This window comes from Giraffa tippelskirchi, chromosome 4 (genome assembly GCF_054371585.1).
Source record: "Giraffa tippelskirchi isolate mGirTip1 chromosome 4, T2T-mGirTip1v1.2.pri, whole genome shotgun sequence".
Classification (NCBI taxonomy): domain Eukaryota; kingdom Metazoa; phylum Chordata; class Mammalia; order Artiodactyla; family Giraffidae; genus Giraffa; species Giraffa tippelskirchi.
In genome coordinates this window covers 129,465,136-129,591,562 of record NC_137278.1, presented here as the reverse complement: position 1 = coordinate 129,591,562, position 126,427 = coordinate 129,465,136, and the positions used below count along the sequence as shown (strand labels likewise).

General features: G+C 51.9%; 5 protein-coding genes across 63 annotated transcripts; all 5 read left to right on the top strand.

Annotated features, from left to right (window-relative positions):
- The first annotated feature begins 8,867 nt into the window (after window positions 1–8,867).
- ACVR1B (activin A receptor type 1B) lies at window positions 8,868–43,643 on the top strand. 12 transcript variants are annotated; one of them, XM_081596318.1, is made up of 10 exons: window positions 8,881–9,130; window positions 14,163–14,406; window positions 26,110–26,349; window positions 27,142–27,390; window positions 30,255–30,485; window positions 32,988–33,155; window positions 34,379–34,535; window positions 35,539–35,663; window positions 38,996–39,126; window positions 40,529–43,643. In XM_081596318.1, exons 2-10 carry the CDS (start codon window positions 14,289–14,291, stop codon window positions 40,652–40,654), a joined length of 1,545 nt encoding a protein of 514 aa, XP_081452444.1. In that variant the 5' UTR covers window positions 8,881–9,130; window positions 14,163–14,288; the 3' UTR covers window positions 40,655–43,643. The 12 variants fall into 12 exon arrangements, with proteins under 12 accessions (XP_081452445.1, XP_081452444.1, XP_081452446.1 ...); XM_081596319.1 differs by lacking the exon at window positions 14,163–14,406 and having other exon boundaries at window positions 8,868–9,130; XM_081596320.1 differs by lacking the exon at window positions 14,163–14,406 and having other exon boundaries at window positions 8,928–9,130; window positions 38,999–39,126.
- Window positions 43,644–51,719: 8,076 nt separating this feature from the next.
- Window positions 51,720–59,496, top strand: TAMALIN (trafficking regulator and scaffold protein tamalin). Of its 2 annotated transcripts, XM_081596315.1 has the most exons (8): window positions 51,720–52,042; window positions 54,121–54,170; window positions 55,755–55,809; window positions 55,915–56,017; window positions 57,137–57,230; window positions 57,329–57,395; window positions 57,767–57,833; window positions 58,285–59,496. In XM_081596315.1, exons 1-8 carry the CDS (start codon window positions 51,791–51,793, stop codon window positions 58,779–58,781), a joined length of 1,185 nt encoding a protein of 394 aa, XP_081452441.1. In that variant the 5' UTR covers window positions 51,720–51,790; the 3' UTR covers window positions 58,782–59,496. The 2 variants fall into 2 exon arrangements, with proteins under 2 accessions (XP_081452441.1, XP_081452443.1); XM_081596317.1 differs by lacking the exons at window positions 51,720–52,042; window positions 54,121–54,170; window positions 55,755–55,809; window positions 55,915–56,017 and adding an exon at window positions 56,058–56,082.
- A 13,800-nt stretch (window positions 59,497–73,296) lies between these two features.
- On the top strand, window positions 73,297–98,926 carry NR4A1 (nuclear receptor subfamily 4 group A member 1). 4 transcript variants are annotated; one of them, XM_081596311.1, is made up of 9 exons: window positions 73,297–73,530; window positions 82,121–82,240; window positions 83,614–83,720; window positions 93,163–94,040; window positions 94,853–94,982; window positions 95,291–95,442; window positions 95,783–95,985; window positions 96,070–96,248; window positions 98,115–98,926. In XM_081596311.1, exons 4-9 carry the CDS (start codon window positions 93,165–93,167, stop codon window positions 98,369–98,371), a joined length of 1,797 nt encoding a protein of 598 aa, XP_081452437.1. In that variant the 5' UTR covers window positions 73,297–73,530; window positions 82,121–82,240; window positions 83,614–83,720; window positions 93,163–93,164; the 3' UTR covers window positions 98,372–98,926. The 4 variants fall into 4 exon arrangements, with proteins under 4 accessions (XP_081452437.1, XP_081452436.1, XP_081452435.1 ...); XM_081596310.1 differs by lacking the exon at window positions 73,297–73,530 and adding an exon at window positions 75,787–76,044; XM_081596309.1 differs by lacking the exons at window positions 73,297–73,530; window positions 82,121–82,240 and having other exon boundaries at window positions 83,523–83,720.
- Window positions 98,927–107,539: 8,613 nt separating this feature from the next.
- Window positions 107,540–113,136, top strand: ATG101 (autophagy related 101). Of its 3 annotated transcripts, none has more exons than XM_081596313.1 (4): window positions 107,540–107,573; window positions 107,869–107,991; window positions 110,524–110,851; window positions 112,438–113,136. In XM_081596313.1, exons 3-4 carry the CDS (start codon window positions 110,600–110,602, stop codon window positions 112,840–112,842), a joined length of 657 nt encoding a protein of 218 aa, XP_081452439.1. In that variant the 5' UTR covers window positions 107,540–107,573; window positions 107,869–107,991; window positions 110,524–110,599; the 3' UTR covers window positions 112,843–113,136. The 3 variants fall into 3 exon arrangements, with proteins under 3 accessions (XP_081452439.1, XP_081452440.1, XP_081452438.1); XM_081596314.1 differs by having other exon boundaries at window positions 107,571–107,638; XM_081596312.1 differs by having other exon boundaries at window positions 107,571–107,759.
- Window positions 113,137–115,444: 2,308 nt separating this feature from the next.
- SMIM41 (small integral membrane protein 41) lies at window positions 115,445–118,597 on the top strand. Of its 42 annotated transcripts, none has more exons than XM_081596305.1 (5): window positions 115,445–115,967; window positions 116,267–116,312; window positions 116,636–116,711; window positions 116,960–117,117; window positions 118,108–118,597. In XM_081596305.1, exon 1 carries the CDS (start codon window positions 115,470–115,472, stop codon window positions 115,743–115,745), a length of 276 nt encoding a protein of 91 aa, XP_081452431.1. In that variant the 5' UTR covers window positions 115,445–115,469; the 3' UTR covers window positions 115,746–115,967; window positions 116,267–116,312; window positions 116,636–116,711; window positions 116,960–117,117; window positions 118,108–118,597. The 42 variants fall into 42 exon arrangements, with proteins under 42 accessions (XP_081452431.1, XP_081452421.1, XP_081452415.1 ...); XM_081596295.1 differs by having other exon boundaries at window positions 117,693–118,597; XM_081596289.1 differs by having other exon boundaries at window positions 116,935–117,107; window positions 117,693–118,597.
- The last annotated feature ends 7,830 nt before the right edge of the window (window positions 118,598–126,427 follow it).

The following is a 126,427-nucleotide window of genomic DNA, read 5'->3' as shown; positions in this document are numbered from 1 at the left end:
CATACACTCAGACTATAGTGTCAATTCCCATACCATAGAGTGATCAAAAAGGGGGGAGAGAGGAGCGGGAACTCCAGAGCATCTTCTTGAGCAGAGAGAATGACAAGTGTGAGTTCAGGCCCCAGAAGGGTGGGCACTCAGCCTGAGGGAGGGGATGGATGAACCAGGAGGAGAAGGCAAGACAGAGCCCAAGTCTGGGTTTGTGTGTGACAACCTGACAGCGCTCATAGTCTCATTTGGGGAGTGTGTGTGTGTGTGTGTGTGTGTGTGTGTGTGTGTGTGTCTGGAATCGTGAAACTGGAGGCGGTGTTGGTGTGACTAGTTTGGCAAGTAGAACATGGACTTCCCTCCTGGCCTGTGAACTCCGGTTGGGCAAAGAACTAAGAACTGCCTCTGAACCATTCCCAAAGTCTAGCCTGGTGCCTGGCACAAAGACATTCAAAACATGTTCCAGGATGAATAAATGATGGCTGGACCCATGGATTTGCCAGAATATAAAATGATAGGAATAAAGATAATCCAGCTTCAGATGGCAAAATCAGAACTGGGTGCTCCAAAGTTAGTACGTTCTGAACATGGGGAGGGCAGTGGAAGAGGTGGGGTTTATGATTGTCTGGGGAAGCAGGGACAACACACCCAGGAAGGGCAAAGGCTTTCTGGAGGAGCAGGGCTTTGAGCTCGGTCTGAAGGATGGGTAGAATTCCTTGAGGTGGTGTTCTAGCCAGGGCTCCTAGGCTAAGAGAACCAACACACTCTAACCAGTGGAAGTGAGAAAAGAGGATTTCCTGGAAAGATACGTGGGAATTTCAGAGAAACTGGAGTGGGAAATATGGCCAGATCTCATGGGATCTGGACTGAGTATGTGTGGAGGATAACTTGACTGTTAAGAGTGGCTGCGGCTCGGGGATGTGTGCACACAAACACACCTTGGTGACCACCCCCCTCCTTCTCCCTGCCTCGACTCCACTCCACTCTCTCCTCCCAGTACATCCTGATACCACATGGCTTCCAGGTACTACTCTGTAGCTTCTGCCACCATTCAAGTAACTCAGTTTCTATGCCTCCTTGGTTCAAATGCTCAGCTCAGCCAGTCTATTTACCATTTTCTCTTGGTTCAGATGTCCAATACTGATGGAATCATCTGTGGCCAGAGAACAGACCGTGTACTCAGCTAGGAGAAAGGGGTGCAGGCAGGTGACAGTGATACACCCTTGTGATCCAGATGGGGAAAAAGAGGCCAGGGGCTGTGTAAGCAATGGGAAGACAATGAGTTAGGTCTTGGCAGGTGTGTTTGAAAGTGTATAAGTGTGTAAGAGGGGGAGGGATTGAGGAGGGGCAGGAGCCAGGATGAGAGGGGAGCTGTCAGAACTGGGTGATCCTGGGAGAATCATCTGATCTCTCTGCACCTCAGTTCCCCATCTCTGCAATAGGGTGAACAGTAGTACCACGTCCACTGAGTTTGTGAAGATAAATAATCCACAAAGAGGTCTTAGGAGAATACATGGTCAGTCTCTGTACACTCTTTTTCTGTGTAGGGGAAGGAAATCTGAATGAATATTAAGTGCTTGGCATGTAGAGGTCTTGACTGCCAGTTCTGGTTTTGTCCTGGACAAGTTATTGAGATAAACAGACCTCAGTTTTTCCATCTGTACCACAATGGGGTCAGACTAAATAATTTCTAAAAATCGCCTCCAGATTTAGCATGCCATGGTTTTGGCTCGGTGTTATGGGCAATAGGGAGCCTGTGTGTTCCCAGTAAGGCAGATGACAGAGTGAGAGGGAACATGTGTCTACACGGGATGCCTGGTGACTGCAGGAAGGGTGACCGGGAGGCGGGGAGGTGACAGCAGTAGCAGAGTGTGTGATATGAAGCTCTGCATGGGCCTTAATCGGGGCGTGGAGAAGAAGGGGGCACAGACAGACAAAAGCTCAGAGGTCCGCAGCAAAAGAAGAATGACCGGGAGAGCCGTCCTGCTTGCCCACTGGGCATGCCCAGATAGAGCTGAAGTATGAATCATCAAGGCCGAGGGCACTGGGCCTGTTTACCCAGGAGGTACTGGGGTGGAACGGGGTCAATGTGAGGCTTATAGTAATCTACAATCATGCAATGCCTCTGGAGCAGAAAGTGAGAGGGGAAATCCTGGGAGGGTTTTCTTCAAGAACAGTCGAGTTCAGCACCACCCCATGGGGGCCCTGAGCACAGACTGCAGTCACTGGCTTTATCAGGCCCTAAACGTGGATTGGGGCCTTCAGAATCCTCAGCCCACAACAGTGCCTCTAGCCAGCCTCTCATCCTCAGATGTCAGCCACATCACATTCAAGTTCCTTCCATTGCCTTAGCTACCCTTCCTCTGCTTCCCTCAACTCCCTGGCCAGCCCATTCTCCCACTAGACCCTGTATCGCTTCCCCCACCCCTTCAGCCTCCCAACATCCTCACTTTGGCTTCCATCCTGGGATGCTAAGCATTTCTAGAGGAAACTGTAGCATCAAAGAGGCTCGTTATGGCCTCACCATAATGTTTGGCAACTCTTGCTGGGCCCCACTGCTACTCTGGCAATTATCTTCTACTGTCTTATGTGTCTGGACACCATCCTATTCCCCACAGTGGATTTCGTAAATTCTCACTACTCTTTTCAAGCATGTCCTCCATGTCCATATTGCCCTGCCTCCTGATCACTTTGACTGAGAACATCTAGGCAACCTTCTCATGCCTATAAACTTTGTTTCACTCCCTTCCTCCAACTTCCAGCTACATCACTTTTTCTTCTTCCTATATCTTTGAATTCTTCCCGGTTCCTTTATTGTACTCTAAGTTGCAATCTCTCCCTTCTTATTAAAGCAACAAAACACACAGCAAACACTCTTTGACCTTGTAATCATCTGGAAATTCCTTTTTCTCTCTTTCTCTTCTCTAGTCCAGAAATCTGTATTTTTAGTTTGGATTATTTAGCCCATTCATATTTATTGTAATCACAGATGTATTTTAATTTACTTTCACCATCTTATTTTGTGTTTTCTATTTATCCCACCTTAATACTAACCCTTCCCCCCCTTTCTTGTCTCCTTTTGGATTGCTTATACTTTTTCATTTTGTTTTTTTCCTTCTCTTAATCTGGAAGTTATATAGTCTGTTTCTTTTCTATTAGTGAACATCTGACAATTAACAAAGTAGGCATGAATTCATATATAACTCATACATTTTTAAAATTTAACCCTCATTTTTGAAAGATATTTTCTGAGTATATAATTCTAGGTTGTTATTTTTCCCTCGACCCTATTTAGTTAATTTTGGATTTTTTACTACATAGATTATATTTCTTGGAATTTTGTCTGTGAGAATTCCTTGTTACCTAAGTTAAATATGGATTCCTCTAGAGATTATTTGCTCTTTTTCCTTACAGGTACTACCAAGGGGTCCTACCAGCCCAGCCCCACTGGAATCTAAATAGTGTATAGTTTTTCAGACCACCCAGGTAGGGTTAATTTGGAATGAAATTAAATCATGCAGGCCAACCTGTGGTTCTGAATTCTCAGGAAAAATTCCCCCCTTTCTCATTCAGAGCCAAGGTTCAAGTCAGGCAATTTTCCTGGCAGCCTTCTAGAGGAGTGAATAATATCTAGTTTATTCCTTGACCAAGTGTGTTATTATTCCTGTGAGTCTCAGATTTAAGCAGAGGGCAATTTGTTAGACTCTTCCACCTTGGGCAGGCCTGGGCTTTGTTTTCTGTCTCCTGAACCCTGCTCACCTTCAGAACACCAAAATTTAAATTCACCTAGCATACAAATGCCCTCAAGGTGAAAGCCAGCTTTGGTTCTCTGCTTTCCTCACTTTGTTCCTTAGTTTTCTGCTTTATTTTTCACTTTCTTGCTAGTTTACTGAGCATTTTGAGTTGTTTCTTGAGCAGAAGTTTTGCTTAGGGAACCAGTTTCCTCTAGAAATTCTGAAGGAAATTCAAATCTCTTCCTCCCATCACTGCCAAGTTCTTTTAAAAAACAGATGACACTCAGTCTTTCTAAGCTTTCACTTCCCGGTCACCTGTAGCCTCCTGAAGTTAGGCCTCCAGTCCACCTTCCACTGAACCTGTTCAAGTAAACAGCACAGCAGGGACTTCAAGTTATCAAATCCTAGACATTCTTTGGTCCTCATGTTACCTGATTCCTCCTCAACATTGGAAACTACTGATCTCTTGAAACCCTTGTCTGCCTTGGTTTCCATGATCCTGCTTTTTTCCCCCACATCTTTTCCTATTTCTCTGTTACTTTTCTGTCTCCTCTTTCCTGTCTGTGTTGCTGTACTTTCAGAATTATTGCACACCCCTGAGCTGTTTGAACAACTACGATATGCTGCTGATTTCTAATTCGTATCGCCATTGCTCCTACCTACAGGAGGCCCTTCAAACTCAGTATGTCCAGGGACTTCCCTAGTGGTCCAGTAGGTTAAGAATCCACCTTGCAATGCAAGGAACAATGGCTTGATTACTGGTCAGGGAACTAAGATCCCATATGCCTTGGAGCAACTAAGCCTGCAGACCACAGCTAGAGAGTCCATGTGCTGCAACAAAAGATCGTGAGTGCTGACCTGACGCAGCCAAATAAATAAACAGAAAACAAACTCAGTGTGTCCAATGAGGAACTCATTATCTTTCTTCCAAACTTGCTCTTGCTAATCTGCTGAATGAAGTCACCAAGTAGTCAGTCACCCAAGTCAGATTATGCTGGAAACTTGATGGCCATCTCCATTTCTTCCCCACTTCTCACATCCAATCAATCTTGTAGCTTCTACCTCTTTAAAATGTCTTGAATTTACTTTTTCCCCATCTCCATTGCCGCTGCCTAGGGTCAGGTCCTCCTTCTCTTTCTGTCTGAGCTACTGGAATTGCCTCCCCTTTGGTTTCCTTACCACCAGTCTTGCCTCCCTCCAACCATCTGCACAAAGTTGAAGTTCATTTACTTCAACAAAGTGGTCTTCTTATAACACACATATGATCAATTTACCCCCACCCCCTGCTTAGAACCCTTCCAGGAGTACCAGAGAAAGGGACACTTCCAAGTGGACTTCCACATCTGTCTCTCTCTCCCACACGACCTTTCAGCTCCACCACCAGCCCCCCTTTACCCTGCACCCTCTGGTGTGCTGCCATGCCTAAACATCAGGCAATTTCACCTCGGTGTCTTACTCATACTGCTTCCTCTGCCAGGGATAATTTCTGCCTCCTTCTGCCCCCAACAGGCCTGACTACCCAAGGAACACCCTTAGGTCTTCCAGGAGTCAGCTGGAGCATGGTCTCTTTGTGAGATCTTTCCCACCTCCTTAACCCTGCAGAGCTGCATCGTTCAAGCCCTCCGGAGTGCCCCTGCTGAACCTTCACGTGTGTGCAGTATAGCACATACAACATGTTGTGCCTTTTTCCTCATACTCATCTTTATTAGACTGTAAATTCAATGAGGACAAGGACTATGACTTATCCATGTTTATAAGTTAGGCCATATATACCGTAGGTGCCCAATACTCACTTGCAGAATGGTTGAAGATGAGCTATTGCCTTCTTGGAATGAATGACCCTGCTGCTCACCAAGGCAAACTGTGCTGAATCCCCTAGGAAGTGGAGTGCCTTGGTGTGTCATGACCAAGTCAGCAGCTGTGACACTGGGTGGTCTAATCAGTGGAGCTTGGGGAGTAAGACTTTTTCCTAGAGAAGTAAATCCTGGGAGCTCTGGGGACTCCCATGACAAAGGGACAGAGCAAGGCAGATGAGTAGTTCATAGAATGTGATGTGGGTCCAGTCCTAGGATTCAGGAGGCTTACAGAAATGGACACTTTGCTGAGACCTTCAGGGATGGGAGCAGAGCCAAGCTGTGGGAGGGAGCATGGGGAGAGTTGGCGGTCTGTCTCTATACAGCTTGGGATGTAAAAGGGAAGGTATATGCATCTTCCAGTAAAGGTTTGACTTGAGGAGATGCTGCAAACTCTCAGGAATAGGGTGTGAAGAATATAACTCACTGCTCCCCATCCCCATCAAGTCTAATTTCTCACCATCAGCTGGCTCTTGAAGACTAGTCCCTGGAAAAGCACGAGATGCTGCGATGTTGAAGAGGCACAGGATCGGTAAGCTAGAGTTCAACACTTAATTAGATGTGAGTTTGGGCAAGTGGCTTACCTTTCCTAGGTCTCAGTTGCCTCATTGGTAAATCGCACACACCCTGACATGCCTCAACCACTTCACAGGATTATAGTCAAGGTCAAATCACCATCATCACAATAGTTGTTCTTTTTATATCACTTCCTGTGTGTCAGAGACTGTGCCAAGTGCTTACAGACAGTATCTTCATCCATGCTCACAGTATCTCTATGAGGCAGAACTAATATCAGCTCCATTTTACAGATGAGGGAATCAAGGTTTAGGAAGGTAAAATATCTTGCCCAAAGTTAAATTCTCTCAAGTGAGCTGGCATTCGGTCTGTGGACCCAGTCTTATGATTCCCTGGGCTATGCCTTCAGCTATGTGACCATCCTTGTAAACCAGGGGTAAAGCAACCACAGGTCCCCTCTGGGACTCCTGGTCTTGCAGCCACAAGACAGCACTTAGCAAGGTATAGGAGAGGACAGTTCCTCCCTCCTTGGCATGGTGATGTGCTCCTGAGGAGGTCAGCTTTTCCTTCCCAACCACAAGGGTTGGTGAATGTCCTGTGGTGTAGTGTGTCCCCATTTTTCATGTCTACTCAGAACCCGTGAATGTGATCTTATTTGAAAATAGAAATTTTCACAGATGCAATCAAGTTACAGTGATCTTAACTCATACCGGATTAACTGGTGTCTTTATAAGAGAGAAATTTGGACACAGATGCAGACCCAGAGGGAAGACAGCCATGTGAAGATGGAAGCAGAGATTGAAGCTATGCTTCCCCAATCCAGGAAACACTAAGAATTCAGGGAACCACCAGAAACTAGAGACAGGGAAGGACTTTTCTCTAGAGCCTTTAGAGAGAGGATAGGGTTCTGACACCTTGGTTTCAGAGTTCTAGCTTCCAGTACGGAGAGAATAAATTTCTTAAGCCACTCAGTTCATGGTATAATACTTTGAGACAGTCCTAGAAACTAACCTTACACTGTAGGGCTTTCCAGGTAGTGCAGTGGTAAAGAAGCCACCTGCCAATGCAGGAGATGCAGGTTCGATTTCTGGATTGGGAAGATCCTCTGTAGGAGGAAATGGAAACCTACTCCAATATTCTTGCCTGGAAAATTCCATGGACAGAGGAGCCTGGTGGACTGCAGCCCATGGGGTTGCAAAGAGTCCCACATGACTGAGTGATGAGCATGCGAGCAGGCTATCTTACATTGTGCCCGCCACAGCTGGGAATCCTAAAGGGCGGGTGGAACAGAGTTTGGGAGATCAGTTAGATAAAATAGAGGGGAGGGGATGCCCATTTTGGGGGATGAGCACTTATAAAAATATATAGAGGCAGAGCACTATAAAAATAAGGTGTTTGATCATTCAGTCGCTGACCAATGTGTAGACAGTGCCCCTGTAAAGCTTTGCATGTGTGTGTTTGTGTGTGAGTGGTGTCTGCGGAGTGTGTCAGCAGTCCAGTTTTTTCTTTATATTAGGAGGGGTATTCTTCAGGTTGGTAACAGCTTTGAAGGTGAGGATTCCATTTGAGAAGCTCCACCCCCCCACTCCCACCTTTGGTCATCCCCTCCACCTCTAGATCTCATTTGATGAGATTCTGCTTATGGGAGTTAAAAAGTCTGCCCAAGTTTTCATGCCAGTTAGTAAGAAAACGAGAATTCAGATCCAGAATTCTGGGTCCAAAACCCTGTCCTTTTCATGATTTCAAGCTCTTTTTCAAGATAAGAAAAGTGAATATTTTCAAAAAGATATGAGCGATTCAGTTTACTGTTTATAAGCATTCTCCCCTAAATTTGAAAGTAACAGTAGTTTATTTGCAAAATATTTAGAAAATACTGAAACGTTTAAAGAAAAAGTAAAAAAAATTATTCCGGTGATAACTACGGATAATATTGACTAAGTTCCTATCAGTCTTTTTCCCTTGCAGTTATAGAGTATCAACAAAATCAGAACAATACTGTAAGTAGTTTTGTATTTTGCTTTCTCATTTAGCATTATCTCATGAACATCTCCTCACGTCATTATTTTTGCAAACATAATTTTTAATTAGTAAATAATGTTTCATCGTATGGACGGGGCATAATATGTTTTCCATACTGAGTATTTGTTTCCAGCTTTTACAGTGATAAACATGCAATAGCTAACATTTCTCACAAATACCTGTCCACATCTCTATTATTTCTTGAAGATAGGAGGTTGGGGTATGAACATTTTAAGACATCTGGTACATAATGCCAAATTGTTTACCAAAAGGTTTCTACCTACCAACAGCATGCGAGTGCTTCACGCAGCAAGCACCCTCACCAAGACTGAATACCGTCATTAAAAAGCCCTGTACATTCTAAGAAGGGGCATCCATGATTCGATCACACAGGTGGCTGTGCGTCCTGCGGATCGCAAGGGGCCACTGGGGCTGGTAGACTAATTAGGAGATGGTTGCGACGATCCCAGTGGGACGTGATGGGCGCTTGAAGCTAAGCAATAGGCATGAAGGAAACGGGAACAAGCGCGCGGGACTCGTAGAACGTTCTATGCCAGGGATGGGGGTCGGTGCTGATAAGATCACGCCGCGCTGCGGGGGGTGCAGAACTGGGCGGAGGCCGCGTGTGTGGGGCTCGGCCTCCGCGCCGCGCTTGGCACCCACGGGTGAGGTTGGCCGAGGCGCCAACCCCTCCCACCCCTTTAACGGGGACACTCCCCTTTAAGGCGGGCGCCCGCGCGCACCCGGCCCCGCCCTTCGGGGGCGCGCGCGGCGGCCGCGGCGCCGGCTCCGCCGGGAGCGCACGTGCGGGCGCCGGGTGGAGGAGAGGGAGGCGGGAGCCGGGCCGCGGGAGGAGGGGAGGCGCCGGGGGCGCGCGCGCGCGCGCTTGGCGCTGCTGGGCTGCGGCGGCGGCGGCGGCGGCGGTTACTATGGCGGAGTCGGCCGGAGCCACCTCCTTCTTCCCCCTTGTTGTCCTCCTGCTTGCCGGCAGCGGCGGGTCCGGGCCCCGAGGGATCCAGGGTGAGTCCGGGGCGGGGGCTGGGATGGAGAGGGCCGGGCGAGGGCGAGGCCTCGCGCCGCGGCCCCTGGCTACAGCGCGCCCCCTCCCCACGCGCACAATATGGCCGGGCGGGGGGCGCGGGGGAGTCGCGGTGACCCCCTACCCTGGTCGGCTCCCCCTTATCCCCGAGGCACGGCCGCCCAGCCGGGACTGAGCTCACGCCGGGCCCCTGGGGACCCGAGCCCTTTCCCAGGAGGGACTGGATTCGGGGAGCTCTCGAGGGTCGCGCTCCCAGCACCCCCATGTTCCATAGAAGGGAGTGCAGGCTTCCTTCCCCGAGATTTGGAGACCCACGTTTCTGCCGCTCAGCGTGTCCAGGGGCGGGGGTCTTCATTCCCTTCCTCCAGATGCTCCAGCGCGGGGCGGGGGGGCGCCTTTTCTCCCGCCAAGATTATGGGGCTTCGGCGATGGGGTCTTTGCTTCTCCGAGGTATCCTGACGTTGAGAGCCCTTGCGCACCATAGATAAAAGGGGAAGGGGGTCTTCAACCTTTCTGTCAGCTCCCTCCTGCAGTTGGGGTGCTTCTTCCCCTCCCTCTTCTTCCTCCCTGACGTTCTGGGAAAGCAAGTCACATTTCCCCCTCGGGCAGTCCCTTGAGTTCAGCGGGGCCAAACCCCCACCTCCAGTCCACATGCCCCGGGGAAGCTCGGTGGAGGAAATGGGACGAACAGGCCCCTATCTGGAGCTTGGCTTTGGAATCTCTCTAACCCTAGGAAACCTAGTTCCAGAACGGTTAATCTGCATCTGGGTGTATTTGCTTTCTCCCTCGCCACTCCCACCCCACCGCAGGGGGTCCATTCAGTTGGTCACTCTGTGGATGCCTTTCAGGTGACATGGTCGAACCTGGCCTCCCACCCCCAAGATTATTTAAAGACCCTACCACCGGACCAGCTCCTGGCCCTTGGTCAGGATCTATTTACCTTCCCGCACCAGCCCTCTTCCCAGCCCTTCCCCCTACGTCCTCCCCCACCCTTGCACACCCCTCACCTTCCAACTCCCACAGCCTTCTGCCCCCTGCTAGCACCCCCATCCTTCTCACTACCAAAGTGGTACCTTTCTGTGGGACACTCAGTTGGGTGTCTCGTTTGTGAGGCTTTACGGGCTTGAGGAAAGCAGATGAAACCCTAAAATATTTAAGGGAGTCGTCTCAACCCTGTGCTGGCATTGGGGTAGCAGATGAAGGTTATATTTGGCCTTTATATTGGAGTGATTATTGACCCACAGTTGGATCCGGGAGAGACAATCAGGACTGTGTTTGCTCCCCATGTACAAAGCCTGCCGCTCTGACTTCTCAGCAGCCCCTAACCTTCTAGCAGTGGGATATCAAGTGTGTGTTCTGTCGCTCTCTTCTCTCCACCAGAAAATAATGGTTCTCAGGTGGGTTCAGGCTTCTTTCAGAAATGAGACAATCAACCAAAGACATGATCCCATTTTGGAGTCTTACAAACAAGTTCATTCCCTCCAGCCTTGATGTTTGTTTCCAGTGGTGCAGCCTGTGTGGTGGGGTCTTTGTTCACTGGTTAATGCTTCTGCTAAGGCTGTCGTGTGTGTTCCTGGATCTTGCTGCTCTGTGGCAGAGGTAACACGCTGTGGGGTCTGATAGATGTGGCGAAGGTATGTGAACACAGCCTGACATTCTTGGTAAGTTAATGGTTTTCATGAATAATGTACGCTGGGCCTTATTTTGGGGCCATGCTTTTGGAGTGTGTATCATGATGTTATTTCTCTAGTAGGGTAGTAAATAAGGAGATTCAGCCTTCAGGTTTGTCATTTTACATGTGTATGAATAAATCTGTAAATTCCTTCCTTAGGAATTTTTATCCTGTTGCTAATATATCTGAGATTCTTAACAGCCATTTCCCTGTTGGTTTGGTGTAGTGTCTGGTGGGATATTTCTTGTCATGAGCCTAGTTAAGAATGTTTAATTGATGATCCAACTGGTTCTGAATGGGGCAGGTTCATTTTTTTGTAACCTTCCTGAAATGGATGTTTGTTAGGGTGAGGATGGGTGGGCATAGTAGGGAGTTGGTTTCTTTTTTTGGTTAATTGGAAATTAGGTTGTGTATCCAGCAAACATTCTCGAAGGCGTTCAAACTTGGCCAGACACTACAGTTTTTTCCGGGACACATCTCGTTGCCAATAGTGCATGCTACAGAGACCACTGTTGCAAAAGGCTTAAAGTGAAGCATCAGTTCTGGGAACATAGAGGCTGTGAGATAACAAGAAGTTGATTGCTGTCCTCCCCACACTTCCTCTGTTGTGCTCCCCTAGGTGGGCCAGGAGGAGCAGCAGGGCCAGGCAGCCCTTATGCCTGTGAAGACAGGGTGTGAGGACAGCAAGGGATAGGTGTCTGTGTTAAATAGTGAACTAGTAGCGACTTAGTAAAAGGCCAGTGGTACAGAGCTTGAGTTCCAGGTTATAAACTGCATCCATTTAATAGGTGGACCAAATTCTAAGGCCTACCTTTGGCATTTTCACTTTAGTATTTAAAAATGTAAAGCTGAATTAGTAGCAGAACATGACATTCATTTTCTTAAGACAAAAGCTACAAGGGAGACATTTGAGGTTCTGATGGGAATATTTTGAATTTCTGTGATCAAACCAAAAATTTAATCTCAGGCCAAGTCTTACACTTTTGTTGAGTGGACATGAATTTGAAATACAGCAGAAGTGAACTCTTGTAGAGAAAAAGAGAATCTCCGATCAGTTTTGTTAAGAGCTTCTGGAACAGATGTGATTAACACCATAAAATGGCTACTCTGGTTAAAGGTTAGAGCCAGGTTGGGGGAGGAGGCTGCTCTCCAGCCCCAGAACTTTGCTCCCTGACAGGTTGTCCTTGAGTAAGGCACTTCACTTTTCTGTGACTGCCTCAGTTTTGCCTCTGTGAAGTAAGGAACTGGTCTGTGTCTCTCTTATTGGGACATTTGTGAGACTGACTTACTGACAGCCAGTTGGCTGGGTGGTATTTTTAGACGCAGTTTCTGACTTCAGTGAACAGGCAATGTTGGGTTACTTTTTATCTTATGGGGCAGAGAGTAACTCCTGGGATTGAGAGAAGCAACACATGTCACAATGTGGTTAATTTGTTCTCTGTTGCATTTTTGTGGACCTCTTTCAGATTTCCTCAAGTTAATTTCTGTCTCTTGACAAGCCCTCACATCCTAGACCTGGCAGCATACCTGTGCTAATCAAAGACAGTCTGGAGGGAGTGACCTGCTTTAGGCTTTATTGGTTTGGCAACGTTTTCATTCTTACGCAACTCTGGGTATGTTTATGGCACTATGTAAATGTTACATAAGAACATGGAGGCAGAGAGGTGGCCGGAATGGTGCCTGTGAACACAGGAAGGTTAGACTGAGGACTTCATCTGAAAGGACCTTGGAAATCTGCAGTCAGTAAAAAGAAGAAGCTGCACTTCGTTTTCCTCTAAAAACCTTTTTAGATGATTATGTCTTTCAGGTGGACTGCTGTGTTATAAATAGGTTTATTCGCCACCGGTGAGCTAATTGTAACCTTGCTACCAAAATATGAATCAGGAGACAAGGAGACGATGAGGCGTGCTGCTTCTTCCAGCATGGCCTGTTGAAGCTGCTTGTTGCATTTTGGAACAGGAGTTGAATTGCGTTGCAGCCTCAGCCTGTTCTCATAATAACTCAGGAGCACAGGGTGTTGAGGTGGAATGGAATTCTCAAGTCTGCGGTGCTTGAGATCTTCTTTATTTTTGAAGGTTAAATTAGCCACTGAAGTGGCTCTTTTGTTTTAATTTTAAAATCCTTATTGTTTACGGTTCAATCTTTGCTCAGAGCTGCGGTGAACATTAATTCTGGAATCCCGCCTCTTTGTCTCGAGTCCTTGTGCTATTTGTCTGTTACAGCAGGAGTTGATGTAAGAGGGTCTTACCTCATTTTCCTCTCTGTGTTCACGAGAAGAAAATCCTGGCGTCCTCTTGCTCATCAGCCCCCTCCGATGCTGGAAGTGCTGAGGGCCTCGGGAGCCCATCAGTTCCACCTGCCCTGGGAGTGCCCAGACCTTTGAAAGGCTGTCACTCTGCAGGGGGCCTCATGGCCCGGTTGAGTCCCATGTCCCCCCTCTCAGGTTTTGCTCTCCTCAGCTTCTCTCCCTTATTCATGGTTCAACCTGCAGCTGGGCCTGGAGGCAGCATCTCTGATCTCGCCTGTTCTCTCTGCCCTCCAGCTTCTCTGTCACGGGTAAATACCATTCCTAGTGTAGCTTTCTTCTTCCTCTGTAGTCTTGGTCCACCAGCCTCCCTGGCAGTCTTACCTGCTCACAGGGCTCCTACATGGTGCCACCTCAGGCAGCTGTGGTGTTCTGTTTGGTTTTTTTCTCTCTCCATTTAGTCTGAAGCCTCATTTGTCTTGCTAAATATTTTGAATTTAACATAATGAAAGTAACTGCCTTTCCCTTTAAAGTATCAATCCCCCTAATATTTACACAATTACATATAGGAGGTTTCTTTATTCATTTGGTTGGGTGTGTGCCTGGAATGCTTCTTGGCACGAGGAAGCAACAGGGAACAGGAGGGACAAAAATCCCTAACTCCTCATGGAACTTATGATTGCAGAGGCTCAGACTGAAAATAAATGAGTAAACACAGTTATCAGTCATGAGTGCTGTGAAGGAAATAGAACAGGATGGTGTGCTGGAGTGTGCTGGGGGCTGCCACGTCATAGCCCCGTCCACTTCATTGTTTCATCTGTAAAATGGGGCTAACACAGTCAGGTGGCCTTATTTTCAGTAACTGTTCTGTGAAGCCCAGTTGAACACTGGATTAGCAAATACTGGACCGCTGCTCCTGCTGGTTGCAATGCTTTCATCAGCTGATCAGCGCATAACCTTGCATTGTTTGTGTTTCTGTTTAAAGACAAGTTATTTAATATATATTGTTGATTCATTAAAATTGAGCTCAGGGCCAACAGCACTATAATGCCTGCCTGAATGAAGCTTATTCAGTATATGTATTTTCTCTCTTAAGGCATGTCACTGTCTTCTCGAACTTGGGGACACTAGACAGCGTTTCCGCACTACTCCTGGGGCCGTTTTAAAGTGAAATCACCGGCATAAACCACAAAAAGACAGAAAGCCTGTCCCTGAACATACCATGAGAAGAACACATATTAACAGTATGAGAGCTGAAACAAGCCAGAGCGTTCTTATTCAACCTCCGTGGGGACGTGTGTGCTGGGTGACTCAAATTTGTCACCCCTCTGCGCTCACCTGTGAGTGACCGTGAAACACTGAGAGTATTGATTTTGGGGTTACAAATAAATTTTAACAAGTGGGCAGATTCACAAATACGAATCCATGAATAATGAGAATTGACTGTATTTTGTTCAAGCAGTGCAGTGATTGTGGCAGAGAGAAAAATCATATCGTATGGAATTCCCAGGACTCCTAAATGGTTTCACTGCACCGTTGTAATGTATACAGTCATAAGTCCCGTTTCCAGCCTGTGAATAAACAGATATATATGTACATATATTGAGAACTGCTGTGGTGATCTAAAGGTTCCTATAACACAGGTTTACTGAGCACCTACCATATACCAGGCACTGTTGTAGGTGCAGAGATACACCAATAAACAAAAGGAGATGAAATGCTTACCTTCACAAAGCTCACCTTCTGGCAGGTGAAATAGACGATAAAGAAATAAAATACAAGGTGATTATGTCTACCACAGCCCTTCCCACTGCTCCCTTCTCCCCATGATTTCCAGCCTTAGGTATACCCACACCTGTTCTCATTTACTCAGACATGAATGAAGATGGTACAGTTGACCCTCGAGCGATGTGACACAGTTTGAACTGCATGGGTCCACTTATACATGGGTGGTTTGTTTGTTTTTTCCAGTAAATACCAGAGTGCAGTACTATGCAGTACGAGGTTGGTAGAATTCACAGATGCGGAACTGCAGATCTAGTGGAGTGATTGTTAAGTTATCCATGGGCTTGTGACTCTGTAGCGGTCAGTGCCCCTAACCCCTGAGTTGTTCAAGGGTCAACTGTATTGTGAAGGGTTTAAATCAGTTGACCTTCAGATGGGCACGCTGTCATGGTGGACCTGACCTAATCAAGCTGGCCCTTTGAAAGCAGAGCATTTTCTCAGCTGGTTGCAGAAGAGGAAGGCAGTGATGCCCCATCTGGCTTGGGAGAAAGTAAACATTCAAGTGTGAACTGCCCATGGGAGTCGCGTGACCAGGAACTGCAGGCAGACTTTAGGAGCTGAGTGGTCCCTGGCCGTCAGTGAGTAGGGCAGTGGGGGCCTTAGTCCTTCATCCACAGGGCATTGAAATTTGCCAGCAGTGAGTGAGATTGAAAGAGGTCCCAGCCCTAGACAAGAAATCCTCAGCCAATATCAGTCATGCTATGCCTGGACTTCTGACCTACAGAAACTGAAATAGTAAATAGGTATTGTTTTTAAAAATGCATATGGGGTGAGTCAGATGGTTATGTGAGGAGAAGGAAAACAGGATTGAGGGATAAGCGTACTCCCCAAGATAGGCTTGAGGCTCCTTGAGACCCGGTCACCCTGCCATCCCATGGATGGACTTATATGTGGAAAGAAGTCCTGAGACCACATGTGGCTTTCAGCTGCTGCCTGTTACCTTTTCCTAGACATTGTGAGGTTTAGTGGAGAGAGAAGATTGTGGATGCTTTAAATGATTTTGATGTGTTGAGGAATCTATGACTTGAAGGATTTTTATTTTTTTAAAAAATATTCGTGTTGAACACCCCTGGCCCCAGATCATCATGTATTGTCTTGGTGTACGTTTGTTGTTTTTTTTTTTTTAGTTCTACCAGTTTATTGCTACCAACCCATCTCCCTCCACCCTCATGCACGCGTGCTCAGTCATGTAACCCCATGGACTGCAGCCCACCAGGCTCCTCTGTCCATGGACTTTTCCAGGCAAGAATACTGGAGTGGGTTGCCATTTCCTTCTCCATTGGTGTACGTTTGTACATTACTTTCTACACTTGCAGTAGATAAATTCAGATTCAATCAGTGTTCCTTCCTAACATCTAAGGCCAAGCTCAGTGTTGAGGGGGATACTGAGGAAAGAATCTGTCCTTGCCGTTAAGAAGTTTGCGCACAGATTGACTTCTGCTTGTTAAAACAACCATAAAACCACACAGAGTGCAGCCCCTTCTCATTCACTAGGATGACAGCAATAATAAAACCATCTCATTTCCTGAATGTGTACCATCTACTCAAGTGTTATACTGGGCATTTGTGCTGCATTGCTTACTCTGTACAGCTATTCTGTGAGTCACTGTCATCCTCATTTTACAGGTGAGAAAACTGGGGCATAGAGGTTAAGCAGTGGGCCTAAAGTCTGACTCCACAGCACATGCTCAAAATCCTGTACTCTGCTATGTGCTGTGGTGACTATTAAAGTAGCTTTCCAGCTAGTCCTGCCTTTCCATCCTACCACTGGATTCAACTCTAGAAAGTGCACCTCCTCTGTCACTTTTATGTGGGCTCCAGGATTGACTCCATACCTCTTCGCCTGCCATCACGATCCATGCAGTCTGGTCTAGTCTCCCTTATTGCCCTTATCTCTAGCTGAAACTCTGGCATTGTTGTCCTATTGTCCATTTATGTTGGACCTCGTATGCCTTGTGCTTTTCTTGATCTTGGCCTTCTCAGCCAAATCCAACATCCTCCAAGTGTGAGACCCGCTTTGTCTTCCTACTATCCCCCAGCCAGTAACTCCATCCTCTCTGCTTTTCTTTTTGGTCCATATAAGTAACATAGAGGTTCACACTGGCGTAGGGTTTTCTGCTCCTCCCACTCTCCCACCCTCTACGCCCTGAAAATTGATCCTAGGAACTGCCTTATATGTCTTTGTTCTATCACAGAGCCTTGTGTATTTTAGGTACTTAATAATTTAATTGAATTCATTCATTTCTTTCCCATTCTCTCAGCAAAATCCTAGGTAAATAATTCTAGTTCTGTCCTGCTGTAATTTCATTATCTCCTGTATATACAGTTTTCATCCTAGTTGCTCGAAAATGCCACAGACATTTGTGCGTTACTGGGAACGTCATAATCTGTACCTCACCTCTTTCATCTCTGTTGATTCCACTACCTGCCCATTTTATTTGAGATAAACTTGATCTCAACCTCATTAGTTGTCTTTTGGGGGTTTTGGTGGGGTTTTTTTTCTGGCTGTGCCACGTACAGCATGTGGGATTTTAGTTCCCCAACCAGGGATCAAACCTGTGCTCCCTGCAGTAGAGGCACTGGAAGCGTGGCATCTTAAGCATCAGACCACCAGGGAAGTCCTCAACCTCGTTAGTTTTATTCTCGGTCCTTGCTGATTTTTTTTCTCCTTCATTGTCCTAGTTGTCTGAAACAACCATTCCTATTCCTCTGTCAAAACTGTGATGTACACTGTCACCTCTCCACACATCATAGTGCAGTAAGTAGGTCAGGAAGCAAATACAAAATACCACTGATAAATACGCTCCCTTGCTCTAATGAGCCAGGAGTGTGTCTATTTAAGTACAACAAAGAAAGAAAACAGAAGATTGTACATGTCAATATAAACTTGTGGGTAAAGGAGAAATACCAAGTGACTAGCAGACAGTCTGAATGTGACGGCCGAGTTTGTACACTTAGGTCCCAGGAACACAGGACATGCTCTGTCATAGTGATGCCACTCCTTCCAGCTTTACCTTGACATTCCTCCGGGCAGCAGGTGGGCCCTTGCTGGATGTTCAGGCATTTACAACCAGCCATAAATTAAGTCGCAATGACAGGTCTCCTTAGCATAAACATCAAACGTCTCTTTTGAGTGAGAACAAAGCTTTCATTCTCTAGACCTGAGGCTTAAGGGTGAACTTGTTTAAACAGCTCTCTGGGGTTGGGTTTGTCTCCAAGTAGAATGTCAGAAAGGCAGTTTGTAGAATAGATATAGTGTGGAGCTGGCTTTTCAAACACCTTTCTCTTATGCAAACCCCACTCTGAGACCTTTTCCCAGATTGAAATTAAATACCAAGCTTATCAAATGTCTTATTGTTAAATCTGTGCATTTTTTTTTTCTTCTCTCATACAAATAGCTTCCTTTATTAAGTCAGCTAGAAGTGCTTTTTACCAGTACACTTTTTGGGTACCACCAGCTACACATATAAAATTGGACTTTATTATGGCTCTTTGGTACTTGAGAGTTTTTGTTTTGTTTTATTTTAGTGTATTTTTACAATCTAATTTTGATGATTGTGAAAACTGAAAATGCAACTCGAATCTTTGTTACCAATAGCACCTGATTGCTGTATTTCAGTGCAGCAGGACTTTACTGCCTGGTACTGTTGTCGGTTCCCCAGCCTTTCTGGAGAAACAGACATGACCTCTACTTTGTGATAGTGTGGTGCCAGACACCTCCATTTTTAAGCCCAATTCAAGATTTTCATAAACATTTTGACAGTTGTCTGGATCAGTAGTTAACTGAACAACTTTTTCTTTTTTTTCTTTCTGTCTTCTTAAAGCAGTAAAAACCTTTCAAAAATGAAAATGTGGAAACGCATATAAAACAGATAAAAGCATGTCCTCTCTGGCAGAGCCCCCTGCCCTCTCAGATTGCTAGGCTGAGAGCTGCTGAATGAGATTTATTAAGCACAGTGCTGTGTGTGGGCACCGTGCTGGATACCAGTGAGAAAATGAAAACAAGAAGGACTCTGGTTCCCTCCTCTAGGAGTTCACAGGTTCCTGGGACATATGAGAGACTACGGACTTGGGAAGGACACAGAACAACACTGTACCTTCATTTTGGGGTGTATGCATGTGTTGGGTTTTTGTTGGTTTTGTTCTGTAGTTGAGACTATATTATACATACTGCTTTTTAGAGATTTACGGTATTTTAAAAATTGTGGTAAAACACATGTAACAATTTTTAAGCATTTTAAAGTGTATAATTCAGTGAAGTACCTTCATAATGTTAGGCAAACTATCACTTCTCTAGTTCCGGAACTTTTTCTTTACCCTGAAGCAAACCAACCTAGCAACCCATAAAGCCAACATTCCCCATCTTCTTCCCTCTGCAGCCCCTAATAACCACTAATATGCTTTCTGGATGTTTAATATCAATGGACTCATACAATACGTGGCTTCTTTCAATCAACATAATGTTTTCAGAGTTCATCCACACTGTAGTAAATGTCAGTAGTCTGTTCCTTTTTATAGCTGACTAATACTCCATCTGATGAGCATACCACATTTTGTTTATCCGTTCTTTGTTCAGTGGACATTTGGGTCTCCACCTTTTGATGGTTGTGAATAGTGCTGTTAGGAACATTTGTGTACAAGTTTTTGTTTGAACACTTGCTTTCAATCTTTTGGATATATTGCACTAGGAGTGGAATTGCTGGGCTGTATGGTTATTCAGTGTTTAACTTACTGAGAACCATCAAGCTGTTTTCTATATATAGGAGCTGTACCGGTTTGCGATCCTACTGTCAGTGTATAGAGTTCCAGTTTCCTCTGAATCTGCACCAACATTTTCTTATGGCCTTTCTAGTGGGTGTAAAGTGGTATCTCATTGTGGTTTGGTTTCTGTTTGTTTTTGTTTTTCTATGAAATGTGATTTTTATTTAGCTGACAAGCACTTTTCTACAGATGCACTCTTGGGACATCACATGGCAAAAACAGAAGTTTTTTCCTCCAGTTTTTTTCCCCTCTTTTTTTACCTTATTAAAAATGAGATTGGTCCTAAAAATACAGAAAGAAATATAAATTCACCAAAAAACTGTACATGATCAAAAAGGTACTAAAACACCATATTTGGTTATATGTGGTTTTGGTTTACATTTGAATTTGAAATTCACTTGCATTTGATATGATGTTGACCACCTTTTCATGTACTTTTTGGTCATTTGTATATCTTCTTTGGAGAAATGTCTATTCAAATCATTTGCTCATTTTAAAATTATTTTTTGTCATCGAGTTTTAAGAGTGAGTTCCTTACACATTCTGGGTGCAAGACCGTTATTAGATGCATGATTTTTTAATATCTTCTCTCATTCTGTAGGTTCTCTTCACAGTGTCTTGATATTATCCTGTGAGACACAGAAGTTTTTTTAATTTGGTGAAGGCCAATTCATCTATTTTTCTTTTGTTGCTTGTGTTTTAGATGTCATATCTAGGAGCCCATTGCCAAATCCGAGGTCATGAAGATTTACCCCAATTTTCATTTTAAAAATTTTAGAATATAAACTTTAGCTCTTATATTTTGGTCTTTGACTTACATTGAATTAATTACATTACTTACATTATGTAATAACTTACATTAATTAATCTTGGTGTGTGGTGTGAAGGGTCTGTCTCATTCTTTTGCATGTGGATTTCTGTTTGTTGAAGACTAGTCTTCCCACCCCCAAAATGTTTTAGACACTCTTGTGGAAAATCAGTTGATGATATATAGATCTGTTTCTGGACTCTCAATTCTGTTTCATTGATTTATAGTCTGTACTTAGGCCAGTTTCATACTGTTTTGATAGCTGTAGCTTTGTAGTAAGTTTGAATTAGGAAGTGTGAGTCCTCCAAATTTGTTCTCTTTCTTTTCCCTCTCCCAAGATCATCTTGGCTTTTCAGGGTCACAGAGTTGTGTAGAATTGTGGTGTTTGTTCTGTCCCAGGAAAGCTGGAGGGAGTTTGGATATGGTCCAAGGAAGAATAATTAAAATGATCACAGGTTGTAATAGGCTGTTCTCATCAGTTTGGGCTGTGTAATGGATGCTGTCATCTGGAAAGAGGAGGGCTCAGAGGCAGCTATGATCAAGTTGTAAAGTCTTGAAGAGAAATGGGGGGGGGGAGGCACAGGCTTATTTGGGCACCAGATCTTAACTCTTGTGGAACTAGAAGGTTGCCCGGTGAGGTTTGGAAGAAACAGGTTTAGTATCCCTAAACAGGACAATGTTCCACCCTAAACTGATGAAACTTACCATCCTCAAGGAGTATATGTGTATGTGTGTATACACACACACGTATAAGCCAAAAATCATAGATACTGTAGCTTTAAAACATCGTGAACCTTCATGTTCCAAGACAAGTGTGGGTGTTTTGCAGCTGCCTCTTACCTTCTGAGGTTGGTGCCTCCACCTTGCCCCTCCCGCACCCTGTCCACTGGTGATACGGGCTGAAGGGCAGTGAGTTTAGCCACTTGGTTCTTGGGAATTTCTAGTTGTTAGGACAACAGCCTCGACTGAGTGTCCTCCAGAGTATGCCGTGGGCAGGAGAGAGGGGCCTGCGTGGGGTTGTCTTTGCTCAGACCCAGCGTGTTAGCGGCTCCATAACATGCAGCGAGACAGAGTCTGCCCAAGTCAGGACTTGTCAGCCTTCTTCCAAACACAGCCTCTCTCACAAATTAAATTTGCTTTGATATTCTACCACAGACCACCTTCTCATCATACTTTGAAAACACGTTCAAATCCTGCCAAAGTGTCTTTAGTTCAGGTTTGACTAGCTTGTTCGTATCAAAATGCTATGCTAGTGAGAATTTCACTCTGATCACTTTTAACCTGCTTTTGTGACTCCTGTGACTAGCTTTCCTAATTGTGTTATTTCTAACTCTTTGGTCAGGAACACAGAGAGTGTTAGGTATGTATTGTTTATGTACATGTATGTAGGCTGATTTCACCTGATGAGTCACTATGAAACAGATTATAAATGGCTGTTATCAGTAGTCCAGATTTAGTTTTTCAAAGAAATCCAAAGCTAAGTTTGTGATTTAGTGTACTAGAAAAGTTTTAGTAAATTCAGATTTTTTTTTTGGCCATGCTGCGTGGCTTGCTGGAGCTTAGTTCCCTGACCAGGGATTGAACCTGGGCCCATGGCAGTGAAGTGCAGAGTTCTAGCCACTGGATTGCCAGAGAATCCCATAATTCAGATGTTTTTATACTTTTATTATTACTTTGTTTCAATGAAAAATGAATATTAACAGAAGACAATTTAGAGACCAGTCTTTCTTGGGTCTTCCCTGATGGTCCAGTGGTTAAGAGTCTGCCTTGCAATACAGGGGATGTGGGTTCGATCCCTGTTTGGGGAACTAAGGTTGCACATGCCACAGGGCAACTACGCCCACCAGTAAATAAAAAAATATTAAAAAAAAATGATTAAGACTAGTCTTTCTTTAAAGTTCAGAAAAAGGTATGTGGAATTAAAGCAGAACTTCCCAGTGTTGAATCAGTGATCCAAGCAATGTGAATTTAAAAACAAACTAGATTCAGATTTCAGCTGGAGGATTTTGGAGCTCATCTGGTTCAGCCCCTTCTTTATGGTTAATGATGAGGAAAGTGATGTTCAGGAAGGTTAAATGAGTTGCCCAAAACCAGGCAACTAGTTACTGGCAGAGCTGAGACTCAAACAACAGTTCCTTGCTGTGGTCTTGCTGTAACCTGGCACTTCCTAATTAGTGGTTAGAGAGACACATTGTGCATGAATGTGTTTACTTGAGTTTTACACTGAAGGGAGTGATTAAAACTTATTGAATATCTATTTGCTTCGTAGTTTTTAAGTCTCGTTGTTGTTGTTCAGTTGCTATGTCCTACTCTTTGCAACCCCCGTGAACTGTAGCATCCCTGTCCTTCACCATCTCCCAGAGTTTGCTCAAACTCCTGTCCCTTGAGTCGGTGATGCCATCCAACCATCTCATCCTCTGTCACCCCTTTCTCCTCCTGTCCTCAGTCTTTCCCAGCCTCAGGGTCTTTCCCACCGAGTGGGTAAATCTCTTATTTCATGTAATTCTTACATAGTCCTGTGAGGTAATTAACAGCCCCACTTTTCAGATTAGGCAGCACCTGGGGTGCAGGAAGGTTACTGACTCGTTCAAGGTCATGTGACTGATAGAGCTGGTGTTTGAGCCTTGCGTCTGTGTGACCTGCTCCTGCCATGCTTCCCTGCTGTGGCTCTAGAGAGAGTAACAGAAACCTCGCAGGGGCGTGGGCAGTAGTGATGGCTATCTCAGAAATACCCTTTTCAGACTTCTCACTCTCTTGGTATAAAGTGGAGCTGTACACAGATGTAGGCAGCCTTCTCAGAGGACCAACAGCCCTCAGCAGATGTGGGCTGATCTTCAGACCGTCTCTGTCACATAAATGGTATTTTCTGGCTGGGCGGCCGAGGCCCAGATAGAGTCAGGGACTTGCCCAATCCCTTATCACAAAGCCGCATGGCCCCGCTCCCAGTTCCGTTCTTCATCCCGTCTAGCATAGATTTCACCACTTTTGTTCTTTCCTGTGTTACACCAAGATTGTTTAAGTACTTCCCAAAAATAATGAGCCACGTGTGGGTGTGCTCGCTCTCCAGAATGAATCACTGTGAAAGAGGCCATGAACCAGGGAAAGGGGAGTGCATGTCTGGGAGCAGGGGCTCTGCTTCCCCGGCTGCTAATTGACGGACTCCGAAGCGAGCAGCTTTTCCAAAGGCGGCCGCGGGTCTGGCCCGCGTGTCCCACTGTGCTCAGAATAGCCCTCTGGGAGTCGTTCGCTTTCCCTTCTGGCTTCCGAAAATAGCCCCGAGGCTGTGCTCATCCCCAGCCGGCCATCGGGGCGCGTGTGATGAGAGGTGTGCATGCCACGGGGACCCCTTTTGTGCCTGAATGTCCCCATTGACAGAGAGAGGAATGGGCGTTCGCGCTTACTGATGAGTAGGCAGTACTCCAGCGTGAGTCAAAGGGGTTTGGGCTGAGTGTTCCGAGAGTTGCAGAAGTAAATTTCAGTCAGCAAGAAGAATGACATTTAGAAGGAATTTACTTTTAAAATTCTTTTTGTGTTTGGGATCCTAGTCTAAAGGGTACCTGCTTTAAACTTAATGCCTTTAAAATACAGCACTCCCCAAGCCCTTCAGCAGGGAGCTGTGTGTATTGGAATTTCTCCCAGAAGAAAGGGCTCTGATCAATCGCTGTGGAAAAAAAAAATCCCACAGGCTGTGCGGTGAAGATCCACACTGTCCGAGTACGTTTGTTTCCTTGGCGGGGATGGCAAGGATCATGTCGTTTACAGAAAGCCTGCAGGAGAGGGGGGTTGGACCCAGAGATATTTCTAATCTGTCTTTGGATTTGAAAGGCCAGGAGATGCCTTTCAGTGTTTTAGAGGAAGAGACAAAGATAGACTGTTTACAGCCGAAAGGGGTGAGTTACAACAGGATAGTTTTTCACGGGACTGGTCATAAATGTCTCTTCTCCAGGAGCCATAGTTTGAATATGTTCCCTCTTGGTATCCAGATAGTATTCGCTTCGTGTCCAGCTGGGGACTCGGGTCCCCCTGCCGCTTGCATCCCTTGGGCGAGTGCTGTGTTCAGCACCGTGAGCCCCAACCTCGGTACCCTGGTGGGTCGAGCCGTTCTCCTGCCCATCCCCAGAGGTCAGGGCTGGGTTAGGCTCCTGGGAGACAGTGCTGGGGAGAACCAACTGCTGCTGTCTGTGCTATTCCTGTTAGATGGATAAATAAAGGATTTCAGATTCCAGGGCTGCAGAACTGACTTTCAGAGGCACCAAATTCATTTACAGTAATTTCCTGTCAACAGTGCACACTTAGGGATAATACACACCCAGCCAAACTTGTTAGTCCCAGAGATGATTGCATATAGTATCTATTTGGGGGGAAAAAAAAATATATATATATATATATGTGTGTGTGTGTGTGTGTGTATAGTACTTTTTAAGTGATGATATCCAAGGCCCTTTCAGAATGGGTTAGATTTGTTGAGTACTTTCTATACATTGGCTTCCCAGGTGGCACTAATGGTAAAGAACCTGCTTGCCGGCGCAGGAGACATAAGAAACGCGGGATCAGTCCCTGGGTTGGGAAGATCTGGAGAAGGGCACGGCAACCCACTCCAGTATTCTTGCCTGGGAAATCCCACGGACAGGGGAGCCCGGCGGGCTACAGTCCACAGGGTTGCAGAGAGTCAGGCACAACTAAAGCGACATAGCATGCACCCATTCTGTGCGTTAGCTTATTTAATCCTCACAGTGACCGTATGAAGTAGGCACTAATGTTACTTTCTTTGGAGGTTGTTCTTTTTGCCCCTCTTGTAAGGGGTACCTGCTGGGAGCTAAAGGGAGGAGGAGGTTGTTGGACCAGTCAGGGGGAGCTTGTCAAAGGAAGTGACGTTTAAGCTGAATTTTAAAGAACTTGTAAGAATTAGCCAGGAAAAAACCATTGCAGCAAAACCCTGTGTGAGAGAGCACGCACACTGCATTCAGGAAACTGTGGGCGTTTCTGGTGCAGAGAAAGGAGATGGGGTTGAAGATGGCTCTAAGAAGCGGTGGTGGTATTGGAAGGAGTGTGTGGGGAGGGGCCCTCTTGTCTCCCAGGGGACCGTGCTTTGCTCTCATCCTTAGACATCTAAATTCAAAGGAAAACCCCTTTCCTAGCCACAAGCCACTTAGATTTTTAAAGTCTAAGTCTAAAGCAGCCCCCCTCATCCCAGGTGGTGCAGTGGTAAAGAATCCACCCGCCAATGAAAGAGACAAGGGTTCAATCCCTGGGTTGGGAAGATCCCCTGGAGAAGGAAATGGCAGCCCATTCCCGTATTCTTGCCTGGGAAATCCCAGACAGAGGAGTCTGGCAGACTACAGTCCATGGGGTCACAAAGAGTCAGACACAACCTAGCTAGTAAACAACAACACCATACAACAGTCTGAAGCAAAGTTAAAAAGGTAGTTTCTTTGTTTCTTGAAGGCATAAACTAGAGCAATTAGAGGAAAATGGGGGGTTGCGGAGCAGAAAGCCTTGTCTGTGATCTGAATAGACAGGTTGAAAAGGTTGGGCTTCCCCTGACGACGTCATCTCTGGCCCCATCCCTGTAAAAGCACCTTGTTTTTTTGACCGCAAGTGTGCTGGGGGATTGTATTCTAACTCCAGAGAAGGACCTAGGCTGAGACCTCACCACTGACGTCAGTGTCCACTCCCAAATTCCCCACAGCTCTGCTGTGTGCATGCACCAGCTGCCTGCAAGCCAACTACACGTGTGAGACGGATGGGGCCTGCATGGTCTCCATTTTCAACCTGGACGGGATGGAGCACCATGTGCGCACCTGCATCCCCAAGGTGGAGCTGGTCCCCGCGGGGAAGCCCTTCTACTGCCTGAGCTCCGAGGACTTGCGCAACACACACTGCTGCTACACTGACTTCTGCAACAAGATCGACCTGAGGGTGCCCAGCGGTGAGTGGACACCCTTGTTGGACTATTGGCTCGTCGTGGAGGTAGGGCACCCCTGTCGTTTCATGCTTCTCTACTCTGCCCCCGCCCCTTTGTTGGAGGCTAGGTAAAGGTGCCTTTTGGATGCTCCCTGAGGTGACGTGGGAGGGCATTCCTCCCAATTCTGGTCTGTAGATCCCAGGAAAGGGAGACAGACGTGTCGAGTGCGCCACAGAGGTGAAAGCCGCATTTTGGGTCATGGCTGAGGAGCCATCCACAGCTGGTGGGGAGTGGGAGAGCCAGACAGAGATCCCCATGGGAGGGTCTGGGGTGATCCCTGAGGAGGCAGCCCATAAGCTGTGTGACGGTGATGGCAAAATGGGAAGAGGGACTTGAGCCGGGAAGGATGGTGCTCTTAAGCTGGGGAGTAGTAGACGCCAGCCTTCACAGGTCTGCCACTTAAGAGGCGTGAGTGGGGAGATCTGAGGAGGTGGAGAGAGACCGAGTCGAGCTTCAGGAGGCCGTCACAAATGGAGGAGCAGAACCTGGTGTGTGCCTGGGGCATGGGGGTGGGAAGACACCATGAAATGCTGTGAAATGACCGAGCGGGTCATGGCTCTGACCACTGCAGAGGGTGCCGTAACTAGAGAGGCTGGCATGTGAGAGTGTCCAGACAGATCCACTAGCCCAATGAGGCCAAAGAGCGGGGAGAGGAGGGGGGCATTTCCACCTGGATGGAGGAGCCGGGGAGAGGGAGGCCTTGGCAGTCCCATATTTTCACTCTCTTCTTTCCCTCTCCTCTCTCACCTGCCCCAGGTCATCTCAAGGAGCCTGAACACCCCTCCATGTGGGGCCCCGTGGAGCTGGTGGGCATTATTGCCGGCCCAGTGTTCCTCCTGTTTCTCATCATCATCATTGTTTTCCTTGTCATTAACTATCATCAGCGCGTCTATCACAACCGCCAGAGGCTGGACATGGAGGACCCCTCGTGTGAGATGTGTCTCTCCAAGGACAAGACGCTCCAGGACCTGGTCTACGACCTCTCCACGTCAGGGTCTGGCTCAGGTACCGCCTCTTCAGGCCTCATGCCAGCCGTTAGCCTTCCTCACTGCCTCCCAGCACGATGGAACGTTCAGGAAGAAGGCTTGCCATTTGCCTTCAGAATTCCCCTTCTTTGGGAGTCTTGACATGTAATAAGATGATGGGGTTCACAGGAAATCTCTCATTCTCTGGAATTCGAAGGATCAGGTGCAAAACTCTCCCTTCCAGAGTCCCTGCCTCTCTTCAAGTCTTGTAACCATGCAGCTATTAAAATTCACCTGGTTCCGCCTGAGCAGCAGAGTTCTCACTGTCAGGGCCCCTTTTGAGAAACTGGAGTGTGCCAGGTTCCTGCGAGGTGGTGGCAGCTAATCATTGATCTGTGAGCAACCGCAAGGGGAGTTTAAGGACACCGAGTAAGGCCAGAGAGCTGGGGTTGGGTAAATCATTGACTCGTACCAGTTGCCCAAGGGTTTATGGTGGCAGTTGAAATAAAAGCAGCTGGGGCTTCCAGCATGGCGTCAGTACCACTTCTGGAGCTGTTGGTGATCGAGCCTTTCTTAGATGGACTTCAACGTGAGACTAGTACTTAGAGTAAGGGCCGTGGGGTGGTTCTGGTCTCAGAGTAGAGCTGAGCTAGCTAGTAGATGTGGCTGTGAGTACAAAGCAGTCTTTTTAGGAAGATAAATAAGTATTTTAGTGACAGTGGTATTCTGTCCCTATGGGGGAAAATGTGGATACAAAGGCCACTGTTGCCGTTCTAACTCAAACTTACAGGCTTATGTCCGTGAGAGTTCCATGTGTGTTGCTGTATGTGTTTTCAGCCCATGACAGACTCTTCTCTGGGGAAATTATGCCATCAGTCATGGCCAGACATCCCTTCTTGAGCACAGCAATACTTTGAGCTCTGACCTCTTCTGAATTTCCGTGGTTTTGCCTTTATTAAACTCTGCAGTAGAGAGTGCCAAGATGATGGATATATTTAAAAGCTGCATATTTTTAGGAAGAGAGAAAATATATGGCTTGTTCTTTGCTGAAGGAGGGTAGGGCAGTGGTTAGAACTGACTGGCTCTGTGACTTGATTTTTTGCTGGAGGAGGGTCACTCGGGTTTTCTGGAGTCTTTTTTTAAGATCAGGATTAGCCGAGGCAAGGGCAGGTCCAGGGTGGTTACTCCATCATCTGGAGTGAAGTGATAAGTAACTGTTTCTCTCTAGTTGGTTTAGTCCACTCTTAATTCAGAATATGCAAAGCTTCCAAGGTGCTGAGATTTTAATCCTGTGGCCTTAAAGTAGTAAGTCCTTGCTGCTTGTGTAACTTTCAGTTCACACTAACAAGTGTGTGTTGAGCATCCTGTGGGTGATACAGGGTAAACAAGATGAGCAAGAGGCTGAGCTGGGACTGGATAGAAGAGATTGTGGGCAAGGATCTCACAGAGGAGGTCGTGTCTGAAGGGGTCCTGCGTTGGAAGTTTTGAGAGTGGGAAGAGGGCAGGGAACAGTCCAGGCCAAGGGAAAACCCTTGAACAAGAGGACAAAAAGACACAAATGTTCACTGAGTGTTTAGGGAATGATCCAGAGGCCGGCTTGTTGTCCAGGCCCTGGTGGGAAAATGCTCAGGCTGTGCTTTGTCTGGTGAGGGGAGAGGAGCTACCGAAGGCTGTCGTGTGAGAAAGCGCGTGCTCATGTTTTCCTGCGGAAGGAATTCTGTCAGTGGTGTGAAGGGTGAATTCATCTATTTAGCAGCCCCCTGTTAGGGAGGGCAGGGCGAGGCTGGCTCTGTGGGGCAGGCCAGGTCAGAGGGGAGGCAGACTGCTGGAAGTCTTCCAAAGGAGGTCTGTGACCAGAACAGGTCAGGAGGGCCGGGAGAGGAGGGGGCCCGGTTGAGAAGCATTTGGCGGCTCAGTGCTGTGGGAGTTATAGGCATAAAGTTTGGAGTTAGTCTTATGTGCTTTGCCATTTACAGCTTGTATGAATTCCAGTGAATAACTTAACCTTCCCCTTTGAGGCTTAGTTTTCTCATTTGTAAAACAGACATAATAATAATACCTACCTTATTGGGTGGTTGTGAGGAAATGAGGTCATTTATGCAAGTGCCTCATGCATAGTAAACGTGCAGTAAACAGCTTGGGGGTTGATAACACTTTGATTTGGTCAGTCAAGGAGAGGGAGGGGGTTAGTAAGAGTCAGTCACAATGGTGGGGCTGACTGGAGAGGGAGGGACACACTCCTTGCATGGATCAAATGAGGTGATAAATGAGTCCTATAAAAGACAGTGAAATTAATTTGAGAACCAACCTGGACAGTCGTCACCCCCACCCCCCCACCCCCGATCCTGTGTCTGGAGCTCTTGGTGAGCAGAACTGTGATCTCTTTGGAGAGCAGTGGGAACCTGGTGTGCCCTGAGCTCCAGTTGGCTTTCATGGGCCACGCAGCACTGCCCTCTACTGGCCAGTGAGCAGAGCCGCCAGAGGCGCTCCCCTCATTCATTCCCCCCCCCCCCCCCCCCGGCTTTGCTTTTCCACATAAAGCGGCTGTGGGTGGCCTGGCCCACGGGAGGCTGGCTGAAGAGTTAGTAAATCTGGTTAGACAGTTACATTCAGATCTGTCGTCCATACTAGCTGGGAGGAGAACCTGCGTAGATGAGAAACAGCTAATCATATGCATTTCCCCGTCTGGGCTCCCTCACTCTCAATGCTGCCCGCTTAGCCCTGGGAGGATTCCCTGGACATGGCACAGGGCAGCCAAGCTGAGCTCTCCGTGGTCAGTGGACCACTGTAGCATGGAGGCACTGTGGGCAGCAAGGTCTTCTCCAGTGTGGCAGTGAGAGTGGGAGTTGCAAAGTTCAGCAAATGTATACAATGTCGGCTTTCTTTCCCTTCTTTGGTCCCCAGGGTTACCCCTTTTTGTCCAGCGCACAGTGGCCCGGACCATCGTTTTACAAGAGATTATTGGCAAGGGCCGGTTTGGAGAAGTGTGGCGTGGCCGCTGGCGGGGCGGTGATGTGGCTGTGAAAATATTCTCTTCTCGGGAGGAACGGTCTTGGTTCCGGGAAGCAGAGATATACCAGACAGTCATGCTTCGCCATGAAAACATCCTTGGGTTCATCGCCGCTGACAATAAAGGTAAAGGGCTGGGCTTACAGACAAGGTGTCCCAGAGCCCACCACAGGCTCAGATGGAGGGATGACTGGGGAGCCTGAACAGCCACGAGACAGCACAGTTCTGTTTGCCTTCACAATTGCTCCCCACAGAACGAGAATATGAGTAAGGCAGTGGTTTTCAAACTTTCCTTCTGCGAAAAGCTTATACTGAAATCCAGGTTATTAAGCAAGTAAATAAGCAGTTATTAAACAGATAAATAAGCCCTCATCCTACCTGCTCGCTCTCCCTTCTGTGATACCCCCAAACCCACCTCCAGGGTAGTCCCTACAGGAGCTTCAGTAAACTTACGTTGAAAACAACTGGAAGGAAGAAGGGAAGCTTCAACTCCTGCAAGGAAAGGACAGCCCCAGGAAAGCCTGTGGCCCACACTCCTTGGCAGAGTAGCATCACACGCATTGTTGCAGGGGAGAAGGCGCTGCAGAGCCACAGCCTGCCTCCCACCGCGGCCTTCAAGCTCAGCTTTTGATCCACTTATATCTGACGTTCCTTGTTTCCTCCTCCCTCCTCTGCTGGTTTTGCTGTAGTTTTTTGAGTCTCTCTCATGTGCCCAGGCATGTACTCATTTTTAAGCCTCACTGACTAGCAAAAGAGAAAAGTAAACTAATGGTTGATTATAGGAAGTAATCAAATGACAGGTGTTCTGGTGAGCACAAAATGGGGGTGAGATGGAGGTCACAGAGATCATACCTGAGCTTGATTGAAGCAGAGGTGGCAGGGAGTTGGTCAGAAAGAAAAACCAATGAAGAGAGAAATCCAAACACATGTGCAGAGGGGTAGTGTCTGGGAAGCTGCAGGTGACTCAGAACGTTCCAGCCAAAGACATGGGTGGGAAGGTGGCGGAGGCCAGGTTATGAGGAGCCATTTTGAGAGGATTGTATTTTATTTTAGAGAGTAATTGACATTTCATTCGTCGATTCAGTAATATTGGTTGGCTACTGTCTGGTCCTGGGGTCATCACACATAAGACCAAGGCACAGTTCCTGCCCGTACAGTGCCCAGGAAGAGAGGACAGCAGACACCTGGGCAGGTGGAACACTTAAGACAGAAAGACTGTGGGTGGTGATGTTTGCATTTTAGAAGAGTGTCTCTGGCAGTCAGGACACAGTTTGCTCTGTGGTCCAGCAATTTTAGAAGTTGGTGCTGGCAGAAGCTACAAAAGATGCTAAGTGTTTGTTTTTCTGTCCTAAAACAACAGCAGGCTGCTTGTTTGTCACATTGCTGTAGAGGTTGTAGAGGCCTCAGCTGCCCCCAGACTGAAGAGCCTTGACCTCTCACACAAGGGAGGAGAGAATTCCTTGCTCCTTCTGAGTAAGCTTGGTGCTTTTTAAAACAGCATTACCTTTTGGTGATTAGTTTAAATCTGACATGTATTTTAAAGGCTCAAAGAGACGTCTTCCCTTTTAACTTACAAGCAGGGTCCTCTGGTCCTCAGGGGTATGTTTGATGGACCCCTTGCTCGTAATCAGAGAAGCAAAGGTTGGTGCTTTCCCAGGAACCACTCCCTGTATTGATTCTGGCAGCTCATGTGAGTAGGATCTGGCTGTTGAAACCCACATCAGGGCCAGGGGAGGAGAAAGAGCAGACTCCTTTGTTCTTGTCTTTTTAGCATGATACACATAGTGTAGTGCCCTAGAACTAGGGCCAGCCTGGAATTTGGGAGATCTCAATTCAATTTCCAGTCTTCATATTGACAGTAGCACAAGCTCATTAGATTACCAGCTTTGGTTTTCCTTTCTCTCCCTCCCTCCCTCCCTCCTTCCCCCTGTACACTGCACATCCCCCTCCCCTTGGATGAAAGTGTGTGCTCACTGCCTCCCATTGCTCTTCCGAGGCTAAGATGATAAGATTCCTCTCTGGAATCCTTGGAAAGTGTCCTCTTCATGTATTGAAAAGCATTTTTGGCCCAGAACACAGTAGTGCACAAAGGAGCTCTTTCCTCCTCTCACGGAGAGCTCGTAGCCTGGTAAGAGCAGTGGACTTCAGAGAAGCGCTGCAGATGGGCCTGGTGCTGGGATTGGGCTATGCTTGAAGGGTCTTGGAACACAGAGGAGGGCCTGTGAGGTCTTCCTCCTTGATAGGGAGGACACAGCCAGTCATGGTTTTGACGAGCAGGTCTTGTCGGGATCAGAAGCAAAAGAAACAGATGGCTCTTGTTACTTCCCCTAAGCACATGCTCCCTCTTTTTCTGAAGGCCTCACATTTCAAATCTGGAATAGGGGAGGCATGGTTCAGAATCATACAGCCAACTACCGGAAGGGAACGGGTCTAACTAAGAAAAGCTGTTCTTAGCTTCCTGGAGCCTAAAGCTGTGGACGGCTGTAGATGAGAAGGGCACCAAGGGGCCTCAGGAGGTGTGGGGGCGAGTAGCAGGAATTCGGGGGTCACGGGTGGTTTGTGTGGCACATATACTCTTCCTCGCCAACCTTGCCCCTTTTGCTGGAACTCCTCTGTGGTTCTCTGCAGATAATGGCACCTGGACACAGTTGTGGCTCGTGTCGGACTATCACGAGCACGGCTCCCTGTTTGACTATCTGAACCGGTACACAGTGACCATCGAGGGGATGATCAAGCTGGCCTTGTCTGCTGCAAGTGGGCTGGCACATCTGCACATGGAGATCGTGGGCACCCAGGGTGAGCAGACCTGCTGAGCGACTGTCCCGTCCCTGTCGAGCTCCTAGAACTGTGCACCGAGAAAGCTGGAGCTGGGCTGAGGAACGGGGGTCTGCTCCAAGGGAGAGGGGTTTGAGCTTCACTTGAGCGAGAATGAGAGGTGCCTCTGCCTTCAGAGCTCCCTGAGGGACTCCTGTGGGAAATGTTGGTTGGTTGTTCCCCATGTCCTGGCGTGGTTGTTGGTTGGGGAGCTGGTGTTAACTGAGAGATCGTCTCAGATGCCCACAGGTCACAGGTAAATGAAGGGACTGAGAAGATGGATTGAACCACTATGCCAAGATGCAGTTTAGTGAGCACATGCGCTCATCTTTGGATCAGCTGGATGGTTAGACACTGGGCTCTACTATCTGGGAGGGTTCTCCTGGAGGAATACTACCTTGGGTGTCCCTGCTTATTGACTGACATCAGCTTTTTGGGAGCTCCCAGGTCTTGGCAGGTGGCACATTGCTTCCTGGTGCTTGGTCAGTTGGGCAGGAGCTCTTTCTGTCTGTGATCAAAAACCAGCCGTGAGAGTTTGACACTATCCCTAGACTCTGCAGAGAAAGTAGTGGTTCTTACTTCCCCTGTTTGGTTCTGAGAACCTAGCCAGTGCAGCAGCTTTTTCTCAAGTCCTCAACTATTCTGTACAGGAGTATATGAGTTCAGGGAAGGTGAGCAGGAATAGCATTCATAAAGTAATATTGGCTAATCCGCATGCCCTTGTAAGCGCTTGACTCACCTACATTAATATATTTAACTTTCACAGCATTCCCGTGAAGTACTGGTGTTTGGGCTTGCCAGGTGGCGCTAGTGGTAAAGAACCTGCCTGCCAATGCAGGAGACATCAGAGACATGGGTTCAATCCCTGAGTCGGCAAGATCCCCTGGAGGAGAGCATGGCAACCCCACTCCAGTATGCTTGCCTGGAGAATCCCATGGACAGAGGAGCCTGGTGGGCTGCAGTCCATAGTGTCCCAAAGAGTCAGACACGACTGAAGCAACTTGGCATGCACGCACACACTGGTGTTTACTCTCATTTTATGGATGAGACGACCAGTGTATAGACAGATTAAGTTGCATTTCCAGGGTTACTGGGTTAGTGGGGGGCAAAACCAGAACTGAAACCCACATATCTGGCTGCAGAGACTATGCTTTAAATGCTTATGCTGTCTTTCTCTAAAGATCCCTGTTTTTCTCCTCCACCAGGGAAACCTGGAATTGCTCATCGAGACTTAAAGTCAAAGAACATCCTGGTGAAGAAAAATGGCATGTGCGCCATCGCAGACCTGGGTCTGGCTGTCCGTCACGATGCAGTCACGGACACCATTGACATTGCCCCTAACCAGAGGGTGGGAACTAAACGGTAGGAATGCCCAGGGTCTGTGCCCTTGCCCAACACTTGTACTGAATAGTCCATGTGTGCCCTTGCCCATGCGCACAGGAGAGCGAGTGTGGTCTCAGACAGCTAGCGGTTGAATTGAACTCCTGCCCCCACACTGGAAAGCCACACAGGTTGCATGGAGCAGATACAAGTGCCAGCAGCATACCTCCATAGAACCGTATACCCATAAGTACCGGTGCATTGGGCAGGTGAGGCAGCGGAGAAAGAGAGTTTGGAGCAAGGTTTGGAAGGGGAACAGGCGCCAGGCTTGGCTAGTGGAGAGGGAGAATGCAGTCTGAAGGGGTGGCCTGTGCAGGACCCCTGAGGAGGCAGAACGCATGTTTTGCTTGGAGTGTAGAGAGCAGTTTCACCTAGCAAGAGCAGAGGTATTCCAGGCTAGAAAATAAGGGGCCCCCTTCAGGACTGTGGGGCCTCCCGCCTGCTTCATAGAAAAGTAAGAAATAAGGGACAAGGATTTCCTTGGTGGTCCAGGGGCTAAGACTCCACACTCCCAATGCAGGGGGCCCAGGTTTGATTCCTGGTTGGGGAACTAGATCCCACATGCTGCAACTAAGAGTTTGCATGCCACAACAAAGATCAGAGATCCTGTGTGCCTCAACCAAGACCCAGCATAACCTAATAAGTAACTAAATATTTAGAAAAAGAACTAAGGGACAGGGACTCCCCTACTGGTCCAGTGATTAGGAATCTGCCCTTCATTGCAGGTGGCAGAGGTTTGATCCCTGATCGGGGAACTAAGATCCCACATGCCGTGTGGCTTGGCAAAAAATTAAAAAAAAAAAAAGGAATGAATGAATGCAAAACATGGGAGTTTGCAATGAGAAGAATCCATCACTTCCTCCTCCCCAAGGGGCAGTCTTGGGTGATGGCTGTCCCACATTCAGGGGGCCCTTGAACCAGTGCTTTGAGTCAGGAGAGAAGTCATTGTTTTCCATGCATGACCATATTTCCTTTGCTGTTGCAGGTACATGGCCCCCGAAGTACTCGATGAAACCATCAACATGAAGCACTTCGACTCCTTTAAATGTGCTGATATCTATGCCCTCGGTCTCGTGTACTGGGAGATTGCTCGAAGATGCAACTCTGGAGGTACCTTTCTTCTTGCCTTCCCTGCTCCTACCTCCCAGTCCAGAGTGCCTGGCCACCTGAGAGCCTGGGTTTTGACCACAGCCTCCTTTTTTTTCACAGCTTGTCACATGCTTCATGCTAGCACGCGTCACACGTAGGATTCTCATCTAAGAGGAGGGAGGTGACCTGGGAGCAGCAGTTGCTAAGAGTGTGTTTACTCTTGTTTTTGTTGTGGTGACCATTCCAGAGGCTCATTTGGCTTTTTTTTTTTTTTAAACACACTGTCTTTAGTGGTCTGTTGAAGTTGGGAAAGCCCTGGACAGGAATAGCACAGGACTGATGCAGGGGGTCTCCTTCACACAGAAGGCAGTGTATTCTGACACACTGGCTTTCAAGCCACGTGCCTGGGGAACGTGGGGTTTTATTGATAATGGTGATTTCTCAATTCATAGGAGAAAGCTTACTAACACATAGAATTTTCTCACAGTGAATTTTTTCTTCTGTAATATTTTCTTAAATCTTTGGCATTTGCAACTGCTCAGCCATGTCAGAACCCAGTGAAAAGCAGTATCCAATTTGGCAGAAAACATTTTTATCATCAGCTTCAGTTCAGTTCAGTTCAGTCGCTCAGTCGTGTCCGACTCTTTGCGACCCCGTGAATCGCAGCACACCAGGCCTCCCTGTCCATCACCAACTCCCAGAGTTTACCCAAACCCATGTCCATCGAGTCGGTGATGCCATCCAATCATCTCATCCTCTGTTGTCCCCTTCTCCTCCTGCCCCCAATCCTTCCCAGCATTAGGGTTTTTTCCAATGAGTCAACTCTTCTCACGAGGTGGCCAAAGTATTGGAGTTTCAGCTTCAACATCAGTCCTTCCAATGAACAATCAGGACTGATCTTTAGGATGGACTGGTTGGATCTTCTTGCAGTCCAAGGGACTCTCAAGAGTCTTCTCCAACACACATTTCAAAAGCATCAATTCTTCGGAGCTCAGCTTTCTTCACCGTCCAACTCTCACATCCATACATGACCACTGGAAAAACCATGGCCTTGACTAGACAGACCTTTGTTGGCAAAGTAATGTCTCTGCTTTTCAATATGCTATCTAGGTTGGTCATAACCTTCCTTCCAAGGAGTAAGTGTCTTTTAATTTCATGGCTGCAATCACCATCTGCAGTGATTTTGGAGCCCCCAAAAATAAAGTCTGCCACTGTTTCCACTGTTTCCCCATCTATTGCCCAGGAAGTGATGGGACCAGATGCCATGATCATCAGCTTAGTATGTTAGAATTTTAAGGTGACTTCCAAGTATTCTGTCATGTGATCAAGTTCAAGAGCCACTAGAACCCTACCCTCAGCCATTTATCTTTGATGTAAGAGATTCCAGATCAGTGGAAGTGAATTAAATTAATAAAAAAGAACTGGTGGGTGTTCCAGCAGAGCCCTTTTCTGTGTTGTACTACCTTTTTCCTTTTATGACATGTTTAGTAAGGTCCAAATCATAAGGAGGCATCTAGGTATTGTACATTTTAAATTTTGATCGTGATTTACAAATAAAACAGGTCAAGATATATCTAGCCACACAGATTTTAAACTGTGGACAAGTTAAATTTTTCTTTCTCCATACCATCCAGAAATTGGGGCTAAGTATATAATAATAGTACTAAGATTTATTCCCCACTTGCTATGTATAAACTCACTTAATCTTTACTGCAAACCTATGAAGTGGGTACTGTTAATTGTCACCATTTTGCAGATGAAGAATATGAGTCACAGGTTAGGTAATTTGTCCAGAGTCACACTGCTAATAAACTAGGATTCAGACCTTGGCAGACTGAGGCCAGAGTTGAAGCTAACTGCATCCTAGCTAATTACCAAGTCAGACTCCATTTAAAAATCTGTCCCATCAGCTCAGGACAGTAGAATTTTTCTGGAAAAAAGGCATGAGAAAGTTACATTTGATTTTTTGAAATACTAATAACTTTTTATTATGGAAAATATTTCCATTTGTAGCTCTAGAAGGTAAAAGACTTCAAAAATATAGTACTGTTATCACACTATAAAAATCAACAGTAATTCTTTTTTTTAAATGTTTTAGCTATTTTGGTGGGTTTACTGGCTGTTTCTCTTTCAGTTAGTTAATTAATTCGGCTGTGTCGGGTCTTAGTCATGGCACCCAGGGTCTTCATTGTGTCATGTAGGATCTTTCCTTGCAGTGCTCAGACTCTCTAATTGTGGCTCACGGGCTTAGTTACTTCGAGGCACCTGGGATCTTAGTTCCCCCACCGGGGATCGAACCCAAGTCCCCTGCATTGCAGGACAGATTCTTAACCACTGGACCACAGGGGAAGTCCCAGTAGTTCTTAATATCATTTAACATTAGTTAATGTTGAGGTTTCCTCAGTTGTCTCCTATTTTTTTTAAAAGCAGCTTGGTAAATGTCCATCCACTGCAATTGATTGATATACCTCTTAAATCTCTTATGATGTACAGCTTACTACTCCATTTTTTTTTTTTCTTCTGCAGTTTTTAAAGTTGGAGAATCCAGGTCCTTTGTCCTGTAAGATTTTCCTATGTAGATTTTCCTGATTGCTGCTTTATGGAGTTCACACATTCTACTGTTTCTGTGAATTTCCTATGGGAATTACATCTAAAGACTAGAATCATTTTCCCCAAAAAATCCTTCCGTTAAAGGCACATATAATGGTGGTTATCTCTCTTTTTGTGATAGCAGCCATCGTTGATCATTGTCCAAATCCAGATTTATCAGAGGTTGAAAAGTGCCAGCATTCCAATTCTGTCAAACTTCTCATATTAGCTAGATTTTTAATTAAAGAGAAACTTCCCCTTATTGTCTCTTTGGTTACAAAGATGTTTAATTTGAAAAGGAAAGGTGGGAAAAACACTTGATTCTTTCCATTTGTTTACCATTTTTCAAAATAATGAGTTTATTCTCTATCATCCTGCAAAGGTGACTGAAGTTCTGGTTTGTTTCTTCTTAGTGTCATCATGAACTGATGATCTAAAATATTTGTCTCCATTGATGTTATAAGTCTTACTATTGCTTAAATATTCTCATCTTTGGCCAGTTGGGAGCTTTTCAAGGTGGTACTTTTTGACATGACCTTAGTAGTCTTTGATAGTTTCCTTGCTTTTTGTTATGGAAAAGATGTTCCGGGCTAATCCTGTGTATCTGTTATCCCATACCTAGCGTTGACCAAGCTCTCCAAAGAGCCCTAGTTCCTCTTAGTGGGAGGCCAGATTTACTGATCATGACATGAGTATTGTCACTGGCTTTTGAGTAATCCCTTCCTTCTTTTGATAACTCTGGTGGATATTTTCTTTTCTCCTAGGAGTCCATGAAGAATATCAGCTGCCATATTATGACCTAGTGCCCTCTGACCCTTCCATTGAGGAGATGCGGAAGGTTGTATGTGACCAGAAGCTCCGTCCCAATATCCCCAACTGGTGGCAAAGTTATGAGGTAGGAAGCTCCCCTGTCTCCTGTGCTTTTCTGTCTGCCCTATTTCTCTACCTTAGAGAAGGGTTTCCCAAAAATGGAGCCAACCCCAGGGCTACTACCAATGTAATAATAGTTATTATATTACTATTATGTGCTATTATATACTAAACCATTGTCTTGGACACTGTAGGGTCCCCTTTGGAACCTAGAAGAAGAAAGGCTTGGTCCCAAGACACAGATCAGAGACAAAACAAAGTCTGAGTGGGGCTGTTACACCTGTCCAACTAGAAAAATGGCTTGGGAGCCATAGTGGGTGAGCTGAGCTCTATGGGAGAGTTCAGAAGCAGCATCCACAGAGGGTCAGCAAATGAGAGGTGGACTCAGTGAGAAAACAGGTCTGAGGGAGGTGGCTTTCTGAAAACTCAGAAGCGAGGGAGGGTGCAGAGGGTTTGGATTTGGGGTTAGTGGTGGATGAAGTGAGAAGGGGAAGACATTCGGTGGAAATAATAGATGCAAGGACAAATTTATGATCTAGATTCCTAATAAACCTGGAGTTGTGGGGTGCTAGAGTCTTTGGGGGCTCAGGATTTGCTTAGCTAGTTCTCCTGGCCCCCCTTTTCACTGGTGGCTCTGCTTTAAGGCATGTCACCACTAGAGGGCAGCTCTGCATTTGGGAAAAGAGTCAGTGCACATTTCAGCGGTGCCTCCTCTTTGCATGACAGAGCAGCATTTTCCAAAGTATTCCTTGGAACCTCAGGGCCTGTTTACTTCAGAGGGTGAGGGAAGCAGAGAGGCAGTCTCTAGCTGCCCCCCACACTCTGTCTTCAGTCAGGGCTCTTCGTGGGTTGGGACTCCGCTTGGGAAAACAGGTCCCACTGCTGAAAGAAATCGAAAACACTGGCCTGGGGGAGCAGTCAGGGAGCTCTGTAGCCTCCACCGGTGACCCTCCAGATCCACCCCTCACCTGTCCACTGTGGCCGCCTGTGTCATCCAGGCCCTGGCTGCAAACTGCTGCCTCTGACAAGACCCTCTTTCGGGGGCTGCCTCCTCCCCTTCCTCCTCCTCTGTGTCTCTGCGGGTGAATGTGGGGTCACCGCTGCATGTGTGTACCTGCTGGGGGTGTCCCTGCTGTGCCTGGTTCACATTGCTACTTTGAGAAAGTCATCAGCGTGGATACTCGGACCTTCCAGAAGTGGTTTTCAGATCACAGGCTGTGGCAGGTCTTGCTCTTAAGATCACCCGGACTTGGGGGAATGGCGGACCGTGCTTGCGGATAAGGCCCCTCCCCAGACTATCCCTTAAGGACTGGCGAGCCCCGGGGGTAGTGGGGCTCGCGGGCTTTTCCCCAGGGTCAGAAGGAGGGCAGGTGGGGGATCAGGCAGGCAACAGCGGGGCAGGCTCCAGTGACACCGTTTCTGTGCAGGCGCTGCGGGTGATGGGGAAGATGATGCGGGAGTGCTGGTACGCCAACGGTGCAGCCCGCCTGACCGCACTGCGCATCAAGAAGACCCTCTCCCAGCTCAGTGTGCAGGAGGACGTGAAGATCTAGCTGCCCCTCCCACAGCCACCAGGCCGCGGGATCTACAGCCGAGCGGCCGCGTCAAGCATCAGATGGAGGCCTACCTCTCGTTTCTGCCCAGCCCTCTGTGGCCAGGAGCTTGGCCCACAGAGGGACAGAGCCCGGGAGACTCGCTCACTCCCACGATGGGTTTGAGACACAGACACCTTTGATATTTACCTCCTAGTGGCATGGAGCCTCTGAGAGCGAATGGCATGGAGAACTCAACGCCGCGACCCGGACCGGCTATCGTGGGATGTCCGACAAAGCCCGGTGCCCCCGGCGAGGAGCCTGGTGTGGCGACAAATGGCCTGGGAGGAGCTGAGTGTGGCCCCGTGCTGAGCAGCACTGAGGGCTTTACCCCGGGACCAACCCCAGTGCAGCGAGCGGCCCCGGGAACCAGAAGGATGGCCCCTCCTGGCAACTCCAGGGCTCCGGCTCCTCTCCGCCCGCAAGGACCCCTGGAGGGACTGCTGGCGCCTGTCTGTCCAGCCGTGTGTGCATGTGCCGAGGTGCGTCCCCTGTTGTGCCTGGTCTGTGCCACGCCCTTACACGTGTGTGTGTGTACGTGTGTGTCTGTAGGTGCGCACTCACCTGCTTGAGCTTCCTGTGCATGTGCAGGTCGGGGCTGTGGTCGTCATGCCGTCTGCGTGCTGGTGCCTCTGTTCAGTGGTGAGCAGCGTCTCGTTTCCCTGGTGCCCCTCCCGGTGGCCTCCCTCCCCACCCCTCCTTCCAGAACCCCCACTCCACAGTGGTACCCCCCTCCCCAGCAGGCTCTTCCGCCTGCCCCGTGTCACCTGGCCCTCCTCCTCCACTTCAGACTGTGGAACCAAAGCTGGCCCAGTTGTCCGTGGCAGGCGAGGCTTTGGGGTCCAAATGTGAGGTAGGAGGGCGGGATGGGCAGGGCAGGGATCTCGGCGGAAGCCTGGGCTGTTGTGGTCAGCGGCCATTGTGGGAAATGAGCCAGCCTAAGGGCATCATCCTCGGCGGCGTCAAGGAGGGGCCGAGGAATTTAGAGCCCAGACCTGGGGAGACTCAGACTGGAATGTCACATCTGTCTTTCATATCCCAGATTCTGGAGACAGCAGTGTGTATTTTCGGTGGTGGTGGGTTTAGGGCGGGGAAGGGAAGTGGGGACAAGGACTGGGGAGGGAGGCTGGGGGGGAGGGAGGCATCTGCATGGGTCTTTTACTGGGTTATCCGATCATGGTGGAGGGAAGATGTGAGACTTGCATCCACTTCAGGGGCTTTACTAAAGGGAACAGCCTGAGCTGAACCTGTTATTTAACCTGAGTGTAGTATTTAACGACGTCTAGAAGCACGGTTGTGGGTGGTGGTTCGGTCAGCATATCTTAGGTATATAATAACTTTGAAGCCATAACTTAACTGGAGTGGTTTGGTTTTCTTCTTTCTTTTTCTTTTTTTTTTAATTTTATTGGGAGGGTCTGGATTTTAACTTTTTTTAAATATTGTTAAGTTTTTATAAAAGGAAAACCATCTCTATGTGATAATTACCTCTCAATCCATTTGTTTTTAAGGAAATCCCTATAAAAACAACCACACACACACTAAAAATGCTTCAATCAGACGCACACAGCTCAATCACACTGGAAATATCTGTCCTTGTACCTGAGCCTGCTCCCCCCTACTCAGCTGCGAGAGTTCCTCTGCCCTGGGGGTTAGTCTCGCTGGCGTCCTGCCTCCCTGCCCAGTCCCACCCAAAGTGGGTTTTGCACTGGGGCTCTAGCTTTTTGTGCGTCGCCCACAGGTTGCACCTTCTCCTCCAGGCACTCACTCAGCAGACACTCGCTGAGTGCCAGCTGGGTGTCAGGCACTGTGCTGGGTGCTGGGAAATACAGCTGTGAACAAGATAGGCTTGGGTCCTGCTCTTGGAGCACTGACAGTGGGACTGACTCAAGTCAGGGGGTGCCTATCTTGAGACCAGAAGTTTTCGTAGTTGGTTCTGAGCCTTTTGAGCCTGGAGCGATTGCTCTTATACAAGACCACTAAGGAGGCAAGGATGCACCCCTGTCCCCACCAAAGAGGCCGGTGGTAGGCAGTGAAACCCCCCATCACTGCGTTCATCCAGAGCCCCCCTCCCGCCCCCCAGGGGAGGCACAGTGTGTGTGCAGCCTCAGCGCATCCCTGCCTCTAGCCCAGTGATTCTCTGCCAAAGCTTGTGGAGGAGGGGGGGAGCCCTCCCCCCACTTCCACCCGTCTCCCAGTGCCCTGGCCTTCCTATTTATTTTCCCGGTGTAGTGCTTCTTTCCTTGCATTAAAGGAGATCTTCCCCTCACCCTTTGGGCCAATTTACTGGCTACTGACTAATTTCCCTTAAATACCAATTGTGTCATTAGGGGGATCTTCTTTCCCTACCCCTGCTGACACGCTTCCCCCTTCTTGTCTGCCCTCTGGCAGAGCTTGGCGGGTTATGGGAGCTGATGGAACTCGACTCCTCACTCCCTGCCTCCACCAGCCTCTGGGATCTGCCGACACTCCTCGACCCAGGGACTCCCAAGCCACTAGCCCACACCCCAGGTGGCCCAGCTGTCCTCACCACACACTCCTCTTCCACCTCCGAGGAAGACTGAGCAGTTTTGGGGGGAAGCTCCCAGACCCACTGCCGCCACTCTTAACCCAAGAGTTAGGAGTTAAGAGAGTTGGGGAGAAACTAAAGCTGTGGTTTTGGCTCCCTGAGGCTAACCCTGATCCATAGGGCTACCTGCACCTCTGGATTTTGGATTCACAGACCAAGTCCAAGCCCGTTCTTACGTCGCCATCAAGGCCCCCGAACGGCATTCTCGGTACTTCTGTTTGTTTTTGTACATTTTATTAGAATGGACTGTAAAATAGCCACTTAGACACTTTACCTCTTCAGTATGCAAATGTAAATAAGTTGTAATATAGGAAATCTTTTGTTTTAATATAAGAATGAGCCTGTCCAGTTTCTGCTGTACATTATTAAAGTTTTATTCACAGAGCCTCTCTGGTACCGTCTGTTTTACATCTGTAGACCGACTGGCTGCCGAGCCTTTATCAGGGGAGTTGGGCAGATGCTCTCAGGTAGTATCTTTCCCCTCCCACTTGCCAGGGTATGATGTTCATTAACATCTGCTACAGCAGCTCACATCAGAAGAGGACCTGATTGGAACATCATGGGGTCTTCCTGAGGCTATTCCTCTGCATTTCATAGAGGGAGGGCCTGGCCTGGAGAGGGAGTGGAGGACAAACTCAACACCTTCTCTTGGGCTTTGTCTGCATTTGTCTTTTAGCAGTTTTCTCTTTATATAAAAGAGGGTCTTGATCCTGGTAAGTCACAACCACCTAATCTCAGCAGCCTAGGCCCTCCTCAGTTTTCGTTTCCCCACTCCTGACTTGGAGTAAAAATGTGAATTTGGGGATGGGTTAGGGGACTTTGAAATGGGAGTGTATCGTCGTTACTCTGGGATTTTCAGTGTATGGGTGGCTGTGAATGTCTTTAAAAATCTCTAGGCAGAGGAACCCAAGAGAAAAAGTCTAGAATCATAGAATCTCAAGTTTAGACGGGACTCCAGAGGTCCACCAGCCATCAGGTGCTTGACGTCCCCACAGCATCCCCACCAAGTGGCCGTAGCCTCATGCCGTGACACTCAGGACCACAGCCTCCACCTGCTGGCCATCTGCTCAGTGGACAGCTCTTCCTTACATAGAACTGGGCAGCCTCCCTGTGAGTTCTCTCCACAGATGGTTCAGAGCACTAATTCTCTCTTCCATTTAAGGTCCCTTAAAATACTTGAAGGCAGCTGTTATGTTATCATGAATCTTGCAAAGCTTAGAGCTTCTCCCATTAATATTAGCAAATACTTACTTAAAAGTTACTGTGTGCTAGGCAGTGTGCCAAAATTGGCCTTACATACATGAACTGCTTTCCTCCTCAAAACAACATGAGGTGGCCATTATTATCCTCTGGATTAGGAAACTGACAGAGAAGACAAATCGCCCACGTACGTAGCTCACAAGGGTGGAAGAGACCTTGGGTCCACGGTGTCTGGCCAGAGACTGCAGCCCCTCAGCCTCAGCACATCCTGCCTCCATGACGCCATGTCCTTCCCCAACGCTGGTGGCTCGCCGAGAACCTGGCTGGAGCCTGGGGCCGCGGAGGGCACGAAGCACCCCACCCGGACATTGACTGACAGCCCAGACTAGGATGAGAATCCCAGACTGCTTGACACCTTCAGGTCACATCCCAGGACTGCACCTCATGTCGTGTGTTGAGTAAAATCCAGCCCCCTTCCTCCATCCCGTATGTGAGAAATTGGTGTTTTTGAACTCAAGTGCAGAATGTTATGTGTTTACCCCATTAAATTTTACCCTAGAACCTGCCCATAGCTCCAGCCTCTCAATATTTTAAAATTCTGATTTGTTACCCAGAGTTTTCTATTGTCCTGTCATCTGAGACTGTTGGGCTGGAGAAAATCAAGCAACTTTCCTCTAGAAGTTGGCTTTTAAGTTTGGCATACATCCCAGTAACCCAAATCAGCCGCTAATGAAGTCCTTGCATCCCAGCCAGAATTCTTTAATGGACAAAATAACAGCAAAGGCACAAGCACCTTGCAGAAGTAGGAAGGTATTCTTGTGTTTGTTGAAAGGTGAAGTGGCTTATAGTGGACCTCATCCCAGTTCAAAAGCTAATCAGTAGTGAGTCATCTTGCCAACTGTGAACCCCAAATCCACTGGGCTAAGAACTGCAGGTTCAACTTCCATCATTTTGAAAATCAGAAAGGCAACCACAGTGGGACCTCTTCATGTGCCCATGAAGCTTACTAACATTTCACCTTTGTAAGGCCCATGACACAGGAGACCTGAATTCACTTGAATGGTGTATGACTGGGGGTTTTGTTGCCCACATTTAAAATTTCTGTCCCTGCCATCCTCCCACCAGACCATGTCTTCTGATCTACAGTCTGGAGAAAATGCTTGCTAAATACAACCAAAACAAAATGAGGGGTGGAATAGCAAAAGTTTAAGAGACACACAGGAACATGTGAGGGACATGTAATGAAGGCCTGGGAAAAGCTTTGGATCAAGACAGGAATGGTTTATTAGGGTTCACCAGAGAAATGAAACTAATAGCATGGATGGATTGGTTGGATAGATGTTTAAAGGAATTGATTCACACAATCGTGGGGCTGGCGAGTCTGAAATCTATAGGGCAGGGTGACAGGCTAGAGAGCAGGGAAGAAGACAGTCTGGAGGCAAAATTTCTTCTTCAAGGGACCTCAATCTTTTAAGCCGTTTGACTGATTAGGTAAAGCCCATCCACCCTATGGAGGGTTACCTGCTTTACTGCAAGTCTATTGATTTAAATGTTAATCACACCTAAAACATAACTTCACAGTAACACCCAGACTGGTCTTTGACCAAACCCCTGGCACCACACCCCAAGAGGAGTTGGGCATCCCATGGCCAGACAGGATCAGATTTAAGGAATATGGCAGATAGCTCTGGATCCACCTGGGAATGGTCCTTGGAGGTCAAGGATGGGATAGGAAAGTTTAAGGAACAACCAGATGGACTGGGCTCTAAATTCATTATTATTAAGTAAGAAGCATTTGTTCAACAACCTTAGTGTGTAAAGCAGTAGGCGGAACAGAAGGACGAACAATCTGTAGCCCCTGCCCTTCAAGATGGAGAGAATCTGTACAGAGAACAGGAGGGCAGGTTTTAGCAAGTCCCACTACAGAGCTATGTGTAACGCATCACGGAAGAACAGGTGAGGTGCTGAGGGAAAGCCAGCCCTCCAGGGGCTCCCCACCAGATAGAATGGACTAGTTAATAGGTAATTACAATGGAGCGAGGTAAGTGCTATGATAAGAGCAGGCACGTAATACTCTGGGAACACAGGAGGATAGGGTCAGGAGAGGTGATGTCTCATCTATTTTGGGTTCGGCATTGGCCTACTGACTGGGGACGGGAGATTTGGTCAAAAAGAGTGTGTCACCATTCAAGAGCTATAGGTGGGACCTCCCTGGTGGTCCAGTGGTTAAGAATCCGCCTGCTAGTCCAGGGGACACAGGTTCGATCCCTAGTCCAAGAAGATTCCACATGCCATGGGGCAGCTAAGCCTATGTGCCACAACTACTGAACCCATGCTCTAGCACCTGTGCTCTGCAACAAAGACACCAAGAGAAGCCTGCACACCTCAAGGAAGAGTAACCCCTGCTGGCTGCAACTAGAGAAAGCCCAGGCACAGCAAGGAAGACCCAGCATAGCCAAAAGTAATTTAAAAAAAAAACATAAATGTTCAGTATCCTAGAGCAAGGGAGCCAGGGTGCACAGAGGAAATCTCTTAGAGCTGTCATGTGCTAAGAAGTCAGGACTGCATCCCGAGGGCCACCAATGCCACCACCTCCCTATGACAGCCACCTCAGTCTGCTAATCTCCATCATTTTCCCTCTTGAGTCCCAACAGGGTCTCCAAATTCTCAGTAGCGTGTTTATGTGGAGTTGTCCCATAAGTGAACACCTCTTTGTCATTTCGGATGTAGGAACAAGCCCTGGGTGGGTTCTGAGCAGCAGAGTCATGTGATCTTGTGTTTGCGGAACGAGGTGCTGACTTGAGAAGGCAGTTACAGGAGTGGTAGAGCAGGAAACGCTGGAGGACAGGGAGAGGCAATGGGTAGGACGCACAGGCTGGGACGGTCAGATGTGGACAGTGAGGAGGAGGCACCAACTTCAGTTCGGAGTCTACAGGAGAATCAGCCTTGTGTACAGTGCTGTCCCAGGGAGAAGGAGCCAGGGGTCGACCACCAGAGCAGCTGTGTTTGCCAAGAGGGAGGCAATGTGGGGAGTCTGGGGCCCTAAAAGGTGTCATTTTCTTTCCTAGCTATCTGTACCTGTCTGAAATAAGGCGGGATAAAATAATACATGCCCTCTGTCCTAAAAGTGGTAAGTGGATGCTGTAAGGAAAACTAGAGAGCTGACCCTTTCTCCCTTCTGCCTGTCTAACCTGTCCAAGCCTGAGATACTAATATTTTGCCAGCCCACCTAGAAGGCAAGATGGTCCGTGGCCTCTGACTGGGACTAGACTCAGAGGCCACTGTATCCAACACAAACAAACTGCCATATCCGCCTTGCTCCAGTTCCCAGACCTCCCCCCCACCCCCCGCCCCTGCTGCTGGGCCTCCCTGGACCCCAGTGCCACACACAGACACTAGCCTGTGGAAACAGTTGGGAAATACGAGCCACTAAGGAAAACAACCGCTCCCTGCCCAGTCAGCTGCCCACCAGCTGCCCAGGCCTCCCTCAGCGTCCTGCACCCAGGGCCCAGCCCCATTCCTTCCCAGCCAGCCAGCTGAGTCCCAAGCCCTCGCCCTCCCACCTCCCACTCAGAAGCAGTGGCAATACCCATAGAGGGGCCCCAGTCCTGGGATGAAATGACCGTGGGAGAGCCCTGGCATTGACTCAGACACCGGAGGGGCCTGGGTTTCTGCAGCTCTTGCCCTGAGTGCCTGGATCTCCTGATGGCAGCTGAGAGCTTGAGCAGGTGGGTGAGGACAGGACTCAGGGGACCGTTGACAGTTAGGTGTCTGGGAAAGGGCTTGTCTCAAAGAAGGGGTCTCACCTAGGCCTCGTCCATTAGCCAAGCCCCCATGTCTGTGTCCCCCCACCATAGTCCAAGCCCTGCATACCCTGAGAGCTAGGAGCCAGGACAGCTGGAACGAAAGGATGCAAAGCCTGGGAAATTATTCTGAAAGCCTGGGACTTGCTCAGGAATAAGGTACAGCTTGAGTGCAGATGTCTGCGGAGCCAGAGCAACAAGGCTTTGCTTTTACCAGGAGGCTTCCTTGGGGAGGAGAGTGGAGTGGGGAGGTATCCTAGTATGAGGCTGCAGACAGAGTGCAGTATGTCCCCCACCCCCATCCCCAGCCTTAAGGAGCTGCCAAAGATGGGATGAGGAGAGCAGATGCTACACTAGAGACTCAGGCTCAGGAGGAAGTGGTGGAGGGTTGGAAAAGGCAAAGTTTTGCGGGCCTGGTGTACTGTCTGGCACGTGCAGTTTCCTGCACAGGGGAAGCCCACCGGCTGTCTGCCCTCTCCCTGAGGAATGTCACCTGCGGCCAGGCTTAGATCACAAACACAGCTTCCTAACAGGTGTGAAACTCCAGAACTTGGTGACCAAAGCAGAGCTTGGCGTCTCAGCTGAACACAGTCCTTCTCAGGTGGAAGAGGAGCTCCGGGCAGGGGTCCTTAAAAGTGGGGCTCTAGTGCCTGACGGACAGCCCTTCCCAGATTGATTTGAAGATTTTCCAAGAGATTCATGGCCGGCAGAGGGCACCACCACCCCACAGTATTGCATCCGGGGCTCCCCATCGCCTCCCTGGAGGAACTGGGAATATTGGGAGGAGGAAGCAGACATGGATCTCTGAGCTCTCAGGGGGAGCTACCAGCAGCTGAATTAAATAGTCTCCAGAGCCAGGGAGGCTGGGCTCATGTGGGTTCTAATGCTTGCTCTGCCACCATCTTTCCCTCCCTGCTTCAGTTTGCCGCCTCCATTGGATGAAGGCTTGGTTCACTTGGTGTTCACTCCGGACCACAAGGCCCTTTTTGGCTCTGAACTTCTGGGAATTGAGGAAATCATGAGATGAATGTGACAGAAATTGCATCTTCTGGGCCCACCTTTACTCTGGGGTTCTCCAGAGCGCCCTGCCTGGCAAGAGACGGAAACTTGAGTTTCACTTCTCTGGTGCTGTTCTCTCGCTTGGAAGCGGAGAGGCAGACTGGCCTGGATGCTGACGGGAAGGCTCTGTCTCCACGTCAGTCTGAAGAAGGACTGTCTCAACAGGGGTTGCAGACACCAATGCTGTGACACCCGTGGCATCTGCTCTCCCAGGTTTTAGTCAAGGAAGTGTCCCTTAGGTACCACTGTGGGATAGGTGGGGTGGTAGTACAGAAGCACTCAAAAGACGCCCTTTTGAGAGTCCCTTCAGGGATAAGCAAGGAATGAAGAGAATAGAAACCATTGCCTCTCCTGCCTTCGCTCGCCTCCCCATCCCCACCCCCACCACAGATGCTGTCTGTCAGGAGCAGGCAGCAGACGGTCCAGGGGTCCATCTGTGCCAATGCTTCACAATAGAGTCCCGTGTTTCCCCACCAACGCCCCCTCGGCCCCTCAGCTGATGGCCACTTGGTAGTGCCAAGGGGGAAAGTGGGAGGAGGCAGAGGAAGGCTCTAAGGGAGCTGGTACTTGGCTCCTGGCCGTCCCCAATCCACCCCTGCCCCCCACCCAACAAGCATCCTGCCATCTGGACTTGTGTAATCACTGAGGGGTGGAGAAGCACCCCCTCCCACCCACACCTCCTATAGGGGCTGGGGCCCCAGGGGCCTGGGGGAGACAGAGTCAGGAGACTAGGAAGCAAGAAGACAGAGACAGACCCGTGGACGGAGAGACACAGGAGACAGAAAGCCTTTCCTAACCTTCCCAGGTTGCTGGGTCACTAGCCCCTCTGTGCTCCGCATGCCATGCATCTAACACAGCACTGGTGCGTGCATCACTCCCTACCTGACCAAGAGCCTCTGTAACCTGGCCTGGAGCAGGGCTTCAGTGTAAGGTGAATGAAGAACAGCAGAAGACCGCATCACACAGTGCGTAGATTGCAGGCTCTGCAGGCTGCCCAGGTTTGAATCAGCTCTGCCACAGAGTGGCCTAGAGCAAGTTACTTAACCTCTTTGGGCCTCAGTTTCCTTCTCCGTAAGAGACGATAATGGTATCTGTTTCATAGGGTTGTTATGAAGACCAAACAAGTTCATTCATGGATGTAATACACAGAACAGTGTGCACAGCACATGGTAAATGCTTCATAAATGTCAGCTATTAATATAAAGGCATAACGCGGATTTGGGAACACTGGAGGAGGGGACAGATGAGGACAGTGCATTCCTGGCTTCTCTTCAGCAGCAGAGGCTGGGATGTGGAGCCCTCAGCTTGTGGTGCTGACGCCCTGTGGTGGCTGGCCACTCTTCAGACGCCAGGCCTGACCTACCACTTCCTCCTCTCACTTCTTATTCAGGTACCACTGACGACAGAGACTTCGGCTGGGCCATTCCCACCTCTCCCATAGGCTGGCAGCCACAGACAACACAGCTGAGGGTGGGTGGGTGGGGTGGTCCCCAAGAAGGGTCAGAGAATGGTTGAGCACCAACCCCCAATCCTGAGCACCCCCTCAGCACACCATATGCCCTGCCATGAGTCAGCCCTACAGTAAGCATCTGTCTGCTGGAGAAAGGTTACCTGAGCTCCAACATCAGGAGGTGAGGCCGCCGGGCCAGAATTAAGTCTACTGCTTTCTGGGTTTCCCTCTCTTCCCTTTTCCCTTAACCTGGGGAGGAGAGGCAGCTCTTTTCAACTGTTCAGGGAGCTATGTAAAGACGAAACCCTGGACCCTTTCACCCCCTAGTGGCTTCTACACAGTTACTTCAGGGCCATCTTTTTCCTCCTGCCAGAGACCTCCCCCCTCCCCCTGCCTCCTTCTCCTAGCCTAAAGTCTCCTGCAGCCCCCTGGGTCTCCTCAAATCTTACTCTGGGCCTCCAAACCTCCTTCTAAAGACTCCTTACTGTCACTCCACTGCCAGACTCCTCGAATCTCTGAAGACATCCACCCCTAACTTTTCAAATCTCGTGCACAAGCCCCTTCACAGGCTCCCCGTCCCTCAGGTATCATAGAGACCCATACTCCGCCCCGGCTAGCTTTTTCCCCTACCGGGCGCTCGAGGTCCCCAAGAGTTTCCCGGGTCTAGGGCAAGCCTCCAGTGTTCTTGCCTGGAGAATCCCAGGGACGGGGGAGCCTAGTGGGCTACCTTCTATGGGGTCGCACAGAGTCGGACACGACTGAAGCGACTTAGCAGCAGCAGCAGGGCAAGCCTCAGGAGCAGTGGGCGGGACTCCGGAGCAGCGGGCTCTGCTCCGGGGGCGGAGCCAACAGCGGAGGGGGCGAGGCCCCGCGAGGCCTCTCCCTGCCCGCCCCTCCAGCCCGCCCCGCTCCCCGAGCCTATAAAGGGAGGCGACCCACCACCCTCCAGGCTGGCATCCTAGAGCCACCGCCAGTCCCGCCGCGCGGAGAGACCGCCGACAGAGAGGGGCGCCGGAGCCATGACCCTTCGCCGACTCAGGAAGCTGCAGCAGAAAGAGGAGGCGGCGGCCACCCCAGACCCTGCCACTCGGGCTCCTGACTCGGAAGCCGCTCCCGCAGCTCCGACTCCGACCCCGGCCTCGGGCCCCCCTGCTGCAGCCGCCAGCCCTGGGACCCCCGGGGACGAGCTGTACGCAGCGCTGGAGGACTACCACCCCGCCGAGCTGTATCGTGCGCTCGCGGTGTCCGGGGGCACCCTGCCCCGCCGAAAGGTGCGTACCTCCCCAACTCCCGCGGACCCCCTCGGCCCCCGGTACCCTGTGGTGTCCCTTCCTCAGGACCGGTGCTACCCGCCACAGTCCCCACGGACGCCTGCCGATCCCCACCCACACCATGCTCCTGGGATCCCCGAGTCCCCCAGTTCCTCCCCTGCCCTCTGATCCCCACGGACACGTTCAGGTCCTTCTGGGTCCCCTCGACCCTCTGCTCAGAAGGCGCAAACTCCCCCCTCCCCGGCTCCACGCCGCTCGCGAGCTGGGCGGCTCTCCATTCCCCACGCGCCGCCGCCCCGTCTCGCTGGCTCTCCTTCCTGCTGCTTCCCCAAGTCCCCTTCCCCTCGCCCCAACTGGCCATCGGCACCCCGCCCCAGCCCCGCCTCCCCTCGTCCAGGAGTATTGAGGTACCCAGGATCCCCGCGCCCGGGCTTCTCCCGTGGGAACAAGAGGCCTCGAGCTGGGGTCCGGCCGCTAGTCCAGTCAAGTTGCGAGTCGGCGGGCCCGGGGTGGGACTCTAGCCGAGGAAATGCCTGCGGCGCTGCCGACTCCGAGAGCTCACCCTTCCGAGGGGGCGCCGGGATCCCTGGGCTCGGCCGCCTCGCCCTGCGTCTGAGGTGCGGGGCGCGAGGCCACGGCTCCCTGGACGTCAGCGGCGACCGGACGCGGTGGGAGGGGTCGCAGGACGCCCGCTGGGCAGGAAGGATGCGGGCCGCGCCCGCCCTCGGAGTCTCCCCCTCCGCCGGGCTTTTCCTCTGGCCCGAGGGGGACCCCAGCGCTCAGAGAAGAAACTCAAGACCCTGGTTAAGGAGAGGGGACTGGGTGGCCTTTCCCAGCTCAGCCCCCCTCCTCTTCCTCTGGCCCCTGGCTCCCCCCCAACACAATGAACAGCTTGTTGAGAATTTGCATTTTATGAAAATCGGGTGGAAAGACAAAGGGGTCTCTCTATGCTGCCCAGTCCTTCCTCCCTGGCCCATTTGGGAACTGTCCCCACCCTTGAGGCCCGTCTGTAAGGTTCTAGAGAAGGAGGGCTTCCTTCTCTTCCTGGCCTCGGGATAGCCTGGGGGGAGCGTTAACAAGCGCACTGATCAGGAAGCTCCTGGGTTGTTTGGGGCACATGGGACAAGGGCCATCTGGAACCGGGCTTCTTCCAAACATCAGTCATTGAGGGAGGGAAAGACACTGCTTTAGTTTCTCAAGGACCCAAAAGAGGTACGGGTCCCTCAGCTCTGTCATCCCTCACACCAAAAAGCAAACGAAACCAGCCAAACAACAATAATAGCAAAACCTCCCCTTCTCTCTCCTTGAGTGTAGTGAGACTTAAGAACAAGTCTGAGATCTAAGTTTTTGTTTTGTCCCAGAAAGCAACAACATGTATCACAATGCTGAGAGACCCAGGTGGAGCTGGGCATAGCTGGCCACCTGCAGCTGGACTCCATAATTTGAGGGAGGGGGCTTGGCCCCTCTATCTCCTGCCTTTCCATGCTCAAGCTGAGATTCCAGCCCTCCAGACCAGGGCCCTTGACCCCAGCTCCTGCAAGCCACTCTCTGTGACTGAGAAATTAGGAGAGATCTGACTGGCCTTGGGGACTCTGAAATGTCTTGATAGGCAAGCCCAGGGGCCCCTGCCCTTCTCTGAATAATATCTAAGAAGAGTCCCTGCTTCACCTTTGGGGTCTAGGATACCTGAGCCCCTGCAAACAGGCACCCTGGAGGCAGAGGCTATTCTACCTAGAGTCATGAAAACCCCCACCCCCTCCAGACTAGGAACCAGGACAGGGCTTAGAGGTTCATACATCTGGAGCCCAGGAGATTGTTATGTCCCCGAGGTCCCAGTTGTGGGGATAAAGCTTAGGGAGAAAGCTGTGGAGTGATACTGATGGTGGTACTCTGCAGGGTTAGTTACCCCAGCATCAGAACAAGTGTGGAGCTGGAACAGGACAGATAGGCAACAGGAAGTGAGATGCTGGGTTTAGGACTTGAGCCCCGGCGAGGAACCCCCCAAAGGAGGGCTCTCAGCATCAGCTCCAGGACACCTCCCTCTCACCTGCTTTTTCCTGACTCTCCTTCCCACCCAGGGCTCAGGATTCCGCTGGAAGAACCTCAGCCAGAGTCCTGAACAGCAGCGGTGAGTCACCATTACCCCCGCCTCTGCCCTGGTCCAAAGGATGAGGTGCTGGGGAGGGGGCAGCACGACACAGCATCTCAGCCCACCCAGGGGGAGTCATGCTCCCACCCTTTCAGCACCGTGCCCTCACCAGGAATGAGGGGCAGGTGGGGGTGTGAACTGTGTGAAGGGGGTGGCGGAGGAAGGAGGGAGGGACTTTTGAGTCATCAGGTGCTCCTTAAACCACCCCCAGTCCCTGCCAGTCACCCCTCCCTGGAGAAATCTGGATCTGGGACGGGGGAAGCAGGAGAAGTTTAGGGGGCTCCCCTGGGCCTTCCCAGCCCAGCAAACCCTGAGGGCCCAAACCATGGCAAGCTGCATCCAGCTGCTCGACTGTCTGGCCCTGCACCCAAAACCTCAGTGCTCTGCTAGTCCCATCGGTAGTGACCTCTAAGGAAGGGCCTGAGGTGAGGGCAGAAGGACTAGCCCTACTCTGCCTGTGTCCCATCCTGATGTGAGCCTGGTTTCTAAAATGGATCAGCAGACTGTGGCCTGCTGGCCAGACTGGCCTTGAGCTGAGAGTTGTTTTGATATTTCTAAAGGGTTGTAAAAATAAAGACAAGAACAATATAGGACAGAAGCTGTCAAATAATTTAAGTCTCGAAAAGAAAGGCTGAAATATGTACCGTCTGACCCTTTGCAGAAAAACTTTGCCAACCTTTTTAGAAAACCAGAGAGCAATGGAGTAGACACAGTCACCCTGCCCCCCACTCCCACTGCCTGAATACACACAGAGGGGGAAAGGCCTGCCTTCAAAGCAGGGAGGAGCTCGCGCTGGGGTAGGGAGTTGCCGATCAGCATTTGGGGGGGTATGTGGGTCAGGCTGGGCACCAAGAGGCCTGGGTCTCCAGGGCCTTGCTGAGGCCGAGAGGCTTGAAGGGGCCTTTGGAGGCTGCTTCAACTCGGCTTCTGGCGGGGCGGGAAGGAAGGGGGTGGGAGTGGGCAGAGGAAACTCTGGGCTCCCCCAGCAGGCGAGGATCTGGAGCTGCTCCAGACCATTGTGTCCAGTGGGCAGGCCTTCAGTGCGGGAAGGGGCGGCCTCGAGGCTCCCCTCCCCCCAGTCCTCACATCTGGTGGGCTGGCCTCACCGCAGCTGGGAGGAGCAGCTGGGGTCCGGGCTGAGCCTCGTGACTGGCCTCTGGGGGTGGGGCCAGCCCTCTCCCCAAGGCTCTGGAGCAGACAGCGCTCCAGGCTGGGGCCGAATTGGGGGCCTCGGCTAGTCGGTCAGTAGTATTCTGGGGCTCACTAGGAAGCTGGGAGTGTGGCCGAAAAACTCAGCTAGTTCAACTGGCTCTGGGGGCTAGCCATTGCAGTGTGTCCCCCACTAGAGGGGACTGATTTTGTGTGGCTTGATGAAGCTGATTTCAGTATGGGGAGGCACATGCCAACAGCCAGAGATGAGTGTGGCTTGTCACTGGAGGCAGTGAGCCCTGCCTGGATGTTCCAGAGCAGACTCCAGCATCAGCAGAGGGCCACACTATGGGCCCACCAGGCTCCTCTTTAATCCTGACGGACTTGATGAGATGGCCCCTGTGTCTCCTGCAGGAAAGTGCTGACTTTGGAGAAGGAGGAGAACCAGACCTTTGGCTTTGAGATCCAGGTGGGAGAAGCTGGGTGCAGAGGGAGGGAAGGGTTGGGAGGCTGGTCTGAGGGATGGATGGATCCTGTCCCACCCCTGGGCTGAGGGTCCCCTTGCCTGTTACAGACATATGGCCTTCACCACCGAGAGGAGCAGCGCGTGGAGATGGTGACCTTTGTCTGCCGGGTTCATGAGTCCAGTCCTGCCCAGCTGGCGGGGCTCACACCAGGTGGGGCCTGAGCCCAGGACATGGGCTCTGGGAGGGGAGTATGACCTTACTCCCAAGCAGAGGGGGCAAGAAATCCAATCAGTTCACCTTCTTCCTCCTATTTTGAGAAGGCCAGAAAGAAGAATGAGTTGGATCAAGGCAAATTTAACATTTACTATATGATCTTGAATATTCCCATCTGTACATTGGGGGCAGTAACATGTCCTCATATCAGTGTGGTGAGGGGCTTTCCTGGGCACAAAGCCAGGGCCTGGTAAATGGCAGATGTTGCCACGGCTATTCCGCCTCCTCCTGGCCATCTGGCAACCCAGCACAGGGAGGAGTCTGAGAGAGCAAGTCCATCTTGTTCTCAACCTGGCCCAGTACTAGGGTACCTGTCATACTTCCTCTAACAAGGACATGGTGCTGCCAGTAGGAGACCTTTGGGACTGGCCAAATCTAGAGCTCCAAGTCCCAGGAAGGGGCAGCCTGAGACTACACGAACTGACCCCCCCCACCCACCCAATCCTATCACCGTCTTCTTCCTGAAGCCCTCATCTCCTTGCCCATTCATTAGCAGCCTCTGGTAGCTAAGTGGTATACCGCAACTTTGCAAGGTAGTTTCACATCCCCATGGTAGCCACCACAGGGGTCCACAGCTCCTTTTCTAATTGGACAGTGGGTCCTAAGAGAGGGTGGTCTGCTCTGCTGGAGGTCAGGAGGCTCTGCAGCAGCCTAGGGTGTCAGAGGTTGACGCCTCAAGCTTGGGGGCCAGTGTTAGTTCCTGGCGTGGTGCTCCTCACCCTCCTGCCTTCCTGTCTCAGCTGGGTCTCGCTGGTGAGAGCCTGTGGGCTTGACTGAAATAACCAGCTCTGGTGGAAGCCCAGGCTTGCTGGGAGGGCTCAGCATTTGGTGACAGAGCTTCCTGAGAGTGAGATGAGGATGTGGATGTTTGAGGGCCCTGGCCCCTATGCTAGGGTGCCAGGTCTGGACAAGATCGCCCCAGAACCATGAGTGGGGGTAGGGAGCTCAGGAGAGTTCTGTGGGGTTATTACCCCTACCCTTTGTGGTGAAGGTAGGGGGCTGGAATTCTTCCCCATGCCCCGTGGAGCAAACGCTGATCCCCTCTCTGCCTGGCAGGGGATACTATTGCCAGCGTCAACGGCCTGAACGTGGAAGGCATCCGTCATCGGGAGATTGTCGACATCATTAAGGCATCTGGCAACGTTCTCAGGTACATCCAGGTGCTGTGGTCCCTAGGGGACTCCTGAGCACAGCCTCTCTTCCCCACCCCATGGGCCCACTCATCCTTTGATTCCCCTATCTCCTCAGACTGGAAACTCTGTATGGAACATCAATTAGGAAGGCGGAACTGGAGGCTCGTCTGCAGTACCTGAAGGTAAACCAGCCTGGAAACCATCCAGCCGCCAGGCTCCTCTTCCCAAACCCCTGCCCCTGCAGGCCCCAGTTTTTTGTTTGTTTTTTTTTTTTCTGGTTGTTCTGGGTCTTAGTTGGGGCATGTGGGATATTCATTGTGGCACGCAGGCTCTTTAGTTATGGCATGGGAGGCTTAGTTCCCTCTGTGAGAACACAGTCTTAATCACTGAACCACCAGAGAAGTCCTCACACTCTTTTGGGGGGATCTTTATCTGCCTGAACCTCCTTTTAACCTTAAAGTTTCTTCTGGGTACTCCCGGATCCCTCAGTCTGTAGCCACCTCTGGTTAGTTTCTTGCTGACTCCTGACAGTGAGGTGGTGTGTCTCTTGCAGCAAACCCTGTATGAGAAGTGGGGAGAATACAGGTCCCTAATGGTGCAGGAGCAGCGGCTGGTGCATGGTGAGTAGATCAGTGGTGTGAAGGGCCACTTGTGCCCCTACCTATACCCCCATACCTGCTTCCCCCTAAGAACTAGTGGGTTACTTCCCCCTCCAAGTGAAGAAAGGTTTGCTGAACTACTACTCTGGGTACAATACTGCCCTGGGCTGATGCCCACATATTTTCATTCTCACAATAGTGACCTGAAGAAAAGTACTACGCAGAACCATCTCCATTTTACAGATGGGAACACCAAGGCTCCAAGAGCTTGTTTCAGGCCCCTTTCGTGACTCTTGTGTCATAAGTGACCCTCATAAGGATCTGAGTGTATAATTCGTGTTTTACAGGCCGGGGAAGTAGGGTTCAAAGTTTTGACTTGCCCAAGGGCCACACTGATGGTCAACCGGCAGGAGCAAAGGTCCCCTACCCGTGCCCTCTGACGCCCTCCGACCCCCGTGTCTTCTGCCCCCAGGTCTCGTGGTGAAGGACCCGAGCATCTATGACACGCTGGAGTCGGTGCGCTCCTGCCTGTACGGCGCGGGCCTGCTCCCGGGCTCGCTGCCCTTCGGGCCTCTGCTGGCCGCCCCGGGAGGCTCCCGCGGGGGAGCGCGGCGGACCGGGGGTGACTCGGACGATGCAGTCTACCACACGTGCTTCTTCGGGGGCGCTGAGCCGCCTGCGCCCCCGCCGCCGCCGCCGCCCCTCGCGCGCCTGCCAGGACCGGGTGCGGCCGACGCTCCGGCGCCGGGGTCCCGGGCGATGCTGAGCCGCAGCGCCAGCGTGCGGTGCGCGGGCCCCGGGGGCGGCGGCGGCGGCGGCGCGCCGGGCGCGCTCTGGACTGAGGCCCGCGAGCAGGCCCTGTGCGGCCCCGGCCTGCGCAAAACCAAGTACCGCAGCTTCCGCCGGCGGCTGCTCAAGTTCATCCCCGGACTCAATCGCTCCCTGGAGGAGGAGGAGAGCCAGCTGTAGGGGCGGGGACGCGCGGGGGAACGTATTTATTTATTTATTCTTTCCAGCCAGTGCAAAAAGGGGGCGGAGGCGGTCGCTGGGCCGCTACGGGGACCCCAAGAGCCCAGAGTAGCGGGAGAGGGTCCTTGGCAACCCCAGCTGGTCCTGCTAGTCTCTGCAGAGTGGTGAACCCCAGCCCCAGGCCTCTTTACTCGTCCTCCCCCAAACTACAGTGGGAGGTGGGCACAGGAGAACCAGAGAGTTCGGGGTTGGGAGAGGTTCGGGGGCCAAAAATGGGACGTGTCATCCTACTTCTGGGTCAGTAGTGCCTTGTGGGGTGTCCAGGAAAACTCCTCCTCCAGGTGGGGGGACCCTGTCCCACAAAGCCCTCTCCTCAGCTTTACTTGCTCCCCACCCTTGGCCTTGGGGAGAAATGGCCCCCGCCCGGTAGTTCCCCTACCCACCCCATACAGACACAGTGCCAGTTATCCAGTGGGCTCCTGAGGGGGCCCAAGGTGCTGGTCTCCCTCCTTCTCAGCCTTGACCCTTAAGGGCTTGGCCCCCCTAGGGGCCTGTAACTAAGTGGGGTCCTACTGGGCAGGGGTCCTGGGCCCTCTGCCCTTGGGAGATAGGAAAGGGCACATCCAGGTGGGGTGAGGGCAGTACAGACTGTTCCACCGTTTTGCATATTGTTGCTTCTGAACCACAAACTGTATAAAATGGACGGTTTTTTGCATCTGTGTCAGTGTGGTGACTGCCTGAGGGGGAGGATTGGGCTCCGGCAAGCTCTGACTCCACCACTCCGCCCCTCGACACACTCACAGACACACACACACTATATTTTACATCTTATTTGCTTGGAGCCTGCAGCCAGGGAAACAGACTGGGGGATTCTGACTTACATGCATGGGCCTGAACTAGAGGCCCCACACTGCTTCAGAACTTGGGCCTCTTGTTTAGTGCATCTGGAACCCCCCTCCCCAAATACCACAACAGGTGGGGTCGAGGTTCCTCTAAACCTAGCCTTGTGTAAACAACTGTTTGGAGCTCTCTCTCCTAGGAATCTGGGGCCTCCTGCATAGGAGTCCCTAGCCATCATCCACCCAACCTGTGACAGGCCAAATCACTGGTCACTTGTTGTTCTAGAACTCCTCAAAGGTGTCCCATCACTCCCAGAATAAGATTCTAATTCCTACGCAGGCATATCTGACCCCTGCCTGCCTCATCTTCTTGCCTCCCCTCTCGCTCCCTGCTCTGGCCACCTTGCCCATGGTACACTTCAGGTGTCCTGCCCTCAGGGTCTCTGCACTTGCTCTGTGCACAGTTGGCTCCTTTGGTATTTAGCATGGCCTCCCCAGGGCCCTGCTTAAAACCCATTATGGCTTCCCCTGGAATTAAATAAAGTCCACTCTTTATCTTGTTGTCCAAAATCCAAACTCCATAACGTGTTGTCCCTCTGGGAAGACAAATTAGGAAAAGACATCCCTTCCTGTGGGTTGACAGCAGCTACACAGGCTGAACAGTTTGGCAACTGTGAGCCTCTGTGCAGTGCCCAACCTCTGCAACTGTATTGGGATGCCCTGCATGAGGCTCTCTCGGATCTGGGCCCTACCCTTTTCAAGCTCAAATTGTTTCTCCCTCTATGTCACTTACCATATTTAAGCCACACTGCTCTTTCTGGTTCTATTCTCAAATATGCCAAGCTCTTTCCTGCCTCTGGCCTTTGCCCATACTGTTCCCTCTGCCTGGAAGAGTCTTTGCAAGACTAATGCCTCTAACCTCAGATCTCTGAAATATCACCTCCTTGAGGAGAAGAAATTTCCCTGATCTGATCGAAACTAGTTCCCTGTGCCCATTATTATTTATCTTGAGACCTCTATTTTTTTTTTTTCTTTATAGCACTTACTCTCAATTGGTAACTATACTGATGTCTATTGTATCTGCCTTTTGCCTTTCTAAGGCAGGAAAACTCAACTGTGTTACACTGTATCTTCGGGGCCTAACAGCCTGACACACAGCAGCTGCTCAATACACGAGAATGTCTCCTCAGGACCAACCCTGCACAGGGGTGACCACCACCTCTGTACCTCTCAGTCCTGCAGGGTGGGGTGGGGAGGCCCCTCCCCTGCTCCATCTGTAGCTGGCATCTCTGGACGCCTTTCACCAAATCCCTTTGGGGCTGGGTGTTGGCTCCAGTCAGGGGCACCTGCTCCTGGCCACCCTGCCCTCCCTGGTCCTGGGGAGGGAGGACATTTGATTAAGAAAATGGAGCTTCCCCAAGCTCCCTGTTTGAACAGCTGCTCTGCTGTGATGACAAACAGCCGCTCCCAGGGGCTCAGGTCTAGGGGAGGGGCCCTCTCACACCTTTGTTCCCAGAGCCCCAGGGTGCCAGGAGCCCAGCTGCCTGGGCATCACCTAGCACCTTCCTGGTGTTGGGGGGCTGCCAGGGCCTCCCTGACTTTCTCCTCCCAGAACAGATTCCCAGCCCCTCTCCTACTAGCCTGCCCCCCCTCCCCCACTCAGCAGCTAGTGTTGGCAGTGATGTCAGTCACCCTCACCCAGGCCGAAGGGGGCTCCTGGCTGGCCGTGTGCGCCCCGAGGAGGCTGAGGAGGTGCCCAGGGCGGGGCTGGATCCCACCTCTCAGCTGATGGCATGACAGCGCCAGCACAGCAGCCTCCTGCCGTGTAGGTGGGTGACAGGGAGTGACTAATGTGCGAGCTGCGATGCTAAAAATTAACCCAGGGATCGTGTTTGGTGGAGGGGTGGGGGTGGATGGGAAAGGAGAAGGGACTAGGAATATTGTGTGGTCGGTATTCCCCCTGCCCTGCCTCCCCTCCTTCACCTCCCACCAGCCTTCTGGTCCTCTCAAAGCCTCAGGGGACTCTGCAGGAGTCCCTCCTCCCCAGGCCAGGAGGGGCCCCTAATAATTCCAAGGAGGAAGAGAGTGGATGCCACTCCAGGCCTCCTGCATGGTAGCCTGAGGACACAGCCTTGCAGATGGAGTTCAGATCTGAGGTCCTCACAGAGCCCTCATCTGCCCCATTCCCTCAATATGGGGGCTGTGTGCCCCTGAATCCCCTGGTTCATCCCCCTCTTCCCAGGCCAGAACTTTGCCAAGGGGTGGTAGGGGGAGCAGAAGCAGCCAGTGCACAGAGACAAGGGCAGGTCCCTGCCAACAGGCTGGAGCTGGGGGACAGTGGGTGTGTCAGCGGTCCTGAAGGAAAGGACAGGAGTCTGTCTCCCAGAGCATCACCTAGGAACCAGCACTGTGCTAAGCATGTCCACATCCGTCACCTTACTCAGGCCTCACAGCATATCTGACAGCCCATTCCCCAGATGAAGAAACTGAGGATTAGAGAGGATAAGGTAGCCCAGCTGGTACCTGCCTGAGCCTGCATTCTCTCAGATCCATCTATCTCTTGAGCCGAGACTGGGGAGAGGGACGTTTTCTGGAGGAAGGAGTGAGAAGATGGGGTCAAGGTGGCAAAGAACCATTTTGAGGAATTGAACCTCCAGAGCTGTGGGACTCACTTGTGGGCAGCAAGGTGGGAGCATGGAGGGTAAATGAAAGATGGAATCCGAGAGAGCAGAAGCTGAGGTGTGCAAGACAGCAAAGGGAGGAGGAGATCAGGACCACAGGATCAAGGTTCCATGGGATCTGGGTGCTGCCCTAGAGTTAATGGGGGCAGAGGGGCTCTAGGAACCGGGTTCTAGGAGTCACAAAAGGAATGGGCTTAGAGAAGAGCTTTGTGGACAGACATAAGAAAAACTGTCAGAAGGAGGGAACCCATAAACACTCCTGTTTTCTCTGGAGACAAGACCAGAGAACTTGAGCTGAACTTGAGCAGGAGGGGAAAGGTGAAACAGTAGAAGACACTTTGTTCTCACCAGTCCATTCCTCACTCATGAAGCTGGGGAAGTGAGAGAGGCTGTGGGACTCTTCAAGTGTCGGGAAAAACGTCAGGCTGTTACGCTGGGAGGCTGCCTGGTCCTGCATTGAAGGCTGGAGGGGATGACCTAACGGAGGGAGTGATGGGTCGAGAGAAGTGAGAGAGAAAATACAAGGGACCAGGAAGGTTCCTCATAGAATAAAATAGATGAGACAGATGCTGGAGAACAGAGCAGGTGTGCCTGACCCCTGGTGGTGACCTCAGAACACTGCACCTCTCAGCTCAGAACTCCCCAAAGGCAATGGGGCAGGGGTAGGGTTCTCCCCACAGTCAAGATGCCCTGAAGGCAGCTTTCCACCTTAGAGCCCACCTGCTCAGCCCTGCTCTCATGCTCTTACAAAGCGGACCCTCCTTGAACCTCACAAACCATCTGAAGCTCTCCGACACCCTTGCTGGGCCTGGCACGGAGTAGGCATTCAAACAACACTGGAGGCAGGTATGTCTGAACGAATGAACGATGAATTCAGAACCTATAAGTCATCCAACTCCACTAATTTCAACCAATTTACCCTCTTTGCAGAGCACTCCAAACACTGAACTCAGCCCCCCCCGCCGCCCCCCCCCCCCGAGGTCCTGTCATCTGTGTTATCCTCCGGGAGCTGAGGACCTGGGCCTCCCACCTTCCACTTCATGATGTAAGTTTAGAGGTGTAAGGTAGCTGCTCCCCACAAACTGGGAGGGCTTGGAGAGCAAGCAGAGCCCATTGGACACATCTATGTCCCCACCTTGGCTGGAGTGGGGCATAGGGACACAACACAGGTATCCAGGACCTGCTGGCTGACTGGTTGTAGCTAATGCTCAGGGAGGAGGGGAGCGGACAGGAGGTGGGGGGACCGAGCAGGGCTTCATGTCTAGACCAGAATTCGGGGTCAGCAGCGGGAGGTGAGACTAGTGGTGGTGCTGAGGGGAGCAGCCCCATGAGCTGTCGAAAGCCGACCTTCAAGTTCTGGGCTTGTTTGCAACGGGGGTGGGGGCTGGAGTGCCACTTTTGGTGACGAACTGGAGTCAGCTGGGCACTTCCACCCAGAAGCTGAGAGGCTGAGGGCTGAGTTGCGGAGGCAGGTCCCAGCCTTGGGGGTGCAGCCGCCATTAGCTGAAGTGGGGGTGGAGATGAGGATTCTGGCTTGCGTTTGGCTGGGAGCTGGGAGGGAAGCAGGTGGCAAAGCCTGAGTGAGTAACCGCCTCCCCGGAGCAGCAAATCTTGCCGCCTCAGGAAGTCCCACAGACACGCTGCACCCCGTCCCCCGCCCACGCCCACCCTCGCTCCGCCGCGGTGCGCGGCTCCCCAGCACCCTTGACCTCATCGCGGACGCCCACACCATCACCCTCTCCCCGACAACCTCTCCTGCGGGTCCTCCCCTCATTCCTTGCCCCACTGGCACCCGCCGCCTCTCCAACCCCAAGGCCCGTAGACCCTTTAGAATCGAGGGAAGGCGCCCCATGCGCACCTCCCGGCTCCCTGAATCTGGGGAGGGGCGTCCGGGCGGGGGCCGTGGCCCGGGAGGTTTGCGGAGCTTGGGCGGCGTCGCCCTCTGCTGGGCAGATCCGGGAATTGCTTCGCCTCCGTCGCCGCGTCCTTCCACTGCCCATTGGCCCACCTGTTTTTGGACCTTCCTTGACTTCTCTGCCATCTCTCTCTTTTCCTTGACCTGACCCTTGCAGGACTCCGACTATGTAGATGTCAGTACTGGCTCCAGCTCTGTTACATTCTGTCTGAGGCAGAGTCGCAGCCTCCCTGGGACTTGGCTTCCTTCCCTGTGAAATAGCAGTCATGAAGTCCAAACGTGGGACTGTGAAAGAAGACACTTTGTAAACTGAAAGCGAGCATCTGAAGATGAGGTGTGGTTGCTGTTAAAGCTAAGGGCGTCCTCTCCCGCCTTCTGGAAGGAGAGGCTTAGTTCATCCCTTGGGATCACCATGTTCTGAGGCATTGCTTTTCAGTCTTTTTAAAAATTGATATATATATATGGTCATATTTGCATTAAATATATTTATTATATACTGTATATTTGGGGCTTCCCTGGTGGCTCCGTGGGAAAGAATCTGCCTGCAATGCAGTAGCCACAGGAGATGAAGGTTGGATCTCTGGGTGGGGAAGATTCCCTGGAGCAAGTCATGACAACCCACTCCAGTATTCTTGCCTGGCAAATTCCATGGACAGAGGAGCCTGGAGGGCTGCAGTCCATAGGGTCGCAAAGAGTCAAACACGACTGAAGTGACTTAGCATGCATGCACATATACTATATATTTATATAATAAACATATAATATATGATAAATATATATAATGCAAATGTAGCCATACTCTGCACACTGTTTTATGTCCTATCATTTTTTCCCCAAGTGCACAAATCATTGTAAAAGCCTGGTTTCTGGAGTCAGACAAACCTGATTCAAGTCCTTTCTCAGTGACTTTGTATTTCCGTCCTCGGGCAAACCACATAACCTTTATTTTTCTCATCCTCATTTTCCTCCTCTGCAAAATGGTGATAATGTCGGGAATATCCACTTCACAGGCTAGCGGTAAAGCCCTGGGCATAGAGAGCTCAGAACTTGTTAGCTGGTGTTACTGTGTTGCCTGTGTTTTGCGAAGCACTCTTCTCCAACCGTCTGATTCTTGGAGCACCGGTCTGATGTCTCCTTTGTACATGTGGCATAACCCTAAGAAAGGGAGAACTCTCCATCTCTGAACTTGCTGAACCCCAACACCGCTCTTGGCCACGTGGGTCTTATTATTTTTCCAGCCCATCCAGAAATGCTCCTTTTAGTGCCCTCCAACTCATCCTCAGCCTTGTTAGCTTTTTCCCCAGAAAAGGGCTACCCCCTCAGTTTCCTTGGGTTCCTGCTACCTTGTTGCTTCTTCAGAGAAGCCTGTCTGTTTCTTCATCACCATCTCTGTCATTCTCTAACTACTTACCTGCTCTATTTTTATTCATAGAATTTCTTATTACATGACATTATGTTACATGGGTTTCCCCAGTGGCTCAGTGGTAAAGAATCTGCCTGCAATACAGGAGATGTGGGTTCAATCACTGGGTGGGGAAGTGGGGAAGATCCCCTGGAGGAAGGCATGGCAACCCACTCAAGTATTCTTGCCTGAAAAATCCCATGGACAGAGGAGCCTGGCAGGCTACTCTCTATGGGGTCACAAAGAGTTGGACATGATTTACTTTTTAAAATTTATTCAAGTATAGTTGATTTTCAGTGCTGGGTTAATTTTTGCCATGAAAGTGAAAGTCGCTCAGTCATGTCCGCCTCTTTGCAACCCCATGGACTATACAGTCCATGGAATTCTCCAGGCCAGAATACTGGAGTGGGTAGCCTTTCCCTTCTCCAGGGGATCTTCCTGACCCAGGAATGGAACTCGGGTTTCCTTCACTGCAGGCAGATTCATATATGGGAAGCCCATGTATGGAAGCCCATACCTGAAAAAGAATGTATACATATGCATAACTGATTTCTGCTATACAGGAAAGGAATTCAGTTATACATATATATACATTCTTTTTCATATTCTTTTCCATTAGGATTTATCACAGAATATTGAATACTGTTTCCTGTGCTATATGGTAGGACCTTGCTGTTTATCCATTCTATATATAATAGCATCTGGAAGGAGAGGCTTAGTAATAGCATCTGCTAATCCCAAACTCCCAATCCATCCCTCCCCATCTCCTTTTCCTGGCAACCATAAGTCTGTTCTCTGTGTCTCTGAGTCTGTTTCATAGGTAAGTTCACTCGTGTCATCATTTAGATTCCACATACGAGTGATGTCATGTAGTATTTGTCTTTCTCTTTCTGATTTTCTTCACTTAGTATGATAATCTCTAGGTCCATACGTGTTGCTGTAAATGGCAATACTTCATTTTAATGGCTGAATAGTATTTCATTGTATGTATGCATCACATCTTCTTTATCCACTCATATGTTGATGGACGTTAAAGTTGTTTTCACATCTTGGCTATTGTGAATAGTGCTGCTATGAACACAGGAATTCATATATCTTTTTGAATTATAGTTTTTCCTGGATATATTCCTAGGAGTGCTGGATCACATGGAAACTCTATTTTTAGTTTTTTAAGGAACTTCCATACTGTCCTTCATGATGGCCAAACCAATTTATATTCCCACCAACTGTGTAGGAAGGTTCCTTTCTCTCCACAGCCTTTCCAGCATTTGTTATTTGTAGACTAGGAACAAATTTTTTTATTTTTAATTGAAGGATAATTTCTCTATTTGTACACTTCACGATGGCCATTCCGACTGGTGTGAGGTGGTCCCTCATTGTAGCTTTAATTTGAGTTTCTCTAATAATTAGTGATGTTGAGCATCTTTCCATGTGTCTGTTGTCCCTCAGTAGGTCTTCTTTGGAGAAATGTCTGTTTACATCTTCTGCCCGTTTTTCAAATGGGTTGTTTGCTTTTTTGCTATTGAGTTATATGAGATGTTTGTATACTTTTGGAAATTAACCCCTTGTTGGTTGTATCATTTGCAAATATTTCCCCCCATTCTGTAGGTTGTCTTTTTGTTTATGGTTTCCTCCACTGTGTAAAAGCTTGTAAGTTTGCATATGTTTTTTATCTGTATCTCCCCACCCAATGTATCTCCTTGGAACATAGGGACTTTTTGAGCTTTTCCTCCACCTCTGTGGCTCCTAGGAGACTGTCTGGCACATAGTAGGCCCTGGACAGATTTTTGTGTGAATATGAATAAATCTACCACTTGCCTTCCCTTCAGAGGCAGCAGTCCAGTAGAAGCCACTTCTGCCCGGTAGAGGGCACCACTACATAGCATTTTGGGGTCTCTAGGAGCTAGTGCTAGGAATGGAGATATTTATAAAGCCTGAAAGTCTCTCTCCTCCTACTCTGTGGGCCGCTCAAGTGGGGCTGGAACCGGAAGCAGGAGGGCCCCCTGTGCTAATCTACCCTGGCAGCGGGGAGCTGGCATGCACTGGCCGCTTCATCCGGCGGGCTCCGGTGCCCGAGGTCGGAATACCCTGACTTGACCGCTGTCCTGGACACACCCCTTAGCAGCTGAGGCTTCGAGACGGATCACACCCTGTCCCAAGCTCTGCAAAATGAGGGCAATGACAGGAGTTGGGCGGCTGGCTCCTGGCTTTGCTGTGAAGCCCAGACAGGAATGTGTGTGAAATGTTTTGTGAATGTAAACACCAGGGGAATATAATTTACACACGCCTTTATTGGTAGTGGCAGCAAATTAGCAACAAAAGAGGAGAGATTAGAGGGCACTTGCAAGGCTAAGTGAAGGTGGGTTTATGAGGGGATTAAAATAGTGAAGGAGAAAGAAGTTAAAAATAACAACTACCTTTCACCAAGAGCTTATTAGGAGCCAAGGCTGAGGAAAGTGATCTCCAAACATTGTCTAATTATAGCCAACACTTAGATGGGGCTACTCTGTGCCAGGCACTAAATGCTTTATGCATAGAAACTCCTGAGATCCTTACAATTCAGGAAGTGGGTCGTGTCACACTCTACAAGAGGACACCGAGGCATGGAGAGCTTAAGTAAACTGCCCAAGGTCACACAGACAATGTAGGATTCAAACCTGAACAATCTGCCTCCTGGCAGAATGGGTTCTTAAGTCCTCATGGTCACAACCACACGGAAAAGGAGATAAGATCATTCCATTGCCCATACAGGAAGCTGAGGCTCAGAAAGCTGACAAAGCCTGCCCAAAGTCATGATGTGAATACATGTATTTGAACCCTGCTTAATCTCCAAGGGATATTTCCCAGTCCCCACTGGAGTCAGGGAAGGGGCTTCAGGGATGGGTACAGACACTTCTGTTAGAGGGGCCAGCAGCAAACACACCTGGCTCTTGCTCTGAGCATCAGGGAGGGTGAGAGAACAGAGGTCGTGCAGGGCAGAGAGCTGGAGGAGAGGCTGCTCGGTGGCCTCACGTCCACGGGAGGATGGAGGCTGGGTCATGCTCTGGGCCAGGTTGGGAGGGAGGAAGTAAAAGTGTGCTAGGAGCCATCAGGCTCCTAGCGAGTCCACCCAGGCCTGTGAGCCTCGCCACACACATCCACACGGGGAACAGGGGCTCTGAGGGGCTGGCCTGGCTGTGGGAGGAGGGAGCAGCCCCACCCCTTGCCACAAGTGCCCCCAGCCCAGCCCCTGGCTTCCAGCCTGTTACATAAGCTGCTGCGTACCCAGGGGCTGGAAATAGCCATGGCAGGGCCCGGGCTGGGCTGGGGGCATGATGAATGGTCTTCAGAAACATCAGCTGACCTCTCCTGAAGTGACCTGAGGGACTGCTGGTGGCTCAGGTTACCCAGCCCTCCCTAGAGGAGGCCCTGCCTGTCCTCCGTGAACTTGGTGTCTGGACATTTATGGTGCGTCTGAGGGATCGTCCCACTCTCAAGCCTGAGTGGCTGAGGCAGCTCACAGCTACACCGCGCCCACTGGGGCCTCCCTGGGTGCTGGGAGCCAGAGCCTTGCCCAGAGAAAGTGTTTGGGGATCTTTGCCGCCAACTCCAAGGAGGGCTGGGATCTCTGCCCCTCAGGGTCCTCCGCTCAGGGCCCCAAGAGGAGAGCAAGAGGAGACAGAGAAACTGGAGGTGGGAAAGAGGATGCTGTGGCTGCAGGCTCCATTATTCCAGGGCTGTGCTTCACTCCCATCCCCACACCTCTATGTCACAGCTCACTCTGTCACCACACTCATGGCCCCTGGGCTCAAGGAGATGTCCGTACACTCTGGTGCCCGCGAGAAAGGACAGAGTCACATGCCCCCTCCAGAGACAAGGCACATACGCTCCTACTCCTCAGAGCACCTTGGGTAGAATTGTGAAGATCCCCCAGGGTGTTCTCCCAGGGTAGGGTGATCATGGGGTAAGACTTATACGTGTGGCTATTCCAATTCTGTGCCTTTAAGACAACTACTCCTCTAAAAACAAAATCCTCTCCCTAAATATAGGAAAATGCTTTAAATTACCTAACAGTTAAATCGCCTAATTATTCTCCCCCCACAAATCCTGCAGTGGAATGGGCACTCTTAGGGAATTAGGACTTCTTTATTCCATGACCTCAGAACCCCCTGACAGAGTGAAAAGTGAAAGTGTTAGTGCGACTCCATGGACTATAGCCCACCAGGCTCCTCTCTCTATGGAATTCTCCAGGCAAGAATACGGGAGAGGGTAGCCATTCCCTTCTCCAGGGGATCTTTCCAACCCAGGGATTGAACCCCGGTCTCCTGCATTACAGGCAGATTCTTTACCTTCTGAGCCACCAGAGAAGCCCTTCTGATGGATAGGAACCCTCCAACTGGAGAAGGGTGGGAAATTTTACAAAGGAGCAATGGAGGGCTGGTGAGTTGCTTTACCTTTTTGATGAGATTTCCTGCTTATTGATCAGATACACACACACACAGAGCTGCTCTTATTGGTGCTCGGGCGTGGGGGCAGGACCCCCTCCCCAAACTCCTATGGTAGCACTCCATAGAAGAGCCTGCTGTACTGAGGCACTGCCCCTGCCTCTGCTCCCTTCCTGTGTGCCTGGATTTCTGAGCTCGTGGCAGAGGAATACGGGAGACAGGCCCCAAGATCACCAGAGAGCTAAGGGACACCCACCCCACTGCCGGGTAAACCTGTATAGGGAAGTGCTTGGCCTCCACTGTTCTCCTCCCGGTCTCCCTGTGTCTCCAGGCCCTCCCCCAGGAGTTGTCACTGGTAACCAGAGCTGGATCATCTGGTGAGAGCTGGAGGAGCAGTGTCGCTTGGCAACCCGGAGAGCACACAAGATCCAGCTAATCTGGGCTGCTCTGGCAGGCCCCTCCGTCTCCAGGGCAGCTGCCTGCTGGCTAGCAGCAGACCCTGTTCCCCTCTCCTCCAGGGCAAGATGCTTTAAAACTTCTACCTATTTCCACTTCAGCAAACCCCAAGTTCTAGGCCAAGGTCTGGGCAGGGAAGACCCTTTCTCTCCGCACCCTCCCTCCCTCCCTCCCTCCCTCCCAACCAACTCCTCATTCTTGAACCCCATCTTCCTTCACAGCACAGTGAAAAACCTGCAGACCTCTCTGGGGATTCTAGCTCTGTTGCCAGCCGTGAAGTGCAGAGCAAATCACTTCACCTCTCTAAACTTTCAGATTCTAAACCAGAAGGCCACAACCAGCGGTTCACTGCAGAGACTTTAGGCCACACCAGCCTGGATACAAAGCATGCTCTGTGATTTCTCAGCTGTGTGCCGTTAAGCACGTTATTTAGCTTCTTGGAGCCTCAGTTCCCTCAATACTAAACAGTACCCACCTAAGAGTGCTGTTGAACGGCAAGAAGAGACAAAACAAGGAAAGTGCTCGGCACAGTGTCTGGCACGTGGCCCTCCGCAATGCTTTTCCCCACCTCCGAGCTTTACCACATACTGTTTCCTCTCCCTGGAACACTTGGCCCTTCCCCTGACTCTCCACCTCATAAATACTCCTCAGCTGAAAACTTAACTTCCTGAGGAAGGAGAAAAATTACTTTCCTTATCCACCACCCCACTTCTAAATTGTAGCTCTTCATTAAATGTGTCATTGACATCCTGCAAGTCGTTTTCTCTTTAGGGGGCTCATTAATTATTTGCAAGATGCTTTAACGGCAGCCTTTGTTGTAAGAAGGGGCAGAGACAGGGACTATGTCTGTTTTGTTCTTTGCTTTGTGTTCCCAGCGGGAGAGTTGTCCCCGATGTTCTCCAAAGTACGGTTCAGCTTTCTGTATATCTCTGTATTTATTTCTTCCCTCTCTTTCCAGCTTGACCTAACTAATGTTTGCATCGTTTCTTAGGTTCACTGATCTCCAAGAAGCACGGAATAACTGGAAAGCTAGCTCAAGAATTATGGGCGTTTATCCTTAATTACCCTCTAGTCCCCACAGGAATGGCCGGACCATATTTGAGATGGAAAGTCCCCAACCAGCTCCGCTACGGATTTCGGATTTCGGGGGCCACTCTTTTCTCTCAGCCTGGAGGCACCCCTCCCCCTGCCGCCCCGCGCCATCCTGGCAAAGAAATCTATTTGCATACACCAGACCCAAAGGCAGTGAACGCCCAATGGCTGATTTGCATGCGCTCGTGCTATTGGTTGGAAGGGCGGCACGGTAGCCAATGGTTTGCAGCGGTGTTTACCCAGCGGCGGGTCCGCGCCGCCGGGTGATGTAATGGAATCCTGGCTGGGCCCGTAGCGGACTCCCTCCGGTCCGCTTGGTGACGTAGCGGCTTCCCCGGGCCCCACCCGACCCAACCCGGCCTGGCGCGGGGTATTACGGCCGCCCCCGGGAACACGGCGTGGGGCACAGCTGAGGCCTCAGCGCTGCAGCGGGGCCCGGCCCTATTCCTTCCGGCCTGGCGTTCCGGTCCCGGCCCGGCGTTCCGGTCCCGGCCCCTCTGGGAGGGCCCGCTGGGCCAGATCTGATCTCTGGCGACGTGTAGAGAAATCTGGAAGCAGACAGCAGAGGATTACCAAACTCGACTCCTCTGGGACTAGATTACCGGTCTCTCACTTCGTAAATCATCACGCAGTTCTGTAACGTTTTGCATTTGTTTACAACGAGCTTGTTTGATTTTGTAATTTAAAAAATAAGTTACAGAGGATTTCTGTTTGTTTTTAATAAAGAGCCTGGCTTGGATTTAGGGGAAATCTTGGTATTAATTCCAGCTCTGCCACTTCCAGCCTGGTGACTTTGGCCACTGTTTCCTGTTGGCCCTGATGGCCTTCCATGGCAACTAGGGAAGAGCAAATGTGGAGACACTTTTAAAAGCACCCAGCAGGGCCCATCCTCCTCCTTATGTCATTCAGAGCATGTACTCCCATCTAGGTCACCCGTGGAAAGCCATGATCCCTGGGACAGCCCCTGAAAAGCCTGGTCTTGTGCCCCCATTTTTTGCCCTTTAATTGCTCCTAAACCTGGGGAAGGGGTGGGGGGACCCCAGCCTGGTATTTCTCTATCCTCAGAGAGAGGAAGGGAACCACGGAGGGAATCCCCTCCACAGCCCCTCTCCTCATTGAGAGCTGGGACCTGGACAGGGGAGCCCCTTCAGGGCCCAAATGGTCTGGGGCACCCCCTGGACATCCTTTTACTCCCACCCCCAGTGGGTCAGGGTGGAGGTAAGGTGGAATGGTGTCTCCCTGACTGGGCAGAGTTGGGTTTCCGGGTTCTGCTACTTTGAGATGGAGGGGCGTATGGGGAACACCACTAAGGGTTTGACTGACGGTCCTGAGTCCTGGGGCTTTGTTCCCCCAGGATCTTGACCCTATCCCCACCCCATACCTGTCAACTTTGAGGTCAGGCTTTGTCCTCCGTGGAATACGCTTCCTTCTCTCTGCCTTACCTGCCCCTGTCTGTCCGTTCACACTGTGCCCATGTTCTCTTCTTGCAGGGAGGTGTCTTGTGTCCTGCCTCCCCAGCTTTCTGTGGCAAGAGCTTGTCCTTCTCCCTTACGAATTTCCCAGAATGTGGGACAGCACTGGATGGGGTGTCTGTTTCCCCTCTAGTCCTGTCTCCTGAGCCGTGCAAGGAGTTGCCCTGCTCTCCCCTCAGTGTTCCCGTCTGCAGTGTGTGCTCTGTGGTAGTTCCTGAAATTTGTGTAGAAAGAGAAGAGGCTAAGTTACAAAGAAAAGGAACAAGATGGTGCATATAAATTAGAGCGCTGGTCTGGGAGTCGGAAGATGGGGGCTGTCGCCCTGGCTTGGCCACCACTGACTAACTGGGTCAAGGAGACAAGAGGATTGAAATTTATTGGACATCTGTCTTGACATCATGAGGTGACATCACCCTCATCTGTGCAGCTCAAGCCTCCAGATAAACATACCATCTGGGCAAAGCCAGGGTGAGTACTTTGGATGTGCAGCTTGAAGATGAAGTCCCCAGCCCTGCCTTAACACAAGTCCTCTTGTGTGGAAATGGCAGGTTTGCTACTGGGTCCCAGACTTCTTGCTGCACTCCTCTATCTGTACTATCAAAGATGCACTCTTCATGACAACTCGGTGAGATTGGTATGTTGTCATCCTTGTGTTTCCAATGAAGAAACTGAAGGCCAAAGAAGTAATTGCCCTGAAGTCTCATAGTTGGTAATAGTGGGGACCAGGGTCAGTCCCAGGCCTCTCAAACCTATGTTCCTTTGGCCACCTCAGTCAGCCACCACAAGCCACATGGTCGTGTGTGTTTTAGCATTACATATTTTAATATATTTTTATTTCATTATAAAACAGGAGAGTATATAATAAAGCCAAGTTGTGCTAAAGTATTTATAGAAGGGAGAGACCTCTGTGGGCTGGAATTCTTTATGGAAAAAGTGGTAACTCAGACTTTTAAAACATTTTATTCTTCCTGTCCAAATAAATGTATTTCTCCTACACAGGCAAATATTTTTAAAATGTATTTCAAAAGTTAGAATTCTGGAAAAAGAAAAAGAGGAGGTGGGGGGTAGTGGCTTCTTTAAAAAGCCCATTTGGAAGGAACTCCTGGGGTAGGAAGGAGAGGAGGGTGGAAGGGGGAAGGAAAAAAACAGACTGATAGCCCCCCCCACCCCCACCTTGCCATTTTTGAAGAATTGGTTTCTTTATCTCCATCTTGGCCTAATATTTGAATCTGGGAAAGAAATATAAAGGTTCTGAGAAAGTGATTTTGAGACAAACCAGAGATCATTTTCAAAAGGAAAGAGACTTGTGAGTTGCAGCAGGAGTTTAGGACAGGTCCAGGAAAGGATTTCTGGGGGTGGGCAGGAGGTGGGGAGAGGAATGTGGCCCCGGAATGAGGGCTGGGGGGGGCGCGTGGGGCCTCTTCTGGAGAGTTTTGAATGCAGAAGAGATTCTTTGCTGCGTGGGGCAGGCCTGGATGCTGGGTTGATTAGCATGCTGATAATTTAAGGTGGCTCCAAACATGAGTAGGGGCTGGTGGCTGTGACCACAGAGCACAGGACTGGTTCTGTCTGATGAGTCTCCCAGGGCCTTGTCTGCCTAGCAGCACTGGGGCAGACACCATAACCCCAGCCCTACCGCATCCGCCTTGGCCTGTCTCCCTGAACCAGCCCCTCCGAAGTGGGCTGCTGTTGGGAGACAAGGATTGATTTGCTCAAGACAAGTATAGTTTTCCCATTTCCAAAGAGTGTACCAGTCACATGGGAAAGAGAAACTTTCCAAGACTCTCATCCCCAGGAAGGTTCCTACTGGGCAGAAGAGAGTGGGCCACTCAAGGCCTCCTGGCCACTGCAGGGGCCTCTGCATAGGTATCTCTTCTGCTAAGCACCTCTTGCACTAAGCAATTCTGTGGAATGGGAAAGTCAAGTTCCTAGAGGAAAGCAAGGGGAAAGTAACTATGAGAACCTGCTGTGTACAAGGCAGTTCCACAGTTGTTCAGTCCTCCTGACTCCTGATACCCAGAAAAGGCTGATAATAGTATCATCCTCATTTTATAGGTAAAGAAACAGGCTGAGAGGTGAAATGACTTGCCCTAGGTCACACAGCAGTATGGGAGGAGCTGTCTCAGGAAATGGTTCTCTCCAAGAGAAATTTCACCTTTCCAGCAAGTCCTCTTTCTCTAAGCTGCCTTCTTGTGTGAATGCTGGACACCCTGCTGGCCGGGCCCCTTGCCCTTGAGGTGGCATGTAGGCCAAGCAAGGCTGGTGGGGGTGTCCGGGGTTCAGAGGGCCTGGGTCCTGTCCTCTCGAAGCAGTCTAATTGCTGTGTGACTTTGGACCGCTGCCGAGCCTCTCTGGGCCTCATTTTTTCCACCTCTTCGGGGAAGCCCCGGGTAAATTTACTTAGAAGTCAGCTCTAGGTTTGCAGCCTCGGTCGGAAGGTGTTAGCAAGGCCACAGACGCTTCACCTGAAAAACAGCCCCCCCACCCCGGCCACAGCCGGGCGGATTATGTAACGGGGTGTGCAGCGAGGGTTGGGGAGGGGGGCCCGCGGGGCGGGGCGCTCGCGGCTATTCCGGGCGCCGCTATTTTTAGCCCCATTGATGAGGCTGCGTCGGCCGCGCCGCCGGGATTCCGGAGACGTCAATGGGCGAGCGTCACGGTCCCCGCCTGCCTGCCCGCCGGGGGAGGCGCGCCCCGGGCTGGGACGGCGGCGCGGGCGGCCGCGGGCTGCGGGGGCGGGGGGCGCGGCTGCGGCCGGAACTGCGGGGCGGGGGGCTGCCCGAGGGCTGGGGGCACGGGGCCGCGGCGGCGCGGCGGCAGGAGCGCTAGGCGGCGGCGGCACCGTGGGGGCCCGCGCGCCGTGCCCGCGACCCCCTGCCACCCGGGCCATGGGCGCCCCCGCGCTGCTGAGCCGCTCCCCGCTGGTGGGGGCGCGACCCCGGAAGGCGGGGGCGGAGAGGCCAGCCGGGCGAGCCGGGCCAGGTGAGGGGGCCGAGGAGGGGCCACGGGGGTCCCGGGAGAGGCCCGGGAAGAGATGGGCCTGCATGGGTGCGCGTCGGGGGGCTGGGGCCGCGCCGGGAGTCCCGCTTGTAGACCAGGGTGGTAGGGGTGGTGGGGGTCAGGGACTGGATTCCCGAAGGAACCAGCTAGCTCCGAGTCAGCCCGCGAGTGAGGCGGCCAGCGCTTTCTCACACCAGCCAGCCAAGGGTGGGGTTTGGCCCGCGAGGGGTGCTGGAGGTGGCCAGGCGGGAGAAATTCCTTCCATTTACCCGTTGGCTGCGGGGAACGGGTTCCGGGAGTTCAGTCCGCGAGCTCGGCTGCCAGGACGCCGAGCCGGGAGGGACCCGAGTTGCCCACTGCAACCCCTTCGTGGGCCGCAGCAGAGAAACTGAACCTAGAGAGGGTCTCGTGGAGTCAGGAGCGGACCTGGGATTAGAAATACTGCAAAGTGGCATTTACGGTGGTTTGGAGTGGAGTATTAATTTGGGTTGGGGGCTGTGCTGGGAAAAGGAAGGCTGGGAAGGAAGACGTAGGTGGGTTCACAACAGTTATGCCCAAAGGGTGCTGGTGGAGTAGGGGGTTGATAAGAGCCTGGTGGGAGGTTTCATTGGTGGCTTCAGACATGGTCCTAGACCCTCTTGCTCTAAGTGATGTGGATGAAGACTTGAAAGGGAAGCCAGCCAACTCTTTGTATTGACCGGGAGCTGAATGGAACAACAATGACAAGTGTATAGTACAATAAAGCCAAGATTCCAAGCGATGGCAGACGGGGAAGGATGGACCAGGCCCAACAGGATGAATGTGACAGATTGTTAATTTTGAGGCCTGTGCTGGAGTTTAGAAAATTAGCTGAGAAGTTCAGCCTAGCAACCCAGGCCCCAGAGCTTCCCACTTGCTCTCTGGTGTTGGCTATCAGACTGCCCTGTGCCACCAAACAGGTCCAAGGTGGGAAGGGGGATGCCCAGGTTCTAATCCTGGCATTGTCACTTAACTAGCTGCATGACCTTGGGCAGGTTGCTTAACATTTCTGTGCCTTAGTTTCCTCCTTGTTAAAATGTTCATAATAATAATCACTTCCTCATAGTGTTGTGAGGTTAAAAGAGTACATGGGTGTAAAGTGCTTAGTAATGTGTTTAGCACATCAAAAAAAAGTGAAAGTGAAAGCGACTAATGCTCAGTACCTCTGACTCTTTGCAACCCCATGGACTATAGCCCACCAGACTTCTTTGTCCATGGAATTCTCAAGGCAAGAAGACTGGAGTAGGTTGCCATTCCCTTCTCCAGGGGATCTTCCTGACCCTGGGATTAACCAGGGTCTCCTGCATTGCAGGCAGATGCTTTACTGTCTGAGCCACCAGGGAAGTTTCTTGGTGTTCAACAAATATGAGCTGCTGTTATTATTGTTGATAAGAGTAATATGCCCACTTCTGGGTGGGGACATCAGCCAATGCAGAGTTTAGGCTATCAGGAAGACCAGGGCTGCAAAGGTTCTGTCATTCATGTCCTGTTGCAAGGAGTTTAGATAAGAAAAGTCTCAAATATGCCATAGGAGGGAGAAGGAGTTATCAGATGGGCATAGCTATGCAGGACTGGGATCCAGGGCCGGGGGCTGGACTCAGTTGTGACTCAACATAAAGAAGAACCCTCAGACTTTGGGTATGCCCCCAGATAGAAGGGACACCTCCTTAACTGCAGTGTCAACCCTCCTCCCAGCCCAGTTCTGTTGCAGGCATGTGTGAGTCCCCTTCTCCCACATTCCACCAGTACTTACTGAGCACCTGTTAGTGCTGAGCTCAGGTTTAGACACTGAACTCTGCAGTTATTGCAACACACGTGTAAACAAATGAATGGCATTAGTCCTATGGAGATAATAAAAATAGATTACCGCTGCAGGGTGGGAGTGGAGGTGAAATGGGATCACCAGCCAGATTGATGAGAAGGAACTGGCCATACAGACATCACAGGCAGTGACTTTCCTGGCAGAGGAAACAGCCAGTGCAGAGGCTCTGAGTGGGGAAAGAGATCCCATGAGGCTGGAGCACAGGGAGAATGGGGGGCTGGAGCTGGGGACTGAAGTCCCATTTCCCTTGGGAGGGAGTCACTTTCTCCTCCTCTAAGCCCACTCAGCCCTCAATTTGTCCTCTGCACAGTGCTGATGGTAATTGACCTTGATTGATTCCCCCATTGTAACCTTCTGGGGCCCATAGATCTTGGTTTGCTCCTTGGATCTCCCAGTGTTCATGGTTCACTATCTGGTTCACAGTAGGCCCTCAGTAAATGCTTGTGGAGGGACTGTTGATGTGGGACTGGAGATGGGATCAGATACCTTCTCTAAGATGTTTTGAATCACTTTCTGGGGCACCAACTGGATCCCTGACTCTGGCCCCTGTTCTCAGATACAAGTGGGGAAGACCTGGGCACTCAGGTTGGGCCTGACTGTGATAGAAGGTGTTTGGCCTCCCTTACTCCTCAGCTGTGGGCTGGAAGGGAGAAAAGGGAAAGTTGATGGGAACCGGGGGGCTAGGGCCTGACCACAGACCGTTTCTGGGGTATGGGAAGATGACAGTATCGCTCTGGGAGGCAGGTGTAGGCCGTGGTCTGGGCCAGGTTTGCAGCCTACTTTTGCCTTCTGTTTTGCTTTTGCCCTTATGATTGATTATACAGTGGAAGTGAAAAATAGACTCAAGGGATTAGATCTGATAGACAGTGCCTGATGAACTATGGACAGAGATTTGTGACATCGTACAGGAGACAGGGATCAAGACCATCCCCAAGAAAAAGAAATGCAAAAAGGCAGAATGGCTGTCTGAGGAGGCCTTACAAATAGCTGTGAAGAGAAGCAAAAAGCAAAGGAGAAAAGGAAAGATATGCCCATTTGAATGCATTGTTCCAAAGAATAGCAAGGAGAGATAAGAAATACTTCCTCAGTGATCAGTGCAAAGAAATAGAGGAAAACAGTAGAATGGGAAAGACTAGAGATCTCTTCAAGAAAATTAGAGATACCAAGGGAACATTTCATGCAAAGATGGGCTCAATAAAGGACAGAAATGGTATGGACCTAACAGAAGCAGAAGATATTAAGAAGAGGTGTCAAGAATACACAGAAGAACTGTACAAAAAAGATCTTCACGACCCAGATAATCACGATGGTGTGATCACTCACCTAGAGCCGGACATCCTGGAATGTGAAGTCAAGTGGGCCTTAGGGAGCATCACTACGAACAAAGCTAGTGGAGGTGATGGAATTCCAGTTGAGTTATTTCAAATCTTAAAAGACAATGCTGTGAAAGTGCTGCACTCAATATGCCAGCAAATTTGGAAAACTCCGCAGTGGCCACAAGACTGTAAAAGATCAGTTTTCATTCCAGTCCCAAAGAAAGACAATGCCAAAGAATGTTCAAACTACCACACAATTGCACTCATCTCACACTCTAGCAAAGTAATGCTCAAAATTCTACAAGCAAGGCTTCAACAGTACGTGAACCGTGAACTTCCAGATGTTCAAGCTGGTTTTGGACGAGGCAGAGGAACCAGAGATCAAATTGCCAACGTTCGTTGGATTATCAAAAAAGCAAGAGTTCCAGAAAAACATTTATTGTTGCTTTATTGACTATGCCAAATCTTTGTGTGGATCACAATAAACTGTGGAAAATTCTTAAGGAGATGGGAATATCAGACCACCTGACCTGCCTCTTGAGAAATCTGTATGCAGGTCAAGAAGCAACAGTTAGAACTGGACATGGAACAACAGACTGGTTCCAAATAGGAAAAGTAGTACGTCAAGGCTGTATATTGTCACCCTGCTTATTTAACTTATATGCAGAGTACATCATGAGAAATGCTGGGCTGGAAGAAGCATAAGCTGGAATCAAGATTGCCAGGAGAAATATCAAGAACCTCAGATATGCAGATGACACCACCCTTATGGCAGAAAGCGAAGAAGAACTAAAGAGCTTCTTGATGAAAGTGAAAGTAGAGAATGAAAAATTTGGCTCAAAGCTCAACTTTCAGAAAACTAAGATCATGGCATGTGGTCCCATCACTTCATGGCAAATAGATGGGGAAACAGTGATAGACTATTTTGGGGGCTCCAAAATCACTGCAGATGGTAACTGCAGCCATGAAATTAAAAGACGCTTACTCCTTGGAAGAAAAGTTATGACCAACCTAGACAGCATATTAAAAAGCAGAGACATTACTTTGCCAACAAAGGTCCATCTAGTCAAGGCTATGGTATTTCCAGTAGTCATGTATGGATGTGAGAGTTGGACTATAAAGAAAGCTGAGCACTGAAGAATTGATGCTTTTGAACTGTGGTGTTGGAGAAGACTCTTGAGAGTCCTTTGGACTGCAAGGAGATCCAACCAGTCCATCCTAAAGGAGATCAGTCCTGAGTGTTCATTGGAAGGACTGATGTTGAAGCTGAAACTCCGATACTTTGGCCACCTGATGCGAAGAACTGACTCATTGGAAAAGACCCTGGTGCTGGGCAAGATTGAAGGCAGGAGGAGAAGGGGACAACAGAGGATGAGATGGTTGGATGGTATCACCGACTCAATGGACATGAGTTTGAGTAAACTCCAAGAGTTGGCGATGGACAGGGAGGCCTGGCATGCTGCAGTCCATGGGGTCACAAAGAGTCGGACACAACTGAGCAACTGAACTCAGCTGAACTGAACTTGGCCTTCTGTTTGGGGTTGGAAGCCCTCTGACTGATCTGAACTGCCTTTCCTTTCTTCATGCCCTGCTCCCCATTGTACACCTAGGGTCACTGGAGGTGCCAGTAGCTCTGTAAGAGGAGAGTCTGAGTGCTTTGGGCCAGAGGAATACCCCTTAGCCTGTGGACCCTGGGACAGAAGTTAGGAGGTTGAAGGGGCCCATCACCTACCCTCTGGGACTTCCTCCTCATTCCCTCTACCACCCACCCTGGGAGCATCTGCTTCTCTTTTCCTAGACTTCATCTCAGCCTGAAGGGCAGCTTGATAACTAGGGAAGATCCCACCTTGACTGGTCCTGCCCTCAGCTTGGGGCCCAATCAGGAAAGGAGAGGGTTGGGTAACAGGAGGAAGAGGGTAGGTGAGAAGTAGGGTCTGGGTTGCCCTGGCTGAAGGCTCTGGCACCAGAAGAATCAGGGGAGAGCTTGAAGAGTTTGGAGAGATGGCACACACATGTGGCGTTGGGAGTAGAGCCCAGGTGCACAGAAGGGGCTTGGAATAGGGACCAGGGTCTGGGGTTAGCTTTTATGTGTCCTCATTCAGTTCCTCCTAATAACAATAGCATCTATGTATATCCAGCACTAAGTCCTTTGCATGCGAATTCATTTTAAACCTGCTGATAACCTTACGGTTGTTAATTTTAGAGACGTCAATTACAGATAGTCATTTTCACAGTTGAGGAACAGAGAAGTTATGTAACTTGCGGAAGGTTACAAGCGATGGAGCCAGGATTTGAATCCAGGCAACAGGGATCCAGCATCCGTGCTCTTCACCACTCTTCCCTAAGCTGGATCTTCCTGTTTTGTGACTAGAATCCCCTTACAGAAGATTTCCTGAAAGTCCCCATTGCTCAGATGAGAAGGCTGGGCCTCCTAGAGAGGGGAGCATGGAGTCCTTGCCTTGTGGGGGCCTCTGAGGCTTTGGGGACCAAGCTGGAGCCCATTAAGGAGAGAGAGGTGTTCTGCTCTGTCTTCGCTGTGGCTCCCTTTTCTCTACCTCCCGCTGTCCTTTTGTGTACATCAAGGAGCTGAGAGCTGGGTTGAGGTACTACCTGCCACTGCACCCAGGAGTGAGGGGCTGTAAGGTTGAGGGGCTGTGTCTCCAGCGCCTGGAGATGGGACACTGTTGGCAGCTCCTGGCCACACCCCACATTCCCAAGTTCTGTTCACTTGGGGTGTGGGCCCCCAACCTCTGATGCCCAGCTCAGGGAGCACCTTGGGCTGGCCTGTCCCCCGTCATGGCCTGGGTCCTGCCTCTGTTCCCATGTCTGTTTCTGGCTGTACTGTCTCCAGGGAATGGCCCTGCTGGCTGATTTCTCCTCTCTCACATGACTCCCTCTGTAGGCCTCCACCATGGACAGAGGCCAGCCCCAGCCTCTCCCTGGCGTCGGCTCCTTCTGCCAGGCCCCGAAGGTGCTAGGGATGGTCAACTGTTGTTTAAGGTCCGTCGGTCCATCCAGAGTGGTAAGTGCCCTGCCGTTGCCCTTTGTATGCCCCTGGGGCCTCCTGAGCAGGTGGTTGGGGGGCCAAGGTGGGTGTGGGAGCTTCCTGAAGCGGATGTGGTTTTGGGGATGGAGGGGGAAGCCCTGCAGAGGTAGTAGGTGAGGCGCTGCTAGGCACCGGGAAATCTGATTTCTTTGGTAGTGGGGGTAGTGCGGGGGTGTGGAAGGGGGAAGCCTGACTTTCTTAGCAGGACAGGCTTGGGGGGAGCCTCTGGGCCTGGGTGTCATGGGATTGTGGGGAGTGACGGCTGCCAGGGCAGCATGTGCCTGGTTCCAGGAAGTTGATGGGGTGAGGCTAGGAGTACCCGAGTCCTGATTACATCTTTACCCGAGAGAGCTGGAGTTCAGCTTGGTGCCCTGGACAGGGACCCTGTGATTCTCTTTTTCCTTCCCCAGAACTGCAGGCCATCTCTGAGCAGCAGCCCCCCCCGCCCCAGCCATTTCTCAGAGACCCCCAGGTGAAGTGGGAGCTGGCTCAGTATCCCCGCTGGAACCTCAAACAGTGTTGTCTCATGTAGTGTTGGTGTCCAGGGTTCAGAGAGTCCAGAGAGGTGGCTGGGGTGCAGAGGACAGGGTGTCTAGCCCTCCAAGCCTGCAGAGAAGGAGGGAAAGTGCTGGGAAGCAGGGTCTCCTATGCTAGGGGCTGGGCTGGGTGTGCACCTGGCCTCCTGATGGCAGGAGGTGCTGGGCCACCAATCTCAGACCGGGGCAGGGAGAGGAGTTACTGTAAGTAGATGAGGCAGGTGTTCCTGGTCAGCCGGAGATCTGGATGTGGGAAGCACGTGAGTGAAGATGACAGCAGCTAGCCGAGTGACTTTCTCTCCGCTCAGCCCCTACCTCTGCCCTCAGCTCTGACTCGGCCTCCTGAGCGCCCGGCCTTCCCTCTGGGTACACAGTGGCTCTTGTGGGCAGAATTCCTCACATTCAGTCTGTTGTCTGGATGAGGGAGGTGATTGGGTGGAATTCCCATGCCAGATATGCTGCCAGGAGCACCCTGAGGGGCTGCCAAGGGGGCCCCATGAGCGCTAGAGCTGCTGGTCTTGTGACGTGGGCACCTGTCTGCCAGGCCCGGGCATGGGCCCAGGGTCACGCTCATGCCGGGGCTCCCGTCAGCTGACTATTTTGGGCTCTCGCTGACCTGGGCCAAAGTCAGGCCTCAGCCAAGAGCGCTCCGAGGCAGCTCCCCCGTCCCCAGAGGCCGGCTCTGGTTTCAGCTATATAAACAGAGGAGGACACGCTGCTGTGGAGGCCGCTCCACGTCCTGAGCCCACTCAGCTGGTACAGGGCCGTGGCCGGCAGGACAGGCTGACTGGGCGGTCACGTCTCTTCCTGCAGGGCTCCTCAAGGCCACCAGGAAGAGGCCCCAACCAGCCCTGGGATTCTCCTTTGGTGCAGTTGTCCAGGACCTCTGAGAATCAAAGCAGGTCGTGTGGAGGAAGCTGGTGAGTCTTAGGAATGGGGAAACCAAGGTACTGGGGCTGGGCCTTTTGGATCTCTTTTCATCATGACTGTCTGAGTTGTGGTTTCTTTGGCCTCAAGAGGAGGGATGGAGGGGGAAACAAGGGTGGTCAATCCTCTCAAGGATTGAAAGTGAAAGCTTGATGGCCCTGGGATGGAAGGACTTGGACTACTTTGTGGTTGAGAACCAGGAGACGTGGAAGTCTCCTTCCTCAGAGATCTGCAACAGGCTCTTCAATCCTCTTCTCCTGTTGACCCGGCCTGGATAAGGCACTGGTCTGCTCAGGCTGGGGAGGGACGCTGGAGAGAGCTGAGTGTCAGGTCCCTCAGCACTGGTCCCTGGGTAAGGCCCCCAGCACCCTTGCTGGTTGGGACTTGGGATCTAAACCCATATATTGATGTCTCTGAGCCCTCAGCCCTTGCCCTGCTCTCCTAGCCTGGCTTCCCGACTGCTTGGGTGCCTGAGAAGCAGGGCTGAAGCGAGGCCTGGAGGAGCCGCCAACTAGCTTGCCACAAACACGCTTCCCGGGAGCCAGGCCAGGGACTTGGGCCGGTGTGGAACAAGCAGAGCTTCTTACGTGGGAGGCTCCGTGCTCTCCTTGGTTCTCGAAAAAAAAAAAAAAAAATTTTTTTTCCCTTTCTGAACGTGAGTCTCTAAACGAATCCAGAGCCTGTGACTAAAAATACTTTAACAATAGGAAAATGCATCAGTCTTTCCGGCTGGGACTCGTTATCAGAGGGTTTTTATTTTGGAATTTGAAATTTTGCCCAAGGAGGCTGGGTGGAGACCTTGGGCAGGAGCAGGAGAACTTGGTGGGTTGTTGATGTTCTGCAAGGTAGTGGGAGACCCTCCAAGGGTGGGGGAGAGAGGAGCTGGCCAGGATCTGAGCAACCTGAGGGGATGGAAGGAGAGCTGAGGAGGGTGCAAAGGAGGCGTGGGCCAGCTTTTTCCAAGGAACTCCGTGATCTTGTCTGTGTTTTTCAGTTCTGTCTGGATGTTCTTCCTGAAGGCTGGTCTTGTTCTTTTATGCTGTATGTTGATTCCTTCTTGCCTGAGAGGGGGCTGGAAGTGGAGAAATTACTTGACTGAAAGTGGCCTCTGGGGAGAGAGGTCTGATCTCCTTAATCAACGAGCTGTCTTCAGAGTATCAATTGAGCACTTGCTGCATGCAGTCTGGAATTTTCCTGGTGCTGGGTGGAGCCGCATCTCTGGACATACTCTCATTTCCTTTCACTCAGCCCTGGAGGGGAGAGGCAGGGCAGGGGTACTATTTGTCTCCGATTCTTGGAGGAGGAGGATGCGGGCCCCCCTAATCGGCCCTGGTGTCTCCTCTCTGTGCCTGCCACAGGATCCTGCTCTAGAGCCCAGGTCCCCAGACAACACTCTTCACTGTGGAGCCTCCCCCTTCTGTCAGTGAATTCTCACAGCACCAGGACTGGTGATGTTGTCAGCGTTGGGCAGATGAGGAAACGCTCTGGGAGAGGGCAAGGGACTGGCCCGGGTCACACACCAGGCTTGCTGGCTCCTGGTCAAAGATGCATCTGAGAGTTCCTGTATCTTTTGCCTTGTTGGGGGCTGGGCAAGACGTGGAGCGCGGTGGCTGACCTGTGTGTCCTTGGGAGCCAGTTTTCCTGGAGGGAACAACACGCCTGGTCATGGCAGGGCCTGGGCAAGGGCCAGGAGATCAGGCCTGGGCCTGACCCCACATCCCCAGTTCCCAGAGCCGTCCATGGCAGCCCCCTGGGGCAGTAGGCAGAGCTTCCCTGCCCACAGCGCAAATCCTCCTGCTCGATGCTGGGGCAGGAAGAGGAAGTGGCCGGGTCAGGCCTGGTGATGGGTCCTGGGGCTCAGGAGGGGAAGCTCGGGGAGGAGGAGGCAAAGCTCACTCCTTCTGCCCACCCCCCGGGAAGGGTGTGGAGGCCCATGGGTGGGGATGGTCTTGGTGAAAGTAGGACAAGTTCCTGCCCTTTGCTCAGCAGGGGCGGGGGCCAGCCTGTGTGTGTGTTGTGGGGGGGCAGTGTGGGAAAGGGGCAGTGCAGTTCCACTTCCTCCATCTCCTATTCACCCACTGTCTTGACTGGGGGATGATGGTGCACCCTGGCTGCCCATTTGGGGCCTGCCCTGGGCTACGTAACTTTGAGGATGCGTGAGGGGGCCTCCTGCCAAGGTAGGGGAGACAGGGCCTTGCTTTCATGTTCACACATTGGTTGTGGGGAGGGATGGTCTGAGCACATAAGTCCGTGGGCCGCAAAGGACTTGACAAGCAGGGACCAGGGCCTAGCTGAGCGATTCGGAAAACACACTGGGAGAGGAGACCTTTCTCGTGCTAGATACTGCAGCCTCTCCTAACCACAGCTATGCTCTTGAGTCTGTGTTGCTAGAACAAATACATGAGAAACACCCTCCGTTCCTCTGTGATTTCAGTAAATGCCAGCGGCATCTGCATCCATTTGAATCGGTATATTTCTCCCATTTAGACATGATTATTTGGGCTTCCCTAGTGGACCAGATGGTAAAGAATATGCCTGCAGCGTAGGAGACCTGGGTTCCGTCCCTGGGTTGGGAAGATCCCGTGGAAGAGGGCATGGCAACCCACTCCAGTATTCTTGCCTTGGAGAATTCTATGGACAGAGGAGCCTGGCAGGCTACAGTCCATGGGGTTGCAAAGAGTCGGACACGACTGAGCACATTTTGTAAATAAACATTTTATTTCTGAGAGCATACAAACCATAGATGTGAAATCTTGAGAGTGTATAGTTTGATGACTTTTTCACAGTGTAGACACCCAGGTGGCCATCGTTCAGACTAGGAACTGGGATGCTTCTAGTCCCCACAGAGACCTCGTAGGCACTGCTGTTTTCAGTTTACAGGCCATGTGTGTACCTGGCTCTGTGGTTAGACTTATGAGACTCATGTCTCACGGGGTCAGAAGCCACAGCTCTTGAGTTCAGAGTTGAGGGCAGTGGGTCCAGCATAGAGCTGAGAGTTAGCAGGAGTGGGGTGGGGGTTCTGATTCCTGGCCCCTGAGCCTTCATCTCCTCATTTATAAAATGCAGGTGGTAATTCCAAACATAGAAGGTTAGGGAGAGGGTGAAATGGAAGAATCCATGCAGTGTCCTAAGCCGAGGTCTGACCCTTCACTGGTATTCCCTATTCCTCACACCCCCAAATCTTCCAGTGAGAAGGTACTTATATTATGAGTCAGGCTGGTCCAGGAGGGTGGCATGAGCTGAAGTCTTAGAAGATCAGTGGGATTAGAGTAGAAGAAGGAGGAACAATGTGCCCAGTGGGTGGTGGGAAGGTTTAAGCCCAAGGTCTTTGTATTGGAGCAGTGGGGAGCCCGGTGGTGGTGAGGGCAGACTGGTGGGCTGTGCCGTGCTGTGGGAGCCTGACCTTGGGCAGCTCTCTCTTGTCTCCAGCATGACATCTTTCCCTGCCCTTCCCATGTTATCCTGGCCCTGCCTTACTTCCTGGTCCTCACCTCAAAGTTTTGGATACCTCTCCTCCCATGGGTACTACCTGTCCCTTTCCACCCCTTATCTCCCCTACAATGACCTGTTCACTCTGACCTTGCTTATCTTAAAGGCTGGACTTAGTGGGGTCCCTTGGAGTCTCCATCTGCCCTTGGACCAGCTTATGCTCTAGGTCTCCCAAAGTTTGTATCTGTTATGCCTTTTCAAGAGTTCCACCTTTGTTGGATTCTACTAAGATTTTCTGGATTCAGAGTCCAAGGCCACCTTCCCTGGAGGGCATCTGGCCGGCAGGGATGAAGCTCAAGGTCTCCCAGTCCCCCTCCCCTCTGTCTTAGGCTAGGTGCTCCTGGCTCTGTTCCTACAGAGGGACTCTGCCATTTTCTCCTTACTTATTTTCAGAGTGTAATGTGTTCTGAGACCTCGGCATTCCCCACCTCCACAAGCACGGCCAGGTGGCAGCTGCTCTTGCCTCTCCCACCCTCTGCCTTTGGGACAGCAAGACTACTGCCTCCAAACCTGCCATCTCCCACCCAGGTGGGGCCTAGGCTGCTGGCACAGCTCTGGAGGCTAGGTGTTGAGATGTGGAGATGTAGGCTGGGAACCTGGCCTGCTCCTTACCACACTTGAGTTCCCTGAGGTTCCTGGGTGGACTTTCCTATGGGAGGGTAGGGATGGTCTATGTTGCTTTTTACAAATGGAAAGTGGTGGGGTGAATAGGAGGTGCTAGGGCTCAAGGCTGCTGACTCTGCTTTCAAAGAGCTGTTAAGGCTGCAGCTAATACACCTGTTTTTGTTTTGTGTTTTTGCTGGTGAGGTTTGGAGGAAAGAACATTGACCTGACTAATCAACTTTTGCTACCATACTAGAATTGTTTTCTTTTCTGAGGAAGGCCCTGCTGGGGTGGGTGGGGTAGGGGGCTAGGTGGGGAAACCAGCCTGTGACATGACTGGATTAGTTTCACCAGCCCAGACTTGCCTGTGCTTCTAAGCAAGGTGCAGTTCTTTTGGGCGCCCTTGGGTCCTAATCTGCAAAATGGGAAGACATGAATTATATTAGTGATTTCAAAGCAGGTTTAAGCTCTGGAATTCGTGTTTTTCCCAAGTAATCTCTCAATGCAAAAGCCTAAGACAAAGAAAAAACTTTGGTTAAAGATCTTCCTGCAGATACCTCACCTTCATGAAGGTGGCCTTGAAGGGTCTTTGGAAGATGGTTTAGCAAAGGCCAGAGCTCTCCAAAGACTAGTCCGTGTTGAAAAGTGTATGCTGCAATGGGGGAGCTATGCTAGGTTCTGACTGAAAGATACTGATGTTACTACATGGAGCCTGCTCCATCCATCTTGGACTGTAGGGTTTGAAGAGGAGACAAATGGTGAAGGGGCAGTTTCTTAGTGGGTGTGGGCAGGGAGAAGGGCAAGTCACTGGCTTCACTCAGATGCTCTGCTGCCTTCAGGTGCCAGTGAGGCACGGGCCATGGCTGCAATAGGAACAGAGGAGCCAAGATTTTGGATTTTGGATCCAAATCCAAGATGTGATTTCAGAAGAAAGTGAAAAAGCGTGTGAGGCTTCAAAAGCAGAGACGGGTGGTGGGCAAGGAGTGCAGAGACAGCAGATGGTAGAGAATGGGTGATGTTTGAAGTGCTGGTGGGACCTCTGAGTGGGCAAAACTGAGGGCTGGAGAACAGGGTGTGGGAAACCTGAGAGGGAGGTGAGAATGGAAGTGAGGAGCAGGAAGTGCCTCAAGGGTAGAGGGAAGTGCTCTTGGGTGACCAGGGGAAGCGAGAGTGGGGTCCTTGGTCACAGGCTCAGTGTGGACAGGCGGAGGGGAGGGGCCCTCTTCTCCTAAATATTAGCCTTTTTTCCTTCCTGTCTTATAGAAGGTGTGGGCTCGCCAGACTTGGGGCACTCCAGGGAGGTGAGAGGTGACAGCCCCATCTAGGGAAGGCTGCAGGTGGCCTTCACCTGCACGTGAAAGACACACCGTCCACAGGTGCTGGAGGTGAGGTGGGAGGGAGGGATCATGGGCAGCAGACGGGGTGAAGGGATCCTCTAGAGATGTCGTCAGGCTCCACCCCAGTGGGCCGCTACCTTACTCTGTGACCTTGAGCAAGTGTCATTATTTCTCTGAGCCTGTTTATTTATAAAATGGGGAAGAGACGGCACAAATTCGAAAAGATTTCTCAGGCTCCACCCAGTTCTGAAATTCGATAATTTCCCAATTAGAGTGCTCTCACCCTGTCAGGGACCAGGGAGGGTAGCGGTGAGAAATATAGTTCAGCTGTGAAGCACAGCATTGGCCTGTCTCGGGCCTGGCGAATCCCTGCCCTCTAGAAGGTACTTTGCATAAGAAATTGTTGGGGCGGGGGGCGGAGAGGGAGTAAGTGTGTGTCTGTGTGGTGGTGGGGTACTGTGGTGTCTGACGTCCCTAGAAGGGAGTGTGCCTGTGTGGTGGGTACTCTGGTGTCTGACGTCCCTGGCCAACCTCTCAGCCCGAGACCCCGCTGGTTCCCCGGGACGCGTCCCTGGGTTGCCCAGCCCAAGGCCTGCCCGGGCCGCCCAGCCGGGCAGTGGCACCCCCAAGCCAGCTGGAAAGGCTGGGGAAGGTGCAGAGGCGGAGCCAGGCGCAGTCGTGGCTCTCAGGAGCACCCGGAGGGTGAGGAGATCCTCGTCCGGGGAAGCCCCGCGGCCTCGGAGCTAGAGCGCCCTCTTCTCGGGCTCTGGCCCTCGGGCCGGTTTTCTGCCCCGGGGGGCCGGGGTCCTGGGTCCGGCCAGGGGAGCCTTGCGAGTCCGCGAGCTGCTATTTTTAGCCGGCGAGGCGGGCGCGAGGGGACTATTTATAGATCAAACAATCCGCGCTCCCTGCGTCAATGGAACCCCGCGTGCGTCACGCGCGCAGACATTCCAGGCCCCCCCTCTCGCCCCGCCCCCTCGGGCTCCCCGGCCCCGCGCCTCCCCCTGGCCGCCTCTCGCCGGAACCGCGCCGCCCCCCGCGCCCTTGTATGGCCAAAGCTCGCCGGGCCGCGTGCGTCAGTGGCGCCCCCGCCCCTCCCCGTGCGTCACGGAGCGCTTAAGAGCAGGGTCCGGCGCGGCCGGGAGTCCCAGTGGTGGAGGCTGCGAAAGTTGGGGGAGTGTGCAAGACCGCGGGAGCGCACGCGGGACCAGGCTGCGACTTGGGGCGCCGGTCCCGGGCAGGGGGAGCAGAAGCCAGCCGGGTAGGTGCCCCCTGGAAAGCGTGCATCTCAGCAGGGCTCTCCGTTTTGGCTTGGGGGCGGGGGCGGGGACGGGAGGGGGGGGGGGATGTTGCATGAAGGAGATGAGTGTTTTCTAGGACCGAAAGAATGTTTTGGGGTTAGCATGAAGGAGGGCGAGTATAGGATGTAGCTCTGGCTTGGGGGTTAGGAGTTGGAACAGGATGAAGACCCAGATGGGACTAGAGTCTACTGGGTGCTGTGTGTGTGTGTGTTGGAGAGGCGGGGGTCTGTGCAAGGTGGAAGCCACAGAGTTCAGTTGGCGCCAGCAGTGGGGACTCGTTCAGTAGGAGGCTGGCTAGAGTTCAGTCTCCCAGGGTCCCTTAGTTGGCACCGGGCAACTGAGATGGGGGTCTCAGTACAGTGGGGGAAAAGGTACACAGAGTTTTGGGCTGCTGGGATCCGACTCCTACCAGGATTGGATTTCCAAAAGGATCTCCTTCTCAGCTTGTCAGCTCACTCCTATACCCTTAGATGTTTAACACTTATTCTTAATGCTGTGGGTTAGTTGCTAGGGTTCCCAAGTAGGAAGTTTCTGCCTGAACTATCTTAGGAGAGGTCTGGATTGTCCAAGCAAATGGCTTAACATTGGTGACTGAACTGTGGAGGGGGTACTGCTGTGTTGGAATAAAAGAGGCTTCTTACGGCAGAGCACAGTCTTTGGAAGAGTAGGGAAGATTGTTTTTTAACGTAGCTTGAATCTGTGTGTGTGTGTGTGTGTGTGTGTGTGTGTGTGAGAGAGAGAGGTGGAAAGCTTGGTCCTTGGGGATCCTTGATTTGAAGTTACTGATGTTGCAGTCTCTGATGGGGTACCACCTAGAGGATCCCCCTCCCCGGTCTCTGTCGGATCAGACAGGTAGGGTGCAGCCTGAGGCTTGTTTAGCACAACAGGTGCAAACCACATTGTTGCCAAGACCTGCTTGTAGCCGGATTCTCCTTGCTCCTTCCTTCAACCCCGCCTCTTCCTTCTCCTTGTGTCCCTGCCAAAGGCTAGATGGGGGTCCATATCTTGTGTCATTAAGTACCTGCATGAAGGCAGGAGTTTGGTGGGGGTTGATCCGGATGTGGGACATCCAAGTGGAGAAATGGGATTTGAATAAGGCTGGAATGCCCAGCCCAGTACTGCGTAGCTGCTGCCTCTTTTACTCCACCCCAAAGCCTTCCCTGCCAGGCTGTCGTAGCGCAGACAGACGGGGCCAGCCTTATCGCTTGCAGGTACTTTATGCCTATGGATGGGCGCCACTGGTTGGTGGGGCCAAAGTTTCTAGGGGCTCTGTTGTCTGGGTTGGTTATGGGAGTGTCAGGACAGGGGTGGAGCTGCCCTGTCCAGGGCCCAAGGAGGCGGGAGAAAGCCTATTACGGGAGAACTCTCCAGGCTCTTGGCCAGGCGGTAATGTCAGCTTTTGCCCCCTCCTGCTGTCCCCCTTGATTATGGCAATCCCTGTTTCAGCTTGCTTTCTTCCCCAGCCTCCCTCCCTGACTGATGAGGCCAGGATCACGGAGACCCCAGGCAAGGAGATAGGATGAGAGCCTCCTCTCTATGTTAGCTTTTGACTTGTCTGTGAACTTAAAGATCTCCCCTGAATGATTCTCTCTGCTCCTTCAGATGCCTCTGGATTTGAGGGGGTGTAAGCCCTCTTTGCCTGAGCTCCTGGGTTCTTCAGGGCACAGAACTCTTTAGTGGAGGGACCCAGACTTCCATCACCCCCAGCAGACTCCTCCTCTGCCCTACACAGGCACCTCCGGTGGTCTGCTGGACTCTGAGTGCTCTTGTAAAAATAATAGGGGGAGATGCTTCGGGGATAACAGAGAAGTTCCTCTTCAGGACTTGAAGTCCAGGGGCTGCTCTCTCCACCACACTCCTCCCTCCAGCATATGGCCTTTAAAGGTCTGGAGCCCGGTTACCTGATCCCTTGGGGGTACTGGGGAAGGAGGTCAGGCTCCTTTCCTCTTTGCTTCTGGGAGCATCCCAGGCAGTGTAGAGTGGGTGTCCATCCCCAGGTGGCAGGGCTGGGGTGCGCGTGGGATCTGCAGCCTTTGCTCAGTATGTAGGGTGAGGGTGGGGTTGGGGATGGGGGTAGGGACAGGCTCATTGCTGCCTAGGCTGCTTTCATAGGCAGCTGGGCATTCATTCCCAGGTCCTCTTCCACTTGCAGGATGATGTTCTTCAGCTCAGGCATTGTGGAGGGAGGAGGAGAGGGGGTTTTGCAGAGACTGAACCATCCCTGGGAATATTCCCAGAAGTGCCAGGTTGGAGCAACGGCATATCTGCTCCCGGGATTGAGCTCCGGCTTTGCCTGGCTGCCTCTCCCACCCACCCTTCTCCCAGCCCCTACCCGTGCCTTACCCAGTTAGGGAGAGGCAGGGGGCTGGACGAACACAGCTTTCCCCTGTTCCAGCAGAGAAATGCTGGCTACATGCCCTCCCTAGGGTTCCCAGGCTGCCCGGGGTGTGGCTGGCCTTCCGACTTGAGCCTACTCTTGCTGGGACCTTGCCCAGGGACTTTGTGACATGGACGTTGAGATGGTGCTCTGGCCCGGTGCCAGGATTCCTGGGTTCTGTGGTGGGCCACGGCCCTAACGCCTCAGTGTCCCATGTCTGGCTGGGAGTCCTGCCACCTGGCCACTCAGGGACCTTACTTAGAGGTCAGGCTTCAGGCCTCTCTTACTGACTTCCCCCTTCCCCCACTTTGATCTCTTCCCTCTCCAGAGATGCCCTGTATCCAAGCCCAGTATGGGACACCAGCACCGAGCCCAGGACCCCGTGACCACCTGACAGGCGACCTCCTGACCCCCGAGCTCAGCAAGCCCACCATGGACCTGGCCAGCCCCGAGGCGGCCCCTGCAGTCCCTACTGCCTTGCCCAGCTTCAGCACCTTCATGGACGGCTACACAGGGGAGTTCGACACCTTCCTCTACCAACTGCCGGGCACGGCCCAGCCGTGCTCCTCGGCCTCCTCCTCGGCCTCCTCCACATCCTCATCGTCGGCCACCTCACCAGCCTCTGCTTCCTTCAAGTTTGAGGACTTCCAGGTGTACGGCTGTTACCCTGGCACGCTGAGTGGCCCTCTGGATGAGACCCTGTCCTCCAGCGGCTCTGACTACTACGGCAGTCCCTGCTCTGCACCGTCACCATCCACGCCCAGCTTCCAGCCGCCCCAGCTCTCTCCCTGGGATGGCTCTTTTGGCCCCTTCTCGCCCAGCCAGACTTATGAAGGCCTGCGGGCATGGACAGAGCAGCTGCCCAAGGCTTCTGGGCACCCCCAGCCGCCGGCCTTCTTTTCCTTCAGCCCTCCCCCCGGCCCCAGTCCCAGCCTGGCCCCAAGCCCCCTGAAGCTGTTCCCCTCGCAGGCCGCCCACCAGCTGGGGGAGGGAGAGAGCTATTCCATGCCAACAGCGTTCCCAGGCCTGGTGCCCACTTCTCCCCACCTTGATGGCTCGGGGAGGCTGGATGCGCCCGTGACCTCTGCCAAGGCCCGGAGTGGGGCTCCGGGTGGAAGCGAGGGCCGCTGTGCTGTGTGTGGGGACAATGCTTCCTGTCAGCATTATGGTGTCCGCACCTGTGAGGGCTGCAAAGGCTTCTTCAAGGTACTGGGCCGCCCTGGGTATAGCTTTTTATGAGAAATGGGGCAGACTGGTATCTCACCCCAGCAGGCTTTGTGGTAGCTTCGCTTGGGTTCTCCTTCCAACAAGTCTGCTCTTTAGGAAGAGGGCAGGCTTGGCTCTGTGGGCTGCCCTCCTAGGAGCAGGAAACTGGGACCTTTCATGCTGACACTGGGGTGTGGTAGAGAGATGGAGAGGGGTGAGAGTGGGGCAGAAGGTGCAGGCTGCAGGTTACCCAGGAGGGGGAGTTTCTGTGGCCAGCCTCTGGTTTTCCTCTGCCTGGCCTCCCCCTACTCAAGGTCCTGGTGGGAAGGGGGGCCCAGGCACTCGTGTTCCTGGCACAAGATGAAAGGATCTGAGGAGAGGGCTTGGTGCTGGAGGGCTGGGGGTGGACTTGGGAACAGGCTGTGTGTTTGTCCCGGCGCTGGGTGCCTGCTTCACTGCCCGTCCCCACCCCCGGCCCCTCCTCAGCCCTCTCATGTCTGCCTCGGGCAAGGGGCAGGCGGACACAGGCACGTTAAGAAGTGTCAATGTCTGGGCTGCTGGGGAGCCCCTCGCCCCTAATCCTGTGTCCTGAGGGTAAGGCCGAACCCTCCCCCAGTGTCCCCAAGACTTTTTTTCTTCCTCCCCCAACCCATCCATCTTGTCCTCCCCTGCCACCCAAATGTTAGAAAAATAGTTGTGAACAGAGAGCGCTTTTGTCTGCAATGGCAGTAGGATCTGGACAGTCCCCTCCCCTGGGCTCCCCCCCACCCCACACTCTGACAGCCTGTTCCGTGTTGGCCCCCCCCCACCAGCGCACAGTGCAGAAAAATGCCAAGTACATCTGCCTGGCTAACAAGGACTGCCCTGTGGACAAGAGGCGGCGAAACCGCTGCCAGTTCTGCCGCTTCCAGAAGTGCCTGGCCGTGGGCATGGTGAAGGAAGGTGGGTGGTTGGGACAGGCCCCGAGGGACAGAGGTGGGCCGGAGTGGGGTGGGGCACACGGAGCCCCCCCGGACATCTGTCCTGGTGGGCCGCAGGGGAGGGCATGCCTGGGCCTTATGTCCTCCCCTGTCTCCAGTCCACCTGCCTGCTTTGTGGGAGTGGAGATTGCTGCAGGGTCCCCTGGGTTCTCGGGGGCTCTAAGTCCTCATACTTGGGGGTGCTTCTAGCACCAGGGTGCACAGCTTGGGCTGGGAGTCCCTTCCCTGAGCCCCTTTCTCCCTGCCTCACTCCTGCCCTTTTCTCTGCAGTTGTCCGGACAGACAGCCTGAAAGGACGACGGGGTCGGCTCCCTTCAAAGCCCAAGCAGCCCCCAGAAACCTCCCCAGCCCACCTACTCACCTCCCTGGTCCGGGCGCACCTGGACTCAGAGCCCAGCACCTCTAAACTGGACTACTCCAAGGTGAGGCCCTGCCCAGCCCACATTTGGCACTTCCTACACATTAGAAAAGCCACCCGCCCAGCCCCCAGTTCCACAAATCGAAAAGAGGGTTGGCCCCTCTAGGCTGACCAGATGGAAAAATGTACCCCTCTGGGCGGTGGCCAATTAAAAAAAAAAAATGTGCTCCTTCCAACAGCCTCAGCTCTGGGTTAATAGGCGAGAGTTGGCAAGCAATTGTAGGCGGGATCTCGGCTCCGTTCTCACCCTTGGGATCTGGCATCCCAGGGCGTGACATGGCAGTACACGGCAGCCTGGGTGTGGGGCTCTTCCTGGGGTCTGACCCCGTTGGACCACCTGGCAGTTCCAGGAGCTGGCGCTGCCCCACTTCGGGAAGGAGGATGCCGGAGACGTGCAGCAGTTCTACGACCTGCTCTCGGGTTCCCTGGAGGTGATCCGCAAGTGGGCTGAGAAGATCCCTGGCTTTGCCGAACTGTCTCCTGGAGACCAGGACCTGCTGCTGGAGTCCGCCTTTCTGGAGCTCTTTATCCTCCGTCTGGCCTACCGGTGAGCATCCCACTGTGTTCTCAGCCCTCGGCTGGCGCCCTGCCCTCCAGCCCCTCTGACGACTGTCTGCACCCCACCTGCCAGGTCTAAACCAGGCGAGGGGAAGCTCATCTTCTGCTCAGGCCTGGTGCTGCACCGCCTGCAATGCGCCCGTGGCTTCGGGGACTGGATCGACAGCATCCTGGCCTTCTCTCGCTCCCTGCACAGCTTAGTGGTCGACATCCCTGCCTTCGCCTGCCTCTCCGCGCTCGTCCTCATCACAGGTGGGAGGCCGGTCCCCAGGCCCAGGGAGATGGGGAAGACCTGAGGGCCTGGCTCTGGATGTACCAACATCTGGAGTTTCCTGGGCCCCCTGCATTGTGGAGTGAGGGTGAGGAGATGCAGATGGCTCAGGGCAATGCAGTTGGCGGTTGGCAGAGCCAGGTTTCAGGCCTAGCTGTGGCTGACTGCAAACCATCAGCCCCTGACTTAGCCCAAACTACTCAAGATCTTACTGTGTAGGTGTCATGTGTGGCCTAAAGTTTGGGTTTTGTTTTTTTTTTTTAATCTTACTGAATCATGTTGCATGGAAATTTTCACAAAGTGTATGCACATAAACAACACATAGATCAAGAAACAGACACGGGGCTTCCCTGGTGCCTCAGTGGTAGAGAATCCGCCTGCCAATGCAGGAGACACGGGTTCAATCCCTGATCTGGAAGAGTCCCACATGCTGCGGAGCACCTAAGTGCGTGTGCTATAACTACTGAGGCTGTGCTTTAGAGCCCAGGAATCACAACTGTTGAAGCCCTCCTGCTCTAGAGCCTGTACTTCTCAATAAGAGAAGCCCTACAATGAGAAACCTGTGCACCATAACTAGAGAGTAGCCCGTGCTGGTTGCAGCTGGAGAAAGCCCACATAGCAACAGAGACCCAGCACAGCCAAAAATAAATAAAATTATATTTTAAAAAAGAAACAGCCATGACCAGTACCCCAGAACCTCTCCTTGTGCCCCCTTTTAGTCATTAGCTCCCTGAAGGGTAGCTGCCACCTTGAGTGCTAACAGCACTGGTTAGCTGTGCTGGTTGTGTACTTCATGTAAATATGTAAATGTAATTGTGCAAGATAAGAGTTTTTGGCATTAAATGTGGAGGTTTTCAGGTCTTTATTTGTTAAAGCACCAGAATCTGCCCCCATCTTTCTCTCTTTTTAAAAAATATTTACTCATTTATTTGACTGTGTCAGGTCTTAGTTGTGGCACACAGGATCTTTTGTCGTGGTGCAAGGACTCTCTAGTTATGGTGCATGAACTACAGAGCACATGGGCCTTAATAGTTGAGGCATGTGGGATCTTAGTTCCCCTAACAGCGAGCAAACCCCTGTCCCCTGCGTTGCAAGGCGGATTCTTAGCCCCTGGACCACCAGGGAAGTCCCCCACCAGGGACTTCCCCTGCCCCATCTCTTTTTCAGTTAATTTTTTAAGTTTCACAAGGCTACATAGGATCAAAAAAACTGTAGGACAGAATCCGAGCTACTCTTGGCTGCAGAGAGAGCACTGGGTTTTGAGGCCTGCTTTCTCTGGAGGTGACATCTGTAATGCTGCTACACAAACCCAGGGTTTCTCAGAATAGTCTGGGGTGTTAGTTGCTCAGTCATGTCCTGCTCTTTGCAACCCCATGGACTGTAGCCTGCCAAGCTCCTCTGTCCATGGAATTCTCCAGGCAAGAATACTGGAATGGGTAGCCATTCCCTTCTCCAGGGGATCTTCCTGACATAGGGATCAAACTCCGGTCTCCTGCATTGCAGGTGGATTCTTTACTGTCTGGGGTAGGGGCAACCAAAAACCAAAAAAACAACACTGGGCTAGTCAGAAAACCTGCTTAAGGTTTTATTTCCTTTTTGTGACCTTAGGCAAGTCTTGTAACCTCTCTGGGCCTCACTTTGTCCCTTGGAAGATGAGGATGACGAGCATTGCTGCCTTGCTGGGCTTTTGGTGGGACTCCTGTGCTTGTGTGGAGTGCAGGGGGGAGTGGGAGATGATCAGTAGCAGCAGCTCCAGAGACCTGGGGACAGCCGACTGTGCAGGGGAGAGGGGCATCTGGTTCTCGGCAGTGCACCTAATCCCACACCTTGTCCCCCCTCCACCACAGACCGGCACGGGCTGCAGGAGCCTCGCCGGGTAGAGGAGCTGCAGAACCGCATCGCCAGCTGCCTGAAGGAGCACGTGTCGGCCGAGGCGGGAGAGCCCCAGCCGGCCAGCTGCTTGTCGCGCCTGCTGGGCAAGCTGCCCGAGCTGCGGACCCTGTGCACCCAGGGCTTGCAGCGCATCTTCTACCTCAAGCTGGAGGACTTGGTGCCCCCTCCACCTATTGTCGACAAGATCTTTATGGACACGCTGCCCTTCTGACCCTAGCCCGGGAACATGTGCGCACTTGGTGTGCACGCTCATCATGCCACCCCATGTGCCTTTAGCCCATGGCCCACGGACCCCCGGAGCATCACCCTGGCCTGGACCTGAGCTGCAGACTGGCTGCCCCTCCCCCTTGTTCTCCGGGAGGTCAGCAGGGAGCTCATGCCCTGGGGGAGAGGGATGCATTCACAGGGGTGACCCTTACTATTTGTCTTACCCCCCCAGCCCAGCTCTGGTCTTCATGTTTTTGTAAGATAAACCGTTTTTAACACACACACCGCCATGCTGTAAATAAGCCGAATGCTGCTGTAAATACAGGAAGGAAGAGGTTGAGGTGGGAGTGGGGGTTGGGAGGGAGGAATGGGCCCCCACCAGCTGCCTCCTACTTGCTCTCTTGCTGCCCTCCTTCCACATGTACATAGACTCACTCTAGGAGGAAGACAAATGACAGATTCTGACATTTATATTTGTGTATTTTCCTGGATTTATAGTATGTGACTTTTCTGATTAATATATTTAATATATTGAATAAAAAATAGACATGTAGCTGAAGCTGAGATCCTGTCTATATCTGGCACCCTCTACCCATACCACCCACCCCCAAAATGGCATAATAGAGACACAGGTGGCTCCTGTAAGTCTTTATTTATTTTTGGGCAACCCATGCCAGGTGGCATATGGGAGCTTAGTTCCCCAACCAGGAATCAAATCCACACCCCCCTGCAGTGAAGTGCAGAGTCCTAACCACTGCACCACCAGGGAAGTCCCTAGCTCCCATAAATCATGCATGTTACCAACTTGGCTGCTGCTGCTGCTGCTAAGTCACTTCAGTCGTGTCCAACTCTGTGCGACCCCATAGATGGCAGCCCATCAGGCTCCGCCGTCCTTGGGATTCTCCAGGCAAGAATACTGGAGTGAATTGCCATTTCCTTCTCCAGTGCATGAAAGGGAAAAGTGAAAGTGAAGTTGCTCAGCCGTGTCCGACTCTTAGTGACCCCATGGACTGTAGCCTACCAGGCTCCTCCGTCCATGGGATTTTCCAGGCAAGAGTACTGGAGTGGGGTGCCACTGCCTTCTCCGACCAACTTGGCTAACAGGCCTCAGTTTACTCATTTATAGAAGGTGAAAGTAATGACACCTGCTTCATGGGGTTGTTAGGCAAAGCACTCAGACTAGTTTCTGACATGGAGAAAGCCTCTAGTGAACAGGCCAGGCTCATGGATGGGGCCTGTGCTAGGGGCCAATTAGTCCACTGGCTTTGCCTGGAAGTTGCTAACTTGAAGCCCCAGCTCACATGTCCCCTAGGAGTGTGGGTGGGGTGCTCAGTGTAGGGCTAGGTCCAGGGCAGCCCGGGATGGTGGTAGTCACTGTCCTTACTCAGTAGAAGTTTTTCCCCATCCCCACTTTCAGTATTCCTCCCCACAAGCTTAGTACCCCAGCAGCAGGACCCAGGTTATGGTAACCCTGACCTTCTTGGCAGGAAGACTGTTCTGAGTTCCCTGCTTGTGCCCAAATGCCCCCACAGAGGTTCTCCAACTCCCAAGCCCATCAGATGCTTAGCTGGCTTAAAATGCAAATTCCTTGGCTCTACCCCAGAGACAGATTTGACAGGAGCGGGGCCCATGGAGCTCAACTTTCACCCAGCACCCAGGTGCCTGTGAGGCTGGAGGTCTGGGAGCCACTCTTTGGAGTAACACAAACGTAGAACTGACCCTATACCGAAGTCCAAGGTAGCTGGCTGCCATGCAGGGCCCGGCCCCCTACCCTGTACTTTGTGCAGGAGGGCCCTTGACCTAGGACCCCTGAACCTCCACCCCCACCGCCCCTAGGAACTGGCTGGATGAGGGCAGCCCCTGCCGGATGGAAGCTCAACAAAACGGCTCTGCTCTGCCGTAGAACAGAATCAAAGGCCTTCCCTGGTGCTCCAGCTCCCGCCTACAGGTTCCCCAGAGAGTCCCCCACCACCTGCCCTCACTCAGGTTTTGGGATGATGGTTGAGCCCCAGGTCTTCTGAAGGGTCCACGTGGGGGTAGGCTGGGGAGTCCTGGGCCCTGTGCATGATGACTGCCACCTCCCGCAGTGTGTGAAGATTCAAGCACATGTCCCTGGCAGCCCTGCCAGAGCCCCTAAGTTGTCACAGCCCTAGCACCTGGTGAGGCAGGGGTAGGGGGTGGGGTGGTCAGGAGATCAGCTTCGTTTCTCAGCCCTGCCTCCAGCTCCATGCTGCTTTCTGAGAAGCTCCCTCACTGAGCCTTGGTTTCCTGTCTGTTCCGTGTGGAGGTGAGTCTGGTGGCAGTACTCTGGTTAGGAGCAGAGCTTGCTGGGAAATCTCCCACCAGCTGTAGCTGGATTGAGTCTCTCTCCCTTTGGGTCACCCTTTGGCACAGACAGATGTAGAGCACATGGCAGGCCCCTGGGGAAGGCAAAGGTGCTTGAGAAGATGCTTCCCAGGGTCAGGAAGCAGGCAGGGCAGGGGAGAATTTTGGTCCATACAGGTATCCAGGCACCATGGTGAGGACAGCAGCTACCACACCTGCTTCATCATCCACTGAGTTCATATATTTGCTATTTCTAGTCCTCGACACCACCCTATGAGGAAAGCATGCAACAGAGGAGAGTGAAGAGAGCAAGGACTCCAGAACCGGACTACCTGGCTTTTTGAAAAATCTTTTCCTAGCTGTGGAATTTGGGGCAAGTCCCTTCACCTTTCTGCGCCTCACTGTTTTCATCTATGTTGTTGTTCAGTTGCTAATTTGTGTCTGACTCTTTGTGACCTCCTGGACTGCAGTACTCCAGGCTCCTCTGTCCTCCACTATCTCCCAGAGTTTTCTCAAATTCATGTCAATTGAGTCTTGATGCTATCTAACCATCTCATCCGTCCCCTTCTCCTTTTGCCTTCAACCTTTCCCAGCATCAAGGTCTTTTCCAATGAGTTGGCTTTTCACATGGGGTGGTCAAAGTATTGGAGCTTCAGCTTGAGCATCTATAAGTGGGGAAAATAGTTGTATCTATTTCACAAAGTTGCTATAATGATTACACGGTGAATGTATACAAAGTTGTTTCCAGCAGTGCCTGCTATGTAGCAAGCACCAATAAATAATAGGTATTGTTTCCACCAAAGAGGAGAATTCATTTCAGAGAAAAGGAAATGACTTTCCCAAGGTCACCTGACTTGTAAGTGGCTGAGCTGGGTGGGTCTAACTACTGTACTACATCACTAAGTCTCCCTGTACAGGGCCTCGTAAGTTGAAGAAACACCATGGACAGTGGCTTCTTTCCAGGACTTGGGTGATGGGGTACAGGGTGGCGGGAGCTGATTTCTACAGCCCCGCCCTGCCCCACCCAAGGCCTGGTGCCTGAAGGCAGGCCCTTTCTTTCCAACTAGCAACTGGAAGAACTGGCCTCCAAGTCTTGCTAGGGGCTGGGAGGACGAACAAGGGGGCATTGAGCCTGGTGGGGCCTCACAATGGCCGCTCTGTCCCTGAAGCCTGGGGGCTGGGTCATTTCCGTCGGGGACAATAGTCAAAAGGCAGTGACGCCGGCAGGGCCTGGAATCCCAGGCGGGATTTTCCGAGGCCTCAAAGCTTTCTGTTTGTCCTCACAGGAGACCCAGGAAGCCTGCCTCCTCTGTCCCCCACCTCACCCACACTGGGCCCCATGCCCAGAGGCCCCCAGTCCGGAGGTGCCACAGTGAAGGGGCTGTAGTTCTGAGGTCTAAAGTCTGAGTGAGTAGGGGCTAATGGCCCTTCACAAGGGCCTGGGATGGAAGAAGTTGCCGTGGTTATGGAGGGAGGTGACGAGGGTCGGCCTCAAGGAGGCAGAGAAGCTTCTGACCCTCACAGGCAACCACCTGGTACTTGAGCTGAATGGTACCTCATGGTTGCTCTGAACGTCCAGTGCACTGGGCTGGATGGTAGCTGGCCCTGTGGCTGCAGAGAGAAGCGTATGAGAATTTGTCAGAGGTAGGCAGCTAGGGACAGTCTGCAGGTCTAGTGATGTCCTTCCATGGCTATGAGGAGCTATGTTGGGCCTGTTCTGGTTGAGGGCAGTGCTGGGCTGCTTCAGGTAGGAGCTGGGCCTGGGGATTCCTGAGGGGTTTTAGCTTAAATCTAGATGAGCCCCAGCCTCACCAAGCCCCTGACTTTAGCAGTGACTTCAGGGCTGCTGGGCCTTCTCAGAACATGAAGACGAAGGGATGAGTCTCTGTCCATCCGCTTGCCGCCCCTGTCCAGGCCTGGTCTTATAGCCCTACAGCTCAGCCAGCAGCTGCTCTGTGTTACCTGGAGCCCCAAACCTCTGCTCCTCCCTGCTCTGGGCTCAGGCCACTGCCATCCCTGCCCTGGTCCCAGGCTGGGGGCCATTGGGTAAGGCCTAGGCCACCCAGTGGGACTTGGAAGCTTCCAGTCTGCTGTGGGAAGTGCAGGAAGGAGCACAAGACTGAGGAAACCCCTCTCCACCCCCTCAATATCTCCTTTGCCACGCAGCTGGGACCATGCTGACAGCAGGGGGCACATTTCAGGGTCCCCAGCTGGACTCAGAGCTGCCTGAGGGCCCTGGGGCCCTGGAGTCTCTGGCCTTGGCGTCTGCCTCCTGCCCCCCACCCCCAGGCCCATATTCCGGCCATCCTGCCCACCATTCCTGCTCCCCTTTGCTTCCTGCTGGGCCCTGACCCTGCCAGGCGAGGGGGGCCACTTGAGGTCTCCTCAAGGTTTCACACAGGTGCTGGCTCAGGACCATAAATCATGCCGGCATGGCTGTGAGGGCTGGGGGTGGCAGCTGGGCCGGGGAGGGGAGTGCGGGGGGGCCCTTCTTGGTACATGCTGCGTTAGCAGGGAGCAGTGCCCAGCTGCGAGCTGGGCGGGCGGGTGCTGACTGTTGCTGCCCTCGTCCAGGCACATTAGAGCAACAGGGCACCCACCCAGGGAGTCTAGCATCAGTGTCGCCCAAGCGGAAGATCTGGACCCATCCCAGGTAACTGGGGTACCATGAGGATAGACACAGAGGTGACTCCGTCTGACGGGAAACCTGGGAGAGAAAAGCAGTGCCCCCCTCCCCCCCAGGAGTAGGTGGAGACACTTCCTTACGAAGGGTGGGTAAACAGGCCTCTTTTCTTGCACGGATAGTCTTGCAGAATCCTCTGCCCCAAAGAACAACAGTCATGCACATACCTCCCAAAGGAACAGAGGCACAGACCTTGCAGGAAGGAGAGCTTGACCCCTTCCCTCTGGGGGACAGACACAGAATCAAAGCCCCACCCCAGTTGGCCAGAGAGATAAACACAAAGATCTGGGAGACAGAGACACACCAGCCTTCCCCATCACAAAAGGACAGAGCCCCACGCATCCCGGGGCAAAGGGCAGCCAGTGTGCCACCTCCTGCCCTGCCCAGGTCTTGAGGCTCCTGACGAGGCTGGGCTGGGAGGCCCCTCTTTCTCACGCTCTCTGTCACTCTCTCCTCCGCCCAGCCATTTCCTCTGCCTTGAAGAGGGGGGCTGGGAGTGACAGTCCAGAGAGAGTGGGAAGTGGAGTAGCCCCTGCCCAGGATCCCAGGGGGCAGATGTCAGAAGCGGACAGCTGGTCCTCATCGCCCCCGCGTCCTGGCTCGCACTAGAGGGTCGGGAGGCAGGGTGCTGGCTGCCCAGCCAAGCTGGCCACTGTCAGGAGCCCCCAGCCTGACGTCAGTCCCACTCATTGTTGCTGCTGAGGCTTGAGTCACTCCCTGTGACGCACAGGGGTCAGCTCTGGAGCGGCTGGGGGGTGGCTTCAGGGCTTAGCTTTCCCCTGGGTGCACTGGGATGGGGTGGGGCCATCTGAGGCCACAGTCGCCTTGCGAAGCCAGCTGCCTACTCCCAAGGTCTTGGGTTGGCCTTCAAGGTCCCTCCGCAAGCTTTTGCCGCAGACGTGCCTCTGAGGGCCTTCACCAGTTGCCTGTCTGCCCAGCTGGCCGTGACTCTGACTAAGAAGTCAGCTCCCCCTGTGCTGGCCCGTCCTGCCTCAGAACGCTCGGTTTCCACCCTCACTGAGACCTCTCCCTCTAGCTCGTTTCTTTCTCTTTCTTCAGGAAGGCTCCCCAGCATAATTCCCTGTGGCCCCCACTTCTTCCCGGAATTGCCAACCTCCCTCCTTGTCCATCTCCTCGGGTTGCTGTTATCCGGTTTTCTGCTGGTGCCCAGTCACCTCCCAGCTTGCTGAGAGCAGGGCCTGGGACTCCTTTTCACTCTGACTGTGTCACTTTCTATTCCAGGCCACAGGCATCTTTCTGGGATTACAGCAGTGGCTTCCACCCTGGCCCCCTCTGGCTCCTGCAGAACCTGCTGTCATTTTTTCATACCCTTTGTTGTATTTTCTCACCCAGGTGCAACTCCTGGTCCAGCTCCTCTGTGAGACTCAGGCCTTCCCGGAGGGCCAGGATTGCAACTTGTCCCTCTTGGTAGGACATGGGCCTGGCACGGGGACAGTTTCACAGGTGCAGCACGATTGCATGATTCCATCTGGGTCATCAGGAGTGCTGGTGGAGGATGGGAGAATTCATTCCACACAGCCTCATTTTGAGGGGCTGAGACCCACCCCCCATGTTCCTGACAGGACCACCCAGATGGGTGCAGGACTCAGGGTCAGAGTTACAGTGAGAATGGCCCTTTAAGGATTCAGGGAGGTATGAGGAGGCAAGGATTGGCCAGGATCTGGGCCTGAGATAGGAGAAGTGAGAGGTCTCAACCTCATCCTCAGGCAGGAAAGGCTCCAGGGACAGACGGGGTGAGGTGTGGAGGGAGGAGAATGGGTAAAGAGACTAGCAGAGGACTTATCTGGTGGTCCAGTAGTTAGGACTCCACAATTGCAGTGCAGGGGACACGGGTTCAATCCCTGGTCGGGAACTAAGATCCCACATGCTGTGCGACATAGGCAAAAGATAAAAGAAAAAAGAAAAAAAAAGACTGGCAGAATGAGGAAAGAGTAGCTGTGTAGCCTTGGCAAATGTATTAGTTAGGATTCTCCAGAGAAATAGAACCAATAGGATCTGTATATATAGAAAGAGATTTATTATGAGGAATTGGCTCATGTGATTATGGAAGCTGACAGGTCCCAAGATTTGCAGTCAGCAAGCTGGAGATCCAGGAGAGCTGATGGTGTGATTCCAAATGCTGGCAGGCTCGAGGCCCAGGAGGAGCTGATAGTTTGGTTCAAGTCTGAAGGTAGGGGGAAAAAACCTGATGTCCCAACTTGAAAGCAAGCAGGGAGGGTGAGAACCTTTTATTCTATTTAGGCCTTCAACTGACTGGTTGGGGCCCACCCGCACATAGAGTCTTCCCTGGTGGCTCAGACTGTAAAGAATCTGCCTGCAATGCAGGAAATCCAGGTTCGATCCCTGGGTCAGGAAGATTCCCCGGAGAAGGAAATGGCAACCCACTCCAGTATTCTTGCCTGGAGAATTCCATGGACAGAGGAGCCTGGCGGGCTACAGTCCATGGGGTTGCAAAGAATCAAACACAATCGAGCTACTAACACTATTACTATTACCTTCACTAGGGAAGGTAATCTGCTTTGTTGTTTTTTAGTCCCCAAGTTGTGTCCAACTCTTTTGTGACCCCATGGATTTTAGTCTGCTAGGCTCCTCTGTCCATGGGACTTCCCAGGCAAGAATCCTGGAGCAGGTTGTCATTTCCTTCTCTGGGGGGATCTTCTCAACCCAGGAATTGAACCCATGTCTCTTGCATCTCCTGCACTGGCAGACAGATTCTTTACCACTGAGCCACCAGGGAAGCCACACTAAGTCTGTGATTCAAATGTTTTTCTTCCAGAAACACCCTCATGGACACACTCAGAATAATATTTGACCAGATGTCTGGGCACTCTGTGGCACAGTCAAGTTGATGCATAAAATATGCCATCACAACTTGTCACTCTATTTCACTGAGCCTCAGTTTCATTACCTGTAAATTGGGGAGAAATTGTACTTAATTTCCAAGGCAGGTGGAGAAATCAACACACTAGTGCATGTGAAGTGCTGGTGTGGTGCCTTGTAAAGCTCAGTGACAGGTAGTTCTGATGATGGTGATGTCAGGACAGTGGCAGTGAAAGCTCCTGAGATGAGTGTGTCAGGGTACAGAAGGCCTTCAGTCCCCACACTCTCCGGCAGTCTGTGGAAGTTAGGCTGTTTTTCTTTTTTTTCCTGGCCATGTCGCATAGCATACGGGATCTTAGTTCCCTGACCAGGGATCGAATCAGCGTCCCCTGCAGCAGAAGAGCGAAGTCACTACCACTGGACCACCAGAGAAGTCCCTAGATTCTTTCTTCCTCCTCCCCAGGGCTGGTTCTAACCGCCCTGGGTCCCCCTCCTTTGCCTTCTCACAGATCCTCCCCTCTCAGTAGTTCATTGATTCCCCTACGGTTAAGTCCAGGCTCTAGAGGAGGGTGTTGGCTTGTCAGGCCGGCTGCTTTCTCCTTCCCCACGCCCTATTTATAAAGGAAGAAATCAGAAAGGATGAATGACATCAAGAGGCCCACACAGAGGCAATGGCAGAATTACAAACTTTACAAGAACAGTCACCAGACCGGTCATGGCAGAGCACCAAGAAGTGCTCCTGTGTGAAGATAACCGGGTAAGGTTAAGCCCCCTTTGCCTGGTATCTTCCATCATGCACATTGAACCAACTAAAGTTTTCCCACTCACAACACTGGCCTGAGCTCATCTCCAGGGCACGTCTCCAAATGCCATGTCCTTCATCTTAGGGGATCGGTACCTCTTCCAGTCCTCTGAGACCAGAATTGGGGACCACCTCTCGGTCCCAGGAGTGGCGCTCTGCCGATGACTCCTCTCCCCCTAGGGAGGCAGCACAGAGCTCGTCAGGCCCCTCCTTCCCTCTCATCTCTATGGCGGAAGTGAGTTGTTCCAGCCGAAACACAACAACATCCTCGGTGGTGGGGTTAAATGGACTCGTCCAAACGAGGGGGATACTTCTTACCATCAAATCTTAAAATCCGAGACGTAATCCAGAATAAAGCAATCTTCAAAGTATAGAGCACCATGCTGTTGTCTTTGTCCGCTGGTGTGGAGGTAGAACGGTCTGGGCAGCTGCACTGGTGTCAGGGCTCGACCAGCTGTGCTCGCGCCCCCGCCGGAGGCCGATGGAGCAGGTGGGACCGGCCGGGCTCGCAGGGGCGGGCCAGGTCTTCCGGCGCCGGCACCGCCTCTAGCCGAGGTGATCTGGTCTCCTCGGGGAGGGTCGTTTCTTGCCCCGCGGGTCGCAGGCGGGGATTCTGGGAGGTGGGAGACAGTTCTAGCCGTCTGACCCTTGTCCTGTGCGAACGCGGGCGCGCCTCGAACTCCCGGGCCTGGCCAGGCTGGGCGCGGGGCTCCGCTTCTCCGGCGTCCCTGGACCGTGGAGGTTCGCCTGGTCTGGCGGCGGGAGAAACTTAACCCGGACGGGAAGTCCTTCCTGCGTCCGACAGGGTCTCTCGATGCGGAGCCGAATAACTTTGTGTTTTTGCGTTCAGCCTGTCTCTTGCGGCTCGTGGCGCGCGGGGAGGTTTCGGCGTACCTGCGGAGATCGTACCTGCGGAGGGCGTACCTGTGCGTGAGGAGAAAGGGCAAGATCCAGCCTGAGTGACCCGCGTAAGGTGAGGCTGGGGTAACCCTGGGCTTCGGCCTGACTCAGAGGAGGCATCAGTCAGCGTCTGCCCCGGTAGTCTGCAGACCTGGACCTTGGGGGCACCGAAGGGACGAGACTCCCCAGGCACTGCCCTGGTACAGTCCCCTGCTCACGGGGGGTCGAGGGTGAGGGAGCAGACAAGCTCATCACAGAGCAAAGGTGGCCGCGTTGGGAACGAGGCTGGGGTTGGTTCGTGTTGACTTCCTGAAGAAGTGGAATCTTGAATAGCACTGAGAATGAGGGAAGAACCTGGGTTTGGGGCAAAAGTGAAAGAGGGGTGGCCTGTTTGACGGTTTGTGGGGGGACACCAGAGAGGGTTTGTGGAAGAAAGGAGAGCTGGACCAGAGCTGGGAGTTTTCAGATGGGAAACTGCTGGATGGAGTTATACTAGAGGGCAGAAATGAGCAAGAAGCCCTGCTCATCCTAAGAGTATATGTAGGAGAAATCAGTCCAGCATTCCTTTCAAGATGAATTGAGCGGTTGCTGTGTACTAGGAACCAGGTATACCGAGATTCCACTGATGAATAGGATACAGTCCATGCCATTAAGGAATTGTCTGCTAGTAGGAGAGACCAGACAAGATTAACACCTGTGAAAAGATAACTGATGATGCAGGTAGTCTTGGGCTGATTGCCGGGTGAGAGGCAGAGCCAGCTTGATCTCTGAGTGGTCTGTGGAGTGCCTCCCTGACTTCAGGGGCAAAGAGACAAACCAGTACACTTTGAAGAGAGTTGCCCGCCCCTGAGGAATTAAGATGTGATGTGAAGCTGGAATGTTTATGCGGACTGGAGACCTTTAACCTGTAAAAGGGGTAAGGGGGTGATGGCAGAGTTGCCTTTGAATATCTGAAAGACTTCTTTGTGGGAAACGGGTGGGACTTATTCTGTGTGTGACTCTTGGTATCAGAATTAAGATTAGCAGTTTAAAGCACTAACAGACAAAGTCCTTCCATAGAGGGAGTCTCTGAATAGAACTGTAAAAAGACTGGAATGACCTGCTGGGAGAAGTGGTGAATTCTCTGTCAGGGGAGGTGTGTAAGCTGAACCTTCTCAGCTAAGAAATTTGACTGTTCCCTCTCCTTCTCATATTCAGTTACTGATAAAGTTCTGGTTCTCAAGTCTGTTCTTCTCTTCCCACTCCCTCCACCAGTCCAGTCGTAGCCTTGTGTCATCTCAGCAATAACAATGTAGTAATTAGAGCAGCTCATACTGAGTGCTTAGTGCTTGCCAGGAACTGCTTCAGGTGCTTTACAAATGCTAACTCACCCCATTCTGGAGACCCCTTCAAAGTAGCTATTGTGAATATCCCTTTTTTATGGACTGGGGAACCTGAGGCACTTAGGGGTGAGGCAACATGCCCTCGATCACACAGTGAGCTGATGAGAGAGCTGGGGTTCCAACGCAGGCAGTCTGGCTTTAGAGTCCCTGCTCTTAACCACCAGCCTGCTGTGTTTTACATGTGTTATTTTATTCCATATTTACAGATAAGAAAATAGACTCAGAGGTTGAGTGATTGGCTTAAAGTCACAGAGCAAGATACTGGAGACCTGGGATTCGGACCCTGGGCCATTGGATGTGGAAACTCCACACTCTGCACGTCACTCTCCCACATCCCATTGCACTGTCTGGAAATGGCATGACTGTGGTGGCCTCTAACTGGACTCCTTGCCCAACCCTTTCTGCCTTAAATTGACAAGTTTTTTTTTTATATTTATTTATTTGGCTGCACCAGGTCTTGGTTGTGGCATGCAGGCTCTTCGATCTTTGCTGGGGCATGTGGGATCTAGTTCCTTGACCAGGGATCGAACCTGGGCCCCCTGCACTGGGGGCACAGAGTCTTAGCCACTGGACCACCAGGGGAGTCCCTTAAATTGGCAAGTTTTTACTTAAGAGTCTGTGAGATTTGGTGTGTATGTATCAGTCAGGTTTTCCAGTTCAGTCTTCTTAGCTTTCACTGACTTCTCAGAGCAGTCTGTGACCCCTCAAATAGTGACAAGCCATTCTTCACCCGTTGGCTGGAGTTAACTTTCTGATGCGCAGATTCAGTGTTGGACAGTGATGCATGGACTCTTCACTGCCCTTGGGACAGAGTTCAGATGCCTGGTCATTCAGGGTCCCAGGAGATCAGATTCCAGTCTTCCTTTTCTTCTCACTCCTATCATGGAGTCTCACTACTCGGATGACGTTTACCTGCCTGTCTGTCCTCCATCCTGGCAGCTTTGCAAGGGCCGGGGCTGGCAGGGGTTCCCAGTGAGCATGTGCTGTAAACCACACTGGATGCCGTCACGGAATTCAGGCCGGGGCTGGGTGTTTGGACTGGTAGCTTTGAGGCTCTCCCCGTCTCCCATCCTAAGAGTCTGTGGTCCTCTGCCAGCATGTGTGGCTGCAGAGCAGAGAAGGGCCATGATGGCAGGGGACAGGGCTGGGCCTGGAAGGATGTGAACAGGTGGCACGCCGATCAGGCAGAATGTCTCCACATTCTGACCTGGCTCCTCTTGCAGGGTGGCCCCTGGGTGGGGTGAAGCTCCGCCGTCTTACCTCTGGTCCCTGACCTCAGCGTGGGCCACCAGCTACAAGATGAACTGTCGATCGGAGGTGCTGGAGGTTTCGGTTGAGGGGCGGCAGGTGGAGGAGGCCATGCTGGCCGTGCTGCACACAGTGCTCCTGCACCGCAGCACCGGCAAGTTCCACTACAAGAAGGAGGGCACCTACTCCATCGGTACCGTGGGGACCCAGGACGTGGACTGCGACTTCATCGACTTCACCTACGTGCGCGTCTCCTCTGAGGAGCTGGACCGCGCTCTGCGCAAGGTCGTCGGGGAATTCAGGGTAAGGTGGGGTGCAGGGGGCGGCAGGTGGCTACTGCGTGTCGTCCCCTCCTTGCTGTTGGACCAGCTTACCCTTCCTGGGTGTGCATGTCAGGTTCTTTCAGGTTCTCAGGAACAGGTGTGTTCAGAGCTCCTCTGGGTGGGGAGTGCTTGGTAGGGGGGTAGGTGAGGGGGCCTTATAAAAATACCAGCAAGGAGAGCAGGAAGCCCTTGGAGCACTGACGCTCAGGGCCCCTGGGCTGATCATCACCTCTGCACTTTTGACCTTCTCTCTGCTGACACCTCTCTGCTTCCACATTTGGGTCTTTCCCTGAGAGGGAGGGCTGCTGGGCTCAGGCAGTGGCTGTCCCAGAGAAGGGTCCTGTGGGCGGTGTGGCCGGTGTCTGTGTGGGCCTGTAGGGGCCAGGAGAAAGGTGGAAGGGACACGCCAGGCTGCTCACATTGGTCATCTCAGGGCAGGAATGGAGGTGTGATTTTTAATTCTGTCTTCATTCAGGGTTGCAGTGTTTCACTCTTTTCAGTGAGTGCATATTTTTAAAATTTAAAGTAACGAAGGGACTTTTTCTTAAGGTGCCCTCCCTGAGATCGGAGGAGGAGGGTTGTCTGTCTGGCTTCCATTCCACAGACATGTGATCCTCATAGAGGGTGGACTCTCTATCAGCTACAGGGTACTCCCCACCCTCCCATCTCTCCAAGCCTAGAAAGGGCAAGTTCATGAGTTTCCCCATCCTCCTTCAGGGGAGGCAGCGGTATTCAGACCCCTGTCCTCCAGATGCCTATGAAAGGCACATGAAACGCAGTGGGCTCTTAAGGGCATGGACTTGAGCCAGGCTCTACCACCCACAAGTGTGTGACCTTGGGCAAGGGACTCTGCTCCTCTGGACTGCAGTTTCACTGTATGTAAATTTGGAATGAAAACTGTACCCATCTCATAGCGTCTATGCACCATGAGGATTAAGTGAGTCAAATATGTCAAGTGCTGGAGAGCCATCACACAGGAAACACGGTAGAAGCGGTAGCTGTTGTTACTGTCAGCAGAGGGAATGGGAGCTTGGTTTGTCAATAAAGGAGAGACTCACTTCCTGGTGGGCTGTTAGAGTTGAGGGAGGCATCCTTACCTTTGGGTTGGGCCTAACTCAGAGAGAAAGGTAGAAAGGTGCTTTAGGGTCTTGGCTACACTGGGAGGAAGAGTGTGGGCCATCGCACCCCATGGGGGGACAGGCAGATTTATTAGACCAAGTGGCCCCATTTGCTTCTCAGAGGAAAAGAGGGAGTAGCTGTAGATGTGGTCTGTCCTTCCCCTCCCACCCCGCTCTGTTCCTTGGTGTCTGTCTGTCTATTCAAGGGTCACTGGGCTTTTCTTGAGAACTGTGAGTTTAGGTTGTCTTCAAGGGAAAGAGAGGATTCTGCTTAAGAGGAGCCATTTGGGTCACTTTACACAAGTCCTTTACTCTCTGGGTCTCGTTCTCTGCCCTCCCCGGAGGTCTGATAAAGAGAGTGATTCTCTGGGGCATCGGAAGCCGGCCCTCACAGGGTGAGAACCCAGTGGAAGCCTTGGCCTGCTCACTCTTGCTCCTCCTTCCCCAGGATGCTCTGCGCAACTCTGGGGGCGATGGGCTGGGGCAGATGTCCCTGGAGTTCTACCAGAAGAAGAAGTCCCGCTGGCCTTTCTCCGACGAGTGCATCCCGTGGGAAGTGTGGACGGTCAAGGTGCACGTGGTGGCCCTGGCCACGGAGCAGGAGCGGCAGATCTGCCGGGAGAAGGTGGGGGAGAAGCTCTGCGAGAAGATCATCAACATCGTGGAGGTGATGAACCGGCACGAGTACCTGCCCAAGATGCCCACGCAGTCAGAGGTGGACAACGTGTTTGACACGGGCTTGCGGGACGTGCAGCCCTACCTCTATAAGATTTCCTTCCAGATCACTGATGCCCTGGGCTCCTCCGTCACCACCACCATGCGCAGGCTCATCAAAGACACCCTGGCCCTCTAGGTCTCTTCAGGGCCTCGGTGCTCCTTGATGGCTTATGGACCTTGGCTTCTGGGGATCGCACTGATAGGCCCTTCGGGCTCAGGAACCCTCTCCGGGTCCTTGATGAGACTTGGTAGGGCCGCCCTGGCTTCCTCGTGGTGTGGTTGCCAGTCTCTGGTCGTCCTTGTCACCTTCACTGATGGTCAAGTCTGACCTGTGCTGTCTTTCTGTACTCCTGGTTTCGGGGGGGGGTCCCCTTTCCTACACTGTACAGAGGAGCCATCACTAGGATGGTGAATAAAGCTGAGAATGTGAGTTTGGGTTGAGCTGTCTCTCCCTTGACTGATGTTACACCCTGAAACATTTTAACACTTTCTGGCAGAACTTCGAGGAACACATGAGTGTGTTGAGGGCATTATTCCAAGATGGAGGTGCGTGATGGGATTGAAGATAGTTTAAAGCTGATCGATCTTGTACTTTGTTGGACATTCACATAAGCAGGTGTGACCACGGTCAGTCCCATAAATGATGACACAGATCAGGATCTGCTGCTTTTGGATATGGCTGTGCTATTTCTCCTCCCTTCCTAAGGAAGCTATGACCTGCCTTTTATATTATCAGATGACCCCAAAGACTATCTCTTCTGTCTCCGTAGAGCACACACAGGCCCCCACTTGCACAGAAAGCTCATTTGACTTGGTGTCTTCTCCCTCTGGAGAGAGATTGGCCACCTTGAGACTGGTGTCCTGTGACATTTCTGGTTTGGGCTGACATGGGCTTCTGTGGTGGCTCAGACAGTAAAAAATCTGCCTGTAATGCAGGAGACCTGGGTTCGATCCCTGGGTTGGGAAGATCCCCTGGAGAAGAAATGGCAACCAACTCCAGCATCCTCGCCTGGAGAAGTCCATGGACAGAGAAGCCTGGTGGGTTACAGTCCATGGGGTCGCAAAGAGTCAAACACGACTGAGCAACTAACAGTTTCACTTTGGTATCTCACATTCATTTCTAGGCAAACATTGTCAAGATCAGTGTGCTTTTCATTGATTTATTCTTCCATATTTTACAATGCTTTTTGTTACACAAGGGCAAGCTCTAACCAAACTAAATGAACAGTGTGTAAGCAAGCAGCAGTGCTAAAGGAGAAATGGTCAGGGTCTGGGGGTCTTGTCCATGGTCCTGGAGCAGATAGGTGCCAGGATGGCCAGGAAGTGTTTGCACATTTTTCTCATTTCAGGTCACTTTTTGGCCATGTGTAATTTCATGAAGGGTTTTGTGATGTCCTACCCTTGCCCTCTGGGGCACTGGTGAATTGGAGAACTGAGGAGGTTCTCAGGGGTTTGGAGATGGGGAAGGCCCATTGTCAGCAAGTCCTTAATGAGATCCTACCTGGCTCACTGCAGTCTGGGGGGCCTTTTTCTCCTTAGACCAGCTCATTTCCTCTGAGGAGTCGGCTGATTCAGCTGTTCACTAACAGTGACTTTGTTTTAAACAGAGCTCAGGGTTGCTACAGGAGTTCTCAGGAGACCTGGGCAGGAGGGTCTTTCCTCCATCCCAGCTTCCCCAGACTTTGTGCTTTTCTGCAGCCAGGCTCTGCTCCAGACTCTCATCCTGGCTTGGCTGTGGGACACCTAGTGGCAGCAGGCTCCCTTTAGCGGGCAGTTCAACAGCATCTCTATCCCCTTTGGCATTGTGACTTCCCAGAGGTAGGGGACTGGTTTATTCAAGGTCAGGACAGGAGCCCTGGTGACTCAGATCTTTCCCCTTGATCTGTAACTCTCCTTGACCTCGGGCCTGAGCAGAGGAATGGGGGCAGGCCTTAAATTCCTCCTCCCCTCCATCTCACCTGGGACCAAGGGGGTACTGGCCCGCTTATCCAGCCCCAGGAGGCTCCCAAGGGGGTGATGAAGGCTATGCATCACTAAGGTTCTAGACATGGCTCATTTGCCTTCTGTCCCAGTGGCACCTAGATCGTTGGTTGTTTTTTGTAGCTAAGTTGTGTATGACTCTTGTGACCCCATGGACTGTAGCACGCCAGGTTCCTCTGTCCATGGGATTTCCCAGGCAAGAATATTGGAGTGGATAGCCAGTTCCTTTTCCAGGGGATCTTCTGACCCAGGGATCAAACCCATATCTCCTGCACTGGCAGACAGATTCTTTTCCACTGAGCCACCAGGGAAGCCCAAGCAGCATTTAACTTTGGCCCAGGGACAGAAAGCCTAGGAGCAGGGATGGCCCTTGCTTGTCCTGTGTCTTGCTCAGTGGGGGCAGCACCGTGGCCAGCACCTGGAATGTGGTCTAGAATGGCTTAAGGGTTCTGAGAGAGGGCTATATCCTGACCTTTTCTAAGGGGGAGGGAGAGCCCTGGGGACAGGACTCCTGGCTTTGTCTGGTTGGGTGCATGGGCCGGTTCACATGAGTGGGTGTGTGGGCCTTTGGGCTGAGAGGTACACCGGTCCCGGGATTCTGGGCGGTAGCTACGAGCCCTTTGTCTAGAAAGAGCCTCATCGCTCGGCGCCAGGGGTGGGGGCGCATGGCGTCTGGGATCCGCCCCTAGGGCCCCTCCCCGACGCAGCCACCGCCCACCCGCCGGCCTTGGGCTCCCGCACATCTGGCGGTCCTCAGCACATCTGGGCAGCCGGCGCCGAAGCATGAACAGCTCGCAGGCGGGCGCCACAGCCCGGGGCGCCTGGCAGAGCTCCTGCTGCAACCAGTCGGGGGTGCCGCCGGAGCCCCCCGAGGGGCCGCGCGCCGTGCAGGCGGCGGTGCTGGGCGTGCTGTCGCTGCTCGTGCTCTGCGGGGTCCTCTTCCTGGGCGCCGGCCTCCTGCTCCGCGCCCAGAGTTTAACGGCGCTGCTGGCCCGAGAGCTGCGCTCGTCCCTGGAGGGCGAGCCCGGCGGCGCCAGCGTCGATGACGACGACTCCTAGGCGCCCGGCTGCGTTCGGGGGTCGCGGCCTCCCGGTGGTACGTGGACTCCACGCCAGACTTTGAGGGAGAGGCCCCCCAGCACCCGACGTCGGCAGCAGGGAGCCCTGCCGCGCTGCTGGTGCGCTCGCACGGGTGACCGAGACGCCGCCATCCCAGGCCCCCGGCTTCTTCTTTCTACCCTTCTCTCTTTCTGGAAGCCTTTCCCCCCAGAGGAGATTCGAGTAAGATTCCTCACTGTGGCCTCCCTCTCGAGGTAGGGATGGGGGTGTGGGTCGAGTCTTAGGGCAGAACAAGGAGCCTGGATGACCCTGGGGGATGGAGAGGTGTGCTGCCCCTCCCCCTCAGGTTGGGGGGAATGCACGTGGCCCAGAGCAAGCAGCTTTGGGGTGTGCTTGTGGGGGTAGGTGACAAGGTTCCTAACAGCCGGGGGGCCTCAGAAGCACGTTCCTCCAGGAGGCTGAAGCTGAGGGTTCCCAGCTGTAGGAGCTCCATCTGGCCCTCTTGCCTCTCTCTCCCCAAGGACAGGAACCATCTGGAGGGAAGGGCCTGGGTGGCCTAAAGACAAGGTAATTCTAGGCCAAGGCTGTCTCGGGCCGAGCCACAGGGGCCAGCGAGGGAAGCCTTCTCTGCCTTTCTCTGTTTAGCGTCGCACCTAGGGGTTCCTGGGAGGTTTTTGTGGGTGGGGCTGTTCACCGGTGGTGCCTCTGATCTCTCTTGCCCCTTCCACTGTAGAGCCCCTCTCCTGCCTGCTAAGGCAGAGGCAGGGTCCTGGCTGGCCCCTGAGAGGGGAGGGCAGGGTGTGTGAGGAGGGGCTGGGGGGGTGAGGGGCCTGAGTGGGCAACATGCAGCTAAGCAGCTGTGAAGGCGACGACGTGTGATCCCTCCGCAGAGGAGCCCAGGATTTGGTGTTAATCCCGGGCAGCTGTGCGCACTGGACTTGCTGAGCTGTGGACTTCTCACCTCAGGCACGCCGCCCCCACCCCCTTGGAGAGAGGGCTGGCCAGGGCAGTGAGGGGGGTGTGTGACTGCTCCTGGCCCAAGGGCAGCGGGGCTGGGCGCAGGGACATTCCCCACCGCCCTCTGCTGTGTCCTGGGGGAGGGGCTGGAACTCCTCTTTACTGTATCCAGTTCACCTGCCCCCTGGCCCACAATATTCTGCTGTATTGCCTTCCTGTCTCCCATCTCCAGCCTGTGTGCGTTCCTCCTTCTCCAGCTGGGCCAGAGTCTCCATGTCTGCTGTGAGGCCTTCATTTTACAAATGGGAAAGCTCAGAGAGAAGAAAGTGACCTGCTCAAGTGAAGGACAGAGCCGAAACTGGACACTGGGGCTCCTGATTGATTTCGAGCTCGGGCGTGGGCGTGGTATCCCTGAGTGAGGACCCTTTGGGTCGCCCCTTTTGCTCTGTTCTCTCTTCCCCTGATTTCTCACCACTCTTTGAGATGCTGATGCAAAATATTGCCTCTCTCCCCAAAAGAATGAACCTTCACACCACACATTTGGCATATGGTTTCTGGGACTGGCACCCCGACTCCCCCCTCTCCCTTAGTGTCCTCTCTCCCTACTCCCCAGCAGCCTTGCTGTATACCTTCTTGCTGCTGCAAATGGCCTCCCAGGTGCCACAACAACTCTCAGGCAGCTGGGCTCAGCTTTTCTGGCCTGAACATGAGGGTGGGGTGAGCTCAGAGGGTCAGCTGGAATTTACATCTGTGGAAATCCAAGTGGACAGGGCAGAGGGACCAGAGGTCAACTTGGATTGGCCTTTGGATTCAAGTCTGGGTGATGTTAGGGGTGTAGGGAGATTTGATGGCAGGAAAGGCTGTGTCCCCAGCATCGTGGTGTCTGCTCACACCCAGGCAGGGCTGGGGACAGTGCGGTGGAGTGAAGAAGAGGGGTAGGCAAAGACTTTCTTCATCCAACTTCCTGTCTTTGCTGTCCCTTCAACTTAGTGCCTGGGAAGCTGGCCCATGGTGTATGCTGTGGAGGACCTCAGTGTTCCTGGAGGAAGATCCTGAGATGTTTGCTAAGGAACTCTGATCCTGGTCAAGGCTGTCAGACTGAGTGGGGAGGGAAAGAATTCAGAAAATTGGGAAATGGGTGCTGTTGTCACGCCATCTGCCAGGCTCAGGTTGGGTGTGGCAGGGGTGATGACTGCAGGTCGGTGTGCCATGGAGTGAGGCCAGGCATTTGGACCCCAACAAGCTCTATCAGCCTGTGCTGTCCTTGATGGAAAGGCTGGGTCCACACGTGCGTGGACATCTTGGCTTACTTTTCCTCTAAACCCTGAGTCTCACTCTGAGGTGGAAAGGGTTGTCATTCCTTGGCTCCCTTTCCAGCAATGACGGGGGCGGCTATCTATTACAGATTCCTGAACCTTGCATGGTCTGTCTCCCAGTGTGCTTTCCTCCAGTCCTACCAGCCACACAAGGAACCTTTGATCCGTATACGGTACAGATGACAGCCTGGACTGTGGTGAGACCTCAACCTGGGATTCCTGCACACAGCTGCTGCCTCTGACCTGCTCCATGCAACCCCCTGAAGTGCTCATGGTGTAGGCCTGGGTGGTCAGCCCCCCAGGAAAGAATGGACCGCCTGGCAACTGTTGTGCGTTCTGGGCACTGAAGCGGCCACACCCTTAGGATGCTCCGTGCTGCAGACGCTGACAGACTCATGCCTGCTGGGCCTAGTCCCATCTCTGGTGCTGGGTGGCTGTGGTCTGACAGGCTAGTGACTTGTCCCTGCTGAGGGTGGTAGGCCAGTGTCCCAAATTTGAAGGTCTTGAGTGCCCCAGCAATGCCTCATCACTGCCCCGTCACTTCCTGTGGCTTGTTATTAAATATGCTGGTAATGTAAAGTTGGAGTATATAGTCAATGTTTCCAGCTCCTGACTCTTGGAATTAGTGGTAACTCTGGGCCAGTGGTAAAGAACCCACCTGCCAGTGCGGGAGACATAAGAAATGTGGGTTGGATCCCTGGGTCGGAAAGATCCCCTGGAGGAGGACATGGCAACCCATTCCAGTGTTCTTGCCTGGAGAATCCAACGGACAGAGAAGTCTGGTGGGCTCCATAGAGTTGCAAAGAGTCGGACATGACTGAAGTGACTTAGCACGCGGCACGTTGGGCCCGCTCCAGTTTGGACTGTTTCTGGCAGATCCTGAAATAGCAACCCCAGCCACAGCCCCTCTCCTTTGGTCTCTTCTCAGTGTTAGCTTTTCCCTCTCCACACCCAGATCCAAATCTACTGGTAGGTAGGAGGTGGGGCAGTGACTCTCACACTGAGACTCTACTGCCTCCCTGTGGTCAGTGTGGGCAAGATTGCCGGGAGAAATATCAGTAACCTCAGATATACAGATGACACCACCCTAATGGCAGAAAGTGAAGAGGAACTAAAGAGCCTCTTGATAAGGTGAAAGAGGAGAGTGAAAAAGCTGGCTTAAAACTCAACTTTCAAAAAACCAAGATCATGGCTTTCGGTCCCATCGCTTCATGGCAAATAGATGGGGAAACAATGGAAACAGTGACAGATTTTATTTTCTTGGGCTCCAAAATCACTGTGGTTGGTGACTGCAGCCATGAAATTAAGTCGCTTGCTCCTTGGAAGAAAAGCAGTGACCAACCTAGACAGTGTACTAAAAAGCAGAGACAAAAAAAAATAAAAAATAAAAAAAAAATAAAAAATAAAAAGCAGAGACATTACTTTGCCAACAAAGGTCTGTCTAGTCAAAGCTGTGGTTTTTCCAGTAGTTGTGCATGGATGTGAGATTTGGACCAGAAAGAAGGCTGAGCACCAAACCATTAATGCTTTCGAACTGTGCTGCTGGAGAAGACTCTTGAGAGTCTAAAGGAAATCAGTCCTAAATATCCATTGGAAGGACTGATGCTTAAGCTGAAGCTCCAGTACTTTGGCCACCTGAGGCGAAGAGCCAACTCTTTAGAAAAGAAGGGGATGACAGAGGATGAGATGGTTGGATGGCATCACTGATTCAATGGTCATGAGTTTGAGCAAACTCTGGGAATTAGTGAAGGACAGGGAAGCCTGGTGTGCTGTACTCCATCGGGTTTCAAAGAGTCGAACATGAGTGAGTGACTGAACAACAACAATTGGGGGTGTGATCAAGTTTGACCAGAGCTTGTGCCTTGAAGTGAGAGTGAATTTTGTGAGCATATGCATGGAATTCTATATTATAAACCTTCATGAATCTCAATCTCTTCATCTCTAAAATGGAGGCAACAATGTCATAAGGATCAAATATATAGTGTGCTTGTCCGTAGATAAAAGGCTTTCTACACTGTGATTATTGTGTGATGTTATTGTTTTCTCCAAACCTGACCATCTCCAGAGAAAAGGTGTAGAGCCACCCACCCTGTTTCTGGGAACATGTCATTTGTCTTTTCCATGAGTGTTTTTTTTTTTTTACTTTTTACTTTGTATTCAGGTATAGCTGATTAACAGTGTTCTGATAGTTTCAGGTGAACAGTGAAGACAGAGGAGAAGATACATGGCATCACTTATATGTACAATCTAAAAAGAAATGATACAGATGAACTTTTACTTACAAAACAGAAAGAGACTCACAGACTTAGAGAATGAACTTATGGTTGCTGGGGGAAGGGATGGAGGGGAGGGATAGTCAGGGAGTTTGGGATGGGTATGTACACACGGCTATATTTAAAATGGAAAGCCAACACTGTACAGCACAGGGAACTTTGCTCAATGTTATGTGGCTGCCTGAATGGGACGGGAATTTGAGGGAGAATGGATACATGTATATGTATGGTTGAGTCCATGAGTGTTTATTTATTTATTTTTTTCTCTTTTCGGCTTTTTTTTTTATAAGCAGTTGCATTGCAGGCTCAATGTTAACATGTTCCACCAAACATCAAACTGGTGTTTCTTGAAAACAGGGCCCCTGGCTAAAACGTGTCTCCAGGTTCCCTGGTAATTGGCAAGGTAGTCACATGAGTGTTTATTGAATGACTGCTCTGTGCCAGGCCTGCTCTGGGGCTGGGGATGAGATGAATGAGAGGGAGGCCCTGCCTTCAAGGAGCACACAGTCCGGTAAGAGTACTGCTCACAAGACTGAAGTTAACACAGTTAACACAGACAATAAGAAGTGCCGAGTGTCGACAAAGCCAAGAGCAGAGAGTGACTGGCTCGGCTCTTAGAGGAAGGGGTACTAAATGAGCATTCACCGGGCAAAGAAGGGGAGGAAGAAAATTCTGGGCAGAGACACAGAGGGGCATAGGGCTGGAGGTGCCCTAGAAGCAGGTAGGTAGAGTAGGATGTGAAGGGGCGTGAGACCAGAGGGGTGGCAGCCTGGATGGGAGAGTTTATCCTGGGGGCAGCAAGGGGTCTGGAGGGTTTTAAGCTGGAAATGACATGGTAAGATCTGGATCTTAGGGAATTGGGGGTAAGTCTGTGGGTGGGAGCAGGCTGGACGTAGAGACAGCAAGGAGGCTGTGGTCACAACCTGGCAAAAATGATGATGGCCTGGACTAGGGTAGAAAGAAAAGGGGACAGATCCAAGTGATGTTTGAGATTCAGGTTTTGGTCACTAGTTGGATGTGGAATGAAGTGGGGTGGAGGACGAAGCCCCAGCTCCTGGAATTAATTACACGTGGTGGTGACGCCTGCCACCCACTGAGGGGCTGTGTTATCAGTTAGGATATTTTTGGTCTGAGTTTATAGGAAACCCTAAAGATACTTGGCTTGAGCAGAGGGTAATTTATTGGCCCACATAACTGCAGAGCCTAGGGGCAGCTCTGGCCTCAGGCTGGCTGTGACTCAGGTCTGACTGTGAGAGCAGCCCTGGCCTCTCTGCCTTCCATGTCTTGGTCTGCAGCCTCTGTCAGCCTCTGGCAGGGTAGTCTAGTGGTTGGGGCAATGGCTTGAAATCTCATGGCTGGACTTGAAAGCTGGCACCACATTCTCTGGCTATGTGACCTGGGCAAGGTGCTTAATCCCTTGTGGTTCAAATCTCTCCTCTTTAGAGTGAGGAGAAGCAGGGTGTTAGGATAAAATGAGATCCATACACGTAGTCAGCCTGGCCCAGTAAGAGTGCCTATTATCAGCCTCAGCCTCCACGTGAGACAGGAGGCGTCTCAGGTTCAAATCTATCAGGGAAGGACAGGTCATCTCCCATGTCCCTCAGGCCAAACCCCGCAGCAGTTGTGACTGTGTGCTGACCCTGGTAAGGAATGTTCTAGGCCTAGGTCACATGCTCTGCTCAGACATCCCAGACCACAGGGCCCAAAGGAAAAGGATGTCTCCTCACCAGATCCAAGCCTGTTTTAGTGCTGGGGTGAACAGAGTCTCGGTGTCCATAAACTGACTCATGGCGGGCCATGGGCAGAGGGGTGGCGGATGAGTCCACTTCGGGTGTGTTGAGTCTGAAGCACGGCAGCAGGGTCATCCAAGGTATACAATTAGTGTATGGGGCTGGGGCTCACCAGAGAGACTTCCGGGCCAGGGTGTTGCTAGGGGCAGAAAATGGAGCTGTGGGAAGGGCCCATGTAGGGCTGAGAAGAGAGGAGGCCAGCAGGCCACCACTTAGAGGTGGGGCGGGGTCCAGGGAGGTGGGCGGGAACACGGGGAGCCAGTTCTCTTGCGAGTCAGGGAACAAAGGATTTCGGAACTGGGGAGTGTCTAGGAAATGGCAACACACTCCAGTATTCTTGCCTGGAGAATCCCAGGGACGGCGGAGCCTGGTGGGCTGCCGTCTATGGGGTCGCACAGAGTCGGACACGACTGAAGCGACTTAGCAGCAGCAGCAGCAACATGCTCCCCACAATTCTGAAGGCAGAAGGCTTCTTTCTGGACCACCTGGCTTCCCTGAGCTACCCACCCCCACTTCCACTGCCTTAAACCTGGGTGATGGGGAGGGGTGGGAGGAGCCCCCATACAGAAGAAAGTGGGAACGTGGTCCCTCTGGGCTAGCAAACCCACTGTAGGGAGAGAGGTGGGTTTCTTTTCTTTAGTTTACTGCTCTGTATGTGTGAATGCTCTAACACACACACACACACACACACACACTCACACGGCTCACCTAGGCAAAACAAAACAACACAAAGCCCGCACAGATGAGCTCATCCAACTCCACAGCTCCTGTGCCTCCCTTCCAAGTGCAGGGACTTCTGCACTTGCTGCATCCTGCTGGGCAGGCAGAGTTTGCAGCCATGTCCTCCATGCCCATGGTTCCTCTGTTTACCAGACCCCCCAGGACCCTCTCCTTTGTCTGGTTGCTCTCTCCCTCCTCACGTACTAACTGCTACTAACTGCAAACCACAACCACTTTCAACTCTTCCTCCATGCCCTGCCTCTCCCATCTCCTATACTCTGCTCAGATGCCTTCACCTTCTACTTTTCACAAAAAGGAAGTGGCTTCAGACATGACTCCCTCTGCTGTGTCCCCAGAGCTCCTCTGGAGCCAGGGGCTTTCCACGTGTCCCCAGGAGAGGACCACCCTCCCACCCCACCATACCACACACACTGGATGCTGTCTCCACCTCTGTACCATACCCCCCGCACTTTAGTTTCTTTAATGCTCCTTTAACCACTCCTTCTTTGCTGGCTCCAGCTTCAAACCACTCAGGTTTCTTCCACCTTAAAATAGCCCTTCTCTGTGCCTGGTGCGTGCACCTCCAGTAACTACCACATGTCTTGCTTCATCTTTATAGCCAACCTTCTCCAAAGTTATCCACACTGGCCGTACCCCCCTCCCCTCCCCCTGCCTCCTTTAATCCTCTCCCACCTGGCTTAGTCTACACTGGCACTGCCTGGTCAAGATCAACCACGGGATGGTTACTTGAGCCTTCTTGTCCGTTCTTTTCTCAGCTGCTCTCCTGGTCACTCATCCTGCTGCCGACTGCTCCCTCCTCCTCACAGCATCCCGGTGACTTCTCTGACAGCTCCAGAAGAAGCTCAGAGAGAAGCTTGGTGATGTGCAGAGGAGAGGCCGAGACTGTGGGCTCCAGCACAATACTGGGTCCACACCAGGGGGCAGCCACTCACTGGGTAACTGAAACCCTGTCCCTCGTTAGTGAAATGGATAACACTCACTTTGGGAAAGTCCTGAGATGAAGTGGATTTCAGAGGGTGGGTCCAGGGCCCTGGAGCACCTGCCTGGGTTGAATCCAGGCTCCCCAGCTCCCAGCTGCATGCCCTTGGGGAGGTCTCGCTTGGCCCTGTTTCCCTGCCTCACCTCTCTCTGAGGGTCCCAGGCCAGCACTTCCTCTTTCTCTGCCCAGGGCTTGCATGCTGAGTGTCTCAGAATGGTCTGAGGGCTTCCTCTTTCCCTACCTTCTTGCTCTGGGTGCTCCTTACCCTTACCTGGCACTTAAATCTCCAAATATAAACCACGGCTCTGAAAGCTGCAGCCCCAGCTGAACCTGGGTGCTGAAAGTCACATTAATGCCTTGATCCATTCTGCAGTGATTTCCTCAGCAGCTACTCTGGCAGCCGCAGAAGAACATGTGGTAAATGAGACAATGGGGCCCCTGCCACAGAGCCTGCATTCTGGTGGGAGGGGATGTTTGATGGACCGGTGAGCAAATACATGAATGAGGTCACTGCAGATGGTAATACAACAGGGCAATGAGGAGGAGACCTGTGTGCTGACTTTAGGCGCAGGTGGTCAGGGCAAGCCCCTCCAAGGAGGCGGCATCTGGGTCAAGACCTGGCCAGGAGGAGGACGCAGCCAGGCTAAGGGCTGAAGCACAGTGTTCCTACCAAAGGGACCATGGGTCAAAGGGTCCTGCTGTGGGAATGAGATGGGCCTGTCTGAGGGACCAAAAGGAGGCTGGCGTGGCAGGAGCTTAATGAAGCAGTCGGGGAAGAGGGCCTTTGCTCCGGGTGCACCATCCTTGCTCCTGGCCTGACTCCTGGCTTGGGACCACTTCCTCCCCAGCAGGTGTCCTCGACCCACCCCCCTCCTTCCCCTGCACAGCCAGACCACAAATGTGGTCCATTCTACCCCTTAGAAAGCTTTGCTCTGCCTCTGGCTGCTGGCTCACCTCTCACCCAGCCTCCATGTCCATCGGTCCTTCTTGGACCCCCCTTTCTCCATGGGCACCAGAGTGGTTCTTTTACAAAGAGGTAGCCTGTCAAGCTATTCCCTGTCAGGCCGGAGTCCAAAATGTGGTCCCCAAGCTGTTGCCCTCTTGGGTCTCTGCCCCCCTCCTCATTGTCTCTGTCCACTTTCCATCGGGTCCTCTGGGCCTCTGACCTCCCTCCTCCCATTGCCCAGCTGGCCCCTTCCCCTCCTTCAGGCCTGGGGCTTCCTGTCAAGCAGTCCCACAGCTCCAGGCTCGCCCCTGACAGTCTTCCTCCAAGTGTTCAGTTACACGTCCCACATCCCCTTGTCAGGTAAGCGCTGCAAGAACAAGCCTCACTGTGTTCATTCCCTGCTGCCTTTCCAGTGTAGTTGTAGTGCTTGGCACATAGTAGGTGCTCAGTAAATACATGTTGAATGAATGAAAGGTTGAGTTCTACAGAGAGACTGTGGGAGGAGAGGATGGGGCTTCTCCCTGGCCCACCCTGCCTTCGAAGCTGCCTACCCACCCGTGCACCCACATAGGTGCCTCGGCCTCACCCAGCAGCGTGAGCCCTGCCCACCTGGCATTCTCTCTGCCTCTGTCTGAACCATTCATCCCCGACCCCTCCAGCTTCAATTCCCTGCCTGCTCCTGTTCTATTACACCCACTGGGCCCTTTGACCTGCGGGTGAAGGAGGCTGCTCCCCTGCCCCAGGCCTGGGCTCCTTCTTGACACATTTGTTCTCACTTCTCAGATTACAGTAGCTTCTGTGGGAGTCATCTGCACCTGAGACAGCCAGACCCTGGGTCTAGCCCTGATGCTGACCCAGATGGGGCAATTCCAGGTGATACAAAGTTCAAGGTGGGCTCAGGTAGCTCGGGTAGGGTGGATGGCAGGTGACTGGAGTTTCATTAAAGGGCAGTGTGTTGGAGGGTCATCCATGCTTCACAGAAGGTACCCAGAGGTGGAGAGGGAGAGGGAGAGGCAGCCACGCACCCAGTCTTCAGTGGGTACAGAACACCAAAGGTTTCATTCATTCATTAACTCATTCATTCCACTAATGTCATAAAACAGCAGTCCCCAATCCCTGGGCCATGGACTGGTACCAGTCCCGTGGCCTGTTAGGAACTGGGTCGCCCAGTAGGAGGTGAGTGGCAGGCGAGTGAGGGAAGCTTCATCTGTATTTACAGCCATTCCCCACTGCTAGCATTACTGCCTGAGTTCTGCCTCCTGTTGGATCAGCAGTGACATTAGTTTCTCACGAGAGCTCGAATCCTACTGTGAATTGCACCTGTGAGAGATCTAGGTTGCATGTTCCTTATGAGAATCATCCTGAAGGCAACCCCATCCCCACCTAGCCCGTGGAAGAATTGTCTTTCATGAAACCCGTCCTTGGTGCCAAAAAGGTTTGGGACTGCTGCTCTAAGGACTTGCCCCCATGCCAGGCACTGCCCTAGACCCTGAGGACGCAGCAGTGAACAAAGCAGATAAAAGTCCCTGCTCCTTGCTGCTGGCCTTCTTGTGAAGGGAGGCAGATGATGAACACTACATGTAATATCAAATAGATATAAAATAGAATCCCGGATGTGTATGGGTTCCTAGAGCTTCCATAACCAAGTTGCTCAGTTCTAGAGGCCAGGCATCCAAAACT

Coding starts and splice junctions, on each gene's coding strand:
- ACVR1B (XM_081596318.1), top strand. CDS start 14,289: ATGAGAAGAACACATATTAACAGTATGAGAGCTGAAACAAGCCAGAGC. Junction 30,486..32,987: donor CATCGCCGCTGACAATAAAG/GTAAAGGGCTGG, acceptor GGTTCTCTGCAG/ATAATGGCACCTGGACACAG. Junction 35,664..38,995: donor TCGAAGATGCAACTCTGGAG/GTACCTTTCTTC, acceptor CTTTTCTCCTAG/GAGTCCATGAAGAATATCAG.
- TAMALIN (XM_081596315.1), top strand. CDS start 51,791: ATGACCCTTCGCCGACTCAGGAAGCTGCAGCAGAAAGAGGAGGCGGCG. Junction 55,810..55,914: donor CCTTTGGCTTTGAGATCCAG/GTGGGAGAAGCT, acceptor TGCCTGTTACAG/ACATATGGCCTTCACCACCG. Junction 56,018..57,136: donor GCTGGCGGGGCTCACACCAG/GTGGGGCCTGAG, acceptor TCTGCCTGGCAG/GGGATACTATTGCCAGCGTC.
- NR4A1 (XM_081596311.1), top strand. CDS start 93,165: ATGCCCTGTATCCAAGCCCAGTATGGGACACCAGCACCGAGCCCAGGA. Junction 94,041..94,852: donor GCTGCAAAGGCTTCTTCAAG/GTACTGGGCCGC, acceptor CCCCCCCACCAG/CGCACAGTGCAGAAAAATGC. Junction 94,983..95,290: donor CGTGGGCATGGTGAAGGAAG/GTGGGTGGTTGG, acceptor TTTTCTCTGCAG/TTGTCCGGACAGACAGCCTG.
- ATG101 (XM_081596313.1), top strand. CDS start 110,600: ATGAACTGTCGATCGGAGGTGCTGGAGGTTTCGGTTGAGGGGCGGCAG. Junction 110,852..112,437: donor AGGTCGTCGGGGAATTCAGG/GTAAGGTGGGGT, acceptor CTCCTTCCCCAG/GATGCTCTGCGCAACTCTGG.
- SMIM41 (XM_081596303.1), top strand. CDS start 115,470: ATGAACAGCTCGCAGGCGGGCGCCACAGCCCGGGGCGCCTGGCAGAGC.